General features: G+C 40.6%; 4 protein-coding genes and 2 pseudogenes across 4 annotated transcripts; 2 read left to right on the top strand and 4 right to left on the bottom strand.

Moving 5' to 3' along the window:
- Positions 1 to 26,290: 26,290 nt before the first annotated feature.
- LOC128491441 (thymic stromal cotransporter homolog) lies at positions 26,291 to 27,318 on the top strand (annotated as a pseudogene).
- Positions 27,319 to 35,260: 7,942 nt separating this feature from the next.
- On the top strand, positions 35,261 to 54,423 carry USP8 (ubiquitin specific peptidase 8). The gene is made up of 20 exons (XM_053465135.1): positions 35,261 to 35,383; positions 37,322 to 37,473; positions 38,141 to 38,285; positions 39,881 to 39,966; positions 40,098 to 40,215; positions 40,682 to 40,727; positions 40,920 to 41,073; positions 41,160 to 41,322; positions 43,704 to 43,848; positions 44,334 to 44,542; positions 45,741 to 46,173; positions 46,550 to 46,620; positions 47,272 to 47,346; positions 47,539 to 47,804; positions 48,306 to 48,518; positions 48,761 to 48,971; positions 52,187 to 52,423; positions 52,745 to 52,887; positions 52,995 to 53,124; positions 53,281 to 54,423. Exons 2-20 carry the CDS (start codon positions 37,370 to 37,372, stop codon positions 53,464 to 53,466), a joined length of 3,135 nt encoding a protein of 1,044 aa, XP_053321110.1. The 5' UTR covers positions 35,261 to 35,383; positions 37,322 to 37,369; the 3' UTR covers positions 53,467 to 54,423.
- Positions 54,424 to 56,523: 2,100 nt separating this feature from the next.
- On the bottom strand, positions 56,524 to 62,163 carry LOC128492566 (migration and invasion enhancer 1-like; annotated as a pseudogene).
- Positions 62,164 to 67,529: 5,366 nt separating this feature from the next.
- LOC128492549 (transient receptor potential cation channel subfamily M member 7-like) lies at positions 67,530 to 88,868 on the bottom strand. Its single transcript, XM_053465133.1, has 39 exons — positions 88,601 to 88,868; positions 86,778 to 86,857; positions 86,211 to 86,249; positions 85,730 to 85,922; positions 85,187 to 85,400; positions 84,601 to 84,725; positions 84,337 to 84,508; positions 83,861 to 84,035; positions 83,466 to 83,589; positions 83,298 to 83,370; positions 82,408 to 82,508; positions 81,727 to 81,861; positions 81,408 to 81,461; positions 80,808 to 80,939; positions 80,396 to 80,527; positions 79,542 to 79,822; positions 78,687 to 78,915; positions 78,325 to 78,477; positions 78,028 to 78,174; positions 77,693 to 77,821; positions 77,268 to 77,546; positions 76,829 to 77,003; positions 76,310 to 76,436; positions 75,775 to 75,956; positions 75,162 to 75,294; positions 74,011 to 74,912; positions 73,395 to 73,453; positions 73,044 to 73,086; positions 72,582 to 72,652; positions 72,149 to 72,189; positions 71,621 to 71,646; positions 71,152 to 71,202; positions 71,000 to 71,065; positions 70,525 to 70,808; positions 70,266 to 70,348; positions 69,849 to 70,054; positions 68,990 to 69,041; positions 68,280 to 68,386; positions 67,530 to 68,013 (listed from the first exon to the last, which is right to left on the bottom strand). Exons 1-39 carry the CDS (start codon positions 88,601 to 88,603, stop codon positions 67,880 to 67,882), a joined length of 5,712 nt encoding a protein of 1,903 aa, XP_053321108.1. The 5' UTR covers positions 88,604 to 88,868; the 3' UTR covers positions 67,530 to 67,879.
- A 5,109-nt stretch (positions 88,869 to 93,977) lies between these two features.
- On the bottom strand, positions 93,978 to 101,697 carry LOC128491440 (transient receptor potential cation channel subfamily M member 7-like). Its single transcript, XM_053463763.1, has 9 exons — positions 101,678 to 101,697; positions 101,369 to 101,448; positions 101,198 to 101,263; positions 100,627 to 100,910; positions 98,259 to 98,341; positions 96,625 to 96,830; positions 95,823 to 95,874; positions 95,371 to 95,477; positions 93,978 to 95,011 (listed from the first exon to the last, which is right to left on the bottom strand). Exons 1-9 carry the CDS (start codon positions 101,695 to 101,697, stop codon positions 94,887 to 94,889), a joined length of 1,023 nt encoding a protein of 340 aa, XP_053319738.1. The 3' UTR covers positions 93,978 to 94,886.
- Positions 101,698 to 101,762: 65 nt separating this feature from the next.
- On the bottom strand, positions 101,763 to 140,743 carry TRPM7 (transient receptor potential cation channel subfamily M member 7). Its single transcript, XM_053463761.1, has 30 exons — positions 140,547 to 140,743; positions 126,397 to 126,470; positions 125,937 to 125,975; positions 124,836 to 125,034; positions 124,427 to 124,640; positions 124,132 to 124,256; positions 123,870 to 124,041; positions 123,598 to 123,772; positions 123,397 to 123,520; positions 122,631 to 122,703; positions 121,742 to 121,842; positions 121,420 to 121,554; positions 120,327 to 120,467; positions 119,915 to 120,049; positions 119,039 to 119,319; positions 118,228 to 118,456; positions 117,759 to 117,914; positions 117,125 to 117,268; positions 116,481 to 116,609; positions 115,492 to 115,800; positions 113,957 to 114,131; positions 113,192 to 113,321; positions 112,756 to 112,940; positions 111,930 to 112,062; positions 110,859 to 111,559; positions 103,088 to 103,149; positions 102,691 to 102,793; positions 102,487 to 102,560; positions 102,011 to 102,045; positions 101,763 to 101,817 (listed from the first exon to the last, which is right to left on the bottom strand). The coding sequence occupies exons 1-30, from the start codon at positions 140,547 to 140,549 to the stop codon at positions 101,763 to 101,765; spliced, it is 4,611 nt and encodes a 1,536-aa protein (XP_053319736.1). The 5' UTR covers positions 140,550 to 140,743.
- Positions 140,744 to 144,179: the final 3,436 nt, after the last annotated feature.

The following is a 144,179-nucleotide window of genomic DNA, read 5'->3' as shown; positions in this document are numbered from 1 at the left end:
TCTCCGTTTATTCAAGGTATGCGTAAAGACAAGTTATAGTGTGTACCTTAGAGGAATGAGAGACACCTCCCGCGTTTGCACAGTAAAACAACGGTCCGCTAAAACAAATCGGTAAGCATACCAGGGTCCGAAAGACTCTAGAATGAACAGTGGAGAGTGAACAACACCAGATACGGAGAGGAGATCAACATACTGTGATCATGTCAGAAAATACAGTATTACAAAAATACAGCAGTATTAATAAAAAATAAACATAACGAAAACAGAATCAAAACACTCCAGGATGTCATTGCAATCCTACTGTTAAAGCAAAAGCAGAACGATATATATATATTATTGAAAACATTTCCAATTCCCTATTGTATGATACAGAGACCTGGTAGAGAGGGACAGGAAGGGCAGTGGTACCTAAGGAGTCTATCCCAATACCTTTTTTATAAGCAGACTCTTTGTGCGTTTGGTGGGGGGATTGTACAAGGAAAATACAATTTTTGTCTTTGGATGAGAGGATGTTTCTCAAAATCTTTAGCTGGAACTGTAGAAAAGTGTAATTCTTTCCAGTTCCAAATTTATCTTAAAGCACCTATGCATTAAACACGGAAATTTGGGTCAGGTAGATCATAACTTTTGTATACCATGCTGTGGTCTTGCCTAACACTAGGTAGGGCTGTTGACTTTGATCGGAAAGGTATACCCCACCATGTTTTATTGTTATTGATAATGCACTGTGGTTTTGGGAACTGTGCATCACCCTTACCTCTGACATGTACCAGTACCAAACTTTCATTGTGTATGGAGGAGAGAACATACTCTACATGTCTTCACAGAGCACTTTTGTTTTGGGTACACCGATTGGTGGATGGAAGCTTTTTAGGCTGGGGTGTCATATATATAAAAAAAATTAAACAACTCCAGGCTGGTATCGGAATTATCTACCTGGATACCAAAGGTATGTACATTTCTAGTTTCCTATTTTTCCTTCTTGCTACATAACCCTGCACCCACTGATCTTTATACTTTTTTTAACCTGGTCCATGCTATAAGCACATAAGCTTTCTAGACCTCAGAGGTCTTTTCGTCACCATTTCTTCTTCTGTAGGAGAGTCCAAACATACACCTTTCAATACAAATCATACAACTTATGCAGTTAAGTTTCCATTTTGCTTGTGGAGATCAGTAAGAACAATACCAAGACTTTGCTACACTTTTAATTTCATTTCAAATATTTTAAATACACGATGGATACTTTTTTTTTTTTTTTTTCTTTTTTTTTTTTTTTTTTAAATTCTTTCTGTCTCATTGTCCTCATCTCTCTGTCTGCTTCTACTTTTTTTTTTTTTTTTTTTTATATTTTTTATTATGCAGTAGCAATATATCCACCATAAATATTATTATACAAATTACAAAAAAAAAACAAAAACCCCACCCCCCACCCACCCCCTCAAGGCAAGGTCTGGGGGAAAAAAAAAAAAAAAAAAAAAAAAAATTATATTTAATTTTACCAAAAACTCCAAGTGAGGTAGAACTCTTTCTTTTTCTTTTTCGACTCCAAACTTCTATAATGTTCGTATTTTATAATTCGTTCTATCAAATTTAGCCACTGAGCAAGACAAGGGGCTTTTTTATTAAACCAGTACCTAAGGATCAATAGTCTCCCCAAGAAAAAAATCTTTCTAAAAATTTTATTAAATCTACCAAACTGTTCCACATCTCCTAAGATCACGACCTTTGGGTCCATTATACCGTTACATCTAAATTTTGTTTTGACAAAAGTAAATACATCTTCCCAAAATTTTTTTATCCTAGGACATTCCCACCAAAGATGGAGTAAGCCCGCATCGAGGTAGCCACATCTAGGACAGTCTGCGTTTTCTTTACAGTTAATTTTCCATAGCTGAAATGGGGAGTAATATAACCGATAAATAATTTTAAGTTGTGTAAATTGATATTGTTTATTTGTAGTGCAACACCCTGTGTTTTTTAATATACGATTCCAAGAGGCCTCATCAATAGTACCAATCTCCTCTTCCCATTTCCTCTTGATATTGCCACGGAACTCTGTTTCCATTTCTCTAATCAAAATTTTATAAATAAAACTAAGTGTCTTTTTCCTTTTAGCATTTTTTTGCAAAAATTCAAACAAATCGTGTGTCCTAACATCGAAAATCTTCTTATTTTTTGTGGAATTATGTGCATGTATTAGTTGATTATACCAAAATTTATGTCTATTATCTAATTCAAATTCAGATTTAAGAAGGTTAAAGTCCTTAATCTGTCCCATAACAAACAACTGTTTAGCAAAACAAATCCCTTTTTTTTTCCAAAAATCACTTCCTAATCCTTTGTGAAATTCCTGAAATTTTACATTGTGCCATATTCGTGTATAGGGTAAACTTCCCTCAATCTTACAGATATGTTTAATTTCATCCCATATTTTTCTGTATAGTTTCACCGAAAGTGTATTTTCCAAATCCCCTTCCAGCTGTAAATCTGTCTCCATCATTTCGGCAGGATTAGGGATCCCAGTAAGATTTAAGAGAAATTGTATTAGAGGTCCAGGTCGATTAGCTCTCAAATTCTGAGCTTTTGAAGCCAAAAAATAAAATTTAAAATGAGGCAATGCCCAACCACCCTCCCCTTCAGGTGCAGTAAACTTAGTATATTTCATACGAACTCTACCTCTGCCCCACAAGAGTTTACTCAATGAGGCTTCTAAGCCTCTAAACCATTTATCTGGAATCCATACTGGTGAGGCAGAGAGAGCGAACAGCACCTGAGGGAGAACAATCATTTTAACAAGACCCACCCTATCTGCTAGTGAGAGTGGAAGTTTAGTCCAGATCGCTACTTTTTTTTTAATCTTAATGGCTAAGGGAATAAGATTCTGCTTCATAAACAGATTGATTTTACTCGAGATTTTAATCCCTAAGTAGTCCATAGGGTCTCCTTGTCTCAAAATCCTAACACCCTCAGCCTTAGGAATTTTTGCTGAATTCAGGGGCAAGAGTATCGATTTATCCCAATTGATTTTAAGACCTGAGAATCTACCAAAATTCTGTACCGTATTTATCACTATTGGGAGCATTTTTTCAGTGTCTTCTAAAAATAATAATAAATCATCTGCATAAAGTAAAACTTTGTCTTCATTACCTTTAAGCCCAAATCCTCTTATTTTCTGATTGCTCCGAATACTCAGAGCTAATGGTTCAATATATAGTATAAATAAGAGGGGCGAAAGTGGGCAGCCCTGCCGAGTACCTCGGCTTAACAAAAAAGCCTCTGAGAGAGAGTCATTTAAATTAATCTTTGCTACTGGAGAGCTATAAATAAGTTTAATCCACCTCAAAAAGTCCTCCCCAAAACCAAAAGTTTCTAATGTGTGCCACAAAAATCCCCATTCCACCCTGTCAAACGCCTTCATAGCGTCCAAGGACAGGATGGAATGGGAAGAGTCCCCCCCCCAACTGAAGATTGGCAAAAACTCTTTCGAGATTAGAGTGTAAGAGTCTTCCTGGTACAAAACCTGACTGATCTTCTCCAATCAGGTCTGCAACACAGTTTGCCAATCTGTTGGCAAGCACTTTGGCCAAAATTTTCACATCTGCATTAAGCAAAGATATAGGCCGGTATGATTCCATTTTAACTGGGTTTTTATCCTTTTTAAGAATAAGAATAATTATTGCCTCAAGCATAGAGCTTGGAAGTTGTTTTCTTTTCAGGCTTTCAGAGAGAACAGAAGATAGCATAGGTAGGAGAGCATCGGCGTATTCCCGATAAACCCCAAAAGGAAGTCCATCTCCTCCTGGGGCAGATGACGATGCGCAAGAAAAAAGAGCTGTTTTCAACTCCTCCACTGAAATTTCCTTTCCTAATGCCATCCTCTGTTCGTCTGTAATCCTAGGCAGTGCACAGTTCTTTAAATAATCCACTATGTCCCCATCATTATTTGCTGGAGCTGCTTGATATAACTTAGAAAAAAACTTGATAACTACAGCCTGTACTTTATTCGGTTCGTTAACTACTCTACCATCTTCGTCTTCAATTGCCAAAATCTCATTTTTATCTTTCTGTGCCTTAACCAAATCCGCCAATAGTTTCCCCGGCCGCCCTCCTTCTACAAAATTCTTCTGACCTCTAAAAAATAACTTATGTTGGGCTTTTTCTGTTATTAACGCTGCCAAGTTATCTTGTGCTTCCTTCATAGACTTATAATTATCCTCTGAGGGATTTTTTGCAAAATTAACTTCGGTGCCAATTACTTTACCTCTCAAGGTATCCTCTTTCTGTAAAAAGCTTCGTTTTTTAATAATCAGCTCTCTCAGAAGCAATCCTCGCAAAAATGCTTTTAATGTGTCCCAGACAACAGACAAAGTAGCAGATGATTTATTAAGCTCCCAAAACTCCTTTAATTTATGTATATTAATTTCTTTAGATTCAAATATTGTCAACCAATGGGGATTAAATCTAAACAACTTCCCCTCATTTCTCCTCACATCTCCAAAAGACAAGTCTACTACTAATGGTACGTGGTCTGATATTGACCGCTCCTCGTAAACTATTTTATGAATAAGCCTAATTCCTAAATCATTGCAAATTACTAAATCAATCCTAGATGCAGTTTGATACGTGGCAGAATAACATGAATATCTCTGGGAGTAAGGATTCATTAACCGCCATGGGTCGTTGCATCCAAATTCTTGAATTATTCTCAACAGTGGGGACTGATTATTTACATTTAGATGACATTTGTTAACCACCCGCACCATATCCTTCTCGGGATCCAAAATACAATTGAAGTCCCCAAACAAAAAAAGCGGAAGATGTTCATTGCCTCGAATAAATAATATTAAACTATTAATTGGCTGCGGAGAGAAAGGAGGGGGGACATAAAAGAAGGCCAAAATCATCTCCCGATTATATATTGTTAAATGTACAAAAATAAATCTGCCTCTTTCATCAATCTTCTTATTCAAAATTACTAACGGGAACTTCCGATGGAAGAAAAGGGAGACACCTGCCGAATAATTGGAGAAAGAGGAATGTAATTCCACCTGAGCCCATCTTCTCATTAACCTTTTTTGCGTCTCTCTTACTGTGTGTGTTTCACATAAACAAATTATAGCCGGGAGATGTTTCTGAAGCCGATCAAAAATTGCGACCCTCTTACGACGATCTCCAGTTCCCCTCACATTCCAGAATAGGACTTTAACTTGCATTCAAAACACAAAAAAAAAAAAAAAAAAGGGAAAAAGAAAAAAAAAAAAAAAAAAAAAACCCAGACCATTGCCTTGACCCTCCCTCTGATGATGCGTGCTGGAACATTGTCCACACGTATCTCTTAAACCTCGTCATGATAACTCCTTCGTCAAACCTCCCCTCAAGAAAACGTATCTTTATACAATATAAATTAGAGCCCCTCTCCTTCAAGCCACCTGGACACTTCCTCCGGGGTTAAGAAAAATAAAGTACTAGACTTATATTGCACTCGGAGCTTAGTAGGAAACAACAAAGAATAACGAATGTTAGCAAGTCTAAGCCGTTTTTTGATTTCAACAAAAGTCACACGCTGCATTTGAGTTTCCCTAGAGAAGTCAGGATACATGGCAATCTTTACTGAGTTAAATAGAATTGACCCCATTTCCCTAGCCCGTCGCAGGATTACATCACGATCACCGGAATTAAAAAGTCTGATCATCAAAGTTCTTGGTGGAGCACCAGGTGGAGAAGTTTTTGCCGGGACCCTATGAGCCCTTTCAACGCAAAATAAAGGTGAAAGTAATTGAGCCCCAACAATCTCACTAAGCCATTTCTGGCAAAACATCTTTGGGTCAGATCCCTCCGCTCCTTCTGGTAGACCAAGAATACGAATGTTATTTCGTCTGGATCTATCTTCCATCTCAGACATTTTAGCTTTAATTTTCTCCATATCAACAGTTAGAGAAGTTGTATTAGATTTTATCTTAATTATTTCCTTATCCAGAGAGGGAATACTTGTTTCAAGCTTAAGTAGTCTGTCCCGTATCTTATGTAGGTCATCTCTAATAAGAGAAACTTCAGTTGACAAAGATTCCACTTTGAGATTTAACTGAGATAAAGCGTAATTAGAATTTTGTACTTCTTTAAAGATATTACCAAGAAGCTCTGAATCGAATTGGCGACCATGAGCCTCGCCTAGGTCCCCCGTTACTTGTGAAGGTATGGAAACCGATTCCTCCATATCAACTCTGCCATCCAATACTGAGGCGGTTTTAGCCGAACGGCTTTTCGTTGCCACGGGAGACATCCTCAGAAATTTATCAATTTTAGGTGCCGTGGTATTGCCCTTAGGCGAGCTAATACCTGCAGATCTCCGATTAGGATTTTTAGGAGGCATCCTCTTCTCTTACACGTCTTAATTAGAATTAATGACGTTAATGCTGTTACTTTGATCTTAACTGATGTAATTAGAGTATTAGAATACAATACTTCAGCCGTGCAGTTTCCAATCAGTGTTCCTAATGATGTATATCACCAATATTCAACAAATGTCTATGCTTCAGCCAGGAGAGTGTAATAATTAAAAAAAGTTCAGAAAGCGGAAAAAGTTAAACCTCAATAAGTTAGTGAATAGCTCCTCCGATTTCTTCAAATTAGTTCAATGTGGCCCCAAATCAAACCGGTATACCACGGCCCTGTACTAGGCCTGTAGAGTAATATAAAGTATTGAGGCACCACCAAATTGATAAACAGGGATATCAAGCCATATAAACCATCGTTCCAGACTAGGCCCCAGAAGACCGCGTATTATTTCATCAATAGGTCAAAATACCACGGCACTGTACTAGGCCTGTAGAGTAATATAGAGTATTGAAGCACCACCAAATTAATAAACAGGGATATCAAGCCATCCACATATTATATTGCATGAGCGTGGCACAGCCTAGCATGGTGTGTACCAACCAGTGTCCTACCGCACTTCAGTGACAGCGTTATTCTGGTTATCCTGTGCCAACCCACAAGACTGCTGGACCGCTGGGCCCCTAGAAAGCTGGACTCCCAGGCTCCCGAGCTGCTGAACACCCGGGCCGCTGGACTGCAGAGCCGCCAGGCCACCTGCACCGTCGGCAGGCCCGCAAAACCGCTAGGCCACTGGACCACAGGCCCGCTAGATTCTTGGGCTACCGTTTGGCTGGATTCCGCCAGGCAGGGACGGCAGACCCAGTCAGAGGAGGTAGCGACAGGCGGCAGGAAAAAAGAAGAAAAAAAAAAAAAAAAAAAAAAAAACGAACAGCCAAACAGTCAAACTGCCGGACAGGCGGACCGAGGCACCGAGGCACCGAGGCACCTAGCAGCCGTCACCGCCAGAAACAAGCCGGAGCGCCGAGGAGTCAACGGCGTCCCGGAAAGACTCAGCAGCGTCGTCCCCAGGAAGAGTCGGCGGTGGCGTCTCCTGAGAAGAGTCGGCGGTGGCGTCTCCTGAGAAGAGTCGGCGGCGTCGTCTCCTGTAGAGAATCGGCGGCGGCTGCTGCGGCGGCTGCTGCGGCGGCGGCTGCTGCTACGGCGGCGGCGGCTGCGGCGTCGTCGTCTCCTGGAGAGAGTCGGCGGCGTCCCCGGGGAAAAGTCGGCTGCTAGGAGAGGAACGAAGAAGGAGAAGGGAGGAGGGAGAAGGAGAGCACGCAGGTACGCTCCTACGTCATGACGCGACCAGTTCCCACGATGGATACTTAACATAGACACAACTGTACAATGGAACTGACAACATGTTGATATTGTTTTAAAGATACAACACCTGGCTTCTTCCAAATATACATATATAAAAATTCATTAATTCAATCTGAATCCCGAGCGATGCATTCCTGGTTTTCATCACATTGGTTACAGATCTTCAATTTTATCTGGCAAGTGGGTCCAATACAAAAGCCCGACAAATGGAGATATTATTATATTGTGGAGCCTTGAACAAGTTTTCTAGTGTGAACTCTTAATTCAACTCTTTCTTATTCATTTATTGAATATCAATGCACTTATTTTACTTTTTTCATTTTTTTTCTCTCTAATTATTGATATAATTCATTATGTTTAAACAGTTTGGTGGTTTCATGGGAATGTGAAAGTGGCCATACCAAGTCAGGACTCTAGGAACGATTCTTAGAATCATGTTGATGTATTGTCATCTTTAAAGAGTTTCTTCTGAATCAATGTCATCGGGAAGGTTCATACAGGTTTTAGAGAAATATAGAGAAGAGCATCTCTGGATAGCTTCACCCTACTGATGGGAATCTCCGAGCGTGGTTTCTCCTTCTCTGTAACATAAGTTACATGCACCGGGCCTTTGAAGTCAGTTGTGGAGATGTTGCCATGTGTGTTCCGATTCACGTTGACACTTGAGACTCCTGTTTCTTCTGCGTACTCTTTGTAAGAGGAGTCACAGCCACCCCAACGCCTGTGCGAAGGACAAAGAACCATTTAAACAAGTGATATTCACAGAAAATGTTCCATCTGAAGGAGAGACCCGTGACTTTCTGAAAACCTTTGTAACTTTACATCGTTTTGTATCTTGGTCCAATAAAGTATCAACTTTGACGTAATACCCTACTATCACCCTTTCAACTGTTGAGCTGAGTAAAAACACATTAAGAACAATCTCAATGCTCGCTTGACAGCCTTATCACACCAACATCAGCACTCACTAAATAAGACTGCAAAGTAAAATCTAGATCTAGGCTTTCCTGTGTATTTGACATCACAGCAGGCACAGACCTCCCTAATACCCCTTTGGCCAACCGTTATTATGTGAAGTCATGTCCTGGTACTCCAACATTACGCTCAGTACAAGGATGAGGAGGTAGGTTATGTGTCCCTCCCAATAGGGCTGGCCTTAGGGGTGTGCCACCTGTGCGGCCGCACAGGGCGCCATGGCAACAGGGGCGCATGCCCGGGACTTAAATTAAAACTTCAGGGTTTAATAAAATTAAATAAAGGTTTATTTTTACTTTATTTTACATGGAGGATGTTAAATAAAGTTAAAACAACAAAAAAACCCCAATGTTTTAATTTAAGTCCCAGACAGGGGCGCAGAGCGGTCGCCCGTGAAGTTTTCAGCAACCGCTCGGCGCCCCTCACTCTCCATGGCGGTGCCGGCGTTTCATGCTGAGCACCGAAATATGATGTCGTATGCCGGCGCTCAGCTGCGAAGCGTGCACCGCGGCAGAGCGGGAAGACGGACGCCTCCCGCTCTCACTGCAGGACTCAACAAGGTAAGTAAGGATAATGAGAAGTAGGGAGAGGGGCGGGGGGGGGAAGGCAGTAAGATGGGGCATAGGGGGGGGGAGGCAGTAAGATGGGGCATAGGGGGGGAAGGCAGTGAGAAGGGGCAGAGGTGGTAGATAGTGAGAAGGGGCAGAGGGGGAAGGCAGTGAGAAGGGGCAGATGTGATAGATAGTGATAAAGGGGGAGAGGGGATAGATAGTGAGAAAGGGGAGTTTTGTGACAAGATTTTTTTTTGGGATGGGGGGGCGCCAGAGAATTAGTCCGCACAGGGCACCAGAACACCTAAGACCGGCTTTGCCTCCCAAATATGTATAAGACCAGGGCAAAACTAAAGACATAGCTAATTTTAAGCATAAATACCCCTTGAGGGCATACATATAATTACAAGTAAAAAATCATGGGGATCAGCTGGTCCCCCATCCTTAAAATCGCCCTTATCTGTCTGGGTCTTCTGCAGAATCTTTATCAATGCCACATGATGTACCTTTTTTATGATTGCCAGCAATAAGATAACGGCAGATACCAGCATAATACTTCCTGCAATAGACACCATGATGATCTCATAGGTCCTGTTTGTATAATCTGCTATAGAAAGGGCATAAAAAAGTAGTCATTTTCCTCTTCCTGTACTGCCACTCAGGAGTAATACGCAAACATGGCCTTTTACAAAGAAAGAGAATATCGAAGTCCCTGAACGCCTAAGTTAAAAATCACACAGCAGGCCAAGCATAGTCAGAAACCATTAAAGTCCATTATTTTACACATTTATAGAAAGTGTTATTGTATGTGAATTAGCGCTCCTTTTAACTTTTCTCAGAACAGCTGAGCTCACGAACATTATTGAAACATACCCCTGCTTGAGTACGGGTGACTTAATTCAGAAGTGTTGTATTTGAGTGCCAAGCTAGTTCCCAAGTATATGTATAACTTAATATTAAAATTAATCAATCCTTGGTTAAGCCTCTACTACTTCATCTGGAAGGCTGTGCCATGCATCAACCACCCTCTCAGTAAAACTTTTGTTGTGTCATGTTTTGTAACAGCTTTCTAGAATGTTGCCCAAAATGTTGCCCAAATTAAGACATGGTTGTAAAGACCACAGGGGGCGATATCAAGCTTTGTTTAGCCACAGGAAAGAAACGTCAAAGGGTATAAAGATTACGCAACAACACCAACCAATCAAATGTCTCCCCATTAAACCCAATGGGGATATTTTCCCATGTCAAGGGGCAGCCTCCGCAAGCAACCTCCGCTGCCGCCACGTCTGCACGATGTGCTTTAACAATCTCCCTTGCCGGGAATTCCCACAAGAGGAGTCCCGGCAAGGGAGATTGTTAAAGCACATTGTGCAGACGTGTCGGCAGCGGAGGTTGTTTGCGCGCATCGCTGCAGCCAGTGACCGTCCGCACGATGCGTTTTACCTCTGCCCCCAAGACTTACCAGAGCAGACTCCCGGGTGTCTTGCGGGGCCGGCGGGGAACATCTATGCAATACGCGTATACAACTTCCGGTGCCGACACTTCCGCTGAGTGCCGGCACCGGGAATTGTATACGCGTATTGCGTAGATGTCCCCCTCCGGCCCCGCTAGACACCCGGGAGTCTGCTCTGGTAAGTCGGGGGGGGGGGGCAGAGTGGCAGCATATCTCGAGGGGGGGAGGACAGAGTGGCAGCATATCTCGAGGGGGGCAGAGTGGCAGCATATCTCGGGGGGGGCAGAGTGGCAGCATATCTCAGGGGTAGAGGGGACAGAGTGGCAGCATATCTATTACAAAACTTTTTCTTTAACCCCTTGGCTGCTAAGCCATTTCACACCCTGGTGCTAAGCTAGTTTTCGGCATTTTGGTGCATCTCACGTTTAAACGTGTTTCAAGTAAATTTCTTGGGAATAAACTATAGAAACCATATATTGTTTTTTTCAGCACACCCAGCAGATTCCAAATATACCATTTTTATCTGTGTATGTCTCATTAGGTTTGCAAAATACAACCAAAAATGGGAAATTCATCTTTAAATTTAATGCATGGCTGCGTCAATTAAACGGCTCTAGCTGCCCGGGATGTTAAAATATGCCAACAAAACTATATATTTTTAGAAACTACACCCCCAGCCGCAGCAAATGAGGTCTTATTTGTATTTGTATCACAAATCTGACTTGCACAACAAATAAGTGAATATCACACTTCTAAAAATAAAAAATAAATGAAATTAAAAGCGACAAGTTCATTTATGTCTTCCGCACTCCAGGTTTGTCCTACAAACACATGCAGCCCCTCATTTGATGCGCCAAGGGGTGTAGTTTCTGAAAATATATACTTTATGTACCATAATTTAACTTCCCAGCTGTCTAGAGCTGTCTAAATGCAGCCATCACCCCTAAATGTTTTAAGACAATTTTTTAACAAGATTCTCCAATCTGCCATATCTGAAGTTAAGGTGGTCTAGACATCTGGGAAGTTAATAAAGTACACATTTCAAGAAACTACACCCCTTGGAGCTTCAAATGAGGGGTTACATGTATTTCTAGGACAAAAGTTAAGTTCACAGATAATGATGGAATATGTCGCTTTGGCTAGAAAATATGTTTTTTCTAACCATAGCGACATGTTCATTTGTGTCTTGCGCACTCCAGGTTTGTCTTAGAAACACACGCAGCCCCTCATTTGATGCGCCGAGGGGTGTAGTTTTTGAAAATATGTACTTTTTGTGCCATAATTTAACTTCTTACGTGAGCAGTAATGCCACGTCAAGGCTTCAACCCTAATTACTGACCATTCACACGCTTTTCATTTCTCCATTCACTCGCAGAAGCACACACCATACTTTCCATACATTCACTCGCAGAAGCACACACACACCATTCTTTCCCCTAACAATCCCAAAGAGATGATCGTAAAGGGAGAAAAAAATCACTTTTACAGCAAAAATAAGTTTTGCAGTAAAAATGCAAGGGGCTCCAGGGATGACATGGTTAACTTACATACTACAGGCTATACGGCTGATTTTTGCAGTTCATCTGGATTTCAAAAATTGCCTTCCTCTACCATTGGCTAAATTTAACCCCATGATCAAAGGGATCATGGGGTTAAAATTTAGTATCGGCCATTTTTAAAAAGGCAATGTGACTTTTTATAGCTGTATGATCACTGTGGTAACATTGGCTACCACAGTGATCATTTAGCTAGAATACTTAAACTTTTTTTTTTTTTTTTAAAGTTAAACTAGTTTATGTTTAGATAATTTAATTTTTTAACTTTTTTTGTACATTTTTATTTTTTTAACATAATATTTTTTATTCTTTTTTTACAAGCATTATACCGTTGGAAAGGTGAGGCGATTACCTTTCCAACGGTATATGTTGGGGGTCTGTAGCTGCTCAGATGCCTGAGATACAGGCATCTAAGCAGCATGCCCCCATACCGTGAAAACTGACAATTTTTTTCAATAAAGTTTTCAATAAAGTTGCGAGGTGACGTCATCGCATCATTACGCGCGACGTCACCGGCTGGATCGGGTGGTCCCAGTGATGCCCTTCAAAATGAGGGGCAGATCGCCGGGGTAGGTGGTGATGGGGGTCCACAGACCCCCATCAAGGTAGGAGAGTGCTAGCGACGGCATGGTGCCGTCGTTAGCACCTGACTGGGACTGCTAGCGACGGCACCATGCCGTCGTTAGCAGTCAAGGGGTTAAAAAAGCACCAAACTTTTAGGGTGCGGCCTATATCCGAGCCAATACGGTATCTAGGAGCACCTCCATTACCACTGAGTGAGCAGGATACTAGTCAGGGGCAGGCTGGGCCGGGGGGCAGGGGGGCAATTGCCCCCCAGGCCGCCCTAAATCCGGGCCGGTGGGCCGGACGGACGACCGACAGACGAGCATTCAATGCGGCTGCGGCCGCAAAGTTAAAAACTAAGCGGCCGCGAGCAGGATTGAATGCGGCCGTCATGCGTACCTGGCGGGGGGGGGCGGTTCGCCCCGGCTGCCGCTCATCTGAGGGGTGCCACCATGCCGGCACGCCTTCAGAAACGATGCGCGCAGCAACTGTGGCTGTGCGCCGGGACTTGATGTCAAATCCCGGCGCACAACACTGAAGCCATGCCCACCGTCTTCCGCGCTCAGTGCACAGGACAGGAAGAAGAAGAAGAAGAAGAGGAGGAGGAGGAAAAGTGAGAGTGAAAGAAGAAAAGGTAGGAGAGAGTGGATTAGTAAGTGTGTGAGAGTGATGGGTGTTATGCTGAATGTAAGTGTGTGAGAGTGATGGGTGTTATGCTGAATGTAAGTGTGTGAGAGTGATGGGTGTTATGCTGAATGTAAGTGTGTGAGTGTGATGGGTGTTATGCTCAATGTAAGTGTGTGAGAGTGATGGGTGTTATGCTGAATGTTTGTGAATGAGGGTTACAGATAGCATGGATGTGTAAGTGTTGGGGGATAGCTTGGCATAGGGAGTCCGTAATCACATTCCTTTCATGCCCAGATTCCAGCATGTAGTGGCTGCCTAGGCATGATAGGAGTGTGATTGCTGTTATAAATTATTTTTTGGTCCAACTTCGGTGTGTTAACACTTTTATTGGACAGAATAATTCAATGACAGTATAAATATATATATATATATATATATATATATTTATACTGTCATTGAATTATTTTAGCAGCTCTCTCCCTCGCTCTCAGGGAGCCAAATGATCTCTCTTTCTTGCTCTCAGATCAGGAGGCTACTTAACTGCCTCTCCCATTAATTAGTGGAACCAGGTGAGTACTAGGAGAGTATCCGATAATCTCCGGACTGGATTCCCACCTGCTGGTCTTCGGCTGCTCATAAACTGTGGAGTGGAGCACTGGCCCACCCTGCTCTCCAAATGCTCCACCCCAGGGACCCAAAACACACAAATAACAACAGACGTTAATAATTCCAGTATTAACAATACATCTCCCTGGGGCTAGTAAAACTATTGTGGGTAACCACCCTGCAAAATATAAGGGGATATATACACTCCCTCCATTATCATCCCCTGCTTTCTGTCACACATCCTCCCCCCCAGCTCAGACCTGATGGGGTGAGCGACCATAGACATCAGCGAGTGCATTCTTGAGAGCCCATCAGCATTTCCCTGTTTGCATCCAGCCCTGTGTTCTACTGAAAAGTGATAAGGTTGCAAACTCAGAAACCAGCGCGTTACTCTACTGTTTTTCTCTTTGTTCTGGCACATCCATGTAAGTGGTGCGTGGTCAGTTACCAGTCTAAACTTTCTCCCTAGCAGGTAATATTTAAGGTGGTCTACCGCCCACTTTATAGCAAGGCATTCTTTCTCTACAATAGAGTAATTCCTTTCGTGTGGGTTAAGCTTCCTGCTTATGTACAAGATTGGGTGCTCTTCCCCTCGGCTTTCCTGAGAAAGGACTGCACCCAGTCAGGGCCGGCCGAAGACTTAACGCCGCCTGGGGCGAAGTTTAAAACGCTGCCCCCCCCCCGCCGACGCCGGGGGGGGGCGCGAAGTTTAAAACGCCGCCCCCCCCGCTGACGCCGCCCCCCCCGGTACTTACCTTTAAACAGTCCTGCGGCGAGTCTCCCTGCTCTGCCACGGTGCCGGCTTGTAATGCTGAGCGCCGGAAATTGACGTCACTTCCGGCGCTCTGCATTACAAGCCGGCACCGGGACCGAACAGGGTAGGCTCGCCGCAGAGGAGAGAGAGAGAGAGAGGGGCGCCGAGCGGGTAAGCGAAAACCACTCGGTGCCCCTCTCTCTCTCTCTCTCTCTCTCCTCCGCTTCAAAAAAAAAAAAAAAAAATGCTTGGGGCGGCAAAGTGCCGCCCCTTCTAAAGTGCCGCCTGGGGCAATTGCCCCAGTCTGCCCCATTATAGGGCCGGCCCTGCACCCAGTCCAACATCAGACGCATCTGTCTGCAAAATGAATTCTTTGGAGAAGTCAGGGGTTACTAACACTGGTTGGGTACAGATGATTTCTTTCAACTTTTCGAATGCTTTCTCAGTTTCTGGGGACCATTTTACCAACACAGGGGCTTTTGCTTTTGTAAGGTCTATTAAAGGACTTGCAATTGTAGCAAATTCAGAGATGAACCTCCTGTAATATCCAATTAAACCTAGGAATGTTCTCACCTGTTTCTTAGTGGCTGGTTGCGGCCAATTGCGTATGGCTTCTATTTTTGCCTGCTGAGGTTTCACTAAACCCCTTCCAATTGAATACCCTAAGTATTTGGCTTCCTCTAGGCCAATTGTACATTTACTCGGGTTAGCCGTTAACCCAGCATCTCGGATTGAATTCAACACGGCTTGCACTTTTGGAAGGTGAGATTCCCAGTCTTCACTATGTATGACTACGTCATCCTAATATGCAGCTGCATAACGAATATGTGGTTTCAATAACCTGTCCATCATCCTTTGAAAGGTGGCAGGGGCCCCATGTAACCCAAAAGGTAAAACCTTATATTGAAAAACACCGTCGGGGGTAGAAAAAGCTGTTTTTTCTTTCGCTCTCTCGGTTAGCGGAACCTGCCAATATCCCTTGGTTAAATCAAGTGTAGTAAGGTAACGGGCTTTCCCCAGTCTTTCTACTAGCTCATCAACTCTGGGCATGGGATATGAATCAAATTTTGAGATGGCATTCAATTTACGGTAGTCATTACAAAATCTTATTGTACCATCCGGTTTTGGTACAAGTACAATAGGGCTACTCCAATCACTGCATGACTCTTCAATTACCCCAAGGTGTAGCATTTTTTTAACTTCTGCCCTAACTGCCTCCCTGCGAGCTTCAGGTATTCTATAAGGTTTGAGGTAGATCTTTTTACCTGGTTCTGTTATAATATCATGTTTTATAACATTTGTTCTGCCTGGGTTTGGAGAAAACACATCTTTATTTAACCTAATAAATTCCTTCACCTCACGTGTCTGGTGTACGGACAGGGTTACTGGTATGTTAACCTCTGGTTCAACATTATCCTTTAGGGGAAAGGTAGTGGCTTCAACTGCAACTAAGACTTCCCTGTCCTTCCATGGCTTAAGTAGATTTACATGATAAATTTGCTCAGGGCTTCTTCTGCCTGGCTGTCTTACCCTGTAATTTACTTCTCCTACCCTTTCAATGATTTCATATGGTCCATGCCAGGTTGCTAGGAATTTATTTTCTACGGTGGGGACAAGGACTAGTACTCTATCACCAGGCTGAAACACCCGAACCCTGGCGTTCCTGTTATAACTATTTTTCTGATCCTGTTGGGCCTTTTCCATATGCTCTCGTACTATGGGCATAATGGCCTCCATACGTTCCTGCATTTGGTTTATGTGGGAAATAACACTACGATATGCAGTACCTTCTTGCTCCCAAGTTTCCTTAGCTATGTCAAGTAGCCCCCGAGGATGCCTACCATACAATAATTCAAATGGTGAAAAACCCGTAGAGGCTTGAGGAACTTCCCTAATGGCAAACATTAAATAGGGTAACAAGAAATCCCAATTTTTCCCGTCTTTATCAATTACTCTCCTTAGCATTGCCTTTAAGGTTTTGTTAAACCGCTCTACAAGGCCATCTGTTTGTGGGTGATACACAAACGTCTTCAGGTGCTTTATGTTAAGGAGCTTGCATAACTCTTTAGTGACATTAGACATGAATGGTGTTCCCTGGTCTGTCAAAATTTCTTTTGGGATCCCAACCCTGCTAAACATCATCCACAATTCTTAGGCAATAGACTTTGCAGAGGTTGTACGCATAGGTATCGCCTCGGGATATCGGGTGGCGTAATCCAATATTACTAATATATATTGGTGTCCTCTTGCAGATTTCACCAACGGGCCAACAAAATCCATTGCAATACGTTCAAATGGAGTTTCAATGATGGGCAAGGGCACCAATGGACTACGGAACGCTTTAAATGGGGCAGTGAGCTGACAGTCAGGACAGGACGCACAGTAATTTGTTATGTCTGCAATCACCCCTGGCCAATAAAATCTTCTGAGTATCCTTTCTCTTGTCTTGTCCACTCCTAGATGACCCCCTAAGACATGGCTATGTGCGAGATTCAACACTGTGCGCCTATAACTTTGTGGCACCAACAACTGTTTTGTCCCCTCTTTTTTATCAACTCGATATAATAAGTCATTATCAATTTCAAAATACGGATAGGTAAGTGGTTTTCCTGGGTCAGTGGGGGAGCCGTTTCTTACTGCAATAGTGCTTCTGGCCACTGATAGAGTAGGATCTGACCACTGTGCACTATGGAAGTTGCCTGGGCTAACTTCTAAATCAATTAACCCCATGTCTTGTTCCTGACTATTCAAGGTGTCAGTCTGTTCTGGATTGTCGCCAACTAGTGTTTTAATGGGACATGACAGCTTATTTTCAGGCTTCTCGTCGTTATTCAGCTCGTCTACCAATATCTCTGCAAAGGGAAAATCATCCGACAACCTAGATGCATTATTCTCAGAGGAATACCACAACTCTAAAAAATGTGGGAAATCTCTACCGATTATCATGTCGTGTGCTAATTTTGGTACCAGGCCAACTTGACAGTTTACTGTGCCACAATGTGTCTCAACTTGTACCATAGTAGTAGGATAATTATGTATGTCCCCATGTATGCATGCGATATCTACCTTATTACAGGTATCAATACAAATGTCGGGAACCAAAGACTTGTCAAGCAGAGTCACCATACTTCCAGAGTCTAGTAAGGCCTGCACTGTTTTCCCTTCCACAGTCACCGAACACCATGGATGATTTTTTACACAACCACTTTTGTTTGCAGAGCACACAGATCGTGAATATAATGAATAAGCATCCCTATTATTACCCAAGTTACATTCCATTGGTTCAATATTATCAGGGCAGTCTTTTGCTATATGTCCAATTGCCCGACATTTAAAACATTTTATCATTCTAGAGTCCCTTGTAGGTTCTTCCTGCATGAAAAAAACCTCTTTCTCTTGGCGTTATGTCCCTGGAATTATAAGAGCCTACTTGCTCTTCAAAAGTCCCCCTTTTCCCAGGAGCAGTCTTACCATATTTGCTGGGGCTTTTTAGGTTTCGAGGTCGCTCCGTTGCAGGATGTTGAATGACTTCTTCTGCTGCAATGTATCGCTCTACTAAAGCAACCAACTGGTCAGCTGTCTGGGGGTCGCTCTGACTGACCCACCGGCGGAGAGTAACTGGTAAACCTCTCAAAAATCGGTCCATCACCAGTTGCTCCACTATGTAGCTTGATGAGTTAACCTCCGGCTGTAACCACTTCCTGGCGAGATGTATCAAATCAAACATCTGTGACCGAACGGCTTTTCCTGGGCTGTACATCCAGGTGTGGAATCTCTGTGCGCGGATAGCTGCTGTAACTCCCAAACGTGCCAGGATCTCCAATTTTAGTTTGTTGTAATCCCTTGCTTGGTCTGGTTCCAGATCGTAGTATGCTTTTTGGGGCTCTCCACTCAGGAACGGTGCTATTAAGCTTGCCCATTCAGCCACAGGCCAGCCTTCTCTCTCCGCTGTTCGCTCAAATGCCATAAGGTAGGCCTCAACATCATCTGTAGGCACCATCTTTTGCAGATAGTTACTTGCTCTGATTACCTTGGGACCTTGCAGTCCTTCTGCGGTGTCCCTGGTAAGCCTCTCAGATAGGACCTGGATCTCTTGCTGCATGGCACGAGTGGCATTTTGCTGCTCCTCTCTGAGCATTTGATGAGCTTCAGCTTGAGCTAATGCGGCTTGCCTGATCATAGCCTCTGTGTTTTCTTTTTGGGCTAGCACCAGTTGCTGTAGTGCAGCGATATTCTCCTGCTGTATAGTATTAGTCTCAGCTGCCCTTTTGTTAGTTTCTTGCTGCACTGTGGTGCACTGGATAAGTGCTTTAATGACATCCTCCATTTTCTTTAGTCTCTTTTGCACCTTACCGACTTGTTCGTGTGTTGCCCGCATTCTCCACCATATGTGACACAATACCCCTTCACTTTGGTACTCTGTCCGGGAATCTTTACTTACACACAGTCTTCCAGGCTGCAGAGACGGCTCAGACACGAGGAGGGTAAAATAAAAAGGCTGGGCCTGTTTTATTTTGTATACAAAAAACAAAAACTGTCTGCGCTTCTTACTCTAATAAAGTTGGCAACAAATATGTAAACATAATATAAATGAGAGGTTTTGGTTATATGAATTGGCCAAAGCATAATTAAGCTCACCCGCCACGTCAAGGCACACTCTCAATAGGGTGAGAACCTACTCTCACCTCCTACATAGTGGGCAGTTTATACTGCTACCAAAACCTTATTAATGTGTTGGGGGAGGTGCAATTAAACCTCCTCCCCATTAACCCCTGGACAGCAAGCTGCAACCAGACTGATGAGGAGCCAACAACCTCAAATATGTGCAAACAGGGAAAAGAAAAAATGTCGGTGCGCTAAGCTAGTCTCAGGCTCAAATAATACAAATGTGTAATATGAGGCCTACCAAACAGGTGTAAGCATGCTGCAAGAAACAGTGTATTGGCTGTACAATGTATACAAAAAACAAAAACTGTCTGCGCTTCTTACCCTAATAAAGTTGGCAACAAATTTTTTCTTTTCCCTGTTTTATTTTGTCACCACAGGCATTACAGAAAATAAATAAATCAAAACAAAAAGCCTTGCTCTCGTGAGCACTAACTAATACAGGATTCTCAATCTAACTACAGTTGGGCGGCTTATCCGTTCCAACAAACAAAATAACAAAATTGCATGTAATATTGGCAGCACTCAATATTTTGGCAGCACTCAATATTTTGGCAGCACTCAATATTTTGGCAGCACTCAATATTTTAGCAGCTCTCTCCCTCGCTCTCAGGGAGCCAAATGATCTCTCTTTCTTGCTCTCAGATCAGGAGGCTACTTAACTGCCTCTCCCATTAATTAGTGGAACCAGGTGAGTACTAGGAGAGTATCCGATAATCTCCGGACTGGATTCCCACCTGCTGGTCTTCGGCTGCTCATAAACTGTGGAGTGGAGCACTGGGCCACCCTACTCTCCAAATGCTCCACCCCAGGGACCCAAAACACACAAATAACAACAGACGTTAATAATTCCAGTATTAACAATACATCTCCCTGGGGCTAGTAAAACTATTGTGGGTAACCACCCTGCAAAATATAAGGGGATATATACACTCCTTCCATTATCATCCCCTGCTTTCTGTCACAATACATATATAATTGCAAACAGCAATCACACTCCTATCATGCTAAGTCAGCCAGCACATGCTAGAACCTGGGCATGATAGGATTGTGATTGTTGTTATATATATGTGTATACAGGCCCGGACTGGCCATCGGGCACACCGGGCATTTGCCCGGTGGGCCGGGCCACGGCAGGGCCGCATTGACTTTAGGGGCTGATGGAGCTGCAGCTCCAGGCCCCTACCCTACCTACGGCCGCAGTAACGCAGGGCATAAGGGGCACCTGCCCCTTAAGCCCGCCGCAACTGCGACCGGGTCCGCCACTCTAAGGGGCCGGGAAGTCCCCACCAAGGCCGGCCTTACGGGTCTGCGGCCGCACAGGGTTTAAATTAAAACATCGGGGTTTTTTTTTACTTTATTTAACATCCTCCATGTTAAATAAAGTTTTTTTTAACTTTATTTAACATGGAGGATGTTAAATAAAGTTGAAAAAAAAAACCCCGATGTTTTAATTTAAACCCTGTGGGGCCGCAGACCCCTAAGGCCGGCCCTGGTGGGGGCTTCCTGGCCTCTTAGAGCAGGGCGCCACACTCCAGGGGGCGCGACGGGGGGCGGTCCGCACCGGGTGCCGCTCATCAGGGGGTGCCAACTTGCGGCACCCGGCACTCCTCCAGAGACGGACAGTAATGTCGGCCGCTGGAGGAGCAGGCTCGCAAGGGAGCGGTATCGGAGGTCTTTAACAGACCTCTGGTTCCCTTGAGTGATTTTAAGCCGGGTTCAACCCGGCTTAAAATCACTCAAGGGAGCCGGAGGTCTGTTAAAGACCTCCGATACCGCTCCCTTGTGATCTGCGCGGCAACAACTGTTGTGCGCCGGGGTTTGCTGTCAGATCCCGGCGCACAACACTGAAGCCGCGCCCACCGACCCGGTGACCCGGAAGATGACAGAGAAGACAGAAGAACTGAAGAAGAGGAGGAAAAGGAGCTGTAAGGAGAAAAGAGGAAAGGTAGGAAAACATTCAGTGAGAGTGGATTAGTGTATATATGTGTGGATTGGTGTATATATGTGTGGTTTGGTATATATGTGTGGTTTGGTATATATGTGTGGTTTGGTATATATGTGTTGATTAGTATATATGTGTGGATTGGTGTATATGTGTGGATTAGTGTATATATGTGTGGATTGGTATATATGTGTGGATTGGTATATATGTGTGGATTGGTATATATGTGTGGATTGGTGTATGTGTGGATTGGTATATATGTGTGGATTGGTATATATGTGTGGATTGGTGTATGTGTGTGGATTGGTATATATGTGTGGATTGGTATACGTGTGGATTGGTGTATGTGTGTGGATTGGTATATATGTGTGGATTAGTGTATATGTGTGGATTGGTATATGTGTGGATTGGTGTGTATGTGTGTGGATTGGTGTGTATGTGTGTGGATTGGTATATATGTGTGGATTGGTATACGTGTGGATTGGTAAGTGTGTGAGAGTGATGGGTGTTATGCTGTACCATTTCCAATGTCTTTTTCATGATCTAATTATGCTCTAAAAGTACATCATAACTCCCATCACTCTATACTGTTCCATACAGTGGCAGAGCTGGGAGGCAGAGGCCTTGCACCCCCACCACAGGACTCCTGAAAGGTAAGTGAACTTTAAAGAGGGAGAGGGTAGATAGTTAGGAGGGGGTAGTTGCGGCAGGCTTAAGGGGCTCTGCATTAATGCGGCCATATAGGACCAGTCAGTCCAGTCCTGACTGGACCTATTTTAAGGTGGGGGCCTGGAGCTGCAGCTCCATCAGCCCCTAAGTCAATCCTGCCCTGGCACAGGTGCGGTCGCAGTTGCTGCTTGCTCCGGCAACAAGGTAAGTAGGGTGAGGGAGGGTGGTGCAGTGAGAGGGGGGTTAGATAGTGAGAAAGGGGGAGAGGGGATAGATAGAGGCGGTACATATTGAGAAGTGGGGAAGGGGGTTACATAGTGAAAAGGGGGAACATAGTGAGAAGGGGCAGATAAGATGAAGAGAGGGGGTAGTGTGAATGCGTATGAGAATGAATGAATAAATGTGTGGATGAATTGTGTGAATGCGTATGACAATGAATTCATGTGAGGATGAATTGCTTGAATGATTTGTGAGACTGCATTAATGAATGTGTTAATGATTTGTGTGAATGATTAAATGCAAAGATGGTATGGGTGGGCTTTAACAATAAATAAATAAATAAATATGGGCTGCTCAGGCTTAAATGCCCGGGCCTATTTTTTGTCCCAGTCCGGGCCTGTGTGTATATATATATATATGTTAATATTGTTGTTGATTTTTTTGTCTAATGTTGGTGTTACTTTTAATAAAGTATTTTAAAGTTTTTTTTTTTGTTTTTTTGTTTTTCAGTTTTGGCCAAGTGAATGCTGAATTTTTAGTTTCAGTCCAGAATTTTCATTTTGGTGCATCCCTACTATATACTATGCCAGTCACTAAAGTGGTAAGCCTACACCACATCAATGTTTGGCTTGGTATATAGTGATAGGGGTTGTCAGTGTCTGGCTCAATGTATAGGCACACATTGACGGTGGTGCTGCGTAATCCCTAAGTATATAATGATAACAATTTTGCTGTACCCCTGTCAATGTTTGCCTAACCATAGAAACTATGCAGTTTTAAAGCGTGTGTGTGTGGGGGGGGTGCCACATACAGGGTCTGCCACAGGTGCCAAATACTCTAGGTACGCCCCTGCATCATGCGGCTGTCAGACCCAACGGCCATGCCTCAGCTCCTCTTCCCACGTCTTAAAAGGGGTGTGATGAAGAGCTGAGGCATGCAGTGTGTGCACGCCGGCCACTTTAATTTCATTAGGCGCTGGTGGAGTGACTGCCGCACGACGGCCACTTTCAATGTCGCTCGCAGCCACTTTGATGGTGCAATGGGCCAGTTGACTAGACTTGCCCCCCAGGCCTTAGGCTGCCAGCCCTCCCCTGATACTAGTGAGACATACTACATGAAGGAAAATAAGGCACTTAGGGGAAGGGGGTCCTAAAGGACATTTTACAATACTTTATATCCTGTCACCATGTGAATGCATATAGTGTTGCTTGTTGCCAAATACTCTGTAGGTGCAAGATGTATACACTAAATCAGAAAATCTAAGAGACATACGAATGCATCTTACAGATAATGTATAACTCAATAAACATATTTAGTTTGCCACTAAACTGTGAAAAAAGTAATTATTCACTTGATCAAATTCCTTCACTTATCGGAGTGAACGTACCTCCTTAAAAAAGAAAGAAAAGGTAAATTATTAATCAATAGAAATCAATAAAATAAACATGTTTAAATGAGCGAGGTTAACAATATACTGGCAGGCCCACTTTAAATCATTACAACTCAGGCATGTTCACTTGATTTGCCATACTTGGGTTAAGAACATAAATAGACACTTTGAACTGAATTGCTTAACATATATACAGTATATTTAGCTAAAATTATTAATTACCAGATTTTCACAGACTGCAATATAAGTACCTTGTTCGATTGAATTTTGTAATCTTTTACCCTATGCATGTAGTCCCTACACTGCTTACCCCAGTAGGTTAATAAATGATCCTATCAGTATGCAAAACCATAGTATATGACCGTATGGTCTAGTAGTACACCATTTATTAATCATGCAAACCCAAAAATACAAAAAAGTGAAGCGCAATGTTCGTATTAAATATAAATATTAACCTTCTGGATAGGTGGTGCCGCAAAGACACAGGAATAAACTCCCCAAAATGTTCCAAATTAAATACAATCAAAACCACACAAGTGTCTGCGCACCCAAATAATAAGTGAATAAATTATATGTGCAACACAAAAATAATATGTACGAAGATACCCTTCCAGTGAGAGTTCCCACACAAAGTATCCAAAATGCTCATATAAAGGAAAGGGAAAAAATTATGGTGTAGTATATCAAAGTAGGTCTCAAAAAACGCTATTAAGCAAATCAGACCCTTACAATTTAATGGGCATAAATATGCCCATACATAGAGTGTGATGATCTCCTTTATCCCACAGCGGTACTTGTAGATAAAGAAGGTAGGCAGAGGAGGGGAGTAGATAAAAATGATAATTTTAAAGTATAAAAGAAGGGCAAACTTGTTGCCCAAAAAAGACTAAGCTGTGTGTTAATAGTCATATGACACTTACCCTCATTGAAAGCAAATAGGGCTGCCTGTTTCAATTTTTATTTCTATCATGTGCCTAAAACCATCAGAGTTACACCTCAGATAATTGTACTTTGTCTCTTTTTCCCTCAGTATGGCAGTCTGCAAGCTAAGCTCAGACGCAAAGGATGGCAGAACAAAACACCCGGACCACAAACACTATAAATTAACTTTAATACTTTAGTTAATTAACAAATGACATCGCGTTTTGTATCTGCTCCTGTTATACCTGGATTTTAGAATTGCCTGGTTTTTGTGGCCGGGCTAATTCCTACCCTCTATTTGTGTGAATTTACCAGGTACTTCTGTTATTCTGGTTAATGTTATTGTTCTTGGTGACAACCCGCTCTTACTCACTGTTTACCGAATGCGACCGTCTTTGTAGCACTTATGTTTGATGGTTCCTTACGCCACATTATGCATATGTCGGAAGTCTCGCACTCTCATGCACGTTCGGGCATGGATTGCTCTGTGCCTTGTCGTTTACCCTATTTCATGTATACTCTGACTGTATAATGCTGTTACTGTGCTTTTGTGCTATGCAGTTTCCTCTCTTTACAATAAACGGTGAATTGAAAAAAAAAAAATTAACAAATGACATATTATATATATAGTTTGAGAACTATCTATCTCTCTATCTATTTATCTATCTATCTATCTATCTATCTGTCTATCTATCTATCTATCTATCTATCTATCTATCTATCATCCTTCCATCTTTCTATTTCTTTTTTTTGTATTACCTCATATAATTATATAATTAGTTTTCTTCTAATCAAAGCTTTCAGATTTTTTGTAACAGTAGCCTTGTCCCTGGTAATTCCTTTTCCAAGAACTTCCAAAGTTTCTGCAGTTGGTGACACACAGAACTGCTTGTCTAAAATACACTGTGTGTGAAAAGACCTTATACCTACCACACATCAGAGAAAATTATTATGATGTATCTAGAATAATGTTGATGGAGCAGACATCTCTTATTAGAGTATTACATGGATGTTTAAGTTCCTGACATTAATGCAGTGGGGTTCTGGACGCCTCTTGTTAAATGACATCATGCATTTGGTTATACGTCATAATATTTAAATTAGTTGCCTTAGTGTTTTGCAGAGTTTTACATACATTTCCAAATTCTGGACCAAATGGTCTTTCTGAAGCTGGTGTAGTCCTACAGCTTAATCTCTGCTACAATGCAGGGATCAGGTATCCCACACAAGTGTTCCCTTCTTTTAAACATAAGACATAAGATGATCAACTTGGGATTCAGTGCATTAAATTCATCAACTGCCAAATAATTCTGTACATTTGTGTATTATATAGAAATTATTTGAAAGATATATTTAATTTAGTATACTTATGACTGGATAATTTGTATGCAGTTGTAACCAGTTTCTTGGGCTAATTATTTTTGAGCATGTTATAAAAGAACTCATGTTGAATTCCAGCATTCAAGAGAAACACAGAATTATATGACCAAGAAGAACTACCGGTATTTGGTTTCTCCCATCTGTCCATTTATTTTGTCCTTGGTGTTGACTTATGCTCAGAATAGTAGTTTGCCTTTTAATATATACTTAACTTCACTGTAATAACATCTGCCACTTCTACAGGGAGGTTTTTTGGGGGAATACTGAACACAGCAGGAGAAAAAGAACAGCATCTCCAGGTTCGTTGTTTGAAATTCCATCTACAGAGACTCGAAGTCCACATTTCAGAACATTATTTGGACATAACAACACTATGTTATTTAGACCTGTCCTGTTTACCCTCAACATCTGAAGATCACGATCTGCGTAAGCCTAATACCTTCTGAATGGACCTCTTGATCAAAATCTGACCAGTTACTATAATCATGGTTATGATAAGGAACTGTATTGAGCCAGTTGTTGCTGGAGCGACAGTTCATTCTACGATACAGGGTTGCTCCTGTTTGTGAAGGACTATTATAACCAAACCACCAACTGTTCTAGTGAAGATGCATTACAGAAAGCCATCTCAAATTTCTATATCACTTATAGTCTGACTATGGGCTTAACCCCCTTGCTGTCTGCTTATATCCTGGGGAGGATTATTGATAGATTTAATAGGAAGATCTCTATATGTGTACCATTGGTAGGGTACCTAGTATCAAGATCCTTTCTTTTATTTGTCATTCTTTGGGAATGGCCTATAGAGGTGATGTTTGGTTCTACTGCTTTAAATGGGTTAACTGGATGGTTTACAACATACTGGGCTGGTGTTATGGCCTGGACCTCACAAGGATCCACTGAAAGCAGAAGATCTCTTAGACTCATCATTGTTGAAATGGTGTATGGTCTGGCTGGCTTCGTTGGCAGCTTGGTATCTGGTCACATATTTGTTAAGTTAAACATTGCAAATTATCAGGGTGTCATTCTTGTCTGCTGTAGCCTTTCCTGTTATGTTTTCTGTGTCTTGTATAGCATTTTTATTTTGAAAACCCACAATTCGGTAGAACTGCACTCTGAAGAATATAAAAACAAACCTATCAATGAAAACAGTTCTATGGGCCCTGATCACACAGAGCAAAGCAAATTGTTGGATGGAAAACCTACTGAAAACTATGCACCTGATGGGCAAACCAATGTGTCTCCATCAAAATTCATCCTCATCACCATGTTTACCAGTCCAATTCTATTCAATGTCGCAGAAGATGTGATTAATGTTCCTGGGTCCATATCGCTGTGGTAAGTGTGATCAATTGGTCTCTCTGGAAGCTGAGGTTGGTGCTCTGAAGAGGCACATTGAAACACTGAGAGAGATTGAGAATCTTGAGAGGAGTCTCTTGCTCACTGAGCAAAGTTTAGATGGGGCACCTAGCAATGAGGGAGGAGATCAGTCAGAAGGGAGTCAGGCACATAGCTGGGTAACAGTAAGACGTAGTTGCAGTGGTGAAGGGAAGAGGAAGAGGCAAGCCAGCCCAGAGTCTCTCCCTTCCAACAAATTTGCCCTTTTAAGTGAGCACGTTGGGGAGGCAGACTCAGAGGTAGGCTTTCTGGAAAAAGCTGTTCTCTCTAACAGCCGGGAGAGCAGCTCATCCAATGTGCAGGGGATCCGAAAGGAAGGAAAGCCCAGGCAGGTTGTGGTGGTAGGGGATTCAATAATTAGGAAAACAGGGTAATCTGTAGCTCTGATCGCAGCAACCGAATGGTTTGCTGTCTCCCGGGTGCCCGGGTTCTGCATGTTGCGGACAGAGTGGATAGATTATTGTGAGGGGCTGGCGAGGATCCAGCTGTCTTGGTGCACATTGGCACCAATGACATAGTAAGAGGAAGATGGAGTGTCCTAAAAGGTAATTTTAGGGACTTAGGTAGTAAGATTAAGAAAAGGACCTCCAAGGTAGTATTCTCAGAGATACTAGCTGTGCCATGCGCTACACCAGAAAGGCAGCGGGAGATTAGGCAGCTAAATGCATTGCTGAAGTCTTGGTGTAAGAAGGAGGGCTTTGGGTTTTTAGGGCACTGGGCTGATTTTGCTTTGGGGTACAATCTCTATAGTCGTGATGGATTGCACCTAAATGCAAGAGGGTCCAATGTGCTTGGGGAGAGAATAGCTAGACGGTTGGAGGAGATTTTAAACTAGGAATGGGGGGGAGGGAATAAATACCGGGCTAGACAGTATAGAAAGGGAAGGCAATTTACTTAGTAACCAGGTGGGTGGATCTGGGGGGCTTGGTCTATACAGATAATAGGGAGAAGCATATATTTTGCCCCCCAAAGCAAGGACAGAAAGCGATTGCAGCATCGGTGTTAAATGACAAGCTAAAGGTCATGTCTACAAATGCTCGCAGTTTAGGGAAAAAGATCCATGAACTTGTAACAGTTGTGGCAACTGAGAATGTTGATATAGTGGCTGTTACTGAGACATGGTATAATGAGAAAAATGACTGGGACATATCAATACCGGGGTACTCTTTATATAGAAAAGACAAAAAAGGGCAAGAAAGGGTGAGGGGTGGCCCTATATGTGAAAAATAACATAAAATCTAACCTAATACAAGTTGGTGAGGAGAACTTAGAGTCGGTTTGGGTTACAGTACAATTTGGCAAAAGTAAAGTAACTCGCATAGGTATATAGGATTTATAGACCCCCAGGACAAGTAGAAGAACTAGATAATCTACTAATGGAGGAAATAGCTAAAATGACAGTGAAGGGGGATGTTATAATCATGGGTGACTTTAATCTCCCTGATGTGAACTGGAAAACGAAAGTAGCTGGTTGTACCCGGAGTGCTGATATTCTAAACTCCTTACTGGGATTATCTTTAAAACATGTAGTTGACGAACCAACTCGTAAGGGGGCCATATTGGATTTAGTGTTCACAAATGGAGATTTGTTAACAGATATTTCTGTATGAATATTTCTGTTCAGTTTTTACAGATGAAAATGAGGGAATGGGACCTCAGTTGGGAAAAAAGACTGAATCATTTGATATATGTGAGTTTATCGAGGCGGAGGTTCTACTTCAGTTGTCTAAGTTAAAGACAAATAAGTCGAAGCGGGAGTTGTCCCTGGGGATTGGAAAGTAGCGAATGTTGTGCCCATTGACAAAAAAGGCAGTAGGGAGGAGTTGGGCAACTACAGGCCAGTTAGTCTTACATCTGTAGTGGGGAAATTAATGGAAACAACGTTAAAGGAAAGGATTGTTGAACATCTGAAGTCACATGGGTCTCAAGATCAAAAACAACATGGGTTTTCCTCAGGAAGATCTTGCCAAACAAATCTTATTGATTTTTTTGATTGGGTGACTAAAGTAATTTATAAATAAACTGCAATCTCTGGGTTTAGATCCCAATGTTGTTGAATGGATTAAGGAATGGCTGAGTGACAGACAACAGAGGGTTGTAGTCAATGGCGTATATTCAGAACAAGGTCTTGTTACGAGTGGGATACCTCAGGGATCTGTACTTGGACCCATTCTCTTTAATATCTTTATTAGTGATATTGCAGATGGTCTTGATGGAAAGGTATGTTTATTTGCTGACGACACAAACATTTGCAACAGGGTTGATGTTCCTGGAGGAAGAAGCCAAATGGCAAATAATTTAGGTAAACTGGAAAAATGATCAGAGCTGTGGCAACTCGCATTCAATATGGATACTTGTGCGAGGACTCAATTTAACAAAATAACAGTTTTGACTGTGGCGTCTATACTATTCTGAATGCTCACTGTATTATTTTTGGGAAGCCATACCATGACTTTGTGAGTCACCATGTCCGGAAATGGATTGCTGTTAACTAGGGCTGCAACTAACGATTATTTTAATAATCGATTAGTTGGCCGATTATTTTTTCGATTAATCGATTAATCAGATAAAAAAATGAATTTTTTTTTAATTTAAAATAATGTAATAAAAAATGTACAATTTACACTTTCATCTCTTTATTGCAATGGCCTCTCTCTATTCACCTGCTTATTTTACTGACATAATAATAAAAGCTACAAGAACCCAAACACAGTGTTTCTCAAACTAGGTTTTAATACAAAGTTATTAGTAAATATTAATTCATTTGTTAACTATTTTTCATACTTAATAAAAACTGAGAAAAAATCCTTGTTTATATTTTCTTTTATTTACCAAACTGCCCCAGTTATGCACATCTGACCCCCAGCTTGCCACTCTGCCCCCATATATGCCTTATACCTCTTATATGCCAGAGATTCCACTGTGCCTCCTGATATGCCACTGTGCCCCCGATATGCCTTATACTCCTTATATGCCAGTGATATGCAACTTAGCCCCCTGATATACCTTTTACCCCCAGATATGCCTTATGCCCCCCTGATATGCCTAATATCTATATGCCTTATACCCCCTATATGCCTTATAACTTCCAATATGCCACTCGCCCCCATTTATGCCTTATACCTCCCTATATGCCACTGTGCACCCTGATATGCCACTCCGCTCCCCATAAATGTCCTGCACCACCCTGAAATTCATTATACTCCCTGATTCACCACTCTGCCTCCCCCAGATATGCCACTCTGAAATTCATTATACCCCCCCATACACCACTCTAACTCCCCCCAGATATGCCATTCTGCCTCCCTGAAATTAATTACACCCAAATACAGCACTCTGCTACCCTGAAATTCATTATACCCCCCATACACCACTATAACTCACCCATACACCACTCTGCCTCCTCCCCCTCCCATACACCACTCTGCCTCCTCCCCCCTCCCATACACCACTCTGCCTCCTCCCCCTCCCATACACCACTCTGCCTCCTCCCCCTCCCATACTCCACTCTGCCTCCTCCCCCTCCCATACACCACTCTGCCTCCTCCCCCTCCCATACTCCACTCTGCCTCCTCCCCCCTCCAGTACTCAACTCTGCCTCCTCCACCCTCCCATACACCACTCTGGCCCCTCCCATACACCACTCTGGCCCCTCCCCCTCCCATACACCACTTTGCCCCCCCTCCCATACACCACTCTGGCTCCTCCCCCTCCCATACACCACTCTGGCACCCCCCCTCCCATACACCACTCTGCCTCCTCCCCCCTCCCATACTCCACTCTGCCTCCTCCCATACTCCACTCTGCCTCCTCCCCCCTCCCATACTCCGGCAATGTGCAGACCCTCACCAGCTGACAGAGAGGATGATCCTCTGCAGGAGACCTCGATTCTCTGTCAGCCGGTGGGGGTCTGCACGATGCGCACAGACAGCCTCCGTTACTGCCCTTCACTTACGCTGAGGCTTCTATGAAGCTGCAGTGAAAGTGCCTGTCAGCAACGGAGGTTCACAAAACACCAGGGAGTCGGGAGAGATGCAGAGCGGTGTATGGGAGGGGGGAGGAGTCAGAGGGGTTATGGAAGTGGAGGGGAGAGGCGGAAGTTGTCTGTGCGCATCGCACGGACACCCACCGGCTGACAGTCCGGGGAATCCAGGTCCCCTGCAGCGTTGCGGGGGATCTGGATTCTGGTGTTATAATCCGATCTCTGTTTGAGGTCGGATTATATCAGGAGAGGAGTTTTTCAAAGCATTTGCTCTGAAAAAAACCTCTTTTTATAATCGATAAAAATCGGTTCGCTGACGATTTTCATTATCGATTATTATCGATTTTATCGATTAGTTGTTTCAGCCCTACTGTTAACATAGCACAACACAAAGAGTGCAAATGGAAAACGCAGAACAGGAAAAAATGGAGCAGTGGTTCATATAGTAAGAAGCACAAAGCACTTCTGAAAATGAACATGAATGTCACTGTCTTTGAAAGACCATTGGTTACATATCTGTCATCTCTTCTCCAAAACGAGAGTAGCAGATGGTCCACATGTGCAGAGGATGCATGCCCAGGAACATTTTCTCCCTCTGATTGCATGGTTTTATGCTGCCTCTGTCGCCAATGGTATCATGCAGCATGCCTTTTACAAAGCACCTTAAAACTGCCAACATATTACAAGTGTCACCAGTGTTCAAAATGACAAAGATCTATATGTCAGATGGTTTTATTGCAGAAAAAACTGTTTGATTTTTCTCCCATTATATCCTATGGGCATTCACTCAAAACTGTCATTCACCTATCATTCCATAGAAAACAGCTATAATCCCACATAGTATGAGTTCTAGATCATGTGTCTGTACTAGGGGAGAATGTGTGCCAAAGATCTAGATGATATGTCTTAAGCTTTTATTTAAAAATCAATTATTCTTTTCCCCTCTATTATAGTCTATAGGCATTCCTCCCCATTATAGTCTATGGGCATTCCATTTTGTCATTCGTTTTAGTATGTCCCCCATATGGCCCATCAAGTCTGCCCATGTTACAGCTTTGTAAAAGGCTTTGTCTATTCAATGAATCCTTGTTTGTAACACTGAAAATGGCCACATTCACTATAACTAAAGGACAAGGCTAGTAAAATATTTTACTGCTGGATTAGTGAGGTATTAAAAAAAAACAGTGTTGTATATTAAATATTCTTGAAATCTTAAGAAAGGGAAATTGTTGTTGAAAGTGTAGTCTTCATTGTATGCATTGTTTTTTTGTTGTTGTTTCGTTAAATATAAAGTTAATTGCCGTTTAAAGGAATATTGTTTTAATTGTTTGAGCAGGGCCCGCCTCATCTATTGTTTCTTTTATGTTGGCCGATTATTTTTTGGATTAATCGGATAAAAAAATAAATGTACATTTTTTGTTTATTTAAAATAATTTAATGAACAAACTGGATGTTAAAAAACACCTATGCCACTCTGCCCCCCAGATATGCCCACCTGACCCCCTAGATATGCCTTATACCCCCTATATTCCATAGCCCTCTGCTATGGTTTATACCCCAGATATGCCACTTTGCCCCCAAATATGCCTTATACCCCTGAAATGATACTCTGCCACCCAAGATATGCCTAATACCCCAGATATGCCCCTCTGCCCCACAAATATGCCTTATACCCCTTATATGCCACTGTGCCCCCTGATAATCCCTAAACCCCCCAAATATGCCTTATACCCCTTGTATGCCACTGTGCCCCCTGATAATCCCTAAACTCCCCAAATATGCCTTATACCCCCTATATGCCACTCACCCCCCCCCAACTTACCCCCGTGCTCCATACTCCTTGGTGTCTAGCAGGGGCAGCCGGTGAAGGACTGCGCGATGCACGTAGATAAACCTCTGCTGCTGTCAGGCACTTTCGCTGAAGCATCTATGAATGAGCACCGGAAGGTCATGTGATGCCGGTGCTCCATCATAGAAGCCCCAGTGGAAGTGCTGGTAGCAGCGGAAGTTGTCTGCGCGCATCGCAAACACCTCCACTGCCTGCCGGAGAGGAGGATACAGGCTGCAGGGGAGCCACCTTTCTGGCAGCCGGAGAACGGTGTGCAATGCGCGCAGACAACCTCCGACCTCTGGTACTTCCGCCGGAGCTTCTATGGTGGAGCACCGGAAGTCACATCACGTTGGTGCTCCATTATAGAAGCCCCGGCGGAAGTGGAGGACAGTAGCGGAGGATTTCTGTGCGCATCGCACAGACGGCTGCCGGCTGTCAGAGAGAAGGATCTGGGTCCCCTAAAGCGCAGCAGGGGATCTGGATCTTAGTATTATTATCCGACCTCTATTTGAGGTCGGATTATACAATGAATGGTATTTTTAATTTGCTCTGAAAAAACACTCATCTTATATTCAATAAAGTCGATTCAACTAATCGATAATGAAATTCGTAATGAAATTTTCATTATCAATTATTATCGATTAGTTGTTGCAGCCTTAGTTATGTTCTATACTAATTATGTTCTGTCTACCCTTTGTACAGCGCTCTGGAATCTGATGGTGCTATATAAACAATAAATAATAATAATAATGATGTCAGTTGGAGACCCCACTGATGTTGCAGGCAGTCTTGCCGGCATCGTGGGACACACGCTATTTTTAACGATGATATGGGCAGCAACGCTTCACCTGGAGTTGAAGAGTTCCCAGGTATGCTAGTGCTCCATCTCTTAAAAATGCAGAGCACATTTTACTACATCCTATGCAGGTCATATCTCTGTACAGACTTTCATAGAGTAAATGGCCTGTTGGGGAGCTCAGAAATGTACCTTGTAACAAGCCTATTAAGTAGTGGTACACCAGGGAACTGATCTTCCAAGGGGGAAATTTGCCCCTAGTATTGCAGCAGGGGCCCTATAATACATGGCTGTTCCTGGGGCCTTGTTAAAGTCACAAGGTAGGAAGACATTGAGAAAGAGTGTGAGAGAGTGAATTTATTAATCATGCTATAACAATGGATGTGGGTGTGGTTTTGTTGAGCGTGGTGCAAAACCACACCCACTTCATCATTGATCCCAAGCAGAACAATGTCTTGGGACAGCCTTTGGCTGAATGGTTCTTATCTCCCGTCTAATTCGATGTTTCCTTTATTTGAACTACTTTAAATTAATCTACAGAAGAAAAGTAGACCTGGCACTTTAAGGCCAGTAGCCATTTAACGATGTACATACGTCCGGCAGCCGCAGAATGAAGCACTCGATCTGCCACCAGAGAGGAGCGGGTACCATCAGCCACGGGCCCAACTGCATACCTGGGAACTCTCTGGGTTGGACCCAGAGAACTCGGGGAGAAGCACCCGAATCCTCCAGTCCCACTCCCTTGTCATTTTCCCTTTAAATGGGGTGTTTCCCACAGTGTCAGCCCCTGACATCAGCAGGGAGCCCTGGCTGTGTCCCGCAAGGGTAGCCGGAGCCCAGAAGTTCCCAGGTATGCCCATCTGGCACGTATCTGGTTCACCAGATGGCTAGTCCAGGCCTGATCACAACAGTCACTGTTGCCAAGCTGTTTTTTAATATATACATATATTCAAACATTGTTTATTTCATTTTTTTAATATAATTCTCCATTATTCATGAAGGCGTCAGCAGTATGGCCCAAAATAGTTACCCAAATAGTTTGCTCACATCCAGTTCAGAATATCTGCAGACGGCGGGTTCATAAATTTTATGACGTAACTAAAGTTTATTATTTTCGTTACAAAATATCTCTCAAGCATACAGTCTCACTAAAGCCCTAAAGTACCAGGTGCGGATCACTGAGTGAACCAGTAAGACCCGGGGGACTAAACCGCAAAGCAACCGACTCCGTACAGCATGTTCCACGACACCTTCTTCCGGGTTATTGTGGCCGTGACATCATCACGCTGCGCACTGAGGGAAGGACGCTGCCCCACGAAAACAATCCGTGTCCATCTTGGTCAGTCATACCGTGAGAGGCAGCTGTTTGCGTCAGTGCAGGAGAGGAAGGAATGAACCGGGTGAGTTAGGGCCACGGCGCTGATTACGTGAGCTCGCCTGCCTAGCGGCCGACCGTTAATTAACGGAGCGGTTCCGAGGGCGGTCAGTGACATCACTGCGGAGAGTGCTGTGCCTGTCATGTGACTCCCCAAGGTCTGGCTGCAGTCAGTAATCTGTCACGGGCGAGATGCTCGTATCTCGGCTTTACGTTATAGGAATGGCTGCTCGCTCGTGATACGGATCTTGTCCGGGGGCCAGCGTGCGGGGAACTTTATTATTTCCGCAGAACTGGTTTGTGTTAGTATTCCCAGCGTGTCAGATTCTTTCGAATACTTAAGCTGAGCTACAGTTAGTCGAGCTGCAGGTGTGCTACAGCCTACTATTATTATTATATAGCGCCATCATATTCCGCAGCGCTGTACAATGGGTAACCAGGACATAACGTAACACAGAGACAAACGTGAGGTTGCTGAAACAAGCTAACAATCTAGATGGCATGATATAAGAATAGCGTAAAGATGAGGCAGGTGAAAGCGGACTTCACTCGTGTTCCTGTGATAAAATCAGCGCTTCGCTCACCAGGGATCTGCTTTTTGATATCATGCAGGCAGCAGCATGGGGTATATTCCTCTGATCCCGTATATAAAACTCCAGTGTGTACCTCCAAAATAAACCTGTATAAACTGGGGAATATAATAAAAAAAAAATATATATATGTATATATATATGTATATATATATATATATAAAGTCCAAAAATAATTACCGGCACTCCAGGGACTTTGCAAATGACCACACAAACAACTTCGGTTTTTAAGACTTAAAAACCGAAGTTGTTTGTGTGGTCATTTGCAAAGTCCCTGGAGTGCCGGTAATTATTTTTGGACTTTATATTATTTACTGCTGCAGTTATTTGGCACCGGGCAGAAATTTGGCATTTGGAGTGCAATTGTTAATTTTGGACTTTATATATATATATATATATATATATATATATATATATATATATATATATATATATATACACACACACACTACCGTTCAAAAGTTGGGGGTTACTTAGCCGTTTTCATGGAAATTTTTCTGGTTGTAACAATTACAAAAAAAAAAAAGGTTTTCTAATAATCAATTAGCTTTTTAAACTTGGATTAGTGAGCACAACGTGCCATTGAAACACAGGAGTGATGGGAGTGATAAATGGCCTCATTACACCTATGAAGACATTCCGTTAACAATCGCTTTATACGCTGGAAGTCGGCACCTTCATGTGCATCTTGGTAGAAAACCATGATGATAAGAAGTAAAGACCTTAATTTTTCTACTGAATCTGTTATTCTCTTATTTAGTGCGGGGATGAGAAGACCCAAAAGAGGTATTAGGGAGAGGCGGCTCTGCTAGGGAAAAACCGTTACTGAATTTATATTTAGGTGGTAAGGCTTTCTCGTGATGGGGAGCCACGCATCAAGTTACTAGAAGGAAGTGGGTATAAAGATGACATTTTGTATTATTATTATAAAGCTGAGATTCTATGGTAACTTATGGTTTTGTGCCCATGTTTAAAAGAAGATTTCTTGTAATGCAGGTGTTCTAGGAACCTGTAATGGTGCATCAGAGATAAAGTAAATCTATTTATAAATACCAGGCAGGATACTGCAGTGCTGCGTTCGCGAACAGCATGGGGTTTGGCACTTCATGGCTTATAACGTAACGGTGATCAATAAGCATGAACCGATGCCAATGAAATGATGGTGAGTCGGGATACTAAGAAATACCTTGACATGGGAATGGAAACAAGTCTACCTACGGTATAAAAAAAAATCCGCTCTATTACATAGTCCAATCCTCTGTGTCAATACCGTGTGACTTTAGTTTCCATGAGCCGTGGCTTGCCAGTTGCGATAGACTTTTTCTTCGAAGCACATGCATCTTTTAAAGGAATACTCTACTGTTTCAAAACAGAAGCAAATTCGAGGCGTCCTGCTGTGAGGACAAAGAATCTGATCCAGCATGCCGACTGTATCTGCGCTGCCCAAAGAGCTGTACCTTTCCACCTCGCTATCTGATCTCAAGAAGAAGGCAGAAGTTAAACCGGAAAAAACAAGCACAAAAAGGTATGTGTTCTGCTTTTATTTTCCATCACGTTTTTGAGAATACAGGTTAAGGGCTCTCGATATTCGGGTTGCTCTTGGGTTTTGTATGTGTTTGCCTAGGTTGTTTTGAGGACTCTCTAGACAAGTTCTGTTACGAAACTGAAATGAAGCACCGTCCTTTTTTTATTTGGTAGTATCATGTTTACATTTTGTGCGTTTCCGTGTATATTTTTATGCGAATGTTTTCACCTCACCTCAACTCAACCTGACACAATTAGAGTTGGATAAATCGAGCTAGCTAGCTGGATGTGTGGAGGACCATGCAATTAAGGCTTGCTTTGTGTATTCTGTAATCCTGCTCTGAAGGCTAGCCAAGTCCGCTCGCTCACCTCTATGAAGTTCAGCATACTGATGTTATACCCTCTGGAGGACGTGGGAGTACAGTAGTAGTGTTTCCAGGGCATCCTCAGCCATCATATGAAATATAAATATTTATTCTCAAACAAGAGCAGTCTCATTCATATTTTTTGCTTTATTAGCAATATTCTGTTCAAGTGTTGTGATAAACCTTACCTCCTCTTTGCTTCCTATGATTGCTTTAAGTCTTTGATATTCAGGTTTTGTCCAGATTGCTAATAGTTTTGTAAAATATATGAAATGTTAATATTTTCTCATTTTGTTTCTCAAGCTATGTTACTAGTGCTAGCAAGATCTTTCAAAAAGCTGAAGAATGCAGACTGGATGGAGATGAGGAAAAGGCGTATGTCTTCTACATGAAATTTTTGTTTGTCTTCGAACTCATTAAAAAAAGGGCAGATTTCAAGCAAAATCAGGTAAAGCATTTTTTTTTATAATCTGTATGTGTTTTATATGTGTAATAATTATGACATGAAAAAGTAAGTGAATCCTTTTGGCATTACCTGGTTTTCTACGTTCATTGTTCATAAAATGTGACGTGATCTACATCTGGTAAGTACAAACAAACACAATGTGCTTAAGCTAATAACACACAATGATAATTTTTCATGACATCAAGCATTTTCAGTGCTGGTGAAAAAAGTGAATCCTTGGATTTTAATAACAGGTCAAAACTCCTTTGGCAACAATAACCTCAAACAAATGCTTTCAGTAGCCGCGGATCAGACCTGCACAACTTTCAGGAGAAATTTTAGACCATTCATTACAGGTCTGCTTAAGCTCAGCCATATTCTTAGGGTGTCTGGTGTGAGCGTCTCTCTTGAGGTCATTCCACAGCATCTCTAATGGGTTATGGTCTCGTCTCTGACTGGGCCGCTCCAAAAGGTGGATTTACTTGTTGATGTTTAAGGTCATTGTCCTGCTGCATTACACAACTTCTACTTTGCTTCAGCTGGTGGACAGCCATCCTTACATTATCCTGTATGATACCTTGATAAACTTGGGAATTATGCCCTTGATGATTGAAACTGTCCAGGCCCTGAGGCAACAAAGCAGCTGTAAATAATGATTCTCTCTCCACCATACTTCACCGTTGGGATAATGCTTTCATATGGATATGCGAGGCATGGTTCACGTCAACAGATGTTTTGTGAGTGTTTTTTAAGTCAAAGTAGCACTAAAACACACCTCCAGTCCTGTTTCATTGATTGGACTCCAGGTTTGGTAGCTCCTGACTCCAATTAGCTTTTGTTGAAGCGATTAGCCTAGAAGTTCAAATACTTTTTTCCAACCCACACTGTGAATGTTTGAATGATGTATTCTATGTAGACAAGAACAATACAATAATCTGTAGTTAACAGATTGTTCATTATTGTAATTTAGATGATCATATCATATTATAAAACAAATTGATACATAAATGCTGGTAATCCCAAAGGATTAACTTTCTTTTTCTTGTCATTGTATAGAAATTATAGTGTTTAGTGTTGTAGAAAACAGTGGTGTTAGTGGAGCTGCTGTTAATCATAATTAGATTTTTGTGCAGTAAATGTTACAAACTTGAATGGGTTAGTAAAGCACGTTCTTTTGTACTCGGGGATCATTGAAGCAGAAGGTATTTTCTTCACTGATACCCTTTCAGATAAATTATTGGTAAATACCTGCTCACTTAATTTTCACGTTATTAATAGTCTATGTCCTGATAAGCATCTGAAAGGGACGAAGCTAAGCTGTCTGTCTACTTTGTCAGTGGCAGTCTCATTTAAACTCTCTCTGTCTCTTACCCTGCTTATTTATTGTTTGAAAAAGCGGTTTCTTAACGTTTTTGTCGGTTCCAAAAGTTAAGGCTGCTTGAAAAGAGAGGTCCAACAAAGCAAGCCCCTGATATCACACGTAGCATAATGTTTAGCTTGTTTAATTTCTATATTGTGTAAAATGTCTGTTCCGTGTAACATTAAGTAATTGTGACATTTTATTAACTGTTCATTAGAGTTTGCTTGTTTGTTCCTAGGACTACTTTAAGTCCTTACTTGGACCATCTACTATATTAAAATCAGTTGAAGAAGCAGAAAAACTTTCTGAGAGCCTTAAAAATAGGTGTGTATATATTCATTGATAAGCAATTATTTTTTTTTTCTTAAGAACTGCTTGTATCCATCATTTTTTTTTCTTGTTTTGTTTACTGCGGATCCCTTAACTGTATTCACATTTATTTTTTCTTTCATTAGGTATGAAGAAGCTGAAGTCCGGAAAAAACTGGAGGAAAGAGAGAGATTAGAAGAGCAAAAGAAACTGGAGGGCAGTCTGCTTCCCAAGGAAATACCTGATATTGTTTCTAATCAGATGGTACGGTATCTTCTCATTTCTGATCACGTTTAGCATACAAATCAAGTTTATTTTGGTAGCTGTTATTATTTTAATGTTCTATTAAGCTCGCTGTAAGACGCTTGTCCTGACATCACAACAAAATGGTTACATGTCAAGCGACTTGAATTTAGACCTTTGCTAGACATCTGGCAGGCACAAACTGTAATAACACTGCTTGGCATATGCCAAAGAACCGTAGAATTTACCAGCAGATAAAGCCCATCTAGTCTTCCCGTTTTTCCTGATGTAGAGACTCAGCCCTTAATGAGTCCATGATCCTGTCTTTGATTCTGGATAGCTTTATGCCTGAACCGTGCATATTTACATGTAGCAGATAATCAGTTGTTATAGCCTCGCTTTAGACGAGGAAACTCATGGTATTGAACTAATGTAAACTATAGAAACTGCTGTAAAATTGTTGATGCACTTTATTCATGTTGTGTAGGCGAATGGTGCAAAAAAAGAACTTCTGAAGAAAGAGTCTTCTAATGGTAAGTGTTTTTTTTTTTGCATGTATAGATATATACATCCATACCCACATAGCATATGCTTTACACCGCAATAAAAAATGAAGCAATTTCACCACTTATGCTTATTTGTTTTAATAATCATTGACTGCAATAAAGGTATTATTATATGATAATTATATCTTGTATAATTGCTGCTTATCCTGATTTCGTCAGTGCCTCCTGGAGCAATAGCTCCTGAAAACCTCTTTCCAATGATGAATGATTCCAACATCAGCATTCTTATAATGGACGCTCGATGTGCGAAGGATTTTGAAGAGTCTCACATTAGAAGTTCCATAAGCGTGCCACAGGAGGCTATTTGTCCTGGGTAAGAACTCAGTACAGTTGGAGTATAAAGCCTAGGGAGATGTAAGCGTTGTATTTAATTTGTATTAACGTTTCACTTCTTTGTAGGTACACTACCAGCAAAATTGAAACAAATCTCCCCGATGCATCGAAAGCCGAGTGGGATAGAAGAGGTCATGTCGATTACATTGTATTACTTGACTGGTTCAGCTCCGTGAATGATTTAAGACTTGGAACTACCCTTCAAAGTCTGAAAGATGCACTTTTCAAGGTGAAAATTAAGAGTGTTAAATTCCCGTTTTCATTTGCAGTATGTAGGATAATACCTTTTTATAATGCAGGATGTTCAATGGAAAGTTGGGTTATGAACGTTTGCTGCTCATCTGTGCTTATAGGTAGGGCTGCAACTAACGATTATTTTAATAATCGATTAGTTGGCCGATTATTTTTTCGATTAATCGATTAATCGGATAAAAAAAAACAATATGCAAATTTTTCTTTTATTTAAAATAATTTAATGAACTGGATGTTAAAAAACAACTTAAAATTTACATTAACATTCTTATTTTGTTATGATGTAATAAAAAACAATATTTTCAAAGTACAAGAACCCAAACACAATATTTATGAAACAAAATAACCCCAAACATTCTGAAAAGAGGTGGACTATTACTGTTCAAGAAACTTTGCCCCAGCCCTGGCACTTTGCACCCAGCACTTTGCCCCAGAACTTTGCACCCAGCACTTTGCCCCAGCCCTGGCACTTTGCACCCAGCAAGCACTTTGCACCCAGCACTCAGCACTTTGCACCCAGCCCTGGCACTTTGCACCCAGCACTTTGTACCCAGCACTCAGCACTTTGCACCCAGCACTTTGCCCCAGCCCTGGCACTTTGCACCCAGCACTTTGCCCCAGCCCTGGCACTTTGCACCCAGCAAGCACTTTGCACCCAGCACTCAGCACTTTGCACCAGTACTTTGCACTTTGCAGCCAGCCCTGGCACTTTGCAGCCAGCCCTGGCACTTTGTACCCAGCACTGGCACTTTGCACCCAGCACTTTGCACTGTGCCCCTGCACCCAGTCTCCAACTCTGCCCTGCACCCAGCCCTGCCCCCACATTCTGCCCTGCCCCCACACTTACACTCTGCCCTGCACCCACTCTGCCCTGCACCCACACTCACACCCTGCCCTGCATCCCCACCCCCACTCTGCCCTGCACCCAGTCTCCCACTCTGCCCTGCACCCACACTCACACCCTGCATCCCCACCCCCACTCTGCCCTGCACCCAGTCTCCTGCCCTGCACCCCCCACCCCCACTCTTCCCTGCACCCCCCACCCCCACTCTGCCCTGCACCCACACTCACACCCTGCATCCCCTGAAACCCCACCCCCACCCCACCGTGGACCCCCACCCCCGCGAATCGCTCTGTGCGAATGGAGCCACTCGCACAGAGCGAACCGCTCTGTGCGAATGGAGCCACTCGCACAGAGCGAACCGCTCTGTGCGAATGGAGCCACTCGCACAGAGCGAACCGCTCTGTGCGAGTGGAGCCACTCGCACAGAGCGAACCGCTCTGTGCGAGTGGCTCCATTCGCACAGAGCGATTCGCTCTGTGCGAGTGGCTCTGTGCGATCTGTGCACATAGACATGAAGAATACTTACCTCCGGAACGCGTCACATCCGTCACGTAGCTAGAAGGCGGAGACTGCAGAGCGTGTAGCAGAAGCGGGGAACGCTCGCGGAGGTAAGTAAAAGGAGCCGAGTGCTCCAACAACGAATCGATCACTCGATTAATCGATAACGGAAATCGTCGACAACGATTTCCGTTATCGATTATTATCGATTTTATCGATTCGTTGTTTCAGCCCTACTTATAGGTAAAACAATTCCTGGAAAATAGTTTCAATAGGAGAGTAGCAACAAAGCTGTCAAATATTTAGGGAAATATACTGTCAGATGAGTTTAAAAAAAAAAAGCCACCAATTCGTGCCTTTTGAAATTCTCTACCCCAAGCACTTTGTATACTGTGTGCAAAAGCAGTAGTAATATGAGAATAAAAATAAAATGAAAAGTGATGGAAACAAGACAAGAATGAATAGACTGTAAGCTCGTTGAGCAGGGCCCTCCTCACCTGTTGTTATGTTACAAACTACTTGTTTACCCATTGTACAGCGCTACGGAATTTGATGGCGCTATATAAAACAATTAATAATAATAATAATAATAATAAGCTTTGAGTTCAAAATACTACCATTATTCCAGCTTAATAGAGCGTTCGCTCACAAGGGCTGGGTACATCCTTCTCTTCTGTACCAGTTTGTCTTGGCATGTGTTAATCTCATTTTATTGTCACTTTTCATGTTATTGGTACATTTTTACTCTACCCTATTGGGGCAGAACAATGGAATTTGCTGGTGCTGTATGAAAAAAAACTTCTCCATATTGTCTAATTATGCGACCATTTTTATTTTATTCTTGCACAGGGTGAAATATTAGATATTTTATGTTTATCACTGGGGACTAAATAAATCACAAAACCAAACACATTTTTATATGTACAGACATTTTACACAATCCTGTCCCCTAATGTGTTTTAGGCTGTTTATGTATTTAAGATAACTTTTCTGTTTTCTATTTATTTTGCCCCCAGTGGGACACTAAAACCATTCTGAGAAGTGAACCGTTAGTGTTGGAGGGTGGTTATGAAAACTGGCTGTTATGTTATCCTATGTACACAACCAACGGCAGAGTATCTGTACCCATGAGGAGTAAAGCTGAATCACTGCCTTTGTCGTGTAAGTTGGTTATCTTCTAGAACTACTGCTGTACAGTAGAAGTGTTTGTATTCCATAAAATCCTAATGTATGGATTTAACAATAGATCCATTAGCCTTATGTATCATTATGGCTAAGAATAAAACCCAAACCTACTTTTTAAAACAACTGATCACAGAAAAAAAGAACCTCTGGTTCTGGTATAAAGTCTTTAAAAGGACAAGATTGGTGTTATTCACGGTTTGTGCTTAGTTGATCTGCGTCACTACAGCCTTAACTCATTTCATGGCTTTGATTCTGTAAATGTTATATACATGATGTTATACTGCAGACCTGTTTGTTATTGTATATATATTGATATGTCTGGCTTATTGATTTCAAAAAGCTATTTTACAATTTTTAAATATAAATGTTTGATTTTAAATAATAATCTTTGATTGTGCCTTAATTGTATTTAATCCTAGTCAGTGTTCAGTGTTTTTTAATTTATATCTGTTTTGTTGCAGTGAATTTCAGTTACCCGACGCTAGAAGAGCCACCACCACCTCCATCTTCTATACAGGTAGAGCCCTCCCCGGTACCTGTGAAAGAAAAAAACGAGCCACCAAAAAAAGAAGTAATTGTTGAGAAACCGGAAGAACTAGTTGTTGTAACACCAAAACCTGAACCTGCCGCCGAAATACAGAAACCCAATTCTGTGAAAGTAATTCCAACTGTAAGTACTCATAGCATGTTTTGGAAAAAGACAAACAACATTCCCCTGCTGTCTGATCGCTCCATGAGTTCAACAGTGCGGCGTTAACCCCTTCGATCGTGGCATTTTAGGGGTTAATACCTGTTTTGTACAGGGCTCTGCTGGTCTGCCTGGAAGCCAGGCAGACCAGCAACAGTAAATGTTTTCTTTTTTTGTTAGACTACACTTGGAAGGTGCTGTGTGGAATCAACTGCATGGGACAGGCCAATATGCCCCTAACTAGATTCCCTGAGCTGTCTAGTTTTAGGGGGTTAAAATGAAATATGGGACATCTACGTGTCCCAGCAAACTGATTTGAACCGTTTGGAAAAAATGCATATGGGGTATTCCTGTACTGGGGGGGGGTTTGTATGTTTCTGAATACTAATCTAGTTGTTTTAGTAATTGTACGTACCCAGGGAAAAACATTTACTAAATACTGTGTTTGGATAGAATGGGTTTGTTAAAAATGAAAAAATGTTTTATAGCAATGTTTAGGACAGACTGGCACTACAATGGTTAAATAAAAAGTGTTAAAATGCCCCTAGTAAAACACTTTGGGATGTCAACTTTCAAAAAAATATATACTTTTTTATCAGTTTTTCTTTTTCTGGCTGCTATTGGGGAGCAACTCCCAGGATGCTGCATTTAGAAAAATCTTGTTCAGAAACGGCGATGCGCGTCATTCATATTTAACTCTGTAAGTGCCAAAATAAATGAAAATACCAGGCATATGAGGTATTTCCAAATACAGGACAAATACCTAAATACACTTTTGGAGGATTTCATGGGTGAAATGGAAAATGTTTTGGTTTTTTTTTCTTCTAATTTTCCCCACTTTTTTTTTTTCTTCTAATTTTCCCCACTTTTTTTTTTTAATATATTTCTCATATTTAAATGATGGTTTATATAAATAGTTATTTCAAAAGAAAGCCCTACGTGTGCTGAAAAAACAATATATAATGTATGGGGGTGCACTAAATGATCAAAACCATGGGATCTTCACCACAGCTGAACTTTTATCAGTAAACTATTGGGGGGGGGGTCATACTTTACTTCAAACTTTCCCCTAGTTATGTGCAAAATTAACACGGTTCATCAATATACATATTGCACGCTAATCTTTGATACATCTCTGTGAAGCTGTTGACTAAGATGAATACATTTCGCCCTTGTTTAGATTGATCGCACAAAGAAGCCATCTGTAAAAGTAAGCGACAGTCCAACAAAGGTCAAAATTGAAGCCAAAGAAAACCAGCCAATACAAAACGCCAGGAATATCCCGGACCGTTCAACAAAGCCACCCCTGGACTCCAAGTCCATGAAACCGGACACCCACGTTCTCGTGGATAAAAAGAAAGACAAGCCTGAAACAAACACTACTGACAAGTCCAGTGATGATAATGCAGGTTCTAATCCGGAAGAACTGGAACCCAATAAGAGCAATGGAAGCAAAAATGGGCAGGAGGCAATTCACAAAAAGGAAGAAGTAGATGAAAAACGCCAGAATGTGATAGAAAACAAAAAGCTGCAAACAAAAAGGATAGATGTTGACAAGAAACCACCTGATGAAATGAAAGATGCACAACCAGCAAGCATTCTAAAGAGGGCAAGTATATTCGGAGTTGTATGGGTATGTATTGGGCATATGACAAGCTTAAAACAAGGACACAAATATATTTGTCCACAGAATGAGTGCCCTTGTGCAGTGATTTTTAAATCCCATTTAGAGCCTTTAAGCTGTCATTGGTCCAAAGAGCTGAGACAGACTAACTGCTCTTTATTTAATGGAACCTTTAAGTTACCTTCACAATTTAGACAGACTTATTGTAGGATGGTAATATGAACATGTTAAAACTTTAATATACCTTAGTAGTATCTGTTTCTGTTTGGTGATGCCTCTGTTGCAAAGTGTTTACTTATTATGGGCCTTGCGTGTATAATGTTTAATAAGTATACTATTGTAACGGAGCATATTTTTACAGCTAGAACCAAGTAAAAGCCACCAGGAGGACAAGACAGACACGGTAGAGAAAGAGGTCTCTGAAGACAGATCTAGGGTATGTATTGGGCACATGGCGAGCTACAATGAGAACACAAATGTTACAGGTAAAACGTAAAGAAATATGGCATGTTATTTTTTAAAGTGCGGAGAGGGCTTTTGTGAGTTCACTTATCAACTCCGTCCCTGATAAAGCCCCTTTGACCATATACCACCTTTATGGGTTGAACAAGAGCTTTTAGATTCTGCAAGGTTGGCTCTTGTGCTTGAGTTACCAAATCTTTATTTGAGATGACCTGACTTGTTTTAGCATCTGGGAACGCAACATGACAATATATTAACACCGAAACCAAAGGGCTGCATTTAATTAATTTTGTGAAGTCTTTTCTACTATAGCATCTTGTGGCCATAAAGGTCATAAAATGTTAACAAAAGGTCCGATAAATTGCCGCCAGTGTACTCTCATTACTGTTAATAATACCCTGGTAGTGTTGGTAGTAGTGATCGTTGGTGCCAACGATACAGAGCTATTGTGCTTGTTACTTTTCCCCACGAAGGACCACTGGGTTAGTTATATCTGTCTTGTATATTATGACATGACTGTCTTCCTCACTTCAGTCTTCCCTGAAAGCTGGCGTGCTTTTAGTCGAAGCTTTCACATGTTTTGTTGAATTAATACGTTTTTTTTGCTGTTGTTTTTTCACCCTAGAGAGATCCTTTGGTGCGCGCTCGAAGCGAAGAGATGGGTATGACTGTACCAGGAATGCCAGCAGGCTGGGTTAAGGTAATAATACATGTGAATTGGTGTCTCTTCGTACACTGAGCAATCTAATATAGTCCCCGTCTTTAAAAAAAATATATATATTTAGACAGACATTTCTGTCCAGATGCTACAAATAGAGCCAACACAGTTTTACAATCCGCAGTGTTTCTTTCCTGACAAGCCTTCTGACAAATACTCGTTTTTCCTCCTCAGTTCCTTGAGCCAATAACTGGCACTTATCGGTATTATCATTCTCCAACACATACGGTTCACATGTATCCTCCCGAAATGGCTCCTGCGTCCATCCCATCATCCACTCCTTCAGCTGCTCCAGTTCAAAGAGTCAAGCCTCAGGCTCACCTTGACACGGAACGGGAGCAGACCAAGTTGAAGCGCTCTTACTCCTCACCGGATTTATCCCAAGCACTTAAGGAGGAAGAGAAAAAGAAGCCAATGCCGGTAGTCAATCGAGAAAATAAGTAAGGATGCCTACTTAATTCCTATTTTATATTTAATTAGATCTCCTTGAAAGTTATCTCTCTCTCTTCATGATACCAAAGCATTACGCTCCCTAATGATAATAGGCTAAAATCCAATGAAATTAAAATCTTTTATATTACTGCAATGTTTTTGTCGACTTAGAAGGAAAATTTGATTTCTGTAAGGCCAAGTTTTTAATTCAGTAAAACCAAAGAAGGGTCCTTCAATGTCACAAACGCCTATTTGAGCCTACATCATACTTTATGCTCTTAGGTCTGCAAAAATAGGTCTCATGGGACAAATGTGAAAATAACTTTTGTGTTGGGGAAAAGTCTGTCTGTTTTAAAAGTTCATCTTTTCCCAGAGAAAATTCATACTCGTCTGCCCTGTGACCTTCTACAAAACATGTTCTCTGTCATTCTAGGCACAGATTATCTTTCTCCCCCAGCTCTTTAGTTATGTTGTTCATTTAATGCTCACAATGTTTCTGCTTTTTGTAGACCGCTGACTCACACCAAGGCGGAAATCACGAAGCTTTCCGCATCCAAGATCCGCAGCCTGAATCCGGTGTTTGGAGGTTTGGGCCCAGCTCTCACTGGCCTTCGAAACCTAGGGAATACCTGCTACATGAACTCCATTTTACAGTGCCTCTGTAATACTCCACGTTTAGCCGAATACTTCAATAAGAACTACTACCAATCGGACATTAACAGGTAGTTTGGGAATTATTAAAGCTTATACTACACTTCAGTGCCATTATGCATCTTATAATAACTGTAGGCAATAAGGTTGTGTAATATATGTCTGGTTACTATGGTAACAGAGCTCCAATTTGAATGCAGAACCTTGTCCACACCTTGGTTCTCATGCCAGACTTCATTTTTGGCTAATGTTACATTGTTTAGGGAGAAATGTTAATTTTTATGTTTTTTTTTTTTGTTTTTTTTTTTTTTAGGTCAAACCTTTTGGGCCACAAGGGTGAAGTGGCTGAGGAATTTGGCATCATAATGAAAGCTTTATGGAATGGCCAGTACAAATTTATAAGCCCAAGGGACTTTAAAGTAACAATTGGGAAAATAAACGATCAATTTGCCGGATACAGTCAGCATGATTCTCAAGAGCTGCTGCTATTTCTAATGGATGGGCTGCATGAAGACCTGAACAAGGTAGGGTTTTTCATGGACCATTCAAATGTGTTCTATGGCATGCCTTATGTGTATTTAGAAAACGTACAGCTTCTTTGTATTGTACTGTGTAGCCATCTTTAACCTATATAGCTATCATTTGTTAAATAATATATCATATATCTGGTAACCGTAAGCAGTAGGCATAATACAGAAGAGGAGGAATGATGTTCCCCATCCTGCGACGTCTGCTGCAAATAAGATTTTATGGTTAAGGTTTTTGATAGTAAAAGTACAAACTATTCGGCTCTCATGTGGATCACAGCCAGTAGAATTGCTATCCCCAATCTTTGCAAACACAATTCCTTGAATAATGCATATTATTAGGTGCGCAGATTCCGTTGCATTCAGAGCCTCCTGGATTCCTTCTGTTCATCTATCTGGCTACTAGATTCGATTAGTGTTATGCTAAACCACATACGTCTCTATAAGATAAAACAGACCTTATTTATTGAGAGCAATTCGGGATCAGAGTTCACATACCCAATGGAACCAATAGCATGTATATACTTGGCACAAGAAATCGTCTTGTCGCTATTTTATTATAAATAACACTTCTTTTGGAATTTAAATATCTCTGTAAGTTAGCTTTGCATTCATGTTTGCTTACTACTTCAGGCAATTACAAAGCAATACATCCAGTTTTACTGCAATTCACACTTTAGAAGCACTGTACTCTTAGTAATGTAATTATGTTGTTGTTGATTTGTTTTTACTTTTTTTTTTATAATGCTTTTTGACGGCTTTATAGAGAGTAAGTAGCAAAACGTTTGTTTGTCTTGTGATGTATATACCATAGTGAGTGTCATTCTTCATTATCATGTATTTGTACTGCTAATGCTAATTGAAATGGAGCATTGGAGGGGGGGGTAGTTCTTCTAGTGTGTTAGCTTACTACAGAGTATCCCACTACCCACATGTATTTGAAATATTGTTATGCATAGTGTAGTTCTCATGTGTTTGCTGGTAAGTCACTACATATTTAAATATTGTTTTTTTGGGGGGGGGTTTGCTATAGACAGAGGCATTCTATCAGAGCGAAAGCTCATTGCGGATTTGTAGAATTGCCCTCTGGCTTCCATTAGGCCACATCTAAACAATGAAAATTGCCTTTCTGTTAATTTAGTTACAGCCCATGGATATAAGATGAAAGAGCACATACAGAGTATGTGGAGGAGAATCCAGACCAGTCTTAGCAGCTACTATTTTTTTAGGGGAACCATCGCATTGACAGAGAGGCCAGACCTTACCTGGATTGTTTTGGTGTCAGTTTCATTCATGCACACTAATCATGGTGAATGTGCACATGTGATTCCATACTTCATTCTGTCTTCGCTGAGTGCCCACACTGTGACTTCATTGTCATTGTTTTCCCAGTATTTCCACTATTTTTATGTTCTTTATTTTTGCTTGGTGGCTGATCACTGAAGCCAAAACTCTGAATAAAGAGCTGGAACACAGTGGAATTGCACTCACTCCTCACGTACACGGATGCCCCAACATTCAATTAATGTAAGACATTCTGTGCAAGGGCAATAAAGGTTAACCAATCCCCAAATGGTGATATATTCTTGTTGTCTGTTGGCAACCTCTGAAAACACAAATGTCCTATGGTGGCAAATCTTATGCTTCTTATCATCCCTCTGTGCGTGGCAGGAATATCCAAACCCAGCTCTACAGGAGCATAATACTTCGCTTTACTGCACCTCTGTTTAACTTGTAATTAACAAATTAATGTTGTGTATTGCCAAACATGTTTAATTTTTTGATGTTGAATTATTCCGTTTTTGCGCTCTGATGAAGTGAGGTCATTCCATTAATTGCTAGAATGATTGACTTTATGCCAGAGTTGCTAAATATACATAACCCCCACATTCTATAGGACCCAATAACCTAAGCAAGCGCTTGTCAGTCCTCTATTAAGTCGCACAAACTATTCTCTCTTGTAGCAACAAATTGCTCTTTAATCTCCCATCCTGTATGCATTTCCTGATGCTTTATCACATCACCCGCACACCAAGATTTAAGTTTTTAAACAATTTCCCATTGTGTAGGTAGACTAATAACGCCATCCTTTTTTGCGTATTGTGTTCGTTAAAGATTCTGTAGGGTGTTGCATGTGAAGTTAACCTTGAAAGGTCTTCCATAAACTTCAATTCTTCACCGGATACACACGTTCATAGAGGCCCAGCCTGCAAGTCTTCTTTTTTGACCACTTTGCACAAATGCAGTTGTGGAACCTTGGAATACGGTTGCACTGTCCAACGTTAAGAAAAGGAATGTGTTTAAAAAAGTTCTGAAGTAGTTAAGTTATATTTTGTAAGCTAAGTTGAAATACAAATAAAAAGTGCGCACAGTACAAATAATTATTTCCCTTGAAATCTTTAAATCAAGAGGAACATGTGAAAAAATAAATAAAATGCCCATAGTGCAATATTCCTTATAAATCTTCCAAGTGTGTGTATATATGTGTATGTGTGTATATATATATATTCAAAACTTGGACTCTTATGCTTTTGTGGAGCATTCACTAGTGGATAGCAGCAAATACTCTTAGGATATCTTCATAGAAAAAATTTATGTACAATCGCCAAGAGCATAAAAGATAAGAGAGAGGTGGCCAGTAAAAATATATTTAGTTAAATACTTAAACACAGTATCAGTCTGCATTTAAAAACGCAGCAATCTATGAACTTCCATAATGGCTAATCGGTCCTTCCCGCTAAGAGGACCATACTTCTGTTAATCATATGTTGCCGTGAAAATGTAATTTATCTCTTATCCTGCATCTGTGGCATTTAATATATTGGTCAGACTTCTAGACCGTTACACATGAGGATAGGAGAGCATATCAGAAATATCACTAACAAATACATGAAATATAGTGTATTAACACCTTTATATCCTACCACGATGGTGATCCAACCAGACTGTGGTTTGTGGGAATAGCAATGGTTCAGAAAATAAAATTCACGGAGGGGAGAAGATATTATATATATATGCTACCTACATCTGAATGTATATATCCATTCAAATCTATATTTTCACTACGTATACATATCCACTTTTGTGATGGCTTTATTAAACTAACTTTAGAAATTCAGAATTCCAGCATACTTACTCTTCCATCTTCTGCCCCTTTTGCTGTTTGAGTGTAATTGTTGCATCTGATCTTGTTTTCAATCATTTTCTTTCAGGCAGACAATAGGAAAAGATACAAAGAGGAATCAAACGACCATTTAAATGATTCCCAGGCAGCAGATTTAGCCTGGATGAAGCACAAACAGCTAAATGAATCAATTATAGTGGCGCTTTTCCAAGGACAGTTTAAATCGACTGTACAATGTCTAACATGCCATAGAAAGTCCAGAACGTTCGAGGCTTTCATGTACCTGTCTCTCCCGCTTCAGTCTACAAGCAAATGCTCTCTTCAAGTAATACACCCTTCCATTATGTATGTATGTATGTAGGGCATAATGTATGCTATGGAATGGTCTGAAGTTTTAGTGGTGGAATTCCGTTCACCTTTGCCATCCATTGACTCCCTGAACCTGTTGTGCGTGCATTTTTTTTCTTTTTTATAAATGTATTCATAAATAAATCTAAAACCAGTTTAGAATGTCAAAAAAATAATATAGGTATATGTATAGCCAATGTCAAACTTTTCAGAATGAAACTATAAAACCTCTCTGTTGATGTTGATATATGGGTTTAGTTGTGTATTAATTGCTTTTTTTTGTTTTTGTTTTTTTTAGGATTGCCTTAAGTCCTTTTCTAAGGAAGAAAAGCTCACAGATAATAATAGAGTTTACTGTAGTAACTGTAAGACTCAAAGAGATTCCTTGAAAAAAATAGAGATTTGGAAGCTCCCTCCTATCCTTCTGGTGCACTTAAAACGGTATTTTTTACTTACTTTTTTTACATTCATATGCTTATTCATTGCATGAAAATTGGCAAAACTGTGTTTCTGGCTTATTTGTGTTTGAATTTCTTTTTTCATGCTAGCTTTTCTTATGAAGGACGATGGAAACAGAAGCTCCAGACTTATGTGGATTTTCCATTAGAATCCCTTGATCTATCACAGTACATCATTGGCCCTAAAACTTACAAGAAGTACAACTTATTTGGAGTCTCTGTAAGTTGCACATGGTGTTTATGTCATATTAAGATATATTGGGTGGTATTATATTCCATACTAATTTGATTGTAAAACTACAGTAGTTACTCTTCCCATTGGCCTTGTCTATTCTGCAGTGGTTATATTAAAAATGTTCTATCTTTTTCTTTTTAGAATCATTACGGAGGCCTGGATGGAGGTCACTATACCGCGTACTGTAAAAACGGCTTGAAGCAACGATGGTATAAGTTCGATGACCACGAAGTGTCGGAAATATCAGTATCATCTGTGAAGTCCTCCGCTGCATATATCCTTTTTTACACCTCTTTGGACTTTCGAACATCAGAGTTTTTGTCATAAGAAAACCCAGTGCATTGGAGTATAATTCCATTGGGAGAGAATGCATTGCAAATATACAAGGCTATCGTTATGACTTGGCCACAAGGGATTGAATAAGAAAACTATATTGCCGAGTTCTTAATTAATTGAAAAAGTAGTGACATCTGCAATCAGTTCTTTTATTTAAATCACAAATACATTGACTTAAATCTCTTTAACCAGTAGATATATTTGCCTTGAACATGTCCTCTATTAAACCCTAAACGTTTAGCTTCATCAAATAGTGGCCTTTTTACGACCTTTACCATAATCTTCTCTACTGTGAATTTGAAATTGTTTGAGTAGATTTGGAATGTATTATTAAATGACGGCTCAATTGCACATCACTGCTATGTATATAACTGTATTCCTTTGCTAGATATGCTATTTATACGAAAAGTGTGTCTGTGTTCAGAATTCAACCTTAAATCCGTATGTTTAACACTCCATGTAGTCTTTTCATTTGGGTTTGCATAGGAAGTATCCTATAATAATTGAACATGTTTGTATGTGCTAGACCGCAACTTTCCTGCTCTCTAGAAAAAGGAAGCCATGCGATTAAGAGGCTTTCCTTACCAAACCCATTCCGCACAAACTGAAAACGCATGGAAGAAATTATAGGTATTTTCCCTCATATTAAATAGTGTGCTATTTTGCATATACTTACCTGAATTTCTGATACAATATAATGCTATGACATATCAGCTCAAACCTTTTTTTCTGCTTCTATTCCCTGCATCATACAATGCTGCTGGTCTTAATCTTTCGATTTTACCTTTTATATTGTGTTTTTCTTTTTGGCATCAGCTCTGCCGATTAAGTACCCCAGTGCATTTTATATAGTAGAAGCAACAAAAAAGAGCATTTCTGTTAATAATTCTCGCAAATATTTATGTACCTAATTTTCTCTAAAAAAAAAATAAATTTTATTGAACAATATTTAGTCTTGTTCTTTTTATGCCTTTGTGATCAAATGTATAATACAGCAATGCGCAGAACATACCGATTAAAAGCTGACCCATAGGGAGAATAAACATTTCACATCATGCATATATAACTCTAAACAATTTTGTTCTTACTTTCAGATGGGAAAAATAAATCAGAGTAGAGTTGTGTGAGATGTATTTGTTTAAAGATATTACAGGGAACATCATCATTAAAGGGACAGTTTAATATCCCTGACACCCTACTAATGAAGGAATGTGTTTTGCAGTGGATCGGAAGCAAAAGGCGGCTTTTTTTTAATCATTTAAAAAAAAAATCTTCAAGTCAGTTAAACAGCTATATAAATAAATATTTTTTTTAATAAATCTGGAAGATTTTATAGTATGGACAAAAGTATTGGGACACATCCCTTAATAATTGAATTTAGGTTTCCATCAGACCTATTGCCACAGGTGTATAAAATGAACCACGCAGCCATGCAGTCTGCATTTATAAACGTATGTGAAAAAAATGGGTCATTCTGGGTGAAACACTGTACAGAGCCACTTGGACCATAGTGACACATAAATGTCAGCAGGGTTAAGTCCTAACCTGTTTACTAGGAGAGATGGAGATTGATTAAGGAGATGTAATCTCTCCACCTGTTCCCTGATTTCTTTGTGTAGCGATGAAGGCCACTGAACTGAGGGAAGGTGGTTAGAATGAAATCATGGTGTCCATTGGGATCCTGTCTCACACTATGAGTTATCTGAGATGACCTCTCACAGATAACACTAATTTACTTGCACATTATGCAGGGCCAACTCAGTCCATCTTTAGGGCCATCGACTTTTTATTAGTGTGTGCGTTTGTACTAATGTTTGTTCAGATTTTCATCCTATTCTTCCAATATTTACCCATAAATCACTTCTAGTAAATGAAGAGGGGATATGATAGCATTATATAAATATATTCGGGGGCCAATACAGACCATTGTGTGGAAATCTGTTCATAAACAGGACTATGCATAGGACACGTGGTCACGCGTTTAGACTGGAAGAAAGGAGATTTAGACTAAAGCAGAGGAAAGGGTTTTTTACAATAAGGATGTGGAATTCTGTGCCTGCAGAGGTAGTTTTATCAGAGTCTGTACAGACGTTTAAACTGCAACTGGATGGATACCTGGAAAAACATAATATACAGGGATATAATCTTTAATTATGGGGAAACGTCTTATTGATCCAAGGATAGATCTGACTGCCATCCGGGGTTCAAGAAGGAATTTTTTCCCCTAGTTTGTTGTAAAATTGGAAAGAGACAAAACTGGGTTGTTTTGCCTTCTTTTGGATCAACAGCAAGAAATAAGCAGATATGGGAAAGGCTGAACTTGATGGACACATGTCTTTTTTCAGCCTATGTAACTATGAACTAAGACATATGAATGCTGTCTGTTCAGTTCCCATTTGTGGAAGATGTGCTCACAAATCACTTTCCATGAACAAACTGTGAAGTAAATGTGCTCATATCCGGTATTTCCAGACCTCCAGCCATACCTCACTGGAAATCATTAAATAACAGTGGTTTGCTTTTCAAGGACTGTTGCTGTATGACCACATTGTAAATGTTTTAATGTGTCAATTGCTGCAATGGCCTGGCTCATACACTGCCACAATTTTGCCAAATTTTTCTGTTTTAATTAAAAAAAAATTTCCAATTGGGCTATAACCCGAATTAAAAATGTTCCTGAATTTTTGGCTGAACTGAATGGGCATGGAACAAAATTTATTGCCCGAAAACAAATGGGCTAAAAACTGAGTAAACAATTTGTCCAAATGTGTCTGTATGCGTTAATGTATATTTGTGATGTGTGTTAACTGCCCCACTTCATTTTGTACAGCATTGTGTAATCCAGTAAGACATCATGTAATGGCTCATAGTTCTTTCAGGTGAGCTGGAATTCCTGAAAAACCGGTAGGAGCATCTTGCAGGTTGTTTTCACAAGCGCCTGCCCCCCCTTATGGGGAAAACTATCCTAATATTATGTGCCGTTACCGCTTATCTGCGCGTACATTTTTTATTGGTATCAGAACAATGGGGAAAAGTAAGAAACATAACCAGTATTTAAACCGTTTATTATGAGTGGGACACAAAACAGTTAAGTTACAGAGCTAAAGAACAGATTCTTGTGTTTCTCGTGATTTCCTCTGCTTTTTTTTTTGAGAAAACCAGTCATTAGCAGAACCTGCTCTCGCCTGTAACGCAGTCTTAGTTCATCCACCCAAAGAATGCATTACTGGATTATACACGCCTTCTGATTCCTGGTGATTTTCTCTGTATTTTTTCCATCCTTCATTTTCTTCACTGTTTCAATAATCTAAAACCAGAAAAAAATGTTCAGTATTTTTCTATATTAACCCCTTCACAGCGATCACAAGGTCAGAAGTGCACACATTGGCTATTGCTGTGACTGCTTCGGCTTCGGCATCGAGGCACCAAGCAACAGCAATAACTGCAGTGAAGTTGTGCAAAGTTTATTGCGCTAAAGACTTTTAACTAAGGACGTTCCATGCCGTCACGTGGACAGCATCGCATCAAACTACATGACGGCAGGGAACGTCCTTCAGTCATCAACAGGTTAATCAAATTGTTACAATTAAAACCAAACAACAAAAAAAGTCCAGAGACTTTATGGTAGTCAAAGACTCTCATACATAGGAATGAAATTCACATTAGCAGACGGTTGCAGTGGATTTGCATGAATCATATGCCACTCGCTGTTTTAAACAGCTGGACCCTCAAATTTCTGGGGTTCTGGGGTTGTCAATGTCTTGGAACGTTATGCCGTCATCATCAGCACTTTAATGCGTTTGATAGCTGAGATGTTCCTTTAAATGTTTTCCCTCACAAATGCATGGGAAGATTCTGCAGACCGCATAGCTATTTTCCATGCAGTCGGCTCCAGCGCTGTATCCACAAACACTGTGGATAAGGGGTCTATTGATACCGCTGTGCACATACTGTCTGCAGAAAGCTCTCCCATTGATTTCAATAGCTTCACGCAGCCAATCAGTTTTGAGGATTATCATACCATGAAGTAAGAGATATGCTCTGTTGCTGCAGCTTCTACCTTAGGTAAGTGCTTTATTTTCCCTGCTTTTAAAAATGCATATTAAAGTACACAGAGAGTACTTCGTTAATTGGACGGTCACGCACAGTAAACAGTCATTTCCTTTAATATGCATTCATCTATTATTAAGTACCGTATTTATCGGCGTATAACACGCACTTTTTTAACTAAAATTTGAAGCTGAAATCCTACCTGCGTGTTATACGCCGATAAATTCTAGAGCCAGTGGCGGAACTACCGGGGTCGCAACTGCGACCGGGCCCTGGAGTTCTGCCAGTCAGGGGGGCCCAAGGGGTGCCGAGCGGTTGCTGAAGACGACCGCTCGGCAACTCTCGGGCCCCCCTGACTGACAGAAATCCTGGACTCCTCTGCTGGTGGTGGCGGCCGCCGCCTGCCTGCCTGCCTCAGCGCCGCCGCTGCCTGCCTGCCTCAGCGCCGCCGCCGCCGCCTGCCTCAGCACCGCCTGCCTCAGCGCTTCAACTCCTGTGTCGGAAGCGTGAGGCGTTTGTCTCGGGTGCCGGCGCTTCACGCTGGGCGCCGGCATATGACGTCAGACGCCGGCGCTCAGCAGTGAAGCGCCGGCACCCGAGACAAACGCCTCACGCTTCCAACACAGGAGTTGAAGGTAAGTGACCGGGGAGAGGGGAGATCCTGAGAAGGGGGGTTAGGGAATGAGAGGAGATCCTGAGAAGGGAGGGAGAGGGGAGATCCTGAGAAGAGTGGTTAGGGAGTGTGTGTCTGAGTGTGTTTGTGTGTGTCTCTGAGTCTGTTTGTGTCTGTGTCTAAGTGTGTGTCTTAGTGTGTGTGTCTGAGTGTGTGTCTTAGTGTCTGAGTGTGTGTGTCTGAGTGTGTGTGTCTTACTGTGTGTGTCTTAGTGAGTGTGTGTCTTAGTGAGTGTGTCTTACTGTGTGTGTGTCTGAGTTTGTGTGTGTCTTAGCGTGTGTCTGAGTGTGAGTGTGTCTGTCTTAGCGTGTGTGTCTGAGTGTGTCTTACTGTGTGTGTGTGTCTGAGTGTGTCTTACTGTGTGTGTGTGTCTGAGTGTGTGTGTCTGAGTGTGTGTGTGTCTTACTGTGTGTGTGTGTGTGTGTGTGTGTGTTTTCCCAGATAGCAGTGATTCTGATTAAGTTTTTTTTGTTCAGTTTTTTTGTTCAAAGAGGTGCTTTTTCTTTCATATTTGCCTTATAAGTGGTATAAATGTTATAATAAATGTTATAATGTAATAAATATTATTCCAACATTAAGTTCATAGCTTCCAAGTTAAAATTATTTTTTCTTACTCAAATTTCCTTGTTAAAATGGGGGTGCGTGTTATACGCCAGTGCGTGTTATACGCCGATAAATACGGTAGGTAGGTGTAAAGTATGCATTGTTAGCACATGGAATGTACACACAGATAGTCAGGCAGCAGATCAAACACTGGCTCTACAATTAGTCCAAAGAGACTTTGTAGTGGTCCAACATTCACAGAGTAAGGCGTAGAGGAAAAGACATGTTTAAGACCTCAGAGTTCTGAAGAAAGGACCACTGAGACTGTTAACGCATGCGTGACTCGACATCTCACAAAATTAATATTACTAATAACTAAAAGAATATATTGCCTTTGACCACTATAACAATATCCTTTATGTTTTGTTACTGACTGAATTGCGTTGCGTCAGATATTTTCATAATGCCACTTACATCCTTTGGGTAAGGAAATCCACCGCATTCCAGTTTGGAAAAGACCAGCTGGTCGTTCACCTTCACTTCAAAGCTTCCTGCAAAACAGAACAGAAAAGGAGTTAAAAACAGAGGTTCAGTCTGTCACATCAATCAGCCGCTGCTGAAAACCACCGTTGGAGGACAGTTTGATTTCTTCTTGGATCATAACCCAGTATTCATATTCCTGTTTTAGAACTATATTCACCTTTTGCTACAGAGGAATCCAATGTCTATTGTATCTCAGAAGCTGGTGAATTCCATATCTATGATGTTTACCTTTACTAAGAGTTTCTAAGTGCAACAGCCTCCCAGTAGAAATGGTATTACTTAGTACAGTGAGGGAATTTGCTGTTTTTGGATAAAGAATGCTTTTTGAAAAAAACATCTTTTCCCTCAAGTCTCCGTAGATGACTCCGAACATTTCTTGGTGTATTAGCTTTGTATTTGCTTTATTATATTTTGGGATTTTACAACAGTGTTTCTCCTTTTTAATGTGAGTTTGATTCATATTATATGCATTTATAAATATGATGCCTATGTAAAGTTTTTTTCCAAAAGTTTACTTTTCAATCATTTGTATTATACACAAGTGTGTATTATTAACCCAGAATTTGTATAAGTTATTTTTTTTTGAGACTACCAAGGTCTGACTCTCCAAGGTCTATTGCCTTTATTCCATTTAAGAATATCCATAACATAAAATCACATAATATGTAAGATTTGTTTTTTAATCCAAATTGCTTAATCTCAACTGCCTCTTACTCGCACCTCTTGTTCCAAAATGATAACTGGGCTTTGTAAAGAAGATATGGGTAAGCTAATCAGAAAGCTGTAGGAGGGTGTTTGGTGATTTTTTATCACATATACCGTAATAGAAATTTTTGCTACAGTATAATTACTTCAAAACAGATCCATGATATGAATGAGCTGATAACAGAAAGCAATAAACCCTGGAAAAAGTATTTGGACCTTGACCTGTTTCTAATGTATCGAATGTGTTGGTTCAGAAAAGGTCATGCCATATATGCTTAGTTGTGCAATCTTTTAAGTAATATATGTCAGCATACATATATAATATTTATAATACATGATACTACATACTCTGGGGGTCTTACACAGCCAACTCAGACAACAGAAATGCATGATGACCCCCGGTTTAAATGCATAAACACAGCCAACTTCTTTCTTACCAGCTCTGCCAACTCCACCAGATATCTCCGCATCAGGTACATGCTCCTTTATTTCAGAAGCAAGTTCCCGATAGCGAGCTTCATATCCTCACCTTCCACTGAAGAAGAAAGAAAACTAATCATAATCTCTGAAACATCATTTTAATGAAATCCAGTGCAAACAAATACATATATGGTCAGTAACGTGACCTAAAACGATGGAGGTGCCCTGTAGACTTCATTTAGGAGGCTTACTGATGCTCCATGGAAATTGTATATATATTCCCTATTCATCTGATATGAAACCTTGTAATATATATGGCTGCTCAGGCATGAATAAGGCAGCTGTGCAACTATATTAACCACTTCACTCCTTTATGATGATCCATGCCATCATTAAACTAGTGACAATAATGGCATGAAAGATATTCCATGCTGTTTCAATATAGTTTTAAGGCTCACAGCATGGCCTGTGTTCCTCCAAAGGGGGTTAAGAAACATAAACTCATAAACCAACCAGATTGAACACATTGTGAAAAATGAGCTTCCAATATCTGGATGAGTAATTTCCATGATCAATATATACATTGCATCAAAGCCATAGTTCTTGATGGCGCTCAGATTTACTAGTATAATGAGACCCCACCTCTAAGTACAGTAATTAATTAAATGCAAACTCAAGAATATATGTAAATTATTTAAAAATACATTGTAGAAACTGATCATTTTAATAAATGGTTCACCTGCCGTTGGTTTCTATGGGCTCTAAACAGCTGCATAATTTGATCATATTACAGCCACACCTCTGTTGTGATATGACATATATATGATATATTATTCAGTGGTAGTAGTCATCCAAGGAAAAATATTTATGGGGAATCAGTAATAACAGGTCTTATTTTTAGAAAGCTTTTGTATACACAAAACCTTAAAGCATAGTGACATTTTGTTCCTGCACATCCGTGTTATGCCCTACATAAAACACGCTCCGAGGCGTTGGAAGGAGGTCGGTTGCTCCTGGGTTGAATAGCAGTAGCATATCAGAGGTCATTTGTTGACATCACACCACCACTCGTGTCAGGTGGGACACCAATGAGGGTTATTTACTAAAAGGGGAGAGTATGCGGGGAAGTTCACCTCCCTGATTCTACTTCTATGACGGACCAACCCCAGTGAGCTTCTGCCCCTGTATAAAACATATTTAAATCAGAGTTCTTTAAAGTTACCTTACTGATCTAAGTAGGGCAGGTCACAGTAAAGTTTGCCAGGGATCGCCCTTTCTCATGCTTACACAATTCACAAAGTGGAAACCACAACTCTCCTACCCGGTCCTACTTTGGTGAATAAACCCCCATAATGTAAGAGTCAGTGTAAAAAAAATCTTCAAATGTATGCATCCTAGTAGATGAATTATTTACATTTATGTAAACTTTGTAAACATAAAATGGTAGCTTTGTAAACATAAGTTGTTAGCATTCCTAAATACTTTTACAATGAAGCTTAATGCTAGGTAAAATGAAGCTTAATGCATAGGTAAAAGCTGCGAAGATAATAATACACTGTCACCACGGAGTGAAATATAGAGAATCCCGGCTTACCAATACTCAATATGGATTTTCACTGCTCCCTTCTGCATCGTGGCTGCTCTGCTCTCTAGTGATGATGCTGATGGGGACTGGGTTCCTATTTCTAGCAGCTGATGGGAGTGGTAGGAACTGTTCCAGAACTGCACAGTCATTCACACAAAGCGAGTTACCATAGCGTGCGACTGATCACCTGTAAATACCTGCTGTACTGGTGTGTCGGTGGGGGCAGGGCAGCTCATCTGTTCTTTGTTTACCTGGCTTAGAGTTCTACCTTTTTAGCCGTAGAAAGAAAATAATTTTGTAAAGATAATACCTTTATGGGCTAATTACTTTCTGTAGTTAGGGGTGAGCTGTGTCTGTGTCAGATTTTAACCCCCAGTGATAATGTTGCCTCCCTTTCTAACGTGAATAGGTGGATTAATTTATAATTCTTTCTCATCAGAATATCAATTGGTTGCAACAGGGCAGATTGGCGATGGCACTTTAAGGCCGTGGCCGCCCGATGATGTCAATGTGTCGGAAAACTGGATATGCTCATGTAGAGTGCCAGATGGCCAGGACCTGCGTTTTAGTAACAAATGTTAACAAATTGTGTCTTGAGTTCAATTTTTTTTGTTTGAATGGGACTTACTTAATAATAAAGAAAGTTAATAATTAAAGAATCATTTTGTTACTCATGTGTAATTAATATTAAAAACCTTATTCACCCTGCACATGAGTATCTGATATTTGTGGTAGTAAAGCATTTTTTTTCTTATTTTGCCACAAGAAAACTTCAGAAGTAAATATATTATTACCTTGTCATTAAATACACCAGGGACTTGTTTCTAAAGTATAATCTCTGCTTTTTAATTGTATACAAAGAAATACAAACGCCGTAATGTTTCGATCACAGCCCATGATCAATATGGGACTGTTTTATTTGGCATGGAATGTCATTAACATATACAGCAGCCAGGGTTCAGGTCAGTGTGGATTCGGCACAAGTAATTTGACTTGTTTAAAATGCTGACTTTCGCCAAATTGAGACCTCTTAGGAATAATCTGTTACAAAGATTTGTTTCCCTCTCTCCAAGTTTTTCTTTGTTTCAGGTCAGGATCAGCACTGGTGCCCTTGTAAGTGGCAAGCAATATGTCCACTGTGCAGAGCATGCCACGCCAGTGGCTATGCCTATGCCAGTAGACTTAGGGACCCCGGACAGCCACCAGTTAGCCAGTTTAAGCCAGCAAGGTTGATCAGTTGATTGCTATTTTGATTGCAGTTTGCCTAAAATCAATAGTCCCTCTTCTTTCCTCTAAATTACACATATTAATAGCCTTCCCTGATAATTTCTGTCCTGCAAACCACTTACCATTTATGAACCCCTTCTCGGAACACTCTCCAATGTGTCACTATCCTTCTGGAGATGGGGTCTTCAGAACTGTACACAATACTCTAGGTGAGGCCTGACCAGAGATCTGTCAAGTTGTAGAACGGCCTCCCTCTTTCTACTACTAATTCCCCTTTGTGGTCATCATTACCATCATGGTCATTTTAGTCTTAGACAGTATAGATTTCATTAGAAATGCAGAGATCCCTTATTTCTATAAATATGTTTGTGGAAAAATCACTACTTTTACTTTACCCCTATAAGGAGAGAGATATGAAAACTATCTGCAGAAGTGAATTCTTAGCACCCAGTACAATGGATGTTATTTAAGATCTGGTCTGGTGGGAGGTTGTAAGCATGGTTGCATCACCAACGGACTGTTTCAGTCAGCGACTTTTACAACTCAGCCCCAAAATATCTCTTTATAAATACTGTCTAATGTAAATACAGCTCTTTGCAAGGCCACCATGGCAATGCAATGTTTAAAACACAAGCTAACAGCAACCAAATATAACTTGAATTTTAACAGCTTCACAGGAGTTGGTCTTTCATGGTGTCAGACGTTGCAACAAAGATACTGTAGCATAGTTATTTGTTTCTCAGATAAAGTGTTTCACAAAGTAAAGTTCAAACATATAGTGGTTGCTCCACATTCCTTCCGGTAAGTGCATTTTGTAACACCTATATGTTGTAGTTATGAAACTTGGCCTGGAATTAAGCATTTCAAATTCTTGCAACAAATGTTCTCTGAGGTTTGGGAAATATTCAGTTACATGAAGTTACACATGAGTAGAGCCTGTTCAGAACATCTTACTAGAGCTAGCCCCATCATCTGTTCCTTTGGTCCCTGGTAATGACGGGTTTCCTCTAAGGTACAATATTAAATGTAACCCAGTGCAGTTATTTTGTCTAATAACATTACAGCTGGGTTGTCATGGATACTGACCTTTCCTTCCAGCACCAGGTTACTTGTCTCCTCTGAGCCAATCAGTATCTCTATGGGACATATGTCAGTTTTCCTAAGCTAGGGAATGTTTCTCAGCCTATCAGAGGAGAGGGTCTCGGAAGAAACTTCTGGAAGAGCAGAGCTAAGCAGGGGAGTGAAGAAGGAAGAGAGACAGACTGCCCTCCCTGTAAGCAGGCCTGAAGTAAACTTGTTGCCTTTAGTGTGTGTACTGCTGACATCCACGCAGTACACTGAAGTTGAAGTAGAAGTGTGCAGAGAATACAGCATGATGCTGTATGTTCCTGAGTGAGAGTGAGAGACTGCAAGTACCCAGAGCGTCCAAGTCCTGCATCCTGTACCAGTGAGGTGAAAGCAGAGCTGCAGACAGACATCTGTGTGGGAAGACAGTTATTATTCTCAGCCAGGAGGTTAAAGGGGCAGCATCCCAGAGCTGCCTGAAGACATTAAGGAGAGGTACTTCACTAATATATATCTATCAACATAAATATATCCTTGTCTCCCCGGGTAGCGCTACCTGCATCAAGGGCCCCAACAGTGCACCAACACTGGGACATCTGGGTGGGAAGAACACCTACATTTGGGGTGGGGAGCGGCAGTTGGCAGTTATCTGTGTTATATATATATATTCTCAGGACTGTGCACCCACTGCTAGAACTGAACTGCATAGGCACAGCAGCTGGGTCCTTATATTATAATACCTGTTTATTTTAATATATTCTATAAATAATTAGCATTTTAGTTGTGTGTGTTATTTTCTTGTGTGAAAGGGGCCATTTCTCAGTGGGTGGGTTCCCCTACTCAACATAGTACAAATCACTGAGTGGAGGCACTGCATAAAGAAAGAAGATGTCCCGATCTCCCAGCAATTGCGGAGGCTCAGGTTTCCTGTCACCAGCGTCACTGCAATATATAACTACCAGCCTGGCAGCGGAGCAAGGTAAAAAAAGGGTTACATAAATATATATTAAAGAGCTAAAATGAAGAGAAAGATTGAGTTGTACATTGAGAACTTGTTTGAGTAGCATTCTCTCCGCATTTTATGAAAGTGATCACTATGGATTTTATGCACTTCAATACATGTAATGTTCCTTGTGAACGTTTAGTTTAATAGTAAAGAACTGTCTGCAAGCCTAGTGCATTTTCTAAGATTTTTCTCTCTGTATATACTAATTTGCATACAAAGAAATTAGATGACTAAGGACAGCTGAGCCATTACGTAATCCCCTTAGTACCCTGGGTGATATGTTCTCATAACAACATCTCACGGGACTTTAAAACAACACTGAACAGGATAAGGATACGCAGTATTTTAACAGCCATACATGCAGAAGTCCAAAATTGCTGTCGTATGCCAACATACACAAAATCAAATAAATAAACCGAACTCGTAATTTTGTTTTATCCTCAGTTTTAACACAAACCACTGGCGTAACCGCAGGGGTCGCAGGGGTCACAGCGGTCGCAGCTGCGACAGGGCCCGTGATTCTAGGAAACCCGTTGCGACCCTGCATACCTGTTCTAAATAGTTTAGATTGGATCGCTGCAGGTCGGAAGGGCTCTTCCTAAACTATTTTGAATGGGCACGGGAGAACGTATCGGGGTCACGTGACCCCGCAGTGAAACCGAGACTGCTCACACACACATATATATGTGTAAATGTGCTTGTATATATGTATATGTATGTCAGCATGGACTTGTAATTGTGTGTGCCATCATGTATGTGTAAGTGGCTGAAATGGAGTCTGTGTTAGAATCAATGTGTACATGTGTGTTAGTGAGTATGACTAAGTGTGTGTAATTTGTGTAAGTGTTTTTACATATGTGTGCCAAAGTGTATGTTGGACAAGGGGCAAAGAAGGCACACACAAGTTGTGAAGTTGGGGGACTGCGGAGCAATTTCTGCACCAGGGCCCTGTGGTTTCTAGTTATGCCCCTGCACAAAACAGAAACGTTGACAATCAACTTGTACATACAAGTGCCATGACTGCAGGGTGTCAATGAGTAATTCATCAAAAATTGCACATAAATGAATAATGTAAATAATAAATAATGTAAACAGTGACCCTTTCTTTACCTTTGTATATCATGACGTGTAATATACTGGGGATTACAAATAAAAAGTGATGCACACAGTGATGCACAGGCAGTGCACGCTCTGAAAAGTGGTCTTATCACCATAGCAACCAATGGAACTTTTCTGCTGATTGGACCATTCATTTGGATGCTGTGGTAGGACCACTTTTTAAACCTTGCTGCAGAATAACATTTTAAAATAACCCATGTTTGTGTGCACAGTGTGTAGGGTACAAACAGAACTGTCTTTATTGAGGACAGCACAGATATTTATACACAAAACATAATAGATTAGGGGTTTAAGCCCATCAACTACCAGACAGCCCGGCGCCTCCATACAGTTATATGGCCAGCAATGCCCCTCCGACAAAGAGTAATTATTTCGAGGCGATCCGAAGAGGCAGCATCAATCCAGGGGGTACCAATGGAGAGCTCAAGGTCTGAGTATGTTATGGACCAAAAAGTGACATGATCCAACGACAGGACCCTGGGCAACAGCGCCGGAAACTTCCCATGGAATAGTCAGAGCGGTAGTGGGCCAGAGTTCCATTGCTGCGGCTGGGTAAACCCCGGTCCTAAACATTGGTAATAAAACCGGGCTTCCCAAACAAGCATCTTCTCTGTAACCACCACCGAGTGTAGCCCACCACAAGCTTAATATAACCTCAAAGAGTGATGTGGTGAGACTAAGGGTGTCTGTAGCAACGCAGTTCCAATTGTCAGTAAGCATCGCCGGGGTTCCTAGTCAGTCCCGGTCAGTTCATGGGAGTCTGGTTAGGGCAGACCAGACGGGGTTTCCCATTCACCCTGTGCCCGCAATGAGCACGGGGGACTTAGACTTAAGAGGGGACTGGGCAAGCACGTAATGAGTCTCCTCAGGAATCCATCAGTGCCCCCTTTCAAACTCAAACATACCCCCATGTGTCCTCGGCCTCAGGGCGTTACCATGACAATATTTGCACTGGAGGCTGTGTGAGAAATATGTGAGATATGTGAGATATGTGAGCTCCTTGAGCCGCGGCACTGCATTTAGCACTTTAGTGGAAAAATGCTTTTTACAATATGTTCAAATGAACTTGTTTCTTTGTATCATCCAACATAGCAAAACGGCATTATATTCAAGAACATACTCATTATTACTCATTATTAGTTTAAAGATTCCAGTTTATTGATATTCTAGCAACCACACAATCTAACCTTGGGTTCTGAGTGGTTATATTCTTAATAGAAATGGATTATTCGTCTTTACTATTGAAGACAACAGGAATTTTGAGACCAGCATACTCTGTATGCGTTACGACCCTGTGTGGGACCTTTCTGGATTATGCTCGACTCATCGGGCACCGTATAAAAACATTTGATGACAATAACTTTTTATGGTGTTAGGTTTAAACAAGTCCTGTCTTTACATTGGGGCTTCTCTTCGTTCAGACTGCACTTTTAAAAGCCCTTAACCTATCGTATTGCAATCCAAGGAGTCACACGTCCGACACATCAGGCATTCGGTCAGGAATAGGATGTTGTCTTGTCCCTTCTCTGCTGCATTCATGAGATATGTGGACAATGGAATTCTCCGGCGTTTCATGCTGTAGGTAATCATTTATTTTTAGCTCTGCAGAGAACATGACAAAAAGTAAGTAATTATTGTGTATTGTGCAGCAGTGCTTTATAGGTGCTGCTTGACCTATTGAGCAAAATTCAACACTTTTGTAAAGGATCTATTTCAATAAACGCTCATCCCTTGGTGGGAAAGTTGGTTCTTGGTTTATATTTCTTGAGTCTACATATACAGTTTCATAAAAAAAACCTACTCTACAAATAGAGAAATATAGAGTGAACAGTTATATGATCAGTTTGTATATTATAAATTAAAGTAACCTGGAAGTTTGAGCGTTCTGCAGCAACTGTTACATTGATGTTGAGAACAGAAGTTTTGGATGGCATCATCTCCGAGGTTTGCAGGGCCGAATATCATATCACGTGATCTAGAAAAGTGAAAAAAACATTTAAGAAAGTATAATAGGATATCCTGTGGGAATTTTTAGGTAAGTAAAACATGGATAATCGGTGGTGATATCCACTGAAGTTGGATAACAAGTATTTGCATTAAATTGACATTGGCTTCAATGGTTCTAGGTTCTCACAGCCTATGGCTCATTCTCAAGATAATGGGGACATATTGTGGATTGAGAAACACATTAAAACCCGTGCAGCGCCAGAACACATTGTCACTGCTAAAGTAATGTCCACATGTGTTGTTGTGCACGTGTTTGTGTCAAAATGCATACGCCATAAGTAATCTTATTTGGCAGACTAGATGGTTCTTATAGCATATAATTAGACAGCAGATGTTTGCCAATGTATCAGCAGATTGCAGCTGCATGTGAAAACTAGATTGGTACCTAGGAGTTCTTTACTTTAAAAGGCATCACCCTACCATCTCAACGCTTAGGGGCAATGGTGCTTATATATACTGTAGGATGGAGGAAATGTTTCTGCTGATTACTGAACATTTGGCAGAATCGCCATTTACTCATACAACCCCTATTATTCTATGAAAAAAGCATGGATAAAGATACGCTTCCTACCTTCCATCTCCTGCTTTTATGACACAGGGGTCGGTCAAATTCTCCCCCACACCTTAAGAAATAAATAACAAGAGGCATCACAGAAAAGTTATCTCCATGTAACTATTCAAACACATTTTTCTAATCTAATCTTTATCATAGCTTAGTCATTTAGTTGAAGATATAGATAGTAAGATACCATTACATTTTTATTGAGAATATATGTGTATATGACACACACGCTTCGGCATACTAAATCTCATAGGCCTCGCTCAGTCATGTTGATGCAAATTCAAACACACTGACCATTCTCGGCCACACTGACATCTGCTTTTCACATACCACTCTTAGCTGGAAAAAAAATTGACAACCATGGCATGTACTCAAACGTGGACATCACATGTCCCTCCACCCTTCTACACTAATAAATGTAATGTTAGGCTACATGAACATGCTGAGCACCTGCCTCCCCGATACTTCCTTATGCCACCTCAAGGCTGGCTGACAGAGAAAGCAGATGAGGGCTGCAGAGAGAAGTCCCCATAGTCATAATTTTCCATACAGATCACTGTGGCTGCACACATCAAGTGTGCTTGGTGATCTTCCCTTAGGCAGACAACCTACCAGGACATATCCCAGTGTGTCAGTAGCTCGGTCTAGTCCTGTAATTTTCTCGACTTATACTACATGCGTAGTGTATGCCATGGAATACATATACATTGCTATCCGTTGCTATCAGTTTCTGTGTTTATCATTAGGGATTCAATGTACTTGGTCATGACCACATTGGCTACACTGCGAAGTGGTATGAATCTGACAAATCTACAAAAGGTAAAGTAAATCAAATGGATCATCTATCCAAGATCAGTTCACCAATTACCTTGCAAATCGAGGACCAGAAATTCCCCTTTGGTGTACTCGTATGTCCAGTGGCTAAAGGCCAACATAGTCTCCTCCAGCTTATTCTTCGGAACATTTTCATTTCCCGTATTGTTGTTATATTTCTTAAATCTTCCAGCCATGCATTCTTCGACTGTGAACCACTGCCTAGCTGAGTGACAGTACAAGAGGAACACTTCTAGAAACCTGCAAAAGGGAAACAGCATCTTCGATGACCTTTTCTTTAATATCAATAGTCAATGTACTGTACGTCTCTGGCTCCCTGGACACTTTTACCAGAATGAGAGAATTTCCCACACTGAAAAAATATTTGCATGTTCAAAGTTGTGCCTGCTGGTTGATAACTACCATATAGTGCTATAGTATACGTTCAATAATAGGCATAATAATTACTTACTTTGGGGAAAATGCAATTGTTTTGGGTTTCATCTGGTTGAAAGCAAATAGGAGTTTCTGGGCTGCTCTCTGTTGCTGAATTTCCTAGAAAAGAGAGAGCGTTTTAAGATAAGCTCTGTACATGATGGGTGATCAATATAGAGAATAGTAGAATCTTTTTTAAGATTTTTTTTTATATAATAAATGTAGGTATACATATGATATAGCTGGATGATGATGAGTAGGATGTATTGTCTCAGACTTCACTATAGCATACTTACTCTTAGACAGAGTTGTAACACAGTGTCTTCTTTGTATACTCCCGCCCATGTATCCACAACTTCAGGCAGGAACGATTTGATGATATAGAGGTAGCCGGCTTTTAGGATGTGATTTTCACACCAAGCACATGCCACTTTCACAGCTCGTCGTAAACCTCCACCCATTTCCTCCCTACCAAGAAACTCAATCTTGGCATAGAGTCCTTGTTGTAACCAAGAAGACATGCTGTTGTTTAAGATGTCCGGGGAGCTCTCTTCCAAGCGATACACAGTGACGAGTTCTCCTGCAACATAGGTACTAGTTAATTATCTTTATTTAAGCTTCAAAATAACTAATCTCGTCAAATGGTACTCATCATACTGCAGACTGCTAAGAACTTGCAATAAAGACCAAGTTTAAATCTGAGCCTTATAAGTCATTGTAATGAGGCTCAGCAGGCTATCCTATGCCACCCATGTGTGCTGGCACGTTTACCTGCTGGTGGTAGAGGTGTAAAAGGGATACTCTGGGAAAGTCGAAATAAGTTGTTTCTTTCTATTGCTGTAGGAAAAAGAGGAATATGGACAGTCACTTATAAAGATCTTTATATAATGGAATCCATTCATTAATGAATAAAGTATTCTTACCCGAGTAGTAAAAAGACATGTCCATCGATGGTATAAAATGAGGACTGAATCCTGAAAGGCAAGAAACTCATTAGTTTTAGATCATGTATTTCCCTGGGTTTTGGAGTGGCCCAAACAGATTATTATATAACCTGAGTCATATATGAAAGTTGCACCAAAATACTATATATATATTTTTTTTAAATTATTCTATTTTTATGTTATTGTATTTTTTAATTCCTGGACTTGTTCGCAGCAATCTACTAGTTGTCATTCGTGTGACAATATGTGATATAACTGATTTCAGCATTCCAAATATACACATGGCTTAATAAGCTTAAAGAAATCATGTCATTTAGGCATGTAATTAAAAGTGTTTATGATGATAAAAAAAGCAAAATCAGGAAACAGCTGATGAAAAGAGAACTTTGCACTATACATTACATTTTGTTTGCTATGCTTTTTGATGCTGATGTGAGTTTTCTCTTACCGTTAAGTGAGTCTTCTTGGAAAGGCCTGTTTTTAACCCAAAATGAAACAGTAATGCAAGTGTTATTAGGTTGCACAGTTAACATATAAAATAGGAATTACTGACTATGGATGCCAGCACCACCATAAGTGTATTAGGAATACTATCGCACTACACTTTCTGTCTTTATCACTAATAGGTAGTTTGTCAATCTACAGAGTGTAGCAATCAGCTAGAATGTCCGCTTGTAACATGTAATCAAAGGATCAATGAAGTTTACATTTGGAGAAATCTGCCTGGCGTTAAAACATGTTGTAAGATCAGCCATGCAAAACATAACGTGAATTCCATATACTACTGGGGCCAACCAAGTTCTACTTGTTATCTAAGGAATAACCTAAAGTGACAGCAAAGCATGTAATCTAACTAAGCATGGAACCCTTATTTAAAGTATATTAAGTGACTACTCAGACAGCCGGTCACTGTAAACTCTCAATTATACACGACATGATTTATTTAGTACTGTACAAATTCGTCATACAAACTTACATGTTTCGGTGGCTTGAAGAATATCTGCTGTAGTAGGACTCCTTTCGAAAGGATGTAAACATTTAGAAACAAAATTACACTTATGCAAGACATTTGTTCCTACAGAATCTAGACGTGGCTTATTAAGTTAAGTGGCATTTCGGTTCTTGAGAACTTTACCCAAGAAACTGAGCTTAGTGGTAATTCCACCTATAGGAGAGGTCATTTATGGTTGCCACCAGCTAACGATGCATATGAAACTTTTTTTTTTTTTTGCTTTTACAGCTTTCACAGTTATAGAATTATTGGCAGCACTATGTCTATTGCTCGGCTCTACAAAATGATTCTCACTATAAGTGAGAAACATAACAATGGTAAGTAATTAGTAATTTCTTCTTCTGCCTAATATAATAATAATTAATAGCGATAAATATTTCCCAAGGTCAATACACACCCTCAGTAAAGCAGCTTTAGAGTCTGACTGCTGTGACTCTTCATATGACGTTGCTGCGCCATCAAATTGCACTACAAGAAATAAAATCAGGACCACATTTTAACAGAGCTAAACTCTCCGAGCATCCAGAATGAAAAGGGGAAACACACTTAAATACACAAAACAGTCATCAATTATTACTATTATATTATCACTATTATATTATTATGGGCCCTTTATTAGTAAAAGATATAATATAATAAAACATATTATTTAGTCAAGAAAAACACGAACATTGACTTAAATATAACGCAGGATCAGCATATCTAGACCAATAAACAGGATCCTTTACAAGTTCAGGTATTTTGATGTTTCACTGGCTTTTTGGCTATTTATTACCAATGCATCTGTACACACCAAGGTTTGGGGAATACTTTGGTATCTGACATTTTATAAAGCAGAATTGTATGCTGTACTACTTACAGTGATTGGTTGAAAAAGAGTTAGTTTCTTCTTCATGGTATGCCTGTAATACAAAGCAATACAATGTCAATAATCTGGTATGCTCTGGAAACAATTTTTCAGCTGTCTAGAAACCAGAATTGTGTTTTTATAAGCATGAAAAGCGCTCTATTCTGGGAATTCAAAAATGATTACATTCACAGGTATTTTTAAATAGATTTGCATTGTATAATAGTTTTTTTTCCAATTGCTCTTCAATTTTAAAATTACAGGTAATTACTTTTATATGGAATATACATAATAGTTGTTTGTGTAAGAATTACCTTTACTGGAATATACAGACAAACACAGTGAAAGATGTAAACTACCCACCTCCATATCTGCAGAATCTATTTCACTTGACATTTGCTTTACCACATGATGACCGCCATCTATATCACAAACAAACAGAATGATCTTAACTATACAGATCTCAAATAGCACATTATACCTAAAACCTTAATTTCAACTGGTCATTTCATTAAATAAACTAATTATTGTTGTGGACCCATTGTATAAAGAGCACATGAACATTTTCATATGTATTTTCTTATTTTTCGTTCAACATATTTATCTACAAGGTGAGGGGGGCTAAAGCTCTGGGGGTTCCTCACTAATTGTTTTATATAGCAGAATCTGAAAGTTGAGTCACTTAAGGTCAGATAGCCACCTTGGATATACCGTATATGGCAAGGATTTTGTTATAAAGGAGGTGACTTATATCCAACATTTATTTGCCGGTATCATTAATGTCTTTCTTTATAACCCATTATTTGTTTATAAGCTTTATTGAACCCTTATTCCAGATTTGGGCCTTGACGTTTCATATTTATGGCCAAATCTGGCAAAGAAAAAGGTAAGAGCTGCAGCACAGAGATGAGTGAGCTGGGCTGAGCATCAGCACAATACCTATCTTAGGATATCCGGCAGAAAACTTTACTAATATTACCTGTGTTTTTAGACTTTGTCCAAAACTTTTGAAACATTCCAACAAACTTATTTCCTCTTAGTATTGGATTTATATTGTCCATAGCTCTATCCATGTGGTAATCTCCTGTATGTTCTTCTTGCGAGATTCCTCCATCACGCATCTCACCAGGTTGGTTTACCCAAGGTTTGAAAGCCTGCTCAGTGTCTTTAATGCTGTCTTCAGAAACATCAATACTGTGGCCTTTGTCATCAATAAAGCCGCCATTAATATAGCCCTCTGGCTTGCAAGTCCCTTCGGAATCTGTGTATAAATTATTAGCTGGCTCAAAGCTTTGAGAAAATGGTTGCTCTGAGTCATGTTTACTTTGTACAGACTTTATTTCTGATTTCATTGGTTTTCTTGCAAGAACCTGTGAAGACATATGCGCTGTTACCAGTGCTGGATTCGTTTTCTTTATGAGTGATTTTAATTTCTGATTGCAAATGCAGGTGTTGCCATCTTCACAAAGAGTATGTTGCTGGAAATCAGGTAGGGAGTCAACTTTTTGGAACAAACCACTAACTGTGGGTCCTGCCTCTGATATGTTGGACTTTCTTTGAGACTTCGTCATCCGGGGATTATTACCAGGTTGTGAAAAAGAACGACCCATGAGGTAGTCACTTTTGCTTTTCTTTCCTGTGACTGAGCGACCAATTCCATCATCTGAGGTGTATCTTGAAAGGCTTAAATCACAAGATGTGACACTATGGCTTCTGCTGGACTCCAGAGCTCTCTGTGCCATTAGAGTATTTACAGAATCCAACGTAAGACCTGACAGATCTTGAAGATGACCAATGTGATGATCCAAACAACGTAGTGAATGCTTAATGAAGCTCACGCGATCCCCAACATCTTTCATCTCATTGAACATCTTCTCCACTCTGAAAACAAAAATGATTTAAGATTAGGCCAGAATATTAATAGCCCTGCAGAATGGTTGTGTTAAATATGAAAAAAAAAAGATTTCTCAAATTATTGATCACTAGTTCAAATTTTAGAAAGTTATTTACACTTTATAGAAGTTTTAATAAACTGAACATAAATTGTCACACATATACAATTAGTCCTTATAAAAATGCCTGTTCCGCTGAACGTTGCACCATTTATGAAACAAGAGTATTCTCTATTACCTTTCATTCGTCACCCGGATCCTTTCCTCACTCTTTGAGCTGTCATGATCTTTTTTGTCTCTGAAATAAATTCCCACACAGTGTTGTTCAAAGTCATGAAGCGTCTTTTGTTCGTCTTCGGTTAAGAAAAGTTCTAAAGACAACCAGATGCAAACCAGATATTCTTCAGCAGATGATCAAAGAGCACCTGACACATTAAAATGTTACACTAAAGTACAACTCTAGCCTTAACATCATTTTAACATAACTAAATTGATTATAACCTGTGATTTAGATTTGTCATACAATGTAACTGTTTTGCCAATATTGATATTAAATGTAACGGATTATCTCTGGTAATCATAACTTATTTGTTTTCTGCCTTAAAGTTTCCTCGCATGATTTTCATTCGTAGAAACTCAAAGACATTGATTTTGAGCTGCGGGAAAAAGTGTTCCCCTGGTCTTCAGGTCACCTTCCTCCATCTCTGTGCAGGGAGTGGCATTTTCCCACTTCCCACCCACTCCCTACCCACTTCCCACCCACTCCCCACCCACTCCCCACCCACTCCCTACCCACAACTGATGCTGACTGATTTTTTCATGGCATGCTTGATTAGAAATGTTTTTCTTACTTGTTCTGTGTGCTTTGGACTTTTTTTGCCGCCGACAGAGCCAGTTGATGATGGAGGCCAAGTGACTAATAAGAATTAACGGTGGAGGCAGGATAGGCTTGTCTTGGTAAATCATGATTAAATGATACCTTTGAAACTTCCATAGCATGTCGGAGATGGCTTTACCTCGCTTATAGACATTACTGCAAAAATTAAAATTAAAAAACACGTTTATTTTGCACTCACCATGTATAAATTAGAATTAAATGTTAAAGGGATATTTCAGTCCCTAATTTAAACAACAATACCCATTCTACTTGCAACTTGAATATGTTTTAGTTTTTTCTTACACAATCAAATATGAAAATTGATGTTAAAAAAACTGAAATTCATTTTGTGAGGAAAATCCATGTCAACATTTTAAACAAGAATATAATTAATACGTAACAGAAAACTAAGGATGGTAGTTCTATGAAATTACAAAGGCTACATTTCCTTTCAATGTTTGGTATGTAAAAACTGTATGTGAAGTATAGTAAATGGTGCTCTTACTCACTTGAATATAGCGATGAGAAGATTAACCATGATGATATACTGTACAAACAGGTAGACAGCCTGCAGAAACTGAGTCAGCCATGTTCCAGTACCACAGAGTTCAGGAACAACAGAGTCATTGGCACACACTTTAGGGAAAAAACACAAAAATCACTTTGTTGCATAAATGGACGGGAAAAAGATAGAACGGATCTTAATATTATTCTAGTAAACAAGTCATTTTAGCACGTGTTCAAATCATAATGCCCTCTAATTTGTCCTACATATCTGTGCTGTTTACAACAAGAACATCTCCCCCTCTCGTCTTTCCGGCAAGCTATACATATTAAGATCCTTTAGCCTTTCCTGACATTAGTGGTTGGCTGAGTTTCACCTACTCTGAAACAATTTAGGTGCTCTGTTTGCTTAGCATGCTAGGAATTATGCTTTGTCTAAGTGGAACCACACCTTTAGGCAAGGACAATATTTTTATTATAATATTGATATTCGCATCTTAAAATCAATGAATTGCTCAACTTACCGTCTATTTCATAGGCATAAACTTCACCGAAGGTCATCCAATATGGCCGGAATATTACCTCTTTGGCAAGAGACCAAGAGGGTGTTTCTTGAGGATAGAGAATTGCCTTCTTAGGGACACCAAAGGCGATCACTACAATGCCCATAATTACAACAATGAAAAACATTTTGGAGATCTACCATTAAAAAGAGAAATACGGTTAGAAGAAGCACAGACCAGTGCACATGGACAACACAATTTGAAACAGAAGTCTAATTTTCCAACCTAATGAATGTGTTCATGTAGTTGCGTGTAGTAAAATGCACTAGCGTCCATGCAAAATGCATTTCAATGTGCCTGTGACTGTATTCTGTGTTGTCGTGATATTATCCTGATATACTCATATTGTATCAGACTTTTGAACTGATTTGCTTTTCAGCAATTAACTAAACATTCTTACCATTTTGCCAATCATTAGAACATATGGACCAGCATCCGGATTCACATTTAAAATATCTAGCAGTCTTACAATCCAAAATATAATATTAAGGCAGTAAATTAATCTTCCGGCAATTAAAACCAAATTCTCAGTGGAACCATCATTTGTGTATTGGATGGAGCCCAGTCTTAGCCCAACACCGATAAGGAAGGTGATTATGGCAACCGTGTCATTTGCGTTGAAGTAGCTGCAAAACCAGACTTTAAGTTTTTGAGTGATCTTGCCAGCTTGTGACATAACCTGCAAAAGAGAGCGCTCTCATTAATTATTATTATGCCAAGAAGACCAGTATACCAATAAAACTAGGTAGACATAATAGTAAACACGTACACAAGTACAGCATTTTAAGATAAGCTGCCCAGCCGCATGATTTTTTTTAAACACACCTCTCGGATTTTCTCCAGACCTGTTGTGAAGATGATAGAGATCACAATCCATTCTTGAACAGAAGGTAAACTCTCCATTTTGACCAGGACTACAAATGTGTAGAGCATCAGAAATGCCATATAAGCCAACTAAAGAAAAACAAATAGAGCATCACAGAATCATCAGAATCCCATCACCTTCAAAAACTATAAGATAGGTGCTGTAAAATAACTAAGATATAGATGAGAACATAGATGGTTATTATTTCCATAACATTCCCTAACATTTAACTTTTAAAATCACACATTTTGTAATGTAAAGCATCGGGATATGGAAGATAAAAAGTGTGACTTACGGTGTTAAACCAGAATTTTACAATCGGTGCATGGTAAAACGCATAAAACTTCCGTGCAAGAGGGAGGTAACAATGTTTTCTTTCAGTTCGTTTTTCGGATGAATTTCCCCAAACACCATCAGAAAATGTTACTTCATTGAACGTGTCCTATAATAAATATTTTGGGATATGGTATAAGTACACAATAAAGGTTCTTACTAAGGTTCTACCCCTTAGGTTTTTGGGTAGTAAATATTGGTAGGTGTTGATGGGCTTGTCTGTGCTTTACTGCCCAGATATCTTTTTTATTAGGCTTACCATAGCGATGTCTTCCTCAAAATGCTTAACTTCATCTTTTTCATCCACAATCATCTCATGTGCATCTTGAGACTGTGGGATGTGGGACATTTGCTCCTCAGTTTTGTATTCCAACAGCGGTATTATAGGAGGCATCAAAAGGCCTAGAATCACCTGTAAGATCAATAATATTACTATCATACTTATAGATTATTTAGAAATCACTGCACAATGCATGTACGTCATAATTTACAATCTAAAGCATGTAGCAACCGATGATACCTAAAATAAACAGGGCGACGGAGATGGAAAGGATGTAGACTACTATGATTTCCTTTAGAAATGCTAAATAGAGAGTGTCATAATGAGCTAGAATAGTGTACCTTAAACCAAGAATTCTTCCTCATGTTGAGTCTCCCCATCCACATGTCAGATAAGAGTTTCTGAGTACACGTGTGGCCCACAAACGACCGAAGCCTTGAAGAAACTGCAAGTTCTAGGCAAGTAGACTTGCTCCAGTTGCTGAGTTCATATGTCAATAACTTCATTGTCATTCTTTCATTCTGTTGATATGCTTTATCTAAAAGTTCTACTGCCAACTCTCCAAATTCTCTATAGCACAATAAAAAACAAATACAAAACCATTCTTATATAGGTGTATTGAACAATGGATATGTGTAGCACTGTTTAAGAGAGAGAATAGCACGTACATTGTAAAAATCAGAGGAAATGCAGATAAATGTTCAGTATGTTCATAAAAATGTAGTGAATCTGGACATTGACAAACAGAATACATATGGCCCATTCAACACTATTGATTTTACTAGCAGGGTGTAATTAATAAAATCCAATGGTTTTTGTATTTTAACAATTTCATTTTAGTATTTTTTTTTAAATAATTTCTTGCGAGTTTGTAAGATTTGATTTTTTGCTTACTATTTAATAACTTGCTTCATTTATATTACAGAATTTATATTACAGAACTTGCTGTTCCACCTATCGCCACGTAGGAGAGTCCAATTAAGTTCTTGTATAAGTGGAACAGCACCTTTAAAGAAAAATGTAAACTCAGCAGTATGAAAAGAGTTCTTATTACATTAAATAAGGAAATTACTATAAAAATGTTTTAATCATATGATTGAAATTTTAAAACCCAAAATAATGTGAGCCAAGAATTATTATTCCCAGGTGGTTAAACTAAAGTCTCCCATTTATAGTAGAAAATCACAAACAATTACTTGGAATACTCATTCAGTTTCTGTGATGTATCGTCCACAATGACACTCTGGCGAGCTTCATGAGCCATGGCTTGATAAAGTTTTCTGGCCACCAAAGCCTTAGCCATGGACTCCTCCCCATGCTGCCAAAAGAAAAGTGCCATCTTTTGCCTCTTGGTTAGTGCAGCCCATACAAGGAGCTCATTGAAAGGATAAGTGAAGGGTTTGGGCATCTGATCTTCATTCTCTACGATATCAACTCTTCCTGAATTGTTTTTGAGTTCAATTGAGCTGTCGTTAACCTGGAAAAAAATGATATTCAAACAAACACTTTGGTTTTATTGGTTTTCTCTGTGGTATGTGAGTGTCATATTTAATAAAAATACGGTTTTATTAAATACTTTATACAATTTTACAATTTGCCACACAGTTTTGTAGCTTGACAGCCATTCTTTTGGAATATTTTATAAAATTTTCCACACTGTCTGTAAGATGATATGTAAGAATTTTTTTATTCTACATGAATTATTTTTTTAGTATAAAATATGTTACATTTACTGGTATTAAGAAGCCACGCAAAATAGACTATGTGATTGTACCAGTACTAGGTAAAAATGATAACTTGATGGCTGGTTTAAACAACCTTATAGAATAGCTCACTTTTCTCAATTTAGTTGTTTCCAAAAAGTAACCATTGGTAATAGTTTGGTGGAGTTTCTATGCTACAGAGTGACTTATGTCCAGATGTAATATCTAGTGAAGGATTGAAGGATGTTGTCATAGACCATCTGCTCCAAGCTCATGAACCTACAAACTTAGAAGATCTAAAGCTGATATGTCTTAGGTTCCATTATCATGAACAATATGATACATACCTTTGGCTTGTATGGTTGGGCAGTTTGAATAAAATGCCCATGTCTTGTTTTTTCCTTTATTCCCACTCCGTCCAAATGTTCCTTACTTTCGCTATGAGGCAAAGAAGTGCCAGCTTTATTACGTGCTGATCGCTGGAAAAGAAAAATTACAAAATATAAGAACATAGGAAAAAAGCTAATATAGAAAAAAGCCCCTTTCATCATTCCCGAGTCATTCGTTCCCTTGTAACCTCAAACCTTTAGGTAAGAGGATGCCCTGTGCATTTGCAAAGTGGTTAAAGGAAAGATGAATATGATTTATAACCAATGACAGGAAGAATTTATGTTTACCAACCTAAAAAATATTTAAAAAAATTGTAATTCTCTGCTTCAATCACAGAGATGTCAGTTAAAGCCAATGGTTTTTAAATACCTGGTTGAGGGTTTTGTACATCGCTCTGAAATGTTTTTTGGTGTAACTGCATCTATAGGAACCTCCCATAAGATATTCTATCACAAGTCCTACATCCAAGAGCGTGATCTTATAGCCTGCAGGAATGTGACCCTAAAACAAAGGGAACAGTAATGTGTGGTCAGGTGGGCTTTTTCAAGTGTTTGGGCCCAACTGCAAGAAGAGAACATTGAGCACGAATATGCACACAAACACAAGAACATACAACCACATATACGCGCAAGGCAACATAGGACAAACTTAGTAATCGTCAACCCATGTGACCTATTAGCCAGTCTTTATCATTGACATATATGTTAGTTTCCAGTTTTTGTTTTATTATATCTGTTCATGTGAAACTACTAATGTGAGCAAAAGAGGAATTAGCCTAACCTCAGATGACTTATCCTATCAGAATATGAATTGTAACAAACGACTGCTTACAATGTTTTAGGTGTTCCATAAGCCACCTAGAAAGGAGAGTAGCTACCATCACTCCATTATCTCCCACTTGGGGAGAGCACTAGTGTTACCTGTCCCATGGAAGGTATTATCTGGCTAAACATCACAAGTCTTCTTTACCTTTTTGACATCCTGGATAAGGTGCAGCAATGTGTCAATGTTGACATTTTGTTTCTGAAAACGGAAAAAAGTGAGAATTGCTATGAAATTCACACATTACATGAAGACTGTTCTCAACCTCACACTTGTCTTTAGACATTACTGTTAATATTGGGGGAGGCCGTGTTTGGAGACTTTTTAAAGTCTTCCTTAGAGCTTTCACATCATGAAGATTTTATGTTAATGGTTGGTCTTAGTTCATTATTATAGGCTCAGTTTATGTATAACTTTTCCTTTATCTAAACTAAAATGAATGCTTAGAAATATTTTGTGTACTTACTGCATTGTATAATTCTTCCAGCCGGGGGATCGTGAGGAATTTGTGCATGCTGACTCCGTTCTCTATCAGAAGTTTAACAAAATCAACTCTGTCCATCACAAGGGCGTCCAACATGGCTTGTTCCAAAGAACTTGCCTAAATATAAATATATCCTATTATTATACCTTTTGAACTTCTTGCCATGGATTGAGAACACAATCCAATATGTTTTTGTTAATGCTCATTGTTATTTATGTAACCATTTTAAAAGATACTAATGGAGTATAATTTTGGTCCAAAGAACTAATAATGAGCAGTCAACCATACATTCTATTGATTTCTATGATATGACTTTTTAGGTTGTCTATGCGTTTTAGCAGGGTGTAGATTAACAGTATGCTGGTATTTAACAGTTGCCAACTTTAAAAAGTGTGTGTGGGGGGGGGGGTTTATAGAAAGCAGTGAGAATAGGGAGTGAAGAATGGTGGAGAGTGGTGACCAAGAGATAATATTCTGTTTGTCTCATTGCCAAATATTCTAATTGGGTGATCCGGGGTGCAAGTTCATGTGCTGTCCTTCACTCTAAGGGACCTCATGCAGTTTGTAACAAGGATGATCAAGTTAATTTGAGTAAGTACCAAAAGATTTTTACTATGCCGATTAAATCTAAAGCTTTAGCGCTAAAAACAGATCCTTACATACTCGCCATTGTTGTCCATGAAGAAAGATTTGATTTTTTGCAATGTCCACTCGATTCCATGCAAGGGCCAGGACAAATTGGTCACTTGGAGAAGTGTTGATACCTAATTATAATATAGAATAAAAATGTAAAAAGACATTGAGCTTGGAGATCAGCACTACTACTCTGGGCTAACGGCAAACATATACATTGAACAAACATTAAACCTTAGTAAGGTCATTTTGCCAAAATTTTGTACTAAAGACTCATATTTATAGGTTTGTATTTGAGCATCAACAAACTTCACGTTATTACTGCTGACCAGTAAATGGGTATTGAGCACAGACATAAAGGATATCCACCAATTAGGTCTCTAGTTATTGTGGAAACAGAACTCCCATGATCTTCTTTCAGAATCCTAAAGTGTGTCTATGGATATCACCAGTACAGAACCAGTGGGTTAAATCAACCCTGCCACTTTAAGTCAGAGGCCAATAAAACGTGTGTGTGTGTGTGTGTGTGTGTGTGTGTGTGTCCACATGTGTACACTATTACTGCATGGTGAAATGGTAAACGTTAGATGCTGATGAGACTTTGACTGGTCTGCCCAATGGCCAGTTCAGATCTGGATTACCATTCTTATTTATTTTTCCTAGACTTGCGGTGAGAGTTGAAAGTCTAGTTCTCCTGTTTGCCTGGCTGTTTCTGTTAAATACTATCAAATGTTTACTTCCTAATGCCGTCTACTGGTGTCCGTTACAGAACTACTCCTTACTTGTGCAGTGCAGTTATTGAGCTGCTAAGGAAGTGATAAAGAAAACATGGGTTTTATAGGGCATGGTGCTCAAACCACCTTGTGCTCTTGTACCTTATACGCATTCAGTCAATCAATCATTTTGTATACCACATTCACCTTTTAACAGAGCTGTAAGGATGGCAACATCTATATCCAGGTGTTCTCCAGACTCAGCATGAAATACTGTAATCTAGAAAACAAAAAACGATGTAAACTCTTGCTTACGGGATACATATCGCCACTGACTGTGCAAGACCCCTTTGTAAAAGAGACCTGGATACTCACAAGATTTTTAACTCTCATACAAGCTAATAAGGTCTGGAAGAGATGAGTGGCCTCATTTTGATTTAGAGCGAACATCTTCCTGATGGTACTCATGACATCAGTTTCTAGTCCTTCTGGAAGACTGCTGATTAAAGAAAGAGAACAAAAAATATGGATTCTTGCTGGGGTTGTCATCAATCTATACTTGAGGGAACTTGATGTAACCTGAGTATTCTAATAATAGACATACAGATCCAGCCAGGTGTGTGATATATCCATGTCTGGACAGTAAAATAATAAAGCCTATGTGAGCAAATTAATGTTACTTATCAGATGACAGAAGAGAAAACTGTCTTTCAGGCTATAACTGTGCACCTGTTTCTAATAACTTCACTGACGATCATTTGATTTCTTACCCACAACTCTCGGTTTGTTTATAAATATATGCCAGGAGATCTGCTGCCCTTCCACTGCCCTCACAGACCACAACTGGTACAGGAGGACTTTGCTGAAGATATTCAAAGACTGTGTGGATGGTATTGGGTCCACCTTCTATTATTAGAGCCACCAAAGGCACCCGCCTTCCAGTCCCTAAGAACAGAAGAGAATAAGAACATGTCCATTGAAACTTAGAAGAGATGAGCTGACTGTAGAATGCACATTTAAGTCAATTAGATACCATTGTACAGCCCTTACAGATTTATCTATTCATAATGCATTGCAAATCCTGTCCTCACTGCAGAAACCGTGCACAATGATCTTGGTGAGATGAAACATCCAACTCACCTACAAACCCACCCTTTAGTAAATGAGCTCCAAAGCGGATTTCAGAAATGGCTGATCTAAATTATTTACATTTAACGCACAGTTTTTGATAGTCGTATAAACTCACTTGCATGGATTTGTTGTTGACTAATTTTCCATTCCAGCCCTCTCCGTATATGCATTTCTCCTCCTTGTCTCCCAACAGTGCCATCATCCACTAGTATAAAATGGGAGTGGTAGCTATTGAGAACATGGAGTTTGCTTAGAGGATTTGTCAATGTTTGATACGGTGCCACCACCTAAAATAATAATAAAAATAATAGTATTACTAAAGATTAATGGTACAGAAAGCAAGTAGAAGGCGCATATAAAGAAAAAAAACAAGTCTTACGTTTTGTCCAAGAAGATCATTTCTGCCTTCAATTATACCCCATGGGGCAATTCCCACTGTGCAAACTGTATGGGACAATCTAGAATCATCTTCTTTTATGGCTTCTCCAATGTGGTCTGCAACTCCTATAATTATAGAATGAAACCACAGAATCACGGATTTACCAACTGAAGGACAGCATGTAGAGTATAACGTTTATTTTTGATCCATATGAGGTAGGCACTAAATGATTTGTTACAAAGCTTTTCCCGGACTATTGCTTTTCTATCCACAGAAGCCTCTTCACACTTTGAGAGATATGTTCCATACAACAACATATGAATGGAGGGATTTATTTCCCATTGTGAGATTTTTCAATGTTTAGCACATCCAGGGCCGGCCCAAGACATAATGCCGCCTGGGGCGAAGTTTAAAATATATATATATACCAAGTATATTCAAATTTGGTACACATTCTTCATTCAAACAAAGCAATTGATAATCCAAGCATTGCATATAGAGAAAAATACTCATCTAGAAAAAACTATTGCAATTCTTTGAGTTCATGTTTTGCTTTTTGAAGTTTTTTCGTCCACAGCTTCATTACCATTATTGATCCCTCCTGTTAAAATCCAGGCTCCTGTGGTTACTGCTGCCTTCACAAGGCCCTTGTACAGAGCTTCTTTCAAGGAAGGCTGAAGCTCAAATTTCTGCATTCCACCATGTACTGAGATGACCAGTCTTGGTATATTCATCTTCCATACTTTCACCATAAGGTGAAGTATATCTTCAGCTTTACTATCATTTGAGATTCTGATATACTGGGGGGATCAAATAGTTAGTAAATAAGCCTTAGCAGTGATTCCAGCAATATCATGAATTAGCAAAAATGTACACAATTAAAAATGAATTTGGGCTTAACAGTACATTTACATATAACAGTCCTAGGAAGGATGTTTCTAAAGTTACATTTAGTTACAAAAGTGTCCAATTCTGCATAAATTCTGGTCTTTATAGTGAACTGTTACCAGAGCCCAGGCTGATGACCTGTGGGAAGGTCAGAATTGCCATGGCTGAAGGAGAAGGGGTTCTATAATATAAAGTCTAGTGAAAGTAGAACGAATACACACACATCTATTGTCATTCGTACCTTCGATTTGAAGCCATGGGATCCACCTTGAAAAGCTATGGTGCCATATGCATCTGTGGAGCTCTTCACTGTGTGCTTATCCGATGTCCATGGTCCTGTTTCCTGATGAAGCTTTGAATGTACCCCTGAAAGATTAATACTTGGGCTTCCGTTGTACCATGAATGTTGTCTGACCAATCGGCCACAGCAGCATCTATCAGAAATCATGTTACACATTATTGTTTTATCAGCAGCACCAAAAATATGTTACTATCTACCCAGTGCAACCCACCAACTAATTCATGTCTAATATTATTAGCTTTTACTTATATTGCGTAGAGCTTCTTACAGCCCATACATTCAAATGGTACCATAAAACTAGAACTGACCGACTAAGACAAACACAAGTTCTAACGGATCTACACCCAAGTTAAATGACATTAAAGAAGTCTACATGGCCCCCTTCTTGTGAAGATACATTAAAGAATAAACAAGGCATTACCGAACAAGTTTTTGACAGATCTGGCATCCAGGGATACATCTAGATAGAAATATGAAAGGAACAACACAATCATTTTAGTTTATCGGACAGAGAGCGTCAGATACACACATCACAATATCAACAGGGAGACGTTCAGATGCCTTGTGAAAAACATTATCATTGCAAGCAAGTAACTAAAGTCTGCGCTCGGCTAGCATCCCGAACCGCCGCTTATTTTCTTTTCTCTGGCCAATGTTGGACTGTATGTATTTATTTTATTATTATTTTTTGACATTACAATGACACTCGTAGATAACTGTCATGCTTGAAGAAGGAGCTTTAACCCTTAAACATGTCTAACTTAAGGTACAAAAAAATAGCCGCATGCCAAAGATCATATTTTATCTCTTTCATAATTATTATCGTCGTTCTTCTTCTTCTTATCTGATCACAGTATATCACTGTTCAAGCAAAATAAATTCCAATGTTTATGGCTGAAACGTGGCTTACATCGCTGGGTCGGAGGGATTACGCTACGGTAATGATAGAGCAAAGTTTCATCTATTTGTGGCGGGATGCGTTACTTACCTGTGAGGTTCTCGTGAGCTTGGTATTATGTGAACACAGTCCCTTTTATGAAAGGTCTTTTCAATCCAAGGTATATGATTCTTCAAAACAAGGATGTTTGGTTAAAATCACACACACAGACTCGTAATGCACAGCGAGAGAGGCAATTGGGGCCACAATTACCAAGTACCAAGTACATTACAGATCCCGTGTTAATTATCTGTATGAGATGCAACATTACAGAGCCTTTGTGCATAAATAAAATACGTTTATGTTGAACCTCATTATACAGCATTGCAGAATCCCGGTTTCTATCGGATAATAACAAATAATAATACCCCACGACGGGAGTGTTTGTCAAACCAGCGCCGGCGCTAACTGGTGGTAAGTGTTTCACATGCCGGACCGGGGAGGTGGGAAGGGAGAGGCAAATGCATAGGTGTGGGTTCTGCAGAACAGGAACCTTTCAAAGGGACACCCTGCTATTATATTTCTTGAAGTTATTTCTGTCTGGGAATTTGTCGCAGTACCAGAAATACATATATAGACTCATGGGGTCTGGTGGTCTCTTCTAATGTTGTGCTGTAAACATGTGTTTACGTATGTTTATGTATACGACATATGTTGTAAAATAGACACTTGGTTATCAGGTATAGAAATGTATTTCTTTATTTTAGGTTGGTCTTTCGTATTATGAATTCCACAAGTATAATGACACTGAAAAACGGGAGAAAAGACTCCAATCTTACGGTTAATGTTTTGGTAATAAAGTAAATCATTTCACAATGGAAAAGCCTGGGCCCCAGTGAAAAAAACAAAATCAAGAATTGTCATATTTAGAAAAAACATACACTTTGATTCATATGATGACTATGAGTCCATTCTTCACCCATAATAACAGCTCGTTGGCTCGCAGGAAACGCGTTTGGCTGATCACATCTCCTGCTACCTACAGTATATGTATGGCCAGCCAGAACCGGCTGGGGGGGATCTAATGAACCCCCGGCGCTTACACAGAAATCGCTGCCAGTGACCGGCGGCTACAAACAGTCAGAACAGGCGCGAAAATCAGGCAACAGCTTCTCCTAAAGGTAAGAGCACTGTCCTTTTAACCAACTATATACTTATTAATAGGTCGTTTTCAAACACAAAAGAAATACATGTAAGTTAACTTCTACATGCTCATTATTGAGGGACAAAGTGATTCATTATTATGAAATTATATTTATAATTATATATTATATATATAATATATAATATATAATTACATATTATATATATTGGTCTGCCCAGCTATATTTAATCTCTGTAAAAAAACAAACATGCCCAAAATGCACCAATATCAACACCATTATAAGAAAGTTGTACTACTCTTAAATTAAACACATATAAGTTAATGTTTTATATATATATATATATATATATATATATATATATATATATATATATATAATTGCATTCACTATTCAAAAAAACAACATACGTACAAAAAGAAAATAAATTTCATAGATTAAGTCCAGTCACATCTAAAACTAAGTTAATGCTATGATATCGCAGAACTAAAATCCACAATTTAAAAATGCAGATACATTGTTCCATGATCTTATCTGTTCAATCTAAACAGACTCAAAGTACTAAAGGTTTTCTTGATCAAAACTCAAAAATAGGACACAGAGGAGAAAACGACATGCTATTAAATGGAAACATTGGAGCCTAATAAAAATCTAAGCCAATAAAACATAATCCAGTCTACAGGTATAAAAATACCTAATAAAAAGTCACCTAACTCTACTAATGCAATCCATGTAGCCAAAATACAAAGATCTGATCATTGATTCTCATACCATTTCCAAAAGGTTAAGGTGCTCCTCTTTAGGCTCCTGTAAAATCTGTGTTTTTGTGGATTTCTGAGGTCTTCTGGTCACAATCTGAAACACCAGATCTGACCAGCCCAAAATAGGACATGACTAGTTTGTTAAATGGCTTCCTTAAGCTTCTGTACATTGAGATTCAATTTCATGAAACACCATTTGAAGAATGTCCCAGTCCTCCCGTGGGAATACCTGCAGGGCTAGATGACCTCTGACCAAGGCAGGTTCCACATACAGGTTGCAAGGTGTCAAAAAGCAGACCAACAGGTCTGACACATGGAACAAGAAAAATAGGGGTGGGGACACATTATCACTAGAACGTCTCTGTCAGCACAAATTAACCAGACACAATGTTACCAAATGTACACATACTATCCAAGACACAAGCGTGTCTTTTAAAAAAAACAAACATTTTAATTCAACTTTTAATTTCTGGACATGCATATATTTGACCAAATCATAAAATTAGGATTATCTAAGTACTGTAAATCAAGCACCCAGCCATGCAGTCTGCATTTACAAACATTTGTGAAAAAAATGGGTCGTATATGGGTCAAGGTATAATTGGAAAGTGGAGAAACCTCCTGAAGTCATGGAGGGGTGTCACAGAGAGTTGCATGGTGCGTAAAAGTTGCCAACATTCTAATGCTGGTTCCACAGCTGAAGAGTTCCAAAGTTCCAGGGGCAAGCAAGCCTCACATCACCAAGCATTGAATCAAATGGTGTAAAGCACATGGTTACTGGACTCTTGTGCTAGACGACTGGGTCAGATCATCTATAAAACTGCAGCTCTTGTGGGGTGTTCCCGGTCAGCACCAAGTATCTAAAGTGGTCCAAGGAAGGAAAAGCGGTGAACGGGTAACAGGGTCATGGGCAGCCAAGACTCAGTGATGCACTTGGGGGGCGAAGGCTGGCCTGTGTGGTCCAATCAAACAGATGAGCTACTGTACCTCAAATTGCTGAAAAGGTCAATAATGATTCTCATAGACAGGAGTCAGAACACATCACAGTTTGTTGCGTATGGGGCTGCGTCGTTACAATGGGCAGGTGAGCATAAGAACTGGACCACAGAGCAATGGAAGAAGGTGGTCTGGTCTGATGAATCACATTTTCTTTTATCACGTGGATGGCTGTGTGCGTGTGTTTAGCTTGCCTGGAGAAGACATGGCACCAGGGATGCATCAATGGAGGACCCACCTCACAACTTACAGGACTTAAAGAATCTGCTGCTAACATCTTGGCGTCAGATACCACAGCACACTGTCAGAGGTCTAGTGGAGTCCATACCTCGACCGGTCAGGGCTGTTTTGGCAGCAAAAGGGGGACACAATATTAGGCAGATGGTCATAATGTCATGGCTAATCAGTGTATATATTACATACATACAGTTGTACTTGTTGGACTGGTTTTCCCACAAAGCACAAGTTCAGGCCTAATTATCTCCCAATACAAGATAAAGGTATGCGATCTTTAGAACTGTTAGTTCTTAAGGTTTGTTAATCAGCAACAAAATTAACAGTTCAAAGGATTTCTTAACTTTATCTCGTATTAAGAAAAGATATATTGGAAAAATGATTTAAAGTCACTGTACTATATAACAGTTGGAGATATGCGTAAAACAACATTTGCAGTTGCAACATTGGAGCATCTTATGTTGGAAAGCTATTGAAGAGAACCAATATTCTAGCTTCTTGGGGTACTTCGGCAAAAGGACACAGCCACGATATGCACCACGGGGACAGCCGTTTTGCGGAAGAGATCCTGAGGCGTGGGTAATGAAGCCGTTATCGGTGAGCAGCGGCATTCCCTTTAATCTAGGGTTCTATGTAGCTAATAATGGGATATGTGTAGAGGTATCATTCAACAGGTAATAGGCGTTCCCAGGGTGTTCTCAATGAAGATTTAATTTTCGTTGTAGTTCTATCCTGGTTTTGATATGATTTGAATGACTCCGATAGTGTTTCCAGTTGTTTATTACGAAGAATGTAGAAGCAGGGGCATACCTAGAGTATATGGCACCTGGGGCGGATCCTGTATGTGGCACCCCCCCCCCCAAACACTTTAAAACAGCATAGCTTCTATCGTTATATACTGGCATAGACATTGAAGGTGGTACAGCATTACTGTTATCATTATATACTGAGGCAGACATTGACGTGGTACAGCATAACACCTACCACTATATACTGAGGCAGACGTTGACGGTGGTACAGCATTACACCTAACACATATACTGAGGCAGACATTGACGGTGGTACAGCATAACACCTATCACTATATACTGTGGCAGACATTGACGGTGGTACAGCGTAATCCCTATCACTATACATTGAGCCAGACATTGATAATAGCACAGCATAACTCCTATCACTATATACTAAGCCAACCACTGATGTGGTGTAGGCCTACCACTTCATTGTCTGGCTTAGGGATGCACGAAACAAAACTTCTGGACTGAAACCGAAAATGCAGCATTTACCTGTCCGAAACCGAATATGACCCCCCCCATCATAAAAAAAATCTCACACTTTTATTAAAAGTAAGTAACACAGCAAAATAGAAAAAAAATCAATAACAATATTAATATATATATGATTGTTAACAGCAATCACACTCCTATCATGCCCAGGCATACCCAGATTCCAGCATGTACTTGCTGACTTAGCATGATAGGAGTGTAATTGCTGTTAGCATGTCACATGTGCACTGGAGGCATAGAATCAGACATACAAATCCCGTATTTGCAGCTATACAATAATAATGTTGGAAACATAGCAAAAGATAAAACTACAGGCATAGATGATAGTTTGCACAACCCAAAGCCAGCCCTGGCATCCACACTGCCCACATAGAACCGTACCAGCACCCAGATTACACACATAGGATTTACCATCTTTCTCACTATCTACCTTTCCCCCTTTTCTTCCTACCTTCTCAATATCTACCCCCTCCCTTCACACTATCTACCCTCTCCCCCTTTGTAGTTAAAGGTTTTGAACTTACCATTCAGAAGTCCTACGGTGGGAGCACGACACCTCAGTCTTCCTGCTCTGACATTGCGCTGCTTCACTGCTGAGCGCCGAAATATGTCGTCATATTTCGGCGCTAAACATGACATGCCGGCACCACGACGGAGTTAGAAGCCTCGGCGCCTAGCAACCGCTCTCTCCTCCGCATAAAAAAAAAATGACGAGGCTGCCGGGGATCCGGGCAATCAGAGACATATGGTCACCCTAGCCCGTGTCACCCCCCTGATGAGCTACACCCGGGGCAGACCACCCCCCCCTAGGTACGCTACTGGGTAGAAGTATGAATATGGTGGTTAGGGGACATGACATGAATTATGATGTGAGTGGACGTGGTGATGGTCAGGGGCAGCTCCACAGACAAACACAATATCTGACATCTTACACATACATACACACACAGCCACTCCAACACCATACACTCACACACAAGGTTAGAGGGAGGTATGCTCTGGGTAAGTTTGTGAATGTGTGCGGGGGGGTATTTTAGCGTGCGAAGATAGGTCTTTGGAGATGTTAGTATGTGTGCGACTGGTTGTGTTAGTATGAATATCTAGTTATGTTGGTATGAGTTCCCCTCCGGAGGTCAGGCTCTGATCCGCTCTTGACACACATTCTCATTATTAAAATTGTAGGATATTTTTTTTAAAAAAATCCTATAGTAATTTCTGTTAACATTTATGTTTCTCACTTGATGTATACCTGCAATGCAGGGTTTGCATGCGATATTTAGTTGATCTGTTTAAAACAATGCAGGGTATGCGCATGTTATTTGATCTCTATTTTTCCATGTGGTTCTCATTTGGTCAGCAGCAGAGCTGCCACTGCGGGGTGCACCTATTTTGGTGTTCCTTGCTAATGCTGCTCACCACTAAGTGGCACCTAAGACCAATAGACCCAAGCTCAACCCATGGTAGGACGAGCCCTGCTTCTTGCCAGGTGCACTCAAAGCAGCTAGCCATGGCCTGCTATCCCTTACACGTAGACACATATGGGCATGGTTCTGTTAATTAAATCTCACACCACATCGTTTTTTTTTGTTTGTTTTTTTTAAGGGGGTAGGTATAGGGGCCAAGGCGCATTGCTTTGCCAAAGGGGCTACAATGGTGCGAAGACGGCCCTGTGTCCATATAGTAAATGTCATCTATGTAGCGGTAATATTTGTAAGGTCTGTGCCAGTATAAGTCTAGGAATCTCTGTGCTAAGTCAGCCATAGGTCAGTGTATTGTGGTGCCACCTTTGTGCCCAGTGCAGTGTCTATTGACTAAATGTAGAAATCCTGGTTAAGAGTAAAATGGTTATGTGTGAGGATGAATTCAATTAGTTTTAAGGATTGTTTCAGGGCTATATTTATTATTTTGGGGATCAAATGACAAGAATAGCAGGCATCAATTCTATCCTGATCTGGTATATTGTTGTAGAATCCCTATACATTCACCATTTCTAAAATTGTATCAGTAGGTAATTCTGTAATCTAACTCAAAAGTCTCTTTTACAAAGCTAGTTTGCTTTATGGACAAGGTGTCTTAATGTACTTTATAAATAACCAGAATGAGGAATCCGCACACTCCAAAGGAACCCAGGTGCTTAACTGTGCCAGGAAGGGCTCCCCAATAAATCCAGAAGGTAAATAAAGGCTCCAGGCACTCAAGAGTTCCAGCATCAGGCAGGTTTATTGAAGAAAAAAAATGTATTTTATATCACGGAAATCTGTTTTGTTCGTGTATCCAGTGCCTGTATTATTGGTCTGGCTATGTTGTCTGGCTATGTTCCCTGGCTTGTGGAATTTTTTTTTGAAGTATATAGCAGGTCCCCACAGCAGGGTTGGATGGTATTGGCATTTGTATTTCTGGTTGAATGGTCTTTGGAGACATTTTAACAAAGTTCTGGAATTTTCCTTGGTGGGATCTTGGCTCAGTTTGTAATAGTTGTAAGGTTTTTTTTGTTTTTAAATAGTCCTGAGTGTTCATTATCACTACTGCTGGTTTGATTGCGATTGTGTGGTTTATGCTCAGATCGTGAACTATTTCCAAAATGTGATTTTGGAAATGCGTAGTTGGTATTTTTCTGCTGTGTTATTAAATATGCTTTTCTCAGATGTGTGTATGTATATATATATATATATATATATATATATATATATATATATATATATATATATATATATATATATATATATATATATATATATATATATATATATATATATATATATATATATATATAAATAAATAATATATATATATAATGTGTTTTGTTTTTTTGGCAAATGAAAAGCTTCTTTACTATTTAAACATTTTAATAATGAAGCATGGAAACAAACGTGCACAGAATAAATTTATTTTAGATTTTTTAAAGATTTAAATGATATATAAAATGTATACAGTATTATATTTCACCTTTTCCCCAGCAACATAACACACAATTTAAACAGCCTACTTTGTTCGTGCCTTTATGAGTACTGTATCTATAAGATACACTACAGAGTAAAAAATGTAAAGAACATTTTATATTTGTTCTGTATTTTAAAACTTGCATTAAGTACCTCTAACAAAAAACAAAAAAAAAAGTTTAAAAAAATGATTTTTTACGGACAAATTTATCTTGACATAATGACGATTAAATTACAATTCATTGGCTAAATTGCATTGCAATCTCCCATAATTTACAACCACTTTTTCATTCGTTAAAATAGGTACCATATTAACAATAGAGACCTTTGTACAGACGTTTAAATACATTGAAACATTTGTAAGATTGTGTACATTCTCATCTGATATACAAGCAGTACAGTTTGAGGTCTTTGGAAGATCTAACTTCTGAAGCAGTTGTGATATACATGAAAAGCACTTACTGATCTCTTTACAAGGCAACTTGAAGGAAAATAATTAAAAAAAGAAAGGCTTTCCTTTTGTCTATACAATAGTTCATTGCTGATCATGGCTTTCATAAAGTTAAAATTGAAATGTATAAAAGATAGCCACTGCGCACAGTTAAAAGTTGCAATTGCTTTAGATTGCATTTAGGCAACAAATCCCAAGTCTTTACAGATTACGACTTCAACGCATTGCACTGTATAGTACCACAGGTGTTTATTTATACGTGGCACGTGGGGAGCCTTCCAGATCATTTACATTTGTTCTAGCAGCATGCACTTGTGTGCGGTATTTCTAACGTGCCCAACTTCTCTCATTAGTCAGGATTCATTCAGTCCCAAAGCGGTGGTTGGTTGGTTATAACATCAAGCGGATCGAGTTATCGGATTCTTTGGTGGGATTGTCAGGATCAGACGATGATTCTGTATTACCCTCTTGAGGAAATATCACTTTATCAGGTGTGTAGTCATTCCTCTTCAAGTCTTTGTAAGAAAAGAAAAGATAGAAGCATTGACAGAGTAATAGATAGACCTAACCGATATACATGGTTAACTCATCACACAGACACTGTTACAAAAGTGACATATACACTAGTAGTGTATTCTAGCACAGGCTGGGTATCATGTAGCACATGCAGTAGGTGAGGAGAAATGCAGCCCTGTGCCACATTAGCCTGGGGGGTAATCAATGTGCCAGAGCTCTCTCTTATAATCCAGTATATATATATATGGCGAGTCCAACAGCCAGCTCTGACTCCGTCCAGTTTAAGTGTGTCCATCATAATATTTATAGTCTACAGATTTTCCAAGAACCCAAGTCACAGCATATTTTACTCTCATACCTGGGAGTTTAAGTTTTCGGCAACAGGAATTACAGTGGTGTCTAGCACGGAAGTTTTTGATGGCATCATCACCCAGGTTCGCTGGTCCAAACACCATGTCCGAGGACCTGTACAAGAGAAAGGCAACAATATGCTTAAAAACTAGTATGAAGTTTAACATTTGCTGCCAAATCTTTTCCACTGCAGCATTAAAACATGCGAATACCAAGTTACCATACCAAAGTTTGCAGAGTACATTAGTGTTTTTATTATACTAAGGCTGTAATACCGAGAATGTATATTGATACTATAGGGTGTATCTCAACCTGTAACAAGTGTAGTCTCAGCTGCACAAAATTCACCTTGTGGATGTAACATACTACTGGAGTTCTATGTGAGGCAGACATGATACCGCAACGCTAACATTTTTATGTTAAACATTAAATTCATTCTACATCACAGTAAAGGCTTACCTCTTTTCTCCAGACTTTATGACCGATGGATCGGTTAAATTTTCTCCAACACCTTTGAACAGACAGATAAGCAACTGATTTTAAACAGTTTTCTGTACAAAACAGAACTTTGATCTGGCAGTTTTATACCCGACAACATTTTCCTCAGATCGCTCAAGTAATATGGAATTCAGGGACAGTACTATACTCAACAAGAACCGCTTTACATGACAATATCCTTATTTGAACAAGGGCGCGTGATGCATAACATAATAGGTTATGACAGTACATGGAAGAACAATTTGTTTTCATGTATTTTTACGTTGGGCTATAGTGGACAACGCGTCTCTTAACAAGTAGAAAAACAAAGATTTTTATACAAATCTGGTTTTAGGTATCATGATCTGGAAAGAGTGGGTCTGCCAAGTTTCAATATTTAAATATCCCTGCTTGATACCTATTGGAGGATTACATTCAACGTATTGGTCTTTAGCCCAAATATATATGCAACATATAGAGGGCCAAAAGGACTTGGTATATTTTGTTTATTTGAAATTTGAGTAAAATTTTTCTAAACCTTAGAACTTTTTCTAAACAAAGTTATATTGTTAAATTGATTTTTTTTGCTCAATCTTAATACATTTACAACTCCTATGATGATCAGCTAACACATGATCATAACCTGGTCACTAAGGAAGCTGCAACTCCAAAACTTCACACTCCCTGTGACACTGACCATTTATAGAAGCAGTTGCCTTGGTGAAAAACACCATCTACTGGATGTCATCAGGACTCAAGTGAGTCGTATAGAAAGAAGTCTAACCTTGCAAATCCAGTACCAGGAGCTCCCCCCTCGTGTATTCGTATGTCCAGTGGCTGAAAGCCAGCATGGTTTCCTCCAGCACGTTGGATGGTATAATCTCATCTCCATTGTTGTTATTGTATTTCCGAAACTCCCCAGTCATGCACTCCTCTATAGCAAACCACTGCCCAGCAGAATGACAATACAGGAGGAAAACTTCAAGGAACCTGGCAAAAAAAAAAATGTAAATTGCCATTAATAAATAGAATATTGTCTGATCTTTCAACAGCCCTAAAATACGTAGAATTTGCACGGTATTAAACCCCTATTCAAAAGCAAAATAGCATGAGCCAAAGTCCACTAATAATATGCAAAATATTTAATGAAATGTTGTTCTGGTATCGGCTGCATACAACAAATTGGAATCATGATTTCCCTGGGAGGATTCGTGATCTCCCTCATCATGTGATGAAGGCGGCAATCCACCAGGGCCGCAGTGAAAACATCCTCCCCAATCATCTTCTTGGGCTGCGCTCTCTCACTTGAGGAAAGGCTTTCTTCCAACCCTGCCCATACCTTCTATGCCCCATCCGAAGAGGGGAACCTCTAAAGTCTTCCTTCACAGCATCCACTCCGCTTTGAACAGGCCACACAACCACCACCCACCAAAAACAAAGTCCTCTGGGACCTCTATTTATTGTGCCGTTTTCGGTGAAGAAAAAATAAGAAAGTGCAAGTTAACGTAATGGTGTTCTAAAAATGTAATCCCTTACACACCAGCCATAGGCCAGGGTAGTGAAGGAAAAACAGCAGTGAAAGACAGAAATTATGAGAAATTACAGAAAGCTAGAAATTGTATCCAGCATTTTATTTTTAAAGCTATAACCAAGTTCAATATCTTAGTTTTCTAATTGAAACTCGAGTAGAAATCTTTCCTAAAAAGGCAACATAGCTGTTACATACGGATGTATGCAAGCTGGGAAACTATAGCTGTATTAAGCAATCTTCTTCTCAGCATGTAATATCCGTAAAGGATGTTTAGATAAACGAAAGCTTGCCGTAGCCAACTGCTCTAGCGCAGAATTGCTTGGCAATCCAGTCGTAGGAATGAACCCTGGAAACCTGGCTAATTCCTTTTCTTTAGCTTGGATCACAGTTTGATTAGCCACAATAAAATGGGAGATTTGCGTTGATTATAATAAATGTATTTATGCAAACGGAGCCAAAGTCAATATGATATTAGAAATTACTGGTAAATGGTTAACCAGCAGGGCAGTACACTCAAAGCCATTCACCTTTAATAAAGCACCTTCCACGTTTGTCTGTGTATACGAGAAGGTTTTGCCCTAAGGAACAGTATCTTGTTAAGCAATCACACAGGTAGATTACCCCTCGTTGTTTTACATGTTCTTCTGCCATTTTCTGACTCAACAGCAGTAGATTGGCTTGACTGCCTATTGTGTCTTCGTTGGATTGTACTTCGTATATTTCTACAGAAAATCATTTGACTACACTATACCTGCCCACCATAATAACAGCAGACACTTACACTGTGCCAAAATAAGCATTCTTTTCCAACCCTTATTGTAACATTATTAAAATGCACAAATCCGCTTACTTTTACACTTCTCATTATGCAAAAAAAAAAAGCTTACCTTGGGGAATAAGGAATGGATTTGGGCTTCATAGCATCGAACGCAAATGTCATTTTCTGTGCCGCCCTCTGCTGTTGTATTTCCTGAAATGAACATTAAGAATAAGGTTTCCGTGTTTTACCTGTATCCATTACAACTGCAGTAAACACGTTTATAGCACAAGTACATGTTAAGGATATCTTAGTTTTGTTTTCTCGTTTAATGTGTGCGTTCCTTGTTGCTCTTGTAGATTTGCTGTACATGCATACCCAATTCCCAAAAGAATACCTAGCAGAGGCAACGGAGATGCATAATGCATTATGCGATGCCAAGATGGCACCTCTACCACTAACTATGTTTATTATTTCAGAGAATTCCCTGAATCCGCCATTTTATCTAAAATTCTTTATCTTTACAAAAATTCCAGCATGGAAAGAGTTAAAATATTGGCATTACAAATGCCCATAGGGTGTCTCGTATTAAAAAATGCATGAGTGGATGGGATAAATTGAATTGGCCGGGTTCAAAGGTGTCCCAAATATGGGACATGGGGGCAGTAGGATCAGATGTCTAAATGGCCAAAAAATACACACCTCACAAAGGCGGCCTTTTACCTCCCAAATAACCCAACAAAACCATGCATCACTGCGCTCAGGAGATGTTACTGAACACATATTGGGGTGTTGTTTGACAGTGACATATACCAGAACCTGTATATCTATAACTAAAGTACAACGTGTGTGAAAAAAATACAAAAAAATGTACTACCATAAAGTTTCACAAAGGCTGGTGGTAAAATTAGTGCATGGAAACGGTTAAATTACCAGCATGTGAAATACCTTGGGGTGTCTAGTTTTTAAAAATATATGACTTGATGGGGTAAATTGCATTGGCCGGCTTCAAAGATACCCGAAATGGCACATGGGGGGAAGAATTACCAGATTTGGAAAAAAAGGTTTTGAAATAGCAAAACGCTACCTGTACTTATTGCCCCATAACGTGCAGAAAAAAGCAAAAAAACATAAAAACATTGGGTATTTCTAAACTCAGGACAAATAGTAGAATCTATTTAGCAGGTTTTTTCATTCGTTTTTGCAGATGAGTAAAAGTTTTTTGTTTAAAAAGTGAGAAAAAGTAATTTTTTAACAAAAAATCCCCATATTTTATCATTTTTTTATAGTAAATTAGATGATATGATAAAATTAATGGTATCTAAAGAAAGCCCTGTTTGTCCTGAAAAAAACAATATATAATATGTGTGGGAGCACGAAATGAGAAAGAAGAAAATCACAGCTAAACAGGAACACCGAAAAATGTTAAAATAGCCATTGTCCCACAATATACTACGAGTAATAACCCCTATTGTCCTTAAGGGGTTAAATTTACAAAATTAACTTTCCCTTAAACCATCACAACTCATAAAAAAAGTAAATTTACAATCAAAGTAAAAGAAACTGATGTTTAGCCTAGTGCTTAAAATGGAATGTTAGTCCAACAAAAAGGTATTTTATATTTCAATACAGATTTATTTTTCAAACCCCTGTGTGTGTGTATATATATATATATATATAATATATATATATATATATATATATATATATATATATACATACATATATATACATACATATATATACATACATATATATACATACATACATATATATATACATACATACATATATATATACATACATATATATATATATATACATACATACATATATACATACATATATATATACATACATATATATATACATACATATATATATACATACATATATATATACATACATATATATATATATACATATATATATACATACATATATATATATATACATATATATATATATACATATATATATACATACATATATATATATATACATATATATATATATATACATATATATATATATATACATATATATATATATATACATATATATATATATATACATATATATATATATACATACATATATATATATACATATATATATATATATACATATATATATATATATACATATATATATATATACATACATATATATATACATACATATATATATACATACATATATATATACATACATATATATATATTATATATATATATATATACATACATATATATATATTATATATATATATATATACATACATATATATATATTATATATATATATACATACATATATATATATATATACATATATATATATATACACATATATATATATATACATACATATATATATATATATACATATATATATATATATACATATATATATATATATTATATATATATATATATATACATACATACATACATACACACACATACACCAAGCCAAAGTACAACAGGGCCACTTACTTTAAGGCAGAGATGTAGTACGGTGTCTTCTTTGTACACGCTATACCAGGTATTCACAACTTCAGGGAGGAATGACTTGATGATGTAAAAGTGGCCAGCTTTAAGGATATCATTTTCTGACCAGGTACACGCCACTTTCACAGCGCGTCTCAGACCTCCACCCATTTCTTCTTTACTCAGAAACTCAATTTTGGCACATAGTCCTCTTTGCGACCAGGAGGACATGCTGTTGTTCAATATGCTTGGGGAGCTCTCTTCTAATTGATACACCGTGACCAATTCACCTGTAACATTGACACATACAATCAGGTGTCAGGGACACAAGACGTTATTTTAACTACATCTACAGGCTGTTTTGTTTTTCATCAAGTGAAATTTTTTTGAGACTGCCCAACCAAGCCAAGAATATTTTGCAGAGCTGTTACGTGGAGTGACAAATACAAAAGTCACACAAATGTAAAAGACACACTCTACTGATGCAGCTCTTTGACACTCGTGATTTAAATCATATTCACATTTTTTTATTCACTGAATTTTAGAGTTAATTTGTAATAAAGTAATAAAATATTACCTTTTGGAGGCACAGGTGTAAAAGGAATACTCTGTGACAGCCTCATCAAGTTGTTCCGCTCAACAGCTGGAGATGAAAGAAACAATTATTATTAGAAATGCAAATGACACAATGACATAATGACACAATGCAATGCGTTTCAAATCAATGATATAGCACAGGATGACTTACCCGAGTAACAGTAATTGATGTCCACTATTGGTTTGAATGGAGAGCCGATACCTATAGGAAATAGTAAAAAAAAAAAAAAGCTGAATCACTATTGGTATACGATCAAAGCAAAAGTCTTGCAGACTTGAACCAAAACATGCCCACCGACACGTAGATAACACGGGTCAAGAGTTTACAACATGGCTGTCCAACTGCAGCCCTCCTGATGTGGATCCTATGCCTAGCCTAGTGGATCAGACGATCAAGAGAGCTGTAGTCTGATATCTGCAGGACCACAGCTGGACCTCTCTGACTTACCTGCAGACTTACTAAAGGTGAGCAGTGAACATTCCGGCTGATTCTCCAGAATACATGTATATGCTCAACGATTACCAGAAATAATTGAAAGTACATTTCAGGAATCTTTGTTCATATAACACTTACCATTCAAAGCATCCTCCTCAGAAGGTCTGCAATGATAAAGAAAGGTTAAGTAAAGCAGATGTCTTTCACAAAAGTGATGCTTTAATATAATTTAAAAAAAATGTTTTATTTGTTGTAACATTGCCATTTTATTTAAACAATAGTTTGATTTCGGAACGTATATAAGTTTCCATAAGTGATATTTTTCCACAATACGGATGTCAGATACCGGACACTTACTTTGGTTTGTTTGAGGAGTGTGTTTGCAGCCAATCCTGTTGAGGAATCAACATATTAAATCACATGTCAATCTGTGCAAGGCAAACTTAGAAAGAAAGCTTAGAATTTGGAATATAGAATTTCTATATCTCATATAGTATTTATCAGCATCCATTTTGCTGCAATATTAAAACTTTACAAAACTATTACTCTAGCTTCAACAGGTACATTTTATCTTTGGACTTGGCAAATGTTTTGCTAGGTGTATTACAGCGATGTGTGTACTGATAAAAATTAAATATGATATAGAAAGCAGACAATTAAGAACAAGTAAGTAACAGGGGTAGACAAGTTATTGCAGCAGCTCTTGTTCATAAACAGGGTAAAATTAAGAATAATCACACATGAGATTTTATAGCAATATGTAATATTGTGTTTATGAGAAATCCAAGAGACTCATCAACACAGAATTGACACTTGGAATTAACTGGACAAACCGTCAAAAAAGCTTCTTTGGAGTCTTCCACATTTGAGTCCACAGTGAGCGATGCCCTCCTACTGCTGGGGTGCACTATACAAACACAAAAACACAGTTACAGTCACCGCCATGTCATTCTACGTTACACAGACAGATTAATAATGTTTAGCACCATAACAATATTTCAAAACCAAACTTCTGTGTACTGCAGCCAGTTACTTACATTGGTCTAGGCGCAGAGACTGAGAGAGTTTATTCATATTAATCTCCATAAACCCCGTACACGACCTCACTTGCTTTAAGCTTGGATGGGGAACTGTATCAAACTGTTCAGATAGAGAGAGAGAAAAAAAACTTGCAGATTTTATAAAAGTCAACACATCATAGGCATTTATAGTTAAGAGTAATTCTTGCTCATGATTTTCTAAGAGCCGATGTCTATTTTCCGCTATTCCGTAATGCGCATGATGAAGATGTGATGACAACAATGATATCATCGCACCTTTCTATCTCTGCTAGAAAAGTGGATTTCCCTTTCATTTAAATTTCAATCACTAAAAAAGCAAATTTTAATACTTTCACATCTATTTCACACACAATCCCAAATCAGATTCCTTTACCTCTTCCTTGTTCTGAGCTTCCAGTTCCTTTCCTTTCGGTAACATTACGCTGTCTCTGTGACCTTAATTTTGGAATACAAATATAAAAATGACACACATAATTGTAAACGCATATACATAAATATATATATACATACAAGTGTCAATACATTTACCTAGGCGTAGAGGTTGAAGTCTCCAAGTGTAGCCTGCCAATTTTTGGCAATAAAATTCAGGTACTCTAAAACTATCATTTGCTTTCCCTTAATATTGTACAGTAGAACTGGGTAGCGGTAACCTTTTAAATCTGCATAACAAATTCAACTTTTTTTTTTTTTCAAAATCAGATTTTTATTGAATTTTTCAAAAACATAAAGGAAGGAGGTAGGGCAGGGATACAGAAGGAAAAAGGGGAGGGAGGGCAAGGGGGAATCAGGGAAACCGCGGCATGAAACAGAGGAACACAAAAATACATAGCAAGGTACATATCATAAGTACAGTCAGAGGCGTATACCAGCACGCAAACAGCATTACAAACACCCATCACAGGAACAATGGAGAACAGAAATCAAGAAGTCAGGGCAACTCGCGGCCATGAACATCGGCCCGCTGAGTAGCCGGGCGGCCCCGGGCGAAACTAGGCAACTACACATCGTGCCCAGCAACCGAGGACATCCAGTAAAACCACGTGGCCATATAGGCCTCCCTAAGTTTCGGGGTCGAGGCGGAGAGATCCTCAACCCTCCTGATCTCCTCCACCCTTGCCACCCAGTCCCGACGAGAGGGAGGGCAAGGCTGTTTCCAGTGTAAGGGTATAAGGCTTTTAGCAGCGTCAAGGAGATGTCGGACCACCGACCGTTTGTAATGAGAGATCGAGTGAGACGTATGGTGCAAGAGCATGGGCAGAGGACGGAAAGGAGGGGGAGAGTCTGATAACTCCGAAATCACCCGGTGAACCTCCCGCCAATAAGGTTGCAGCAAGGGACAGGACCACCAGATGTGCAACATCGTGCCCACATCCCCACCGCACCTCCAACACCTGTCAGACGTACCCGGGAACATACGCTGAAGACGCTGCGGCGTTCTGTACCAGTGTGTCAACAGTTTATAGTTAGTCTCCTGCGTCTTAGTGGCCCTCGAGCTCTTGTGGGTGAAAACGAATATCTTATCCCAGTCCTTGTCAGAGAGTCGAGTGTCACAGACGGTCTCCCAGGTCTCACAAAAGGACGGTCGAGTCGCAGAGGTCACAGTCATCAGCAAGGAATAGAGCAAGGAGATGGCCCTCTCCGGTGGTCGGGCCCCCGTGCACAAGGTTTCAAAGCCCGTTAAGGGCCGGTGGAGACGGTCCCCATGCGGCAAGGTAGAGAGATAGTGCCCAAGTTGGTGGTACGTGAAGCGCTCCGACCACGTAGGATCGCGCCCCCGCAGCAACGAGCTCAAGGGGAGCAGCCCGCCCCCCTCCAGCAGCGCCCGGGCCCGGACAGGGGCAGGAACCCCGAGGAAGTCCAACCGGCCCACCTCCCGCCCCGGAGCAAAGTCCGGGTTCTCGCAGAGGGGCAGCAACGGCGACGGCGCGGTAGACAGGCGAGCGCGCAGGCACACCTCCCGCCAAACCGCCAGTGTCGCCAGCACAAAAGGATGGGAAATGCTGCCGTGGCCGCCACCCGGGCCCCACAAGGCATGGTATATACGGCCCCGCATCCCCCCAATCTCCAGATCGACCCATGGCTTAGCTAGGGGACCCAGGGTATGCCACTCCAAGATGCGAAGGAGGTGGGCAGCACGGTAATACGCATGAAAATCAGGCAAGGCAAGCCCACCCGCAGATTTGGGCCTCGTGAGCTGGGCAAACCGCTGCCGAGGGCTCTTATTGCCCCAGACAAACCTAGACACCAGAGACCGGAGAACCTTGAAAAAGTCCCGCGGTATCCGAATCGGAAGCGTCTGGAACAGATACAACACCCGAGGCAAAAGGTTCATCTTGACAACATTCACCCGGCCTATCCAGGAGAGATATAGCGGCGTCCACCGCCGCAGATCCTCAGACAGAACGGCTAACAAGGGTGTAAAATTAACATGATAAAGCCGCGCGGGATCGGCAGTCAGCCAAATCCCTAAATACTTAAGCTTCTCCGTGCACCACCGGAAGGGGAAGCAAGGCATAAGCGAGGTCACCAACCGAGGGGGCAGGGAGACATTTAAAATTTCGGACTTCGAATAATTTATCTTAAGGTTAGACAGCGCGCCGTAGAGACGAAAAGCCTCAAGAATATTCGGGAGTGAAATACTGGGACGGTCTACAATAAACAGCAGATCATCAGCGTATGCCGCCACCTTATGATGTCGATCACCGTCCCGCAACCCCAAGATGTTCGGGTCCGAACGGACAGCCTCCAAAAAAGGCTCCAGGGACAGCGCAAAGAGCATCGGGGACAGGGGACAGCCCTGTCTGGTCCCGTTCCTTATCGCTATGGGGGGAGAGAGAGCCCCATTAACCCGCACGCGAGCAGTAGGCGAGGAATAGAGAGCCCCAATCCAGGCCAACATAGATGGGCCCAGACCCAGATGTTCCAGGGTAGCCTCCAAAAAACCCCAGTCCACCCTATCAAAGGCCTTCTCCGCGTCGGTCGATAACAGTAAAATCTGGCGCGCCTCCGCCCGCGCCTTATGGATGACAGAGAGAAGTCTAATAGTATTGTCACGCGCCTCTCGCCGAGGGATAAAGCCAGCCTGGTCCGGGTGAACCAACAGCGGGAGGAACCGACCCAGACGCAACGCCAGCATTTTAGCAAAAAGCTTCAAGTCGGCATTGAGGAGCGAGATCGGGCGGTAACTCTGACACAGACCAGGGTCCTTGCCCTCCTTCGGAATGACCGCGATCGTGGCCGCCAACGACTGGGAGGGAAACCGAAGTCCCCCCCGGATGGCATTGAGCGCGGCAAGCAGGTGCGGGAAAAGGGGCGCCGAGAACGTACGGTAGTACCCCAGGGGCAGACCGTCCGGACCCGGACACTTACCCCGCTGGGTGGCCTTCAGAGCCGCGGAGAGCTCCTCAGCCGAGAACGGCGCCTCCATAGATTCCGCCTGTGCACGGGTGAGTTTGCGCACACCGTGCTCCGCAAGATAACTGTTGATGCGGACCCGCTTATCATGACTGGCACCCTCATCGGAAACCTGGGACGAACCATAAAGAGAGGAGTAGTACGCATGAAACGCATCCACTATCTTAGAGGGGAAATGGGACAAATCCCCCGCAGGTGTCCGGACCCGGTGCACGTGCGTATTGCGCTTAAGTGGGTTTATCATTTTGGCCAACAGCTTACCGCACTTATTACCGTGCTCACTGAAAAATCTCTGACTATACAGGGAAGCCCGACGAAACTTAGAGTTGAGAATGTCAGACAGTTGGCCCCTGAGGGAGGTCAGATCCGCGTAGGTCGCCTCATCAAGAGTATCCTTGTGCAGGGATTCCAACTGCTGAATTCGAACAGTAAGCCTATCAATCTCCCGCGCGCGCGCCCTCTTTCGTTGCGTACCTTGTTGAATAAAGAAACCTCGCAGCACACACTTATGGGCCTCCCACACCACCAGAGGGGACAGCCCCTGCGTAGCATTGTCCTGAAAGTAACGTTGCAGTTCCGTCGTCGTCTGTGAGACAAGCGCCTCGTCCAGTAGAAAAGAGTCGTTAAGTCGCCACGTCCACTCCCGGGGCCTACACAACGGAGAGTCTAGCGTAATGGAAACTGGAGAGTGATCTGTCCAGGTCATCGGTAGGATCGTGGCCGCCTGCAGCAAGTCCAGGTGAGTCTGAGAGAGAAAGATGTAATCCAGTCGGGAGTAGCAAGCATGAGGGGAAGAGTAAAAAGTGAAGTCCCGGGCAGTCGGGTACAGAGAACGCCAGCAGTCAATCAGGCGCTGCTCAGTCAGGAGTTTGCGAACCGAGCGCAACTGGTTAGCCGGGACACAACTGGAGCCCGAGGAAGTGTCGACCTCCGGGCGAAGAGGGACATTTAAATCCCCCCCCAGAATCACAAGGCCCTCCCCAAAAGTGGCGAGCGAGGCCACGATAGAGCGGAGGGCCACATGCTGAGCCCGATTAGGAAGATACACGCTAGCAAAGGTGTAGAGAACCTCAGCAATGTAGCCCTTAACGAAGGTGAAACGGCCCGAGGGGTCAAGGAGAGTATCCTTAACAACGAACGGGACCCTGTTAGAAAATAGTATAGCCGTCCCCTTAGTCTTGGACTCCGGATTGTTACTAAAATATCCCAAAGGGTAGTGGGAATTCTTTAGACTAGGGGCTTGCCCCCCCTTGAAGTGGGTCTCCTGAAGCAGTACCACGGAGGCATCATGCGCCTTAAATTCTCTCAGAGCCCTGGACCGTTTTTCGGGTATATTAAGACCCTGTGCGTTAACAGAATAAATGGTCAGCGGGGCTGGTCGGAAAGCCATGTCAGTCGGTATGCGGAGCGACGCCTCAGTGCCGCGGGGGTAGAGACAAAAAAGAGGGGAGGGCGGAAAGGACGGTGGGGAGGAGAACAGGGACGGGGGGGGAATTATGTAATATTAGTGGGAAATGTAGTGTGTGGGGTAATGCGTCAAGTACCGGGCAGACCCCAACCCCCCTAGGGAGGCGAACGGGGTCCCCAGAGAACGGGCAACGACACCAAGCCCCGTGGGGTAGAGAACGAGGCGGGCGAAGAATTCCAGAAAGCGGCAAAGGCTCCGCAGGTAAACCAAGTGCCGCCAAAACACAGAACGCCCCGCCACCCGCCCGAAACAGACACAACAGACAACACCATAACAGAACAAATAACAAATTCTTGGGCAACGCAATACACAGAATTATGCATTACAAATGCGGACCCCGGAGTAGAGGAAGCATACGTGTCCACGGCCGGAAAAAAAAAAAGAAAAAAAAAAAAAAAAAAAAAAAAAAAAAAAAAAAAAACGACGAACGGGTTGTGTAGTGTAGTGAGAGCAAAGGACTGCCCGTGGGCCAAGCTGGGGGCGTCCCGGAGCAGGCGCGCCAGGGGACCACCACACCGCAAGAGATCGCACCCCAGGGGTGACACAAACGCAAGCGGAGACGTCACTCAAGGCGGCAGTGCCAACCCCACCAGGAGGGACATGGGCAGGATGGCATGGGGCAGCGCGCGGCAGAGCGACATAACAAGGGGCGGGTCGGGCCCTGCACACCCCGAAACCAGCGCGAGCCCCGAGGGCCAGCGCGTGCGAGTAACACGGTCGGTCCGAGCGACACGTGGCGAGCATCGGGGCGGCCGCAGGGCAGCAGAGCGACCCCCGAAGCACCAACACACCTAAGGGGCAGGCACACGAACCCAGTCCCAAATGCACCAAAATAATAAAAAACAAAAACGATGCGGAAAAATAAAAACGACGCGGAAAAAGAAAAAGAAATAAAAATAAAGTCACACACGAGCCACGGGTACACAGCGGTAAAATAAAACGAAAGTCCGCAGGTAATAACAAGTCCCGCTTCCAGGCTTGCGTAGTCGGCCAAAGAAGGATACAGAGGAGCCTCCACGGGGTCACCACCGGAAAGTGGCCGGCATCAGTCACTCCCTCGGCGGCTGGTCACGGTCCCTGTCCCTCAGAGCCCGTCCAGGAGGTCTGGCCCGCTGGGGCCCGCGTTGCGCTGAACCAGCACGGCGTCGGCGAAAATCCGCATCTCGGGCGGTCCAGTCGGGTACCTCAAGCGGCGGCAGGTCCAGCTCCAGCAGAAAGGGTCGAACGTCCGCAGGCCTGCGGATGGTAGCTGTAAGGGGGCCCAGACGGGCCACCAGGGCAAAAGGATAACCCCACCGGTACGCGATCTTCCGCTCCTGAAGCGCGGCAGTCACAGGGCGTAGGGCCCGCCTGGCCAACAGCGTGTAGTGGGACAAATCATGATAGAGGGAAACCTCATGCCCCTCAAAGGCCCAAAACCGGCGTGCGCGGGCCTTCAACATTATCTCCTCCTTCAGCGAGTAGCTGTGGAGACAGCAAATTATGTCCCTGGGGGGGTCTCCCGGGCCGCCGCTGGGGCGCAGAGCTCTATGGGCACGATCAAATTTTATAGGTTTCCTCCCAGGGTCTGCAGGCCACTCCAGAATCAGGGAAAAGAGTCTGTCCAGGATCGCCCTCAGATCCTCAGGTCGCTCACCTTCAGGAAGACCCCGCACCCGAATATTGGACCGCCGCCCTCGGTTATCGAGGTCCTCCAGATGGTAAAATAAATCCGCCATCTGATGGGAACAGGAGCGGCAGTGGGCCGATAGCTGGCGTTCGACCTCCCCGGTCCTGGCGTCAACACTGGTGACCCTCTCGTCAAGGCGGGAAACCTCAGCCCGCAAGGCCGCGACTTCGGCCCGGACCGTTTGCTTGACTTCTGCCACGAGGAGACTGAAGTCGTCCTTTGTGGGCAGAGACGAAAAAAGTCGGCGCCACTCAGGCGAAGGCGGTCCCGAGGCACTGGCTGCGGGCAGCAGGGAATCTCCATCCTCCGAGGCCCCAGAGCAGGCGGGAGTCTGCGCCATGTTGGAGTCTTCCGGCTGAGTCTGCAGCAGCTGCGGAGTGGTAAAATAGCCCCTCAGCGACGCGGGTTGAGATCTGCCGCTAGACGCCGGGGTAGTCGGCTCCGGGGGACCCTTTTTAGTGCGGCCCATTGCGAATTACGCCGGAGTGTCTGCGAATCTCAGGGCGGGCGGCGCGGAGCAAACAGATCAGGCAGCCATCTTCTTCGCCGGGCCAGCCACGCCCCCCAACAAATTCAACTTTTTATCAATTTCTATTTAACTTGTATTATTCATGTCTATTGTTTTTTCTTATAATCCACTGCCACTTGTTGCTACCATTTTTTAATAAAAAGTATAATTAGAGAGTATTAATCTTTAAGGCATGATAAATTCAATTTTGCAACTAATATTTTATACGCTTCTACCTCCAACATCAGTTGTTGGGTCCCTTTCAAAAGACACCATAGAAGATCCAGTGTCTCAAAGGAACAATGCAAACGTATGCAATGATATACATCTACCAGGGGCGGGAAACATTAAAAGAATGCTTGTCTGCTAATTTATAGAAGCAAAACACATGAGAAAACAGTAATCAACATGTTACACAGTAAGTTTCCCAATAAAATATACGGTAATGAGGTTTATGCATTACGGTATGGCGAGTGCACAATAAACAGAATGCCTGCAGCTGTGTTTGCGACAATATAACTACGAGCTTCTATGTATGTCTGCCACGCAGGATGCTGGGGTTATGTTATATTATCTATGTGCCAAAAAATACTTATATGGTGGAAAGTCCAGGTTTTATGTTGTCCAGAAAGCAAAGTGTTAACGGTGTATCTTCTCTGTAACCTAAATTCTGTGGTGCATGTTAGGAGTCATCAACTCCTTAACTCAAGTTCTCCTCAAGATAGGAAACACTGTCAGCATTCAATACACAAAAGTGACGGCATCACTACATTGAGAGCAGATTATATATATATACACACACACACACTCTTTACTGATCCATAAACACAGCGGAGGCACAAGGACAAAGACAGAAGTGCCTACTGCATTTCGCACTCACTGGTCTTCGTCCCTGAGTGTTTATGGATAGAGAATTTTTATATTTCTATTCTCAACGTACGGGAATCTTTACTGTTGCGGATTAAGTTACAACTCAAGCACACTCAAATAAAAATGATCTAACTGTTACTCATCTGTAAACTGGCCGATTTATACGTCTCAATTCATAGACAAAGCAGCATAATATATGAAAAGAATAAACCTACCCACAAACGCTCCGAATTCTACTATATTTTCAGCTTCTTTTGACGCTCTCCGATGAATAGATTTGTCAAGTTTTGATGCAAATTCCAGCTGACTTTTACTAGGCTGGGTCGGCGTGCTTACAAAAAACGTAGCCGCCGGGGAAGCGCAGCTTGGAACGCTAGTTGTCGATTTCTGATCGCCAGTAAGCGATTCAGAGCCCTGTGCGTCCTTCCTCAAGTCTCGGCGACAGTCAGCAGTGGAAATTAAGGCACATCCAGAAGGACCAGCCTCTGAAATATGTAATGTCTCTTTGTGAGGTGGAAAAGACAAATCCTCACATATTTTCTTGCTATGGGCATTCCTTTCATCTCGCAGGGAAATGTTGAATATAAAATTGCTGTTGGCCTCTGGACTCCCTTGTGGAAACGAAGAGCCAAAGAAATTCCCAACACTCTGTTTTTTCCTCATGGAAGAGCGGATAGGGGCATCGTCGACCAGGTTTTGCCCCAGATGTTTTGAAATGCTTAGCTCCCGGGTTATTTCATTGTGAACTTTGCTAGCCTCCGACGCCTTCTGTGCCGTTAGAGTTTTTAAGGTATCCACCGTGAGAGCAGACAAGTCCTGTAGGTGCCCGATCTGAGAGTCCAAAGAGTGTAAGGACCGCTTGATATAGTTCACTCGATCCCCAACTTCTTTAATCTGAACACACATCTGTTCCACCCTGAAAACGTATGACATTTTATTACATCGTTTTCTTTCAGCGAAGAAAACTAATTGTGTCAAAGTTTTGAAACAACTCTGAAGCCAAACTGAATGTTTCAACGTGCCTCGCTTCTATGATGTTCTGCAACCAATAACTATTAAAACACAGAAATTTTGATGTGGCCTCTTGTGCTACATTGTAGAGCAGGGGTTTCTCATTTCCACACAGAGGAAAACCTACTTAGCTAAATGTTTTGATACACTATAGCTTAGCAAGTGTCAGGATATTTACACTATTACAACATAGTATTTAATTAGTAGGAGCCTTATTTACGGGGCTGCCTATATAATCGCTTTTTAGTGGCTACTGGAAAAGTATTATACTTTACCTTTCAGACGTAACACGGATTCTCTCCTCACTTCCCAAATGAAATTTGTCATCTTTTTCATTGAAATATTTCTCAACACACTGCTCTTCAAAATCGTGAAGCTTCTTTTGGTCTTCCTCCGTTAAGAATAACTCTGTGAAGAGAGAAAAACAGATTAAGCAGCTGCTTAGGAGTCTCGCTTAGGGGCCCTCATATCGATGCGTTATAGCGATACAAATTTAAGATGAATCTTGTTCATTGTCAAACTTGTTATAACACGCTCCGTAGTTCAGTAATTATACATTTCATAACTTGTAATGCTATGGCTAATGGACGGAATATTTCCCAAGGTACATACACAATTTCCAATGCTACTACTATGCAGTATGCGTGAGATAACTGAATAACCAATTCCTTCGAACCAGAACACAATGCAATTTGCTCCAGGGCTCCTGGTGCTCTGACGGCCCAGATGGGCCTGAATAGAAGTAAGGTAATCCTAAAAAAAAAGCCTTCAGAGAATAGGGCCCTTCAATATAGTTTTGATAAGCGTCCTTAAAACCGTACCTTGGAACATCTCCTCCTACATTACAATACGCAGATGCTTAATAAACTCCTTTTTAGAGTGCAAGAATCCACAGCCCTACGTTACTTACTCCTATCCATAATCTAGGACACTTGTAAATTGCTACAGCAGATCCCACTAGTCACTTGTGACCACAGAACAATTTCAAATACTAGTTTTAGACCAAATTAGCTATTCTCTTGCAAATGCAAAATAAAATACCAATATACCAATTACAAAAAAATAATAATAATACTAATAAATAAAAAAAAAAAAACTTACTTGGTCCATGTGAATGCTTGTCTTTTTTTCTTCTTTTGCACACACAACAGAAAAGGGAGGACAAGTGACTCAGAATGATTAAAGGAGGAGGGAGGACGGGTTTTTCGTGGTAAGCCATAATGAAATGGTATCGCTGGTACTTCCACACAATGTTTGAAATAGCCTTTACCTGGAAGTATACATTGCTACAGGAAAAATAAAAAGGAAAATATGTATTTTGGTTAAAATTCGGACACCTCTGAAATAGTCAAACCAACCATGTTGTTAGTAAGAATTTTGTGATTTGATGTGTTCTTCTTGACTTCCACATTTAAAGTTTGGAAACTACTTTAAATATTTGTGACCTGTATGTTTACCATCATATCACAAAAATACTCATGTATCATGTCTAGCGCCCATTTCTAGTGTTTGGTTGACAGATATACAAAATACTTACTTGAAAAAGGCAATGAGTAGATTAACCATGATGATATACTGTACAAAGAGGTAGACGGCTTGAAGAAATGGGGTCAGCCACGTCCCAATGCCACACAGATCTGGTATTTCTTCAGAGTTGTTAGCACAGACTTAAAAAAAGAAAAATGACAAATTAATTTGTATGAAAATGTATATCAAAGTATTTTACACCTGCTGATAAAGGGGATATAAGGTCTATCTCTGCTTAGCTGTTGGCATGTTAGATATAGGAACAAGACAAAAAAAAACAAATGGCACGAGCTGTGTTATTGGGCAGCATCTCATTTTTACAGCAAAGGCCGTAAGGTGCACTTCGAAAAGGTTTTTATACCACATAGGAAATGCTGAGGCCTGAAACCGACTAACCATCTGAATTTTACAATGCCATTACTATATCTGTAAACATGTATCACTTGTACATCTGAATTACACTAGACCCCCTCCTAAAATATTTCTATGTATTCTTACTAACGGGTCACAAACACTTTATTTATATTTTTTCTCTCACAAAATGTTTAATTCTAGCATGAATTTGTGGCCCGATGAGAGAACAATGATAATGGAAAGGCTCTGTCGACATAGAATAAAGCCCTTACAACTTTATGCGATCAAACAAGATTCCCCCTTGACGCAAAACATCATCTCATGAGAATGAAAATGTATAATATATATATATATGTTATACAGTATATAGTAGTTTTATAGCAGTCAATACCGGTTTCAGTGCATTCGTAAGAAAACCTACCATCAATCTCATAGGCATACACTTCACCGAAGATCATCCAGTATGGCTGGAACACAATATTTTTGGCTAGAGTCCAGGATGGTTCTTGGGTAGGATAGAGAATGGCTTGTCTTGGAACACCAAAACTCAGCAGCACAACAGCCATAATAACAACAATATAAAACATGTTTGCCACCTGTAAATATCAGCAGACACAAACAAATATTACATTTACTCAATTAACCTTCTATGTTATAGATCACACGCTACAATTACAACTCTAAAATGTATTAGATATTTTGTATATATACTCATACAATGTGCGGCTTAAGGAGAGCACCTTGGTTGTATATTTCAATTACAAATAAAACTAAGGGAACCATTCCAACAGGACAGTTACATTTCACCACAGTATCAGAAAGGAGATGCTTCTTTCTGTTTTTGGTCCTTTAATATTAATTAGGCAAATGGCTTGGATAGAACAATGCAGTTCTTACCATTCACCCTCTGTGAAGACACTTGATCTCCTAAAACCATACACCACATTCACATATGATGAAGAGTACCAACATCAAACAGTAATATAAATATATACATATATTTATATTATTCCTGCATAAAATCCAGTGCTGTATACAGTGATGTAGGCTGGCATTTGATATTTTTGGTGACTTTCCCTGCTAAGACATGGCACTGAGCCGATTCTTTATGGCAATGCTATTGAAGTCATCTTTGTACAACACATTGCTCTCCTCCAGACTTTCATTAACCATGGCATGTGGTTGGGCCATTAAGACAAAGCAATTGTAATGTTTGCCACAGGCAGTATTATAAGGAAGCAGGGTGTTTGTCTAGCTGATTGGGCTACAACACATACAAATGGCTGCTAATCAGCTGCCGGAAAACATTATGCAAAAATTAGAACAATTTTAAAAATATGTTATTTTACATACGAGAAAACGTCTGTTTTTAAAGTTCTATTAACTTAAATTTTGTTTTAGAAGACATGGCCAAGATTTTTTGCGAACAATTTAGACTGGACTAAAGATGGTGCAGGACATTGATTTAATGTCAGCCATTATTTGTGAGTGTGTTCAGAAATCCTCTCACAGCCCAAAATCAAATCCAGTACAGTAATTAGCAGTAGCAGGAAATCTCTTCCAGAAAGATATACCCGCAAAATGAAACGCATATGTAACGGACACAAATATTCCTCCATATTCTTTAGCATGGTATTTACGTTAGCTACCCCAGATCACCACAATGGTACCATCATGCTCGCTTTCTACATGTTAAACCTTGGTTTACTACAATGGAACATCCCTTCTGAAGCACGGTTCTTCTTGCCAGCAAATGACAGAATTGCCTTCAAACAGAAGGCAAGGCATTTGTCTCAGTAATCAATGTTTTGGATATTGACCTGTTAATAGTGCTAAGGCAATCTCTAACACATCGGGGGAACAATCGTGAACATATAGGGGGGGGGGAGAGACATTAAATCGAGATAGCAGAAAACAAACCTCCCCAAAAAATTTCTCTAAGAAGGGGCAACTTACCATTTTTCCAATCATCATCACATAGGGTCCTGCTTGCTGATTAACAGCCAAAAAATCCAGCAGTCTGACATACCAAAAAATGATATTCAGACAGTATGTTAACCTTCCAGCTACTTGGATATATGCTGAATAGTGAACATCCTCAGCGTTTGGATCATACGGTATCTCTGAAGAACTCCTATAAGCTCCCAGCCTCAGTCCAAAGCCAACGAAGAAAGTGATGATTGCAATCGTGTCTGTGATGTTAAAGTAGTCTCCAAACCAAACCTTGACCTTTTGATTAATTTTTCCAGCTTCTGACATAAAGATCTATAAAAAAAATGTGAATACATATATATTTATTGTTTTATATAGCGCCATCAGATTCTGCAGTGCTGAAGACAAGACATAATTAGTATATAATATAACAAGACTTACGGTATATATAAATTAAAAGGCTCACATAAATATAACATGCTTTGCATTGGCTCAGATTTCAGATTGTATATTTTAATATATATAGAAGCATCATTTAGGTTTTTAATTGATCCTCAAAAACGTACTAAAGTAAAATAAGTCGCCTTGCAATAATCTATTCTGAGTTTCAGGGTTTTAAAATATCTTACAGAAGAAAATTGAACTGGTAAGGGATCTACATAACTTTGTAAGGAATATTGTTAATTCTGGATCTTCAGGGAGACTATGCAAGCCATACACCGTATTACATGTAAAATCAAAGAAGAAATCTAAGTGTACACACAGTTCAAATAATATACCTATATATAAATTCACCAATAGTAAAATTACTTAAGCACCTTTGGCCCTTTAAGGACAGAGCTGTTTAATTTTTGCAGCCTTCGTGGCAATGGCGGTTAACATTTCTGCAGTGTTCGTGTTTAGCTGTAATATTCTTCTCTCATTTACTGAACCCGCACAACTTACATATTTTGTTTTGGGGCAAGAAGGGCTTTCTTTAGATATCATCGATCACGTAAGACATGAATACGAACCTCCCGAACTTTCTCAATTGCAGAGGTAAAGATGTATGCAATCACAATCCATTCCTGAACAGAGGGCAAGGGATCCATCTTCACAAGAACCACAAACGTGAAAAGCATGAGAAATCCCAAGTATGCCAGCTAATAAAAACAAGAGAAGGGAAAACAGACCATAACTAAGAAGCCACCGACTCATTTTATTCATGACCAGAATTTGTAACGCAACATGAAAACCTCTTTATTGTTGGTAATTACATACAACTCAAACACATACAAGCTTATCTACTTAACGACTTGGACATTTTCACATTTTTTGACATGCCCGTTCCTTGCCTGTTAACATCCCCTCCGCATTCCCCTTTCCTGCAGCGTATTTATACTTGGCCGCCATCACTGCTCATTCAGTGGTCAGACAGGGATGGGTAAAGAAAGAGCTCAGCATTACAGCCCCATAAACTAAAGAGGTTTTTACCCATTCTCTGGTTGACTGGTGTTTCCACTTTGACTTTGAAGAAACATTATGACCGTGACATAAGCAAAATTATCTAGAGGGTTATGTTTTGTGACACAAATGTAATATGGCTGTAAAGTATGCAGCTTCCCAGCGCATATGCAGTACTAGTATTGTGTTATCGTTCCAAGACGCAAACACTCACCGTGTTAAACCAAAATTTCACAATGGGAGCATGGTAGAAAGCATAAAATTTCTGTGTTATTGGAAGTTTCCGAGGTTTAGCCTGAGTCTCGATTTCATGCTTGGCAATGGTGGTATCGAAAACACGAACTTCGTTGAACTGGTTCTAAAAAATAAGAAGAAATGAGAATTACAGTTGCGTTACATTTGTTTACATCTGTTCATAAAAGTGGCCACTTATAGTCATTCAAATCTAACGGCTGCAAGACCTCGATTTCACAAATGCAGAACGATACGGACGGCATCAAACGCTTGTGGATTAATTTCACTTTAGGTCGCATACGGTCGTGAGCACATGACCTACAGGAACACCTATACACAGAGCTTTAGCGTTACAGTACAAGGAGTTCATCTGGATATCATAGGCCCTGTAGTTTCCCAGAATTAACTGGTATGAAGAGAAAGAAAAGATAGTACCCCCCCCCACAGCCGTGGCATCTCAGTTTGAACACGGATCATTTTCCAAGGAATTTTATCACCGATTCGGTGTCCACTCAGGCAGTTCTGACTCACCTTCATGGAAGGTATGTGAGCAATGAAAGAGCGAAAGGATTCGGGAAACTCTCTGTTTTAGTTTCACTAACACACACACTTACCATAGGAATGTTTTCGGAAACATGCTGAAAGTTGTTCTCGCTGTCCTCCATGGACATCTGGTGTGCATCTTGAGACTGGGGTATGTGGGACATTTCTGCCTTGGTTTTATATTCAAGCATCAGGATGGCAGGAGGAACTAAAATACTCAAGATGACCTATAAAACACCAAAAAGCAAATATAAAAAGTTATTGAAAATACACACTTGCTATCGAAGACATTATCGCCTGAAGCGATGATACTGTAGTCCAACATTGTAAAGCCTACGCAGCTGGAGAGCGTCCTGCAGGTTACATGAGAAACAACCATTGTAGCAAAGAATATTGCTTTAATTAGTTTGTTTTGGCTCCTACACAGCAACTCCATTGATAACTGTGACAGCAAATTGATACCTTGCTTTAATATTTAACTTTTTACACAATATAATGTACAATAATTGATACTGAATTTTTTTTTTTGCTTCAAAGTACCTTATACCAGGAATTCTTCCTCATGTTTAACCTTCCCATCCACATATCAGATAGCAGCATCTGGGTGCAGGTATGGGCCACAAAACCACGAAGCCGCGAGGATACAGCAAGCTTTAGACAGGTAGAATTGCTCCAGTTTTTCAGTTCATATGTGAGAAGCTTCATTGCCATAGTTTCATCTTGTCGGAAAGACTGATCAAGTAGATCTACAGCCAGCTGTCCAAATTCGCTATATTAATAAACAAGGAAAAAAATAAGAATTTACACTGTATTTATTATTTAAAGTAAGAAAATACATTACTTATCCCCACTTAAACTTCCTTTGGAATTAAATCCTTCGGTACAGAACTACAAGTCAATAAGTTCTGCTGCAGAAGGCATGAAAGGATGACTCAAACCTCCAGAATCACTGAATCAATACGATGACAAATGCTGCTTTCAGTGCTTAATCTTGCTTATGAAGTACCCAAGCTTTTATTATATTTGGCACTATTTTTGCCAAGAATCTGTTTAAATGTTCATTATTGATCGCCTACATACTTATGAGATCTCAGTGTCCCACCAACACAATGCGTCATGATACAGAAATAAAACACTTTTTGTAGATATACAAAACCCACAAAAAATGTATTTGAACAATTCAGGATATACAGGCCTGCATGTATTTATCACTGCAAAGCCCAGCTTTTATCACACAGACTTCACAGCTCATTCTTGAGACAGAGATAAACGAGTGGCTGGCCATGTGAGCAAAAGTAAGGCTCGATCTTTTGCCTTTTTTAATCTTAATTTTAATCTTGAGCTGCAATACCTGGAATGTTCTTTAAATTCTTCAGATGTCTCATCCACCACATCGCTTTGTTTTGCTTCATAGGCCATGGAGCGACATAGCTTGCATGCAACGAGTGCCTTTGCCATGGACTCTTCTCCGTGTTGCCAAAAGAAAAGTGCCATTTTCTGTCTTTTCATGAGCACAGACCAAACCAATAACTCATTGAAAGGGTAAGGAAAGCGTTTCATTTCAGGATCATCAATGTCTACAATCTCATCTTTGGTCCTTTTCTTTCTCCCGTCATCTGCGGATGCATCTTGCTGTAAAGCAAAGTTATTGTAAACACAAAGCTAGTAAAATAAAGCTAAGTCGCTTAAAATTAACAGTATTGAAAAGCAAATTTGCATGACTTATAAAATGTATTCATAAATACACACAAGAACATAACAAAAAGGTTCAGCAATTTAATTATGACAATTAATAGCAGGATACCATGGCCAGTCTGTTTATTATTTATGAACTATCAGGCGAGTTGTGCAGCTTAAAGCATTCACCTTAAATAATAAACCGGTCTGTTGAGGCTACACATACCCAACGTAGGAAAAACCTATGTAGAACATCGAATATTTAACAAGCTAAAAGGGACTGGTGTAAGGAAACAAAATGTAAGGCCCCATAGTTGAAGCATAAGCCTTTTGTAGCACATATAGGACATTTACCCCAAACTCCGTTTACCAGTACGCCCAACACACAAGGGGGGGCGGTGACTCTAGCAGACCAAATGTTAGAAGACAGATTAAAACGTATCCATGCTTGGAATAGATCTAGCCAAATGCTGACTCAACGTGCAGAAGAAGCATCGATCGCCTGTTGTGCGGATGATACTTCTGAAGCACCGGGAGATGATTATCATACCTTTGGTTTATAAGGCTGCGCCGTTTTGATGAAGTGGTTGTGGCGCATTTTCTCCTTTTTATCTGCCCGATTTCCAAAGGATTCGTGATTTTTTCGCATTTGAGGTGTGTTGCTTGACGTGTTTCTTCCCGATCTCTGTAAAAAATGTAAGATCATTCTCGGTTAATGGCATCAGAAGCACCCGATGACCAAAACATAGCTGCATATACAACATGGTTATGTATGCCCGTGCATAGACAGTACACCTTAAGGCCAGGAGATAGAAACCAAGAATATTTCAATGTAATTTGTATTTGTGGCCCTTTATATAAGATGGGGCATTTACACAACCTTCTAAGATCTCCTGTTTTAGATTGCATTTTCACCCGTCAGCATAAATAGATGAATCGGAGAACAGAACAGCGGCACATACCCGATTTCCACCCGGCAGATTGTTGTAAATAATCCGAAAGCGCTTCCTTGTATAAGTGCATCTATAAGTTCCTCCCATCAGGCACTCGATGACAAGGCCCACATCAATGAGCGTGATTTTGTAGCCTGGAGGAAGATTGCCCTATAAACAGCACACTTATATGAGATTAACACAATCAATACTGGCATCTGAAATGCATCAATTCACAACCGAAATGGCATAAGGATGGCAACCAGTACATAGAAACCTCAACAGAAATAAGCATGCAACCCTACATATGTACAGTATCAGACTTAAAAAATCAAGAAGCCAAAAAATCCATCATAAAATATCATTCAAGACAAATTCAATGAAACACTAGAAGAAAAAAAATGCACATTTTCCAATTTCTTCCTTAACGCAACCATAAATATATTTTTTGCGGTTTAGTGAACAAATGAAAGCTTACAGCTTGTGAGTTTAATAAAAGGTTATTGTTGAATATCTAATAGCAAGGAAATAGGAAACTGGATTTCACTTTACCTGTTTCACATCTCGAACTAGATGAAACAGAATTGGGTTAGTAGGACCTTGTTTCTTTAAATGGAAAAGAGAAATATGCGTGAATAATGTTATATAGTTAATATATCTCATAGCTTTACTGTGATAAAGGTAAAAATGAGAAATGTATCACAAAAACGCAAGTCATGTTTTTGTAAGTATATTACATGTTTGGATCAGGAGATCAAAATCACTAATCGCACCGAAGTATATGCAAAACATTGACACTTGTCGTGCAAAAGTATTTGCAGGAAATAATGGAGGTTAGAAGTAAATAAATCAAGCTTTAGTGCCCCAAGATGGACAGGAAAACAATTTACATTTTCAAAAACAGAATTAAAAAAAAACACACACAACCTTGGGTTTAACTGCGAATGCATATTATACATATGGGTGCAAGCTGCTCAAAGTATTGCAGGTAACTTACAATAGGCATTGACATTTTAAAGCCTAGTTTTAAAAAAAAAAAAAAAGGTGTGAAAATGCTACATTGCATGAGAACTTGGTTAACTAAAGAGTTCTAGATCGCGTTGTCAGAGCAGTGATAACTTACAGTGTTATACAGTTCTTCCAGCCGGGGGATCGTGAGGAATTTGTGCATGCTGACTCCGTTCTCTATAAGAAGTTTAACAAAAGAGACTCTATCCATCACAAGGGCGTCCAACATGGCTTGTTCCAAAGAGCCAACCTGAACAGTAAGAAAAGGTGTCACATGTACTAAAATGTTTAACAATAATTCAACCACAATAGCGAAAAAGGCCGTGGGGGATAAAACCTTATCCTAGAACACAAAGTGTGTTGTAGGTTGAAATAAAATATTTATTTATACATATTGTTAAGACAATCTGTCCAGAATGATTTTTAAAAATACCCACCAGCCACTGTTGTCCGTAGACAAAAACATGGTTTTTCGCAATGTCGACTCTGTCCCATGCCAGGGTTAGAATCAACTGGTCCAGTGCAGAAGCATTTGTGCCTATCCAGAAAAACACATTATACAAACTTTATAAAAATATATAAAAGGTCATTCAGACAATCATTTTTAAAAATAATTTTTATGCATGTAATCGTTTGGGCATCATCTTAAAATATTTCCGCATAGAGGGATTAATCAGTTTCCGTGCCACGCGGCTCTTTGGCTTGCAGGATAAGTGATCAAACCCATCTTTTGGCCAGTAATGCACACGTGCGGATGCTCGTGAGATTTCCATGTCTAACGAGAGCCGCTGCGCACAAGAACAGATAAGGACTCCCATTTATTTCAATGGCAGCTCTTTCCTGCTTTAAGCACCTGAAACCGAATAATGGAACACAAAGTGGGCAGCGCACTGCGGGGTCTTTTCTCGCTTATAGGAAAAGAACACAAATGAAAGTACTTTAATATGTATTGCCTGCTGGTGAGGCTGTATGGGACACTAAACTGCCCCTTTAAAGGGAAACTATAAAGCAAGAGAATGTTACTTAACTAAGAAATTATAACCAAAGTCTGTTATTTATGGACCCCATGTGTAATCTCTATGCTATCAATAGCACGTATCAGCACTCTGACGAAGTCTTACAGCAGTGATAAAGCACTGGATACAAGCCATTTTTCAATAGGAAGAATCACTTTTTTGCTTTCGTATCGAAACTAAAGTTACAAGTTTATTGGCAAAAGTTCACTCTGTGCCCAGACTACTTTTAGCGCCCATCTCTGGACTAGATTACTTACTAGAATTAAAATAATTTCACAACAAAGCTGATGTGCACCCTCGCCAACATTACCTTTAAGAAGGGCTGTTAAAATTGCAACGTCAATGTCCTGGTGCTCGTCCGAGCCAATGTGAAATACCGTTATCTGTTTAAAGAAATATACACATAAACATTAAGTATACAGCAGGGGCTATAATATATTGAATATAATTTATGCCATATTTTCATGAGGTTTTATTCTACATTGGCGAAGACATAATATCCACATTATTCACTTGGTTGTTGCACCCCACATAACTTAGCTAAACGAGGCTAAGACGCGTGACAAGTATATTGTGTATCAAATATAATATACACATTCTATATAACGCTATACCCATATACAATGTAACAATATCAGTGTGCTAGATTTCTGCAAGTTCATCAAATGTTGAGCAGCTAATGTATTCGCGATCAAGTTACAATCATTGCAGATTTTGATGGGGTTGATGTAGCTCAGGCAACATTTATAAATCTATAAAGAACACTGAAACCCAAGACGTTCATTTATTGTGTGTTTTACAGTTAAGCAATCGATATTTGTAGTACGATTATTATTTTACAGTTATTCAATAACGGAAGCTGTATGTATTTTCTGTTCTCCTGTGATGATTCGCTACTGGTTTTGTTTCCCATTCATATAAACCTTTTTAGGAGAACAGACGGCCAGTGTGCAGATCTTTACCCAATAATTCAGATGTACATTTTAACTGAATTTGTAGTGTTGATTTACACGATCCAGGGAACACTCTGCTGTATTTAATAAAAGATGCACTGTGAGGTTTTTCTAGCAACTTACAAGTTCCTTGCTTTTCATACACTCTATCACATTCTGGAAAAGATGAACGGCTTCAGACTGGCTGAAGTTGAAGGTCTTTTTGATTGTAGAAATGATCTCCGAGTCGGCACCATCGGGTAGCTCCCTGAAAGGAACCATGTGTTAACAGGAAGTAGTCAATGAGCAGGGATACCCTTTCCCACAAAACAAATCAATACATACCCTGCGTCGTCTGTCTGCTTATGCACATAAGCCAAGATATCAGCAGCTCTCCCAGTTCCTTCACAAACAACAACGGGGACGGGTGGGCTCTCCTGGAGGTACTCCAGCACGGTCAGGATGACATTAGGGCCTCCTTCAAATATAAGTGCTACGACTGGGACTCCTTGGCCAATACCTGGATATAAAGCAAAATTGAAATATTTGAGAAAAGTCTCAGTCTAAAGTCTTTTGTAAACACAGGGCGAGAGTGTCTAAAGAAAAGGAAAACGTACGTGCGTGGATGCGTTGTAAGTTTATCGTTTTTTCCAGTTCTCTTCTTAAGCTCACTTCAGCTCCATATTTTCCAACAGTTCCATCATCAACCAGTATGAAATGGGAATGAAGGTTATTGAGGACGTTGAGTTTGCTGAGGGGATTGAGGAGCGTTTGGTATGGAGCGATAACCTAGAGATAGTGAGGGAATGAAATAAATCGGTACTTCATAGTCCATGAACTCTTCAGTAAGCCATTCACAGCTTGGACAACATTACTCACATCTCTTCCAACAAGGTCGTTTCGGTTTTCAATAACTCCCCATGGCGCTATTCCAATGGTGCAAATTTTTCTGGAAGATCTTGAAGCGTGTTCTTTAAGTGCATCACCAACATGTTTCGCGACACCTGTTCCCACAGAAGACAACAGAAAAAGTGGGGGGAAACAAACAATAGAAATTAGATTTTGCAATACTAATGGTTTCTTACACACATCCAAGGGCTAAAGGCGCCATTTTGTTGGTGAACCATTTGACATACAGGGCTTGTGTTTGCCAAATTAAAGGAAAGTGTTTTACCAGCATTGACGCCGCCAGTAACAATCCAGGCTCCTGTGGTCACTGCAGCTTTGATTAGACCCTTGCCAATTAATTGTTTGACGCGAGGATGGAGCTCAAATTTCTGCATTCCCCCATGCACAGAAATAAGAAGTTTGGGTAATTCCATTTGCCATTCTTTAAGCAGCAGCTGTAAAATTGCTTCAGGTTTGGAGTCGTAGGACAATCGTACATACTAAAAAAGATAAGAATGAATATGCTTTATTAGATAAAGAAATAATTAAAACCGTGTGCACGGCAGCAGATTCTTTAATCGTGTTACCCTCTATAGGGGTCATTGTTGAAAGGTGACTAAACAGGACATGAAATTACAAAAACCCTAGGACTCTGAGAAGAGGAACGCCATTGATTTATTTATTTTTTTTATTACCTTGGCTCTGTAGGAGTGTGAACCGCCTTGAAAGTTTATAACACCAAATGCGTCTGTTGGGCTCTCCTCTGTGTGTTTTTCTACAGACCATTCTTCTAAATCATCCACGAAATTTTCACCTAGTTTCAGATCGGAGTACTTCATAGCAACACTCGCTGTAAAGCAAGCATGTTGTCTGACCAAGCGGCCGCAGCAGCACCTGAGAAAGAATGCCACGTACAATGCACTTAGGTATTCTGACATACATACATTTTTTATATATATTATATATAATAAGCTCTCCTAAAATGTCATGCTCACACCAGACTCTGCTCCTTTCTACTAAAAACAAGAAAATATCCCACATGCAGTCTATACAAAATAGTTATACTGCTTCACAGGGGGATCCTAAAATTTGGCACGACCACAGGGTGGAACAAATAAATATTGCATGAGATGTGTTGGACTTTTCCTGTTCTGAGGCTGGGCTCATCAGTTGACACCTGTAGTAATACAATGCTTCGTTGGTTATAGGATGCAGCGGGGGGGGGGTGTTACAAAAATGCTACAAATTTTTTTTTTTTTTTAAAAAGACATAGCACTATCATTAACCTATCTATATTATATTATATATATATATATATATATATATATATATATATACACACACACACACACACACACACATATATATACACACACACACACCACTGTCAGAATATAAACATTACTCTGCACTGTTTTTATAGCACAGTCAGCTTGACATATACTTACACACACACACAGTTTTTTTGTTTTTTTTGTTTTAAGTACATGGAATAGGAATTGCACATATTGTAAGATTATTTGTGGCAAATAAGCCGGTAAGACCAGCAGTACATTTAATATAACCGTTTGTGTGTGGGGCGTGCAATCCAAAAGTACATCGAATGATCCATCTTGTTTGGAGCTTACTGAGTCACCCAAGACACCTGCATGCATGCATGACATCAGGCTTTCAATCTGCTCCTTAAACTCCATAAAGGAAGCTCATTTAACATCTCAGAGGTAGCTGTACACAGAACACCGGCACAGAGGTTATTTTTGATTTTTGGCAAGTAGAAATAAAAAAAAACTGCAAACCTCACAAGCTGCTGGCAAATCTGGCATCCTGGAAGGCATCTGCAGGAAAAAAGATGTGAGTTCACAGATAAGTGTCTACGGGTGCAGGCAGCCGCACACAAGCACAGTAGCTTCTAACTGGCGCAGCTAGGCTATGGGAGAATGGCTTTCTGAATGTCTTTCACATGCATCCTGAACCTAGATGAAGGAGGGTTAAAACCTTGCCTGAAAACATAAAGGTCTACTTGTTTCTAAATACACAGTTTAGTAAACGCGGCTTTGAATCCAGGCTCTGGTGAAGAAACATGCTCGATGTGGAAAGAATTACTCATTTGCAAATTTTCCATTCTTTCCATGATCAATGCAGAGATAAAATGTATTTAAAAAAGTAATCCCTTATCACTAAATTAGCTTTGCAACCTTATACAAGCTAAACGATCAATGCTAACATGTGTTACTCCTGCCATGGATGGACACCTACCTGTGAGGGTCTTTTGAGCTCGGAATTATATAGGTGCATTCTCTCTTGGTGAAAGTATTTTCTATCCAAGATTTCTGGGACTGCAAAACAAAATATGAACAATGTATCAAAAAAACACAATATACTAATAAGAATCAAAGGCATCGACAGTATATTGGATTCTAATTTACGGCTACAGAGGATTGTTTAGACCCACTTTCATGAAGCTCTGATGAAGTCCATCAAATAATAGTTTAAGGAGAGTTTTCAAAGTCCCATATTCCATAGGCAAAAACCTGTCCACAGTCAGGACTTCAACCTGGTCATCCAGAGGCTATGGATAGACTAAACCTAGAACTGTAGCCAGCCATTATTGGAACAGGAAGACATGTCAGGCCAAGAGTTATTGCAAGTGCAGGTATGTACGTTGTGTACAGGTGTGTAGTAAGGAGGGCAAGGATAGATAACACTTTAAAATGTTATGTTAAAAGGCTATAATTAAAATACAAGCAAAATATTGTTTAAGTAGCTAATAAGCACTTCTAGAAACTATGCCACCATAAAATTGATGTAATTTCGTGGAAAATTACAAGGTTTAAACATCTTGCCAGTGTGTTCATAGCCACCCAGACCTCATTCCAATACCTTTCTAGACAGAAAATGAAATGTTATAAAGCATTGTGTACTTTTAAAGATGCTGACTTTGGAATTACAGAAAGTCTGTTAAGGGCACATTTACCCCACTTTATCAAAAAACCTAGAAGAAAGATGTCCCTGCTCAGCCATAATACAGCGTGAGGAAGTGCTTGTAAAGAATGGTGAGGCCTGGGGTCAGTGAAGGAAATTGGGGACCAAATTATGATATAGCGAGGTACTGTGAGAAGGCAACACCTGGGCTTGGACACTGAGCCAGACCAATACAGGAATAAGTCAAGAGTCCGTTTGATTTACCTATTTATCTATGAAGCAGGCAAAGAAAGTATTCATAGAGGTGCAAACAAAACAAGCAGTACAAACTTGGCTCCTGGAATCTGTTTAGTATTGGTCATAGAAAGAGCCAGGGAATATGACAATTTAAGTAATTCAAGCGAGTACCGTGATTTCCATATGCAATATATAATCAAATAAAGGAAAATATCACTGCAAAGGTGCCCTTCAGTGTGGGCACAGGTTACGTTTGGAGGAGGCAGCCCAACAAGCTTCAAGAATTAATGCATATGAAAGTACTACATACACACATATACTCCCCCCCACCCCCACCCCCATCTTAGGGAGAAGCTGCAGCTCCCCACCCCTCCAAAGTAACCAATCAGTGGCAGGAAAGCACACCCGCTGAAATAACCGGTAGCTCTTCTAACTTCCAGAGACATGTTCAAGCCAGCGCTGGAGCCAACTTGGGGAAAGTCTATCTAGGAGAAGTGTTTAGCCAGGAATATCTCTTGCATGCTAAATAGCTGGGGGGGGGGCAACACTAAAATGTAAAGGGACCTCTCAGTATGTATCCATGTATTCAAGTGCATACGATGGATATAAAGTCCCTTTAAAATGAAGGCACACAGTAGCTCTACACACCGATACAAATAGACTCATGAAAGTGCTTTCCAAGTAACACCAAAATTCCTCATTAGAGACCAGTCACATCGCAAGGTCAACTGCAAACCGCTATCAGCAACAAACAGCTTCGGCAGCACAGAGATATATTTGGGGGAGAGGTCCTGTATCTGCCGCAGAGGTTGCCTGATTATGTTCAACAACCAATACTGGACACATCTGGGGGAAAGATACTTTTTTTACTTTGTGTCAGAGTTTTGCAGACATCTATTCTTGAGAATTCAAAAACGGTGGAAATTATTATTTTGTGGCAAAACTGAAAGTCATATATTAAATCAATATTATTCTGAAAAACTATGTTTAACTGCTTCACTAGCCGAATATATAAAGCATATCATTTACAATAGAATAAAAGGTGCCGTCTCGCCTACATACACACTTAAGAGATTTATAACTAGAAGCAGAATTCAAATCATCATCCATAGTCCTACTATATCTCAATAATTGGTGCAATACAAAAGCACTCCCTGATAGGTTGTTGCCATAGTTTAAAAAACACAAACAAAACAGCCGAAGAAGATTCTCAAGCTTGTCTTGTATTACGTGATTAAACATTCAGGTGAAAGAACAACATGACAGATCTGCTCAATTGATTGTTTAGCTGAGCGAATTGTCCCTGTAAAAGGAAATAATTACAGCGATACGATAAAGCAAACGTATCAAGCGTAAAAACTACAGGAGCAAAGTTCCATAGGAAGATGAGTGTACAACACATTACCGTTTCTAGATACAATGGAGCTCGGAGTTTAGCCTTCCCCAAATCCATGAGCGATGTGCACCAGAGAGATACAAAAAAAAAAAACGTACCCAGTATCACATAGTGGGAGAATTATAATTTGAGGTTTTCAGCTGCGCAGGTTAAGGCAAGGGGAGGAAAAAGTGCAGACTGAGAGAAATCTTACATGGGTACTTATAGGGCAATTGGTCACAGAAACGGCATAGAAGAAGCAATAACATTCATTTTAACATAAAGTAAGTTAAGATGTTCTGCGCCAGATGAAACAGACATGGATTCTGCAGTCGGGGAAAATCTGCTTCACTTAACCTTATATATCTTGAATTCATATATATATATATATATATATATATATATATATATATATATATATATATATATATATATATATATATATATATATACACATATACACATACACATATATATACACATATACACACACACACACACACACACACACAGAAAGGGGAGCGAACAACCCTCATCATAAAAGGCACACACATTCAGATTGATTCTGGGGTGGCCACCTGTATCAAACCGGTAGCTATCCCAAGTTCAGCCCTGATCTAAGCTCTGTGTGTAATATGTCTGTCATTTATGGATATTTATGGATATTAGTGACAATGAATGGAAAACGCCCAATGGTCACTATAAACGAGCACTAATAAAAGAGGGGCCACGTAAGACAATAAAAGGCCATTGGTTTTATATGCTCACAAAAGGAGCCATGACATCTAACCCACAGCTATGAGCAGATGGTAACTCAGCAAAACTCACGTTTTAATTGGCCTGTAATAAAGTCATGTGAATTGCATGAAAATCACAGGACATACTACACCTACTACAACCAAACGATTTCATTAACAGGACAGAGGGGGCAGAAATCCTTTCAATGTCTTCTACCTCACAAGGGCAAATAATCAAGGGTAAAAATATGTCAGACGTATCCACTGTTATGTTGAGGTGACAACCTATCTAGACAAGTATATCATTTAGATTTTTCAGGGCAAAGCTTACCAAGCCTTTTCTCGCATTAAGCTTGTTTAAGGCAAATGCTGTATCTCATCACATGATATAATTTCTTGAGTAACTTTTCATTAGATGCCAAGCCAATAAACAAAAGCAATAAAGAAATATTTTTACATATCAGATACTTGGAGTTCTATTGACAGCACACGATGTCCGTGTCAGTACACAACATATGACAGCGTAAGCACGGTACGATGGGGGTATATCCTATAAATGAGACACAGCCTTGGCGTATAATGCACTGATCAGCAGCATTCTCCTCTGTGTTGTTAGGACTCTTAGGACTTAGGATTCTTGGACTTTGAATGAAACCAAAAAACTTCAGTGTATACTAAAAGTTTTGTGTGTACATTCAAACAGGACAGCCTGTCCAAGACCAGACAAGAATTGGTGGCCCTGGCACTTTAAGGCCAGTGGCCACGTAAAGATGCGCATGCAGCCAACGGTTGGATATGTGTGGCTGCACGCTGCGTTTTTATGCTTTATCCGTCCTCTCACCCCGCACTGCAGCACCCGATCTGCCCCTGTGCCAGATGGCCAGTCCAGGCCTGGTACCGACCCATCGGTACAAAACCCATTAGATGCAGTGAAAGCTATGGGAGGGGGCACCATTTATGAGATACTGCTACACGCTATTCTATTTGTGATTAACACTAGTGGTTAAAATCTAATATTTTCTAATTAATGACTGTAATGGCGACTAAAGACACCTTGGACAGACTTTGTCAATAGCCATGCATAACACATAAGCAATTGAGCACAAGTATAATGAGCTGTGCAAAGAGGTTTTTAGGCATTTTTTACTGAAATATAAAAAAAACTCTTAACACCTGATATATACATACATACATACATGGGAAAAAGCACCCCTCCAGCGTGTCCCAGTTTTGTGTAAGACACACGTGAACGGTCACAGGTCTGCCTACCTACTGTTTTTTTTTTTTTTGCAATAGCTTCAAGGGATAAATTCCACAGCACCAAATATCTTTATCTCACAATCTCACTTGCACTGTGGAAACAACTAAAAGAGTTTATAAATGAACAACCAAATGGGAAGAAATGTGTGTACCCAGCTCTGTCATGTGGCTTCTAATACACACACATAAAATAAAACCTGTGGATAACACCAAAAACAATGAGTTTACACTCACAATACAAAGAGGTTTTACACATGCGACATATCACTTAGATTTGCTATGTTACAACATAAATGTCAATAGGTATTAGCAATGATTAAGTATATATAATTAGAGCTCTGACACCATGGGTTACTATGTACGTCTCCCATGCGGAATGTCTAAATGGGGGAAACATACCCAGGATGTAGAGTTTGGCTCCTAAACCGCAGGAAAAACACACCATATGACAAATTAATGTTCTAAGCATCATTGAAGGTGAACTAAAGGGTTTGGGATAGCAGGCAGTCAGCATGCTTTCAGGTGAAAATTACCTTATAAGCTCCTATATAAGGCTAGGAAGAACCTGAAATAGTAACCTTGATATATTTCCAGTAGGCAGCCCTACTATCTCTAGGCCCACAAGGCACCATCACACCCACAAGGCACCATCACACCCACTTAGATTCTGGGGTACTTGGGAAGCTGACCACACTGTATCATTAACCCCTTTAGTGCCAGGCCAGTGGGCCCATCTGGTCTCCCCGATTCTTTCTGCTGTAAAAAAAAAAAAAAATAATAAAAAAAAAATTTAAATCCCCACTTAGCCACCACTTTCTCAGTAAAGCATTCATAAAAAGGTCCAGTTTCATTTTCCTCATAAAAAAGGAAATATCTATGGGTTTTGGTTCTGTAAAAACTGTGATCTCTCAAAATACCGCTAACAAAACTAAATAATAAAAAGTTTTTCCCATTGACAAACCCATGAACCCACGGTCTTCATTTTAAAAGAAAAGTCTGGAACTTAATTACAGTAATCAAACATCCCCCATGCTGCATAAATATATACAGAGTGAACGCCTCCAGTAAATGATAAATTGTATCAAGGCATGCTTTATTTTCACAAATCAATGGTTTTATAACTTAATGTAAATGTAACATTTTCAAAGCACATAACGATGACTTTAGAGAAGTAACTCAACACACAAGAAGAGATTCTGCTGCACATGTAGAAGGATGTGCTAGACTAACACAGGCTATATAACTAAATACACTGTGTTTGTCAATGTGTAATTGTTTAGGAGAACCGCTTCCCCTGTGGAAGAACTATCCCGTCTAATGGGTCTCCCACCACCGCAGGATGCTTTTCAGTTTAAAGACATGTTCGCGAGTCTGCGAGACATAGCAGGGCTCTTGCCGGAGAGACACGATGGAATCTTCTGCCCCTAAGGGGAAACATTTTAGCACGCTGGACCTTGAAGTAACTTGCACACGGCTGTGCGGGTGGTGTCACAAACATGGCTCGCGATTATCTGGAGCCTTCCGCTTATAAGCTTACGTTTCATTTTTGCACCACTGTTGTTAACTACATGGCATGCCTGAAAATTATTTTCACCTCTCTCTTGTACTCCACAAGAAGAACTATATCATGCAAAACAGCACATCTCGGCTTCTACTATACTAAAACGAATTTATTAAAACTATAATTGGGGAGGGTTGGTCAAAAACACCTATTTTATCTTGTGAAAAAAGCAGGCATTTCATTCTCCTGTCCTGAGGTCATCCACCTCCTTACTTCTTGAAGCTAAGAAAGGCATCCTGAACCAATCAGTTCCCAACAAAGCGGGACAGAAAACTGTAAAAAACTAGACACTTAATGGAGAGAGATAGTAATGAAAACTCTAAAAGGAAGTTACAAAAGCTACTCCCAGCATTACACGCATATGATGGGTTCCTTATATACTTTGCATAATCCGATCGGTTATTACCAACAGCTGGACTTAATGTATTGAACGGCAAAACGTCCTACTTCAGAAAACTGATGGATCTGCTCCAAAAAGAAACCATTGCAGTAACTGCTTTTACCGTAAGTAAATCAGTTTATTGAAATCTAAAGCTGGAGTTTTATGACAATGAGTTCAACTGCTTTGGAGATAACTCGTTAACCTCATGGAGGGTAGGGAACAGCAGCAGCCTGTGGCAGGGCCAGCATTATCTGCTCAATATTCTGTCCTGGGGATCTCTCAGGGTGATGATCAACCATGCAGATGCTGAAACAATGAGGATGAGATACCTCTGTCCATTGTTTTGGTGGATCAGTTGTTTTGATTATATAGCTTTGTTGTAATAGGGAGCTCCTTTCATTCTGGTTTGTCAGAAAAGGCTGTTATTTAGCCAATCTGTTTCACATTGATATCCAGGACTCTAAAGGTGCTGGTCTGCCTTGCCTGCTGAACCCAAACAGTTTTAGAACTAAACATAGCATTACTAACACATTTCTAGTATGTTGAAGGCACCAACCTTTGTCAAAAATAATGTTTTAATCATATCATCATACAATCATAACAGCATATCCCACTCGCAATTTAAGTAAATGCTTAATTCTCATGTGCCAAAAAAACAGACACTTTCCAACGAAACCAAAGGTTCGTGTTGCCTTTTGTGAGATTAAGCCACCAGATGAAAGAACAACATGACGGTTCTAAGGTTTACTTGGTTAACAAGCGAGAGAGCTCAATCGCCGTTTTGTCTAAGCGGAACGGCACCTTTACAGAGTTATTACCAATATTTAATGGATTATTTGCTTCCTTCATCATCCTGATCTTTAAAACGGCATTCCTTTCTGGTTTCTCAATAGAGAGGAGCCAGACGGTTAAGAACACAAAGCCTAGGCATGGACCGCTTGGAGGCGCAGTATTTATGGGATTATTCAAGACATTCAAAATTATAAAACTAAAAACATAATTATTCATTTAATAATGAAAGAACCAGAAATCAAAAACCCATCATTAATATTTATGGACTGTTGAGCTTCACTGAAGTAGATTTGTTGTTTTGATGCCAACGGCTTAGCAATTCTCTGTTGTGTACGGGTCTGGAGACATGAATTAATATGCCGTGTCAATAATGAGCATATTGTATACTAGTAACACTGGCCGAGCATACTTTAAACCTGCAGTGCACCTTTGGCAAACGTCTCATGCTCGTCAAACAAAAGCCATACAACTCATCATAGCCGCATAATGTTAAAATAAACCACTCTGCTTGGGTGATTAATCTGTGGAAGAACCATCTGTATTTATAAATTCCATGTTCGTATATACATATCACGCCGTTATCCAGTCAAAAATATGATTGGACATTCAATTGCGTGTCAACATTCTAAAATCTTGTAATTTCGTAGCGTGTTCTTTCACGCGTCACGGTTCCCATAACTAGAAGTTAGACAAAAAAGCAAAAAAGTAAAGAGTTTGGCAAGACACCATGAGACACATAGCCTAATAGGCCAAACACATCTTCTCCATATTCAACAGATAATAAGACCTAGATGGCTACAGAGACTGCAAGGGGTGGAATAAGATCTACTCTGTAATTAATCTTTGCCATTGGCCATGAAGTAAACACGTCAGCCCTGCCTGGATTAACCAGAAGACACAGAGGGATTCATGAAATCATCATCCAGTTCTGATAACAATTTTACTTACCGACAGAACGGTAAATACGACTTAACATACAATAACGTACTTCTGTTTTACAGCCGTATACATAAAAGTATTTTGACGTAACGTAGACAGAGCGGTCAAAAAAAAGAGAGGCTTTAGGTAAAAAGAAACGCAAAAGCGTCAGCGTAATTAACCCTAATTTTACCTAATCTAGTTTTAATATAAAGGTCAGTAACAGGGACTACTTTGCATGAACATAGCCAAGTTTTCGATTGTGAACCCATGAACTAGATGAGTCTGCTGAACAGCACTGCCAGTTTCTTTCCAGTGATCAAAAGAAACGCCGGCTTTCACAAGGCTCTGAGTGAAACAATACGCTGATAATCTTTATCCTGAGGAATTTACAGACTTAACATTCTCAGTTCAGAGGTCTGGATCCAGACGCACAGTGCCAGGGCCTCAGGTTTCACGCGCAACGCCGTCTGAAGTAATCCAGGAAACAGCAGAGCTTTATGGCACATCACACATCGGGGGCCGTAGTAAACAGGACATCACCCCCCCACAAAGGATGCAGTCATACCGAAAATATAAACGTTTGCATATCCTCTGTTCTCATTCTCCCAGTTCATTATAGGTTTTCATGATTCACTGAATATAACAGTCAGTAGCATCCCTGACAACATTAAAAGCCCCCCCCATGACACTTGCACTCCCCCAAAAACACACACACACCTTGGATCTCTCTCGGTGATCCCGGCTCACAGTACAAAGGGGAGACCTGCCACATGGATCACCCCTTTACCTCTCAGCACCCCAAAATCTGGACTGTCCCACATGACCCGTGACAGCTGGGAAGTATGCAATAGTGGCTCTTTGAGGGGGTGCATTCAGCAGAACATGAGTGGAATCTTCTACTACCTGATATGACTATACATTATACAAAGTCAATGCAGCTGGAATGTTCAATATGTTCGCCACTCCCAGTTTAGTAAATGCATCTCTTCATATTTTCTTAAGTCTTGTTAAACCACTCAGGTATATTCAATGCAAAGTTTGAGTCACGCGCGAATTACTACCAATACGTATAAATGCTTTACATGGGGTGCGACATACCAAAGACACCTGAAACAAAGGTGAAGCGGGACCAGCTGCCAACATTACAGTCACACATATATACATACATATATATATATATATATATAAATATATTTTTTTTTTAATCACCATGCATATTAGTAACAAACCTCATTTTATATCCAGTAAATGACTTTTTCCCTTATGCTTCAAGACGAGCTGTGTGCAGACACTTTAGTCATTTCTGTGTGACTCACGGCCGTAGTGACTAAATCAAACATTCTGTAAAAATGACTTATGCATAAAGACTAATTCTGGCTCCAAGTGAAGTTAAAGTGGAAGGTGTCCTAACTGCAGTTTGATGACATCATAGCAGCCAGGGGCACTCTAAGGCGCATGCATGGCACCCAGAAGCCGACGTTTCCAATGCTGTCATGTAAAGTGCTTCACGTGACTCTGTGGTAGCAGGGCAGTGAAGACAGGGATCTACTCGAGGGAAGTGGAGAGTTGGCACCAATGATAGAGAGAGGAAGCGTGTATATATACGCATATGAATGAGTGTATGGTGTTGGAGAGTGAGTGTGTATTACAGCATGATGTCAGAGTGTGCATGTGTTAGCAGCATGTGTGTGCATGTAAATGTACAGTGTTAGCATGAATGTGTGTTTATCCATACTTGTCAGAATACATGTATGGGTGTTAGCATATTGTGCTAGAGAGTCAGGGTGAGCCTAGGGTTTAGCGATGTGCGGGAGAAGAGGAAGGAAGATATTGAGTGCACACGTGTAAATGTATGGTGTTAGAGTAAGTCTGCGTGTTAGTATGTGTACATTTTAGTTACGGGGAGAGATGCTGAAGAAATACTGCACCCAGGTGCCATTAAACATATCACTTATCAGGCTAATCCCTGACAGCAGCCACTGGAAGCTACTGGAATTTTAACAGTGCAGTCTCTTGCAAGATCAGCAAGAAGCCGTCTGTCTAGAGAGACACAGACGTGGTTATGGAAACTGTGTGAAACAGAAGCGAATTCACTTAAGCACCGAGTTACAGCACACACTATGCTAGATACGTAGAACAATCTCTATACAAGTGTGCATGTATTCATTTAAGATCATCTCATAGACCTGATTTCGGCAATCTGTACATTTCAACTACTTTTGACTCTCTAATACCCATTAAGGAGGAGTCGTAAAAGCAAGCCGAAAAAAGGTGAATGTGATGCCTTCTTAGAAACCAAGTATAGAAGGAAAAACACACACCAGACACAGTGGGCATGATGTTGAATTGCAAGCCCAAATGGCAAGAATTACACAGTAACAAACAAAAACGCACATAAAACACAAACAGAATCGTCAGTTTATTTCTTGAAAAACTATAAGGAACGCGTGCTGAGGATATATAGCGGCACAAGTGTTATATCGGAAGTGCAAGTGCTCTAAAAATAAAGTTGCTTACAATCTGGCACGAACGAGGCCGTCGCAATGTAACCTGTTCTGTCAATGCTACCAGGTCGTATCCGCATGTAATCAAAGACTTTCCATAGATCGACGGCCAACTCTCTCTGTTCTCAAGCTCGAACTTACTCCACAGCCCCTGATTCTCACAAAAAGGATTTCCTGCCTGTGAATTAATGAGTTCATAGCCACACAACCCTCAAGCCAAACGGAATTTGTATATAACTTCTACTTGGCATGATTGCCCCTGTTGCACAACAAGAGTCCTTCTGGTGCTGTGTGTGTTTACACAAATGATACAAAAACCATGTATATAAAAGGGTAGGGGGGGGACTTATCACAACATACAAAAAATATTCATGGTCTGCCTATTGCACTCACAAGGGAAAACTTTACCAGTCCATTATAACCCCGGCTGCAACAGGTAAGGGAATACTACAAGGAAGGGCTGTAAAGCTTTGGATTCCGCTACCCAAGCTTTTTCTGGCAAGGTATAGCACTCATTGGCATTCACTGTATAGTTATACTTAAGGACATTTCCCTCTTCGGGATAAATGTGTGATGAGACTAAAAGATTGTATAGATCCAACATTGTTACATTGGCATATGAGGGTGTGTGTTATATAATTATTTTATTTTTGTTACAAAGCATCACAGCTATAACTATGCCAAGAGAAGTCTCGTAACTCCAGGTGTGATCACTCATCGACATCCTCTTCCAAAGGGCTTGAATGAAACATTGTAGCTCCAGGTGTTTGGACCATCTGCACAATGACACACAGAGTCTCCAAGATCAACAGCTATTATTGATACATCCACTTGGATAACTGTAACAAAGTCACTTCTTCACTATAACAGTAAAGAGCTGAGTCTGGTGCAATGGAATACAGAAGTTTCAACAACTTTTAATGGTGATAAGTAGTACAATTGTTGAAAATACTGCTTATCAACCATGGAGTGCCTCCTGCTCCAACGCGAACAAATTAAGGAATTTAAGATCTTTCCGAACACTGCCTCTGATTATTATACCCCATATTCCAGTATTAGGTGACACCACCATGCAAGCAGATGGAAGCGCAAGGGACTCAATAGATGATTGGTTGACTACGTACATGGGGAACACAAGTCCCGCTCCATCAATCCTTCAGAGATCTACAGCGGCAGAAATCATAAGGATCTGAAGTAGTCCAAGATGGTAAGCAGCAGAAGCAGACAGTCCGGCGGGCCGACGCACTTATGCAGCCCCACCAACAAATAATGCATTATAAAGTATACCGTAGGTACTTTAATGTGCAGAAAGAGAGAAGTCAAAAGCCTGGAATTCGATCACAATGTAAGCGTATTGTATCCACCGAGCTACACTCTGCAAGTTACTGAAATAATTTTTTGTTATACTGTCAGCAAGCAGATATCAGACCATGGAGGAGGGAAGCTGCAGCAGCATCTATCTCAGGTAAGTTTGTTTTTTTCAGTACTAACAAAGTACTGAAATATGCATTCTTCTTTAGTGTCGGGACAGCAAATTGTCACTTAAACGTGACTACTTGATCCGGCCAGCATGCACTACTACCTGTGTGACCTTTTGCAGATTTACAGTAACTGCATGCAAACAGACTCCTATTGCCTTCTATCCTGCCCTTACTACTTACAGCCATAAGCCACATTTACCGGCCCAGGGCTAGACGAATGTCACGCATTCCTATAAGCCACGAATCCCGCACTACTCCCACAAGGGGGTCATGTACCGCTGCGTTACGTGTCCCTGACGTGCTCCCAGCTACTGGAGGTTGTGTTGGAAGAAAAAGCTTTGTACAGAGCCGGCTGACACAGGAATTAGCCCTGTATAGAGGAGATTAGCGGGTCTGGCAGGCGGTACCCTAAGTGCCAGGAAGCAATTCCTGGTCAACACGGCGACCCGGTGCCTGAGATTTATCAAAGACCTGCCTTAACATGCAACATTTTAATGGCAAAAATGTACTCTTCTCTTTCACGGTTGAACCCAGGGAAAAGCGCAAGAACGCCGGCTCCCGGCATCTGTGCATTGGGCGCCGAGAGGGCATTCATGGACTCCCATTATTGGACACCCAGCCCCGCTAGCTGATTGACATTGGGAGACAGCCCCAATATAAGCCAAATCATATACCATAAAGGACAATACAGCACTTTGCAAGGTGTGGTAGGTAATGTTCCTGGTGCAGGTACATTTAAGCGACGGTGCAGTAACACTTAATTAACCCCATCAGGGCCAGAACGCGAGGGCACTTTTTAGGACGCGTGTTCTACTGAGCAGAAGACACATTAACACTTATCACAGCGGCATGGTTATGTATGTTGCAACTAATACAGACGGAAGCAATGATGTTTAAATAGTTGTGTTGTAAATGTATGGCAGCTTTTCCAAATTAAAACCACAGCCCTGGAACCGGGAATTTAAAGAACCGGCAATGAGATCCATTTGACTCAGGCCAGCACATTTTGACTAGTAGGTATGACAGCTATCAAGCATGTCACGGCTCAGCTGCCAGCATGATATATGTCCACAGTCACTTTATCAGCCCGTGGCATTCCAGTGACTCGCACTCACACAGCCCCCCGTCCAGTACCTCCGCATACTCCGCAGGACGTATATAAAAATATACATGGTATCTGCTTATACACGCACTCTAAAGAGCTCGGGACACATACTGGATAGTACTTAACTAGTCCTTGGTTACAGTGACATTAAATTATCAGACGCGTCCATCACCCAAAAATCTCCCAACCACGGCCAGTACCGAAAATGCCCATCATCATCACATTGTGCTGCGAACGGAGAAACGTTAAAGGTGCGCACTTGGTATTAGCATTTGTTGAACTGATTGCCTGTATTAGGAGCCCAAGGACATTCAGTTCTGTTCTCACATCGACTGGCAGAATGTCTCGGTGGAAGTGAAACCTGCCTTAATGTTTTAAGCCATTAAATGCAAGAGTATTGAGCAGGCATCCACAGCAGCCACATTAACTTCTATATCCTAACCCCAGCCTTAGTTAATCAAACTCGCTGGTAGTAAAACGACATTGCAGAATACACAATAACACCTAAAGTATGCCAAATGTTCAAAACAAATAGTCAACGGCTGCGGCATCTTCCCAAAGTGACCGATCAGCCATATCAGCACATATGGCAAAGATAATGCCTAATATGCCTGGAGAACAGACCTAGTCTTGGAAGCTTGCAATCTGTTATACTTCAGTTAGCCAATATGGGTAGCATCTTTACACAATTTCATCAAATCTAAAGGTCAGACAATAACCCACTTTGGTTAAGATTTTTAAGATTAAACAAAGGAATATTTTAATCCAGGTCGATGTAAACCGTCACAAGTTAGGGGACACTTTACCTGACTTAGAGGAATTCCCCAGCCCTGACTGCAGCATTACTAAGGGGGGCATGAACTTTAACAACACGAAGCACGGGGAGGTTAACTCTATCCGCACTGGATAATGGGCCGGTGATCACAGCCCCATACACCGCACGCACACACAGTATAGATGAGTACCGGGCTGGGTTCATCTAATTAAGGGGGTGTTTCTCCTCACGCCCATTTGGTTTAGTCCTCTCACTCCCTGTGAGGCTGTCCCACCTCCTCCCACCCCTATCTGCCGGGGTCCTCCGGTTTCACACCGGCGAATCCCCCGGGGCCTGCGCACACTTTCTTCCTACCATTCTCTTCACCACGCAGACTCAGGCAAGTCTCCTCCGGGGCTTTCAGCCATCTATTGTGGATATCCTGTGTGGGGTTAAATCCCGCAGCCCGTGAAACAGTTTGGCCAGCAGCTGTCTCCGCTCCGGACCTAGCGGAGGATGAGTCTTTCATAATGGTGCCACTCCGGACTGGAGGAGGTCGGCAAGCGCCTGGCTGCCTGTCACGTGTTAGTGTGACGTCAAACGTCAAATGAGCGCTCGACGCGGCGCGAGTAACAGAGAAAGAAAAAAAAAACCTCTGTGGAATGCTTAGGTCCGGAGCTCACGCCCCGATGGGCGTGCCATGGAGGGGGCGTTCTCTGGGAGGAACCCTTGATACTGCGTAGGCGTAGCTAATGGGAATGGTCGTGGTTACTGCAGCGTGAGGATGTGTTAATGTAAATTATCGTTGATTATTAGGAACGCCAAAGACAGGTGTAATAATATAACAATATTTCTACGTATGCCGTTACGTGGCCCTTTACTACGTACCAACGTGAGGCCGATGACGAGTGCGTGGCGTCACGCACATTTCTTTACCCAATATATAAGTGACGTCATGGCATGTCACTAGGTTTATCGTAATCGTTACACGCCTTATGGCAGCTGTCCTGGTTTCCCCAGGAGGAGCAGTAGTAACGAATGGAGAATTGCTCGACTAGCTTTTATGTCTACAGAGGGGTTTATTCACTTAACGGGGAGTTTGCAGGAGAGTTGTGGTTTTTTAACCTCCCCACTTCTCTATTCATCATGAAGGGTCTATGCTGGCAGGGTTCTCCAGCAAGAATGACTGAGCTGGCCCTGCACAATGTGTAATTCAATGTGTAAGGAAACTGAAGAAAGCTAATTATTATTATACAGGGCAGCCAAGCTCTTCCCGCTGCAGAGGCTTCTTAGGGATGGACTTTCCTGATAAACCCCGGGGACCTTAACTTACTTTACAGAAAAACAATGAGTAATCTGCGTCTCTTCCCTTCACCCTATAAGAGGCTCCCCAAACAGCGGGACCCCCAGGTAGCCTCTTACAGGCTCATACAGCCTGAATACAGGTGGGTATTAGCTGGAAGTACCTTCCCCTTGTGCATTTACCCCTGGTGGACCAAGCAGGTAAGCAGTTTATCCCGTGTGAAAGCCGATTTTCGCCATTTACAGAAGTGACACTCTGTTTTTTTTGGGGATTTTTTACAATTAAAAATGTCAGCGCATGCCGTCACATGGAAAGCTGGATAATCGCATGATGGATCTTCTTGGACCAGCAACGAAAAGCAGTTAAACACAAGCTTTTCGGAACACAGAGGTCTCTTCTTTGGATGGAATGAAGAAGATCACAAGTGAAGACGATTCCATCTGAAGAAAAGAAACTCTTGTTTAACGTGAGCTCTCTTTCTATGTTGGTCCAATAAAAGGTATCAGCTTCACCTAAGGACTCCGTCTTTTCTTGGGCCGGACACTGGAAACCCTAAAGTGTGCAGTTGAGGACCTGCAAATATTTTAATGGAATTAACAGAGTGGGAAAGGTGACATTTTCTGTAGAATCCATGGTTAAAAGAGGACACTGCAGATGCATGGAAGTCCCTTCCAGAAGAGGTGGTAGTAATATTTCAGGAATCTTAAATGCCTGTTATAGAAACCCTGCCGCCCTAAGCAGCATACAAATATCATGGAAGAATGCCCGTTTCTGTAACAGGCACAGTAAACATCATACAGCTGTGTATTCATGAGTCCTCAGGACCCAATTCTGGAAGGGCCTCACTTTTTATAGCCTCTGTTTTTTGGGCATAGCATCATAGCCCAGTGCTATGGAGGGTTGGCCAGCTAGGCAGAGACCACCATACTGAAATAACCAGTTACAAGGAAAATATCTGATCTCCTTAACCCACATATTGAGCACACTGGGAAGCCCAAACACCCCCTAGGATGATCCGAACCATATAATACTGCTGTCACCCCTCCCTACCCCCAAGTAATGCAGCACAAGGGCTGCCACCCCCTGGACCCAAGGCTTAGTATTCTTAAGGTAATCTTCCCCCAGTAATACAGCACAGGGGACTGCCACCCCTGGACCTGAAGCTTAGTATTCTTAAGGTGATCTACCCCCCAGTAATTCAGCATAGGGGGCTGCCACCCCCGGACCCGAGGCTTAGTATTCTTAAGGTGATCTGCCCCCCAGTAACGCAGCTCAGCTACTGGCACCCCCTGCATCTGATACCTTAGTCTGCCTAACGCAGAATACACCAATGACCTCATTCACAAGGTTACATCAATAATGATATTCCTTTGCTTCACGGCATCACTTAATTGTTTAATGACCTCCTACCAGGAATCAGCACATTAAGGGACTAATTAGATATTAACTGAAGTGTCTAGAGCCGTTACGTTACACACTTTGCCAATGTTTCTTTTTTCCTTATTAAAAGTTCAAAGTAGAACAAAAGGCCGAGCTTCTCTCATGCCATATCCATTCTGCTCCATATACCTTTACCATACCTTAACCTAAAGCCCCAAAATGTCATTAATCTACCGCAAACCCCACCGTTCCAGAGAGCTTTGAACCAATGAGGAAAAGAGCGCAGGCTCAGCGGCAGTCATCACTGCACATGTGCCTTAACCCGAAATGTTTACTTAGGACGCGTTCCACTACAACCTTTGATACATGACCCTCTTTCCAAGGACAATGAAATGCAACAGGATATTATACATGAAAGCGAGGAAGTCTGTAGATGGGAGAGCCGAGTGTGACAAGTGGAAAACCCACAACAATAAAATAACAGGAGGGACGTCCGACTGCCAAATCCACACATTTTATACAAATGTCCGATTGCGATTATCCCTAGAAGATGTGCTAGGAGTGCCATTCAAACCTTATAACAACAACTGCAACACAGGCATTTCATAGACTGATGGGCGATATAGTGAAGATGTAGCCGATGTAAGCAATGGACGTGAGGTATGGGTATATCCAGTCTCGGGCACAGCTACTGGGTGACCTTGGCTTAATTGTCCAATGTCTTCCAAATCCAAAGTTCTGCAGCTGTTGACCCTACTCTTTTCAGAAGAACCTGCAACGTTAGAAACACTACTGCCCATGGGAGGTGCTACTACCTGGAATGACTTCTTTCATACACAAGGATAATTCCAGTTTAGCCTGGAATAAACATACATGCTATCAGGTCATTAAGAACAATGCTTTTATTTATTGTCAGCAAGCAAGACAAACAGAACAGTCAGTAGGTTTGTACCCCTGTAAGCGTTCAGACCGAGTGCTTCCTCATTCCCATATGGCGATGTTGAAACCTTTCTTGCAACAAACAATAGTATTAGTTACAGACATGAAGGGCATTAGGGGTAAAAGTAAGACTAAGGCGGGCTGAGTAGAAGGTGAAGGAGGTTAGATCAAGAGAAACACTAACAAAGAAATACTAAGATGGCAAGAGGGTGGCATGAAATGCGACCAGAACTACTGTTTGCTTGTCCACTCATGGTCCATCGCTGGACCCAGGTGGCAGGGCTTGGTTAGTGTATCTGCTTTGCTTCTAGCATTTAACGTTTTGTTGTAAAAATTCCTGTTTATGTAGACCTCATATTGGGAAAACCTGCTTTTAGGAGGGGCAA

The sequence above is a fragment of the Spea bombifrons genome, chromosome 4 (genome assembly GCF_027358695.1).
Source record: "Spea bombifrons isolate aSpeBom1 chromosome 4, aSpeBom1.2.pri, whole genome shotgun sequence".
Taxonomy (NCBI): Eukaryota; Metazoa; Chordata; class Amphibia; order Anura; family Pelobatidae; genus Spea; species Spea bombifrons.
This window is presented reverse-complemented; position numbering and strand designations above follow the sequence as displayed.

What these genes read in the sequence shown, in the direction of transcription:
- USP8 (XM_053465135.1), top strand. Translation starts at nt 37,370, where the DNA reads ATGCCGACTGTATCTGCGCTGCCCAAAGAGCTGTACCTTTCCACCTCG. An exon ending in CTGTGAAAGTAATTCCAACT is followed by an intron (nt 44,543 to 45,740) that starts GTAAGTACTCAT and finishes GCCCTTGTTTAG; the next exon opens with ATTGATCGCACAAAGAAGCC. An exon ending in AAGCATTCTAAAGAGGGCAA is followed by an intron (nt 46,174 to 46,549) that starts GTATATTCGGAG and finishes TTTTACAGCTAG; the next exon opens with AACCAAGTAAAAGCCACCAG.
- LOC128492549 (XM_053465133.1), bottom strand. An exon ending in ATGATCTTCTTGGACAAAAC is followed by an intron (nt 84,509 to 84,600) that starts GTAAGACTTGTT and finishes TTATTATTTTAG; the next exon opens with GTGGTGGCACCGTATCAAAC. An exon ending in ACAATTGCATTTTCCCCAAA is followed by an intron (nt 70,055 to 70,265) that starts GTAAGTAATTAT and finishes TCCCTTTTGCAG; the next exon opens with GTTTCTAGAAGTGTTCCTCT.
- LOC128491440 (XM_053463763.1), bottom strand. Translation starts at nt 101,697, where the DNA reads ATGTTCACTGCTCACCTTTA. An exon ending in CATCAATTACTGTTACTCGG is followed by an intron (nt 101,264 to 101,368) that starts GTAAGTCATCCT and finishes TTTCATCTCCAG; the next exon opens with CTGTTGAGCGGAACAACTTG. An exon ending in TACACCTGTGCCTCCAAAAG is followed by an intron (nt 100,911 to 101,197) that starts GTAATATTTTAT and finishes TCAATGTTACAG; the next exon opens with GTGAATTGGTCACGGTGTAT.
- TRPM7 (XM_053463761.1), bottom strand. An exon ending in ACGACCTTGTTGGAAGAGAT is followed by an intron (nt 124,042 to 124,131) that starts GTGAGTAATGTT and finishes CACTATCTCTAG; the next exon opens with GTTATCGCTCCATACCAAAC. An exon ending in ATCTGCCGGGTGGAAATCGG is followed by an intron (nt 120,050 to 120,326) that starts GTATGTGCCGCT and finishes CATTTTTTACAG; the next exon opens with AGATCGGGAAGAAACACGTC.